This window comes from Lynx canadensis, chromosome A1, assembly GCF_007474595.2.
Source record: "Lynx canadensis isolate LIC74 chromosome A1, mLynCan4.pri.v2, whole genome shotgun sequence".
Lineage (NCBI taxonomy): Eukaryota > Metazoa > Chordata > Mammalia > Carnivora > Felidae > Lynx > Lynx canadensis.
This window is the reverse complement of record NC_044303.2, coordinates 89,932,261-90,076,439: the sequence shown is the minus strand read 5'-3', so window position 1 is coordinate 90,076,439 and position 144,179 is coordinate 89,932,261. Positions and strand designations below refer to the sequence as shown.

Sequence of the window (144,179 nt, the reverse complement as noted above, 5' to 3'; positions counted from 1 at the left end):
CATAAGATGTGGGGCACCTGGGTGGCTCAGTCGATTAAGCGTCCGGCTTTGGCTCAGGTCATGATTTCGTGATTCGTGAGTTCGAGCCCCACATCGGGCTCTGTGCTGACAGCCCAGAGCCTGGAGCCTGCTTTGTATTCTGTGTCTCCCTCTCTCTCCCTGCTCATCCCCCACCCCCTTGCACTCTGTCTCTCTCTCTCTCTCTCTCTCTCTCTCTTAAAAATAAATAAACATCAAGAAAAATTTAAAAATGTCATAAGATGTTATATAAAAGTTCATGACAATAAATTTGAAAAATGAAGACAAAATAGATTCCTGGAAAAACACACATACAACCCAGCAAAATAGAAAAAGGAAGATCTGGAAAATTTGAAGACTTTAAATATTAAAGAAATTTCACTCATAATTTAAGACCTTTCTACAAAACACTCTAGGCCGGATGGTTTTGCTGGTGAATTGTCCCATTTAAGGAAGACATTGCAACCATCTCACTCTTCCAGAGAATACAAAAAGAGGGAACACTTTCATGAGAAAAAATAACAGCAGGTGGCGCTGGAGTGGCTCAATCGGTTAAACCTACTACTCTTGATTTTGGCTCAGGTCATAATCTCAAGAGATTATGGGTCCAGCCATTGGGTTCTGTGCTGACAGTGCAGAGCCTGCTTGGGATTCTCTCTCTCTCCCTCTCTCTCTGCCACTCCCACAAATGCACACATGCTCTCTCTCGAAATAAATAAAGTTAAAAAAAAAAGATGGGGCACCTGGGTGGCTCAGTTGGTTAAGCATCCGACTTCTGCTCAGGTCATGATCTAGCTGTTCGTGAGTTCAAGCCCGGTGTCAGGTTCTGTGCTGACAGCTCAGAGCCTGAAGCCTGCTTCGAATTCTGTCTCCCTGTCTCTCTGCCCCTCCCCCACTCATGCTCCGACTCTCTCCCTCTCTCTCAAAAATAAGTAAATATTAAAAATTTTTTTTAAAAAAGAGAGAAAGAAAGAAAGAAAAGAAAAGGTATCAGCAGGCCTGGACCCTTTCTTCACAGAAGTAAGCCTGACTGGAAAAACGACCTGGAGTTTCCTTCCTTAGAGCAGTGTTTCCTTGGAAGATGTAGAGTCAAGATACAAGTGAAATGCCATTCATGAACAATTGTTGATGAACCCTGTTTACAGTGAACTCCCTCCCCCCCAGTCTGTGTGACTGTGCCTGGACCCAGAGAGCTGTGAATTGGCATGGGGGGGGGGGCAGGACCACAAGTGCCTGGAGGAAAACCAAGGTGGTGGCTTCTCTGTGTTGAAGTGTGGTGGATTTGCATCCCATCAAGTTAGCTGAGCTAGAATTGTTTCCCAGAATTCCCATCCCCATGAAGTTCCAGGTCCGAGTGGGCTACAGAGACATTTCACCAGAGATCATGGAAGTGGAAGTGAAACAGCAGCCATATTCTTTTTTATTTTTTAAGTTTTTAAGGTTTATTCATTTTTCAGAAACAGAGAGAGACAGAGCACGGGAGGGGCAGGGGAGAGCAGAGAGAGGAGATACAGAATCTGAAGCAGATTTCAGGTTCTGAGCTGTCAGCACAGAGCCCGATGAAGGGCTTGAACTCACAGACTATGAGATCATGACCTGAGCTGAAGTCAGATGCTTAACAAACTGAGCCATCCAGGCGTCCCAGCAACCATATTCTTTCATGCAATGCCCTGTTGTGGCCCTCACAGCATGCTTATCTGCTGGCTCACTTGGTTGGTATAGGCAGCTGTTCCGAGCACACAGCTCTTCTAGCTCCTGCCAGAATCTCCTTTGGCTTCTCAGGCTCTGGGCCAGGTACATGTATAGCTCCATGATGAAGGGTGCCAGGAGGTCACTTTCCTCATCTAAGCTGGAGGCTTCAAGACAGAGACAGATCGACATGGGTTCCAGTCCATTCTCATAGGCTCTGATCCATGCTTACAGGTCTTAGCTTGTCCTTATTTCCCCCTCTTCACATTCAAATCTCTTCTGATTGCCTGGTCTGCTGACTTCAGGTTCTAGCACCAGACACAGAAGCAAGAGTTGACCCATTGTTCAACCAGCTCCCATGCTGCGTGAGGTCCAACTCCTAACAAATCCCTATAATCACCTGCACGTTCTGCTTCTCTGATCAGATCCTGACAAATACACAGTCACCTTGATGTAGTCTGTGGCAACCATAAATACTTCCATGTGAGTGTGGGGTGGACAAGAAGCTGCATACACAATGGGCACCTGGGTGGCTCAGTTGGCTAAGCATCCAACTTCAGCTCAGGTCATGTTCTCATGGTTCATGAGTTCAAGCCCTGCGTCAGGCTCTGTGCTGACAGCTCAGAGCCTGGAGCCTGCTTCAGATTCTGTGTATCCCTCTCTCTCTGCCCCTCTCCCGCTCATGCTCCGTCTCTCAAAAACAAATTAAAAAATGTTAAAAAGAAGAAGAAGAAGCTGCATGCATGAATAGTTGCCGAGTCCTTCCCCCCAGTGCATCCTACCAGGAGGTACATGCTGTTGATGTGTCTCATCACTGCTAACATCAGCCTTGGTCACTTGCTTAAGGTGGTGAATGCCATTTTCCTCCACAATAAAGTTACTATTTTCACCTTTGTAATTAATAGGCACCCTGTTGGGGGAGACTTCTAGATTACTAATGTTTAGCTGCCGGCATGGTTCCTTGCTGGCAACAATTTTTACAGCGGTGCTTGCCAAGTAGTGATTTTCTATTTCCATCATTACTTCTACATTGATGAATTAGAATGCTGCTATAAGAAAGGGCTTCCCCTTCTCCCTTATTTAATTATATATTTAAATACTTGTTTATATCAGATTGATGGGTATTGATTTTATCATGTGGGTTATAACCCATTATTTATTTTGTTCCTCAAATGTTCCCACATTTGGCCATTGGGACCCCTTCAAGCTGACTCCTCTGTCAAAAGACCATCTTCTGATTTGTGTATTTCCTCTATTGTTTATATATTTTCTGTTTTATTTGCTTCTAGGCAAGTGATGAGTTCCTTTTCCTTCTAATTTATTGCTTTTTTTCCCTAAATTTGCAGGCAGAAACTGAACAAAGTTGACTTTAAATTTTCACTCTTGTACAATACAAACATCTAAAGTATTGGGGAGCATATGTGGAATTTGAGAAACTTAACAGAAGACCATTGGGAAGGGAAGGGGGAAAATAGTTTCAAACATAGAGGGAGGCACACCATAAGAGACTCTTAAATACAGAGAACAAACTGAGGGTTGATGGGGGGGCGGGAGAGAGGGGGAAATAGGTGATGGGCATTGAGGAGGGCACTTGTTGGGATGAGCACTGGGTGTTGTGTGTAAGTGATGAATCATGGGAATCTACTCCCAAAGCCAAGAGCACACTATACACTGTATAGTGTATACATACACTGTATAGTACACTATACACTGTATAGTGTAACATACACTGTATAGTGTATACATACACTGTATAGTACACTATACACTGTATAGTGTAACATACACTGTATGTTAGCTAACTTGACAATAAATTATATTAAAAAAAAAAAGAATTGGATCTTGAAAAAAAATAAAGCACTAGGGACCAAGCATTCTTGTCCCCTCAAAGGTCCTTCTGGCTGGACTAAGAAACGAATTGTTACGAGATAGACTAACAGGAGAAAAACAAATTTAATAAGCATATGAATGGGGAATCCATATAGACATGGAAATTCCAAAACAGTCAGTCAAAATGAGGTATATATATATCATTCTGAACTAAGAAGAGAGTAGGGGTCTGGGACTTCAGAAGAAAGGAATACACTTCACAGGATGATAAGAAGATCAGGGGTTTGATGATTAGATGTTTGCCCTGCCATACAGATGGGTCATTCAGATAAAACTTCTCTCTGTTAATAACCTTTATTCTGAGAAAGACCTCCAATTTAGATTCTTCTGTGTGATTAAGGAAGGATAAAAGTTTCTCTTAAGCCTGAAGGATCTCACGTGCCTTTAGTTCAAAATAATACACACGCCAAAGTGGCACATTTGGGAGGAAGGGGATCTGTCCTGAATCCCTATGAAAGCTATAAATTTCTCTCTAAGCTCTACATTAGCTGCATTTCACAAATATTGCTATTTAGTTTTTTGTTTTTTCCCTAGCTTTCAGTTTAAATACGTTCTAATTTTCCACAGCATTCTTTCTTTGACCCATTCATTATTTTAAAGTGTTCTGATCAATTTAACATATTTAGGAATTATCCAGATTGTTTTTTGTCTTTGATTTCTAATTTAGTTCCACTGTGGTCAGAGAACATGTGCTGTACGATTTCAATCATTTTGCATTTAGTACGATTTGTTTTCTTGACCAAAAAGTGGTCTAGTTTGATGAATGCTACATGTACACTTGAAAAAAGTTTATATTCCAAGGTTGTTGAGTGTACTGTTTTACATATATCAGATTAAATTGGATGATAGTAATGTTAAAACTATTCATTTCTTACTGATTTTTTTTTTTGTCTACTTTGGCTTACATCAATTACTGAGGGACAGTGTAAAAATTCCTACCTATAATTGATGATTTGTCTAATTCTCCGTTAGATTAGTCAGTTTTTGCTTCCTGAATGTTAAAAGTTCTCCTGTTGAGTGTACACACTTATAAGTATTATATCTTCCTGATGAACTGAACCTTTTATCATCATGAAATGTCTCTATCTATGGTAATAGCCCTTATCCTGAAATTTACTTTGTCTAGACACTCCAGCTTCTTCCTAGTTTATTTTTTTTTATGACAACTGACAGTTTCAAGAAAATAAGGAAAACCATGAAATGTGGGGTTTACAACATATATTAACATAATAAAAATAGTATAAAGTATATAAGAGAGTAAAAGGGACTATACTATTTTAAGTTTCTTAAATTATATATAAAAAGTATAATAATAAATCAAGGTGGCTTGTAAAAAATTGAAGTTGAGGGGAGCCTGGGTGGCGTAGTCGGTTAAGCGTCCGACTTCAGCCAGGTCACGATCTCGCGGTCCGTGGGTTCGAGCCCCGCGTCGGGCTCTGGGCTGATGGCTCAGAGCCTGGAGCCTGTTTCCGATTCTGTGTCTCCCTCTCTCTCTGCCCCTCCCCCGTTCATGCTCTGTCTCTCTCTGTCCCAAAAATAAATAAACGTTGAAAAAAAAATTAAAAAAAAAATTGAAGTTGAATATTGTAATCCTCGGAAAGCAACAAAAAGTTTAAAATAAAGACACACAGGGGCGCCTGGGTGGCGCAGTCGGTTAAGTGTCCGACTTCAGCCTGGTCACAATCTCGCGGTCCGTGAGTTCGAGCCCCGCGTCAGGCTATGGGCTGATGGCTCAGAGCCTGGAGCCTGTTTCCGATTCTGTGTCCCCCTCTCTCTCTGCCCCTCCCCCGTTCATGCTGTCTCTCTGTCCCAAAAATAAACGTTGAAAAAAAAATTTAAAATAAAGACACACAGCTAAAAATCCAATAGAAGAGATAAAACGGAACTTTAAATTGGCCTCTAGGAAGGTAGGAAAGGAAGAAAAAAGAAACAAAGACTACATGGGACAAATGGAAAGCAAACAGAAAGATGCTTGACAATAAACTCATTATATCAATGATTAACAGAATGTAAATGAACTAAACACTTCAATGAAAGGCAGGGCTGGTCAAACTGAATAATGCAAGATCCAACTATGTGTTTTAAATATATGGTCGTTGAATATACAGAAGGAAAAAATGTGAGTTTTTTTAAAAAACTGGTTTTTAAAAAAGATGAAAGATTAAATGTATGATACCATTTACATTTGGAATATTAAAAAGCCCAAACTTACAGACACCAAGAACAGATTGGTAGTTGCCAGAACTGGAGGGTAGAGGGTAGGCAAAATGGGTGAAAATGGTCAAAAGTTATGAACTTCCAGTTATAAGACAAATAAGTCCTGGGGATGTGATGTACAGCCTGGTGACTAACGTTAACAATACTATATTGTGTATTTGAAGTTATTAAGAGAGTAAACCTTAAAAGTTCTCATAATGAGGAAAAATTTGTAACTATGTAGGGTGATGGATATTAACTAAACTTCTGTGGTGACCATCAGATAGTACACCTGAAGCTAATATAATGTTATATGTATATTATAGCTCAATAAAACTGGGAAAAATAAAAAAAAAAATTTGGCCATTATTCCTTCAAATACTTTTTCTGCCCAAATATCACTCTTTGAAAACTCTAATTACATATATCTTAAGAGTGCTTGATATTACCCCCTCCCCCCAGGTCACCAGAGCTCTATTCTTTTTGTTTTTCTCTGTGTACTTTAGTTGGGGTAGTTTTTATTGACCTACCTTCAAATTTACTAATCCTTTTTTCTGTAGTGTTCATTTTACTATTAAGCCCATTCTGTGAATTTTTAACTTCAAGTATTGCATTTTTTTAGTTCTAGAATTTTAATTTTTCCCTTTTTTCATGTTTTCATTTCTGTGCTGGACCCCCATCTTTTCCTTGAATTTCTTGTGATAGCTGATTTGAAACTCAGTCTACTAATTCCAGAATCTTTGTCACCTTTGAGTTGGTTTCTATTGACTTTTCCCCATCTTTTAATGGGCTTCTTATGCTTAGTAAATTTTGATAGTATGTTGGACATTGTTATGCTACATTATTGTGGGACTAGATTATGTAGTTTTCCTTTAAAGAGCATTGTTTTTTATTTACCTTTGTGGTTTTCCATCTGATTGCCTGACATTCAGCAAGTTCTTTTTCTTTTGGCTGTTTGAAATTGCAATTCTTTCCAATACTATATGATCTTAGGAATCTCAATTCAGCTCAGTTTCCTAATCATTGTTCTCAGAGTGGACTCACAAAGACTTACCCTCAGGATGCCAGCTCAGTGTTTGGCTGAGGACTCAAAGGGACCACCATACAGATTTCTATGTGTCTTCTCTTCCCAGGTCCCTCCTCTCTGTTATTCTACCTCACAGATTCCAGCTACTGTAGCAGCTCTAAACTCAAATCCTCATTTCATCCACCTAATAAAACCAATGCCCCTATTTCAGCAACAATCTGTGGTGCTATCAGGAGGAAAGCTGGGATGGGTGTGGGACTTCCCCTGCTTCCCTTTTTTTGAAGGTCACTTCATATTTCTTCCACAGTGTGATAGTTATCTAGGAGAGGAAGATAAATGTAATACTTGTTTGTTGTGGCTGAAACTGAAAATCCTCCATTCTACTTTCCCCCATTTTACTTTTTATTTTATTTTATTTTTTTTTTTATTTTTTTCAACGTTTATTTATTTTTGGGACAGAGAGAGACAGAGCATGAACGGGGGAGGGGCAGAGAGAGAGGGAGACACAGAATCGGAAACAGGCTCCAGGCTCTGAGCCATCAGCCCAGAGCCCGACGCGGGGCTTGAACTCACGGACCGCGAGATCATGACCTGGCTGAAGTCGGACGCTTAACCGACTGCGCCACCCAGGCGCCCCTACTTTCCCCCATTTTAGATGTGAGTGGATAGTCAAGGATTACCATACATGTGAGTAAATTTTCCTATATCAAGTCAGGATACCAACACTAATAAGCAAACAAACAAATAACTTGAAGGAGGCAGAAACCATGCATGGAAAGAAAAACTTAAAAAATATGATCCCACTCGGACTTCAAGCTGTGTTACAAAGCTGTAATCATCAAGAGAGTATGGTACTGGCACAAGAACAGACACTCAGATCAATGGAACAGAATAGAGAACCCAGAAATGGACCCACAAATGTATGGCCAACTAATCTTTGACAAAGTAGGAAAGAATATCCAATGGAATAAAGACAGTCTTTTCGGCAAGTGGTGCTGAGAAAACCAGACAGCGACATGCAGAAGAATGAACCTGGGCCACTTTCTTATGCCATACACAAAAATAAAATGGATGAAAGACCTAAATGTAAAACAGGAAGCCATCAAAATCCTCAAGGAGAAAGCAGGCAAAACCTCTTTGACCTAGGCTGCAGCAACTTCTTACTCAATACATCTCCAGAGGCAAGGGAAACCAAAGCAAAAATTAACTATTGGGACCTCATCAAAATAAAAAGCTTTTGCTCAGCAAAGGAAACAATCAGCAAAACTAAAAGACAACCAACAGAATGGGAGAAGATATTTGCAAACGACATATCAGATAAAGGGTTAGTATCCAAAATCTATAAAGAACTTATCAAACTCAACACCCAAAAAACAAATAATCCAGTGAAGAAATGGGCAAAAGACATGAATAGACACTTCTCCAAGGAAGATATCCAGATGGCCAACTGACACATAAAAAAATGCTCAACATCACTCATCATCAGGGAAATACAAATCAAAACCACAATGAGATACCACCTCACACCTGTCAGAATGGCTCACATAACAACTCAGGCAACAACAGATGTTGGTGAGGATGCAGAGAGACAGGATTTCTTTTGCACTGTTGGTGGGAATGCAAGCTGGTGCAGCCACTCTGGAAAACAGTATGGAGGTGCCTCAAAAAACTAAAAATAGAACTACCCTATGACCCAGCAATTGCACTACTAGGTATTTATCCAAGAGATACAGGTATGCTGTTTCAAATGGGCACATGCACCCCAATGTTTATAGTAGCACTATCCACAATAGCCAATGTATGGAAAGAGCCCAAATGTACATCAATGGATGGATGGATAAAGAAGATGTGGTATATATATACAATGGAGTATTACTCGGCATCAAAAAGAATGAAATCTTGCCATTTGCAACTATGTGGATGGAACTAGCGGGTATTATGCAAGCAAAATTAGTCAGACAGAGAAAGATAAATATCATATGACTTCATGCATATGAGTACTTTAAGATATAAAACAGATGAACATAAGGGAAGGGAAGCAAAAATAATATAAAAACAGGGAAGGGGACAAAACATAAGAGACTCTTAAATATGGAGAACAGAGGATTACTGGAAGGTTGTGGTAGGCAGGATGGGCTAAATGGGTATGGGGCATTAAGGAATCTACTCTGGAAATCATTGTTGCATTATATGCTAACTAACTTGGATATAAATTTTAAAAAATAAATTTAAAAAAACAATATTAAAAAATATGATCCCAGAAATATAAAGTTCAGAAGACAGATGGAAAATATAAGGAAAAAATTTTAGATACATAATCCAGCCCAAGAAGTCTAATGTTTGGATAACAGGAATTTCAGAAAGAAGAAACAGGAAACAGAGAGACCAAAGGAATAATTCAAGAAATTATTGACACAAGTCTCCCAAAAAAGAGCACACCTTCCTCAACAAGTTCTCTGCACAATTTATGAAAATACACCAAACCAAAATACATCACAATAGAATTCTAGCATACTGAATAAAAAGCACATATTTTATAAGATCCTAGACAAGAAGAAAAACAAAAAACCAGATTTCATTTTAAAAAAAGACAATCAATTAGAATGGCTTCAGATGTCTCGATAACTACTCTGGGAAGGCAGCACACACCATCACAATAGTGGGAGAAAATATACCCCTGGTTAGATATCTATATCCAACAAAGCTGTCAGTTATGTATAAGAGTAAATTAAAGACATTTTCAGGCATGCAGGTCCTCAAAAGCATTACCTCCCATGCTTTTGGTTTCTAGAAGCTGTTAGAGAATGTGCTTATAGCACAAGGAAAAAGAACAACACAGGATCTAAGACAGGAGATTCCACCCCCTGTCCAGACTGAAGAGGACCAGGAGGCCCCGGGAAAGAGTTCCTCAAAAGGTTCAAGGTGCAAAGACATCTAATATGATTTTACACAGTCAAAAGGAGATTTGCCTAAGTAGAAAAAAAGTTTAGGGATGAAATTCGTGATGAGTACATAGAGAAATAGATGGCAGTCATTACCTCTAGTGCAAACAAAAGGCTGTTCTAGGAAAGGAGAAGTAATTATGGCACCACATGTTCAGCTGTGAATAGCATTTACATAAACATAATGATACAGTGCCTGAATAGCAATCTAGCTAAAATGACAATAAAACTGCACATATTGGGAGATGAGGGATTTAAAGTCGGGATGGGCGCGAGAAGGAAGGGACGTGAGCAAAATTTTCATCTTACATTGTAGAAATGCAATAAATAAAGCTTAAAATGAAACAATCCAGAAGTAGCAATATAAGCATGCTATTTAGAGGTATGAAAGTTAATGCCTAAAGAACCAACTAGAAAACCTGACCAGGACATGAAGGGGCTGCTGTTCTTGATACAATTTTTGCACAATTTCTTATGTCTTTACTTTGCGTGCATGCATAACTTCAATGACCAATAATAAATTTAAAACAAATAACAGTGTGATAAGCCATTCTAGGCAGAAATTTATTTATTTGTTTGTTTGTTTATAATTAAGTAGGTTCCACACCCAACGTGGGCTTGAACTCACAACTCTGAGATCAAGCATGTCACATGCTCTACTGACTGAGCCAGCCAGGTGCCCCTCTTTATTTTTATTTAAATTTTATTTAGTTGGGGGCACCTGGGTGGCTCAGTTGGTCAAGTGTCGGACTTCAGCTGAGGTCATGGTCTTGAGCCATGACCATGGGTTTGAGCCCCACGTGGGGCTCTGTGTTGACAGCTCAGAGCCTGGAGCCTGCTTCGGATTCTGTCCTTCCCTCTCTCTCTCTGTCCCTCCCCTGCTCATGCTCTGTCTCTCTCACTCTCAAAAATGAACAAATGTTAAAAATTTTTTTTAATTTTATTTAGTTAATATACAGTGCAATATTGGTTTCAGGAGTAGAATTCAGTGACTCATCAGCTACATACAACACCCAGTGCTCATCACAAGTGCCCTCCTTAATACCCATCGCCCATCTTGCCCATCCCCCACTCACCTCCCTGAGTTTGCTATCATTAAGAGTCTCTTGTGATTTGCTTCCTTTTCTTCTCTCCCCCCCTTCCCATATGTTGATTTATTTTTATTTTTAAAGATTATTTGCAAAGAGCAGATTCCCAGAAGTATTAGGGCAATGGTGTACTAGTTTTGAAGTTCTTGCCACATTTTGCCAGATTCTTCTCTTTTAAAAGGCTGGACCAGCTCCATTCCAAGAGACATCTCCGCTGATTTGGACTTGCTTGGCGCTTCCTGAATGTTGCACTGGGCTCTGGGTGACACCAAGTATTGAGCATCTCTGCCCCAAATACCTGCCATTCGACTACTGAGCTGTGGGTGACAGGACTGCTGGGGAAGGAGAGGCTGTTGAGGTGGGTTTCTTAGAGAAGGTGACACTGAAACTGGATCTAAAAGAATAAAGAAGAGTTTCACATGTGAGAAAGTCAGGGAAGGACGGGAAGAAAAAGATGTTTCATGTTTTTTTTGTTTTGTTTTGTTTTGTTTTTACATGATGGTCAGTCAGGGGTGACCCCAGAGGAGTCCCAAAAGAGGCTCAGGAAAATAAAGTTGATTATTCTCACTGGTTCTAGAGACAGGAGGCAGGGTACACTGTGCAGAACCACATGGGAAAGAGACCAGCGTGCTCAGGAGGCAGAAGACAAGAGTGAGGTGGGAAATCTGGGCCAGAGTCTTTCTTGGGGTTTCCTTGGGAAAGACAAGGCAGAGCAAGGTGGACAGTTTAGGATGGGCTGGTTTGGCTTTAAGCTACAGGGATGGTCCCCAGTAGTGGGTCACCAGGCCTGGGATGATTAAGGCAGAGGAACACTGTCTCCTGGGCTTTAGGGACCAGGTAGAGAAGCTCTGGCTCTGGAACAGTTGGTTTGTAGTTTGCATATCAAAGGCATGCTCTCTGGGTTGGGCCCTTTGCCATTTCAGAGAATTGGCCTGCCCCAGGAGGAATAGTCTCCCTGGCCAGAAAGGCTTTTTGTTGTTGTTTTGTTTTTTTTAAAGATGCCAAAGCCTTGTAATAAACAGAAAATAAAAAATACAGGGGCGTCTGGGTGGCTCAGTTGGTTAAGCGTCTGACTTTAACTCAGGTCATGATTTCATGATTCATGGGTTCGAGCCCCGCATCGGGCTCTGTGTGTCACAGCTCATATATATCATATGTCTCATATATATCATATATATATCATATATATCATATGTATATAACAATACATATAACAATCATATGTCTCATATATATCATATATATATCATATATATCATATGTATATAACAACACAGAAGCCAGATCAAATTAGGAAGGGCAGAGGAAAGGGGTCTTTAGGAAAATTGGAATAATGACAGGAATCAGCCATCCCCTTTCCCCCTTTCCTCCATCAGTTTCTGAGCATGTGTTGGCTTTGTTCATGCAGACAGCTTCTCCCCTGGGTGGAGACATGGCAGCCTCTGTTCTAGGACTGGAGGGAAAGCCATGTCTCTCTGCTCCACATGAAAGGAGCTCCCATTGACCTGGCTTAGGTGGAAAGTCCTGTCCCCCTCTCCCACCCCCAGCATGTACACAGGGATGGGTACCATGACTGAACCAGCAGGTGTCAAGGGCCTAATTCTGTGGCTGATGGTGGTGGTACGGGGCTTGCAGGTGACCCAAAGGCATAGTTGAGAACGGACCCACTTCTAGGCCTTGCTCTTGGCCTCCTTCTGCCTGGAAGGCTCTTCCCCAGATAGAATGGCTCCCTCTCTTGCTTTCCCTCCGTCTCTGCTCAAATGTCCCCTTCTCGATGGAAACTTTTCCTGTCTTCTCTCTTGCAACTGCTGCTCATGGTCCTGGCCTTTTGTTTCTCCACCACCTGGCTCCTGTGTCTGTCCCCATGTGCTTGTTTTTGTCCTGTCTCTCCCTTCCCACCCTAAAATATAAGCTCCCTGGAGCAGTGTCTTTGTCTGGGTCTTCCACTGCTATATATCTAGTGCCAAGAACAATGCCTGGTGTGTGGCAGCTGGTCAGCAGATCTGCAGATCATGTGCCAGAATGAAGCAGTGCGTATAGCAGAATTTCCTTAAAAGAAAGAGGAATAGCACAAACACGGTGTTGTGGAAGAAAGGAGGTGTCTCTTGTGGCTGAGGTCCAGAAACACCACATCCCTGAGCTGGTAGAGTCTCCTCCGGCTTCATGGCCTGTGCCCTATTGGGAAGTCTCCTTCCACTTACTGTCTCCCCTGCCCAGGACAGAAGCTAGCATGGGGAATGGGGAAGAGAGTGAGCAATAAAGGGAAGGGTGATGATGGTTCCCATGGAAACAATGGATACCCACTTGGTTGGCCCCTTGCAGGAGTCAGAGGTAAAGCCACATAAACTCCTGGACACCTGTCCCGTCTGAGACATTCCTCTCTCATGTACAGGAAGCTGACTTGTGACCAGTTGTGGATGAGGTCACGGTGAGGAGGGTGATATTGTGTTAGGACTCAAGAGTGCTGCTGACAAACCCCTGAGCACTTAGGAGCAGATTCCAGCCTGGAAAAGGGAGGGCAAGTAGAAATGGAAGTTAATGAGGGATAGCCCTCCAGGTCCTCTGCCCTGCTTGGTCCTGGTCGTGAGGTGGGCTTTCATCCCTGTTGCTCCAATGAAGACGCAGAGGAGCTCAGTCCTAAACACCCACTCCCAAGAGGCTAGCTCCAGGGGGCCACAGATCTGCCCCCTTTGTTTGCAGAGGTGTGTCCCACACATGTGGCATGGGGTGGACCCTTCACTGATATTCATGGGGCTATGGGCAGCATCTGGGCTTTGTAAGCAACCAAACTGAAGAGACAGTTGAGTATCCTTTGGGGTGGCACCCAGGCCAATGTGTTCTCTTTTCAGAAGACCACTTCCCAGCAACAGGGCTGCCCAGGATGGGAGAAGCCACCCTGACAGTGGTCAGACCCTGTCTCTGGAGGTATAGTGGAGATCTTTCCACCTCAATTGGCTTGTCTCTGATGAGGTCTGAGGGCTCTGTGCTTGGGGACACTTCTGTAAAAATGTGGACATTGATGCTCACCTGACACTGGGGAGGGTCTGTTAGACTCACCCTGTCCCCCAAAGCTCACAGGACCCCCCGTGTTCCTGGTTGGCAGAGGTGAGGGAGAAATCTCTCAACACAAGCAGCCCCCAAGACAATGGTCCTCAGGGGAGCCCTATGCTCATCAGTAGAGGTAGTCCTCTGACTTCACTAGCACCTCAGCCCCTGGGAGCTTGTGAAAGATCTGGATTCCTGGGCCTGGGAGTCTGCATCCCTAACAACCACCCCATGGCACTGGGAGAGTGAGGGTCATGTTCTTCAAGGCTCTGCATCAAGTACTTTCAGCCACACACCAGGAAACTACTCAGCCTGGAATTGCTGCTGCCTGGTTTGCCATGCTGCAGGGTCTCTCAGGCAGCCTGTGGGGTGGAGGCCTTGGTCACCCCCAACTGGAGGGTGGGTGTGTCCCTGGGAGCTACCTCCTTCCAGAAGCCCATTCTATTTTTTTTAATTAAAAACAATTTTTTAACATTTATTTATTTTTGAGAGAGAGAGACAGAGGGCAAGCAGGGGAAGGGCAGAGAGAGAGGGAGACACAGAATCCAAAGCAGGCTCCAGGCTCTGAGCTGTCAACACAGAGCCCCATGTGGGGCTCAAACCCACGAACCTCAAGACCATGACCTGAGCTGAAGTTGGACATTTAACAACCTGAGCCACCCAGGTGCCCCTCAGGAACCCATTCTTTAATGCCCATTGTGCTGAGCAACCCTCCAGCTCCAGGACCAGGGGTCTCCACACAGAGGGGAGGGTGGTAGGCTGAGTAATAGCCCCCAAAGATACCCATATCCTCATCCCTAGAACCTATTAATATTTCCTTATGTGGAAAGAGTCTTGGCAGCTGTGATTCAATTAAGGGTCTTAAAATGGAGACATTATCTTGGATCATCTGGGCAGGCCCTAAATGCAACCACAAGTGACCTCATAAAGAGGAAGGGCAGATGGAGATTAGACATAGAAGAGGAAAAGGTGATGTGACCACTGACCAGAGATCAGAGTGATGCAGTCACAAGCTAAGGGATGCCTGTAGCCACCAGAAGCTGGGACAGGCTAGGAACAGATTCTCCCTTGGCACACCCAGAGGGACCCAGGCCTGCTGACCCCTTGACTTCAGCCCAGTGAAACTGATTTCAGACTTCTGGCCACCAAAACCATGAGAGACTAAACTGGCATTGTTTTAAGTCACCAGTTTGTGATAATTTGTCACAGCAGCGATGGGGCATCTCTTCCAGGAAGCTGTGACCTGGTGTCCTGGCTGTTCTGCTGGCTGGTGGAGAGGACCAGGAGGGGCCTAGGGAGGAGTCCTCTGGGGGTTGAACCCAAAGCCAGCAGCCCCTGAAGACCTCTGCTCCCCCTCAGGCTGTTGTTTTCGGTTATCTGACAAGCCAGGGGCCTCCTAGACCCACCCCAGATCAGACGTCAGCATGTTGGCACAGCTGGTTACCAAGGCCATCTGCAGCCCAGTTCCTCATGTCCCTGGGCCAGGTGGGTGAGGCCCCCGGGCAACCTGGTCTGGCCTGAAGGATTGCCAGCTAGAGAGGGCGTGGGAGTCACAGCTTGTGCTCAGCTCCTCCCCAGATCCTGAGTGGGCCACGACCCCCAGCTCTGGAGCCCAGGGTCCCTCTGCTGTTCCCCTGGCTCCGGGCCCATCTGACCATTTCACATATCAGGGCCCACACATCTGCCTTTAGACTGGGCCTCCTTGAGATTAGAGACTGTCCCTTCTGCAGCAGAACGGTAGAAATTGGTGCTCATTGTGGGACTGCTGGCCCCTGCAGGGGCCTGGGCTAAGCAGGCCTTGCTGCCTGGGGACACAGGAGTGCTGGGCACCTGACATGAGGGCCAGACCCACCTCCTCTTCCCATTCTAGACCTGAAATGCAGGGTTAGGTCTGATCCGACTCCTGCATCAACTACCTTCCAGGGATGGGGTGAGTCGGAGTCTTCGCTGAATGAGCAGTCCTGTAGACCCTGAGAAAGCTGATTTATTCAGGAAAGCATTGGGGCCATGTTCCCAGTCTCATTCTGCACCTTGCTGCCTCCCTCCTGCAGACCCCTCTCCTGCCCACTCCTAGTGGCAGATCTGAGCATTGGCAGGAGAGGGAGACCCTGGTACCTAACTCTGTGAAGACTCCCTAGACTTCTCCAGCATCCTGCTTAGGACTTCTGGTTCCATCAGAAAATTCCTTCATTTCTTGGCTCAAGTCCCTGACTCTCCCTCCCCCTCCCCCTTGTGCATGTGCGCACACACACGCACTTCAAGGCCACATTTCTGTCCACTCGGCCTCCACCTAGAACTTCCCTTGTGAATTCCCATAACTATAGGACATCTAAGCTCTGGCTTCAGCCCACTGGGCTCTGAGCCTTGCTGGACTCTTCTGGGCAGGGGCACAGACTTGACCCAAGATAAAAGACATTGCCTGGTTAGTGGTTGATACCCTATCCCCAGGCTTGTGCCTCTGCTCCCCATCCCACCCTCTCCCAGCTCTGCCCTGGCTTCACACTCAAGCAGTCCCCAGTGCTTCATGTGCCCTCCTTAACAAATCCACAGGAAAAAGTCCCTACAAAAGTCCCTGAGTGGTGGGACTTTTCATCTGGGGTTGAATTTCTGCCCACCTCAGAAGCAATAACTTTGGCAGGGAATGGAATTCTCTGAGTCAGCCTTTGGGCCTGGGCCCTGTGCCCGCGGGTGCTGGAAAAGGCGATCTCAATAGAACCACATGTCCCGAGAGTAGGACAGGGGAGATCCCTAAGGGAAACATACCATGAAAGGGAGTGGATGCTGGGTGGGCAGAGAGAGCAAATTCTTCACCAAAAGATGCCCACGTTGGCTACAACCTCCTTTGGCACTGCCCACCCCCCCCACCCCCCACCGCATTCCCACTGCCAACAGATTGCCCAGATCTGTTTACGGGGCTGCACCTGGCCACTGGGTGGGCCATTTGGGTTACAGGGCCTCTCCAGCACCTGCCTCAGCCCCAGCCCAATGTCTTTGTTCCTTTGTAGGGATCAGACTGAGCCAACCAAGTCCTGCCACAGGACCTTCCTCACCTTCCCCAGCTGAAAGAGGCAATGGGGGGCAGGAGGACAGGGAGACATGCCTGTTACTCGAGACTGGAGAATTCGGTCTCAATCTCTCTGATCTCAAAACGAGGGGCCCTAATTCCTGTTTACTTGCCTGCACTAGGGTTAGGACAGCTATGAAAGGATGCTTTGCAGGCTAAATGCACTGTTGAAATGTGAGTTGGCCAACAGGTCTCCCGGGCGGTTCCCCTAAAGTGACATGGAGTTTGGAGAAGGTGCCTGGGCCAGGGTGTGATCCCTAGATCTGCAGCTCCAGGCCCGATTGGTCCCTGCAAACCAAACTCCCACCGGTTCATTTTCAGTGCGATATACGCCGGTCCATGAGAGGCCGCCGGCAGAGGGAGCTTTGGAGCCTCTCTGTCCTGCCTCTTGCCCCTTGGCTTTGTGGCTGATCAACCTCTCTCTCAGGCTTCAAACTTCTATATTTTAGGCTTAATCCACTCCCAGGGGAGCAGGACTGGAGGGTCGAGAGTTCCCAAATGATTCCCTCAGCCCCGCATAGGCCAACGTGGCTGCTCACGAGTGTCCCTGATCCGTTCCTGAGAGCAGGAGACCCTGGAGAGGTGTAGTGGGTGGGGAAGGGGCTCATGGCAGCCGCCAAGCACTGAGTACTTGGTAAGGTGTAAAGGCGAGACCCCACACCCCACAAAGCACCGAATCACTGAAAGAAATTCTGTGTAAGGCCCCATGTTATCCATTGCAGGTGCTGCTTTCAGTGGAGCACCATCCTCAGGAGGAGAGAGCCCTGGGGGTTGGGGTCATCAGGGACGCTTTCCAGAGGACAGAACTGGGCCTGGGGGTGAGACAGTGGGGAGCAGCTGAGGGTGCTTGTGGGCAAGGCTAGGGTGGTGTAGGGAAGGCAGGGCGCACCGCGTGGGCTAGAGCCAACGACGATCTTGGAATTCCCCAGGGCTTTCCAGGGTGGAGTGGGTTGTCCCTCCTATCTTGCTCCTTCAGCACCAGCCACAGCTGGGAAGCTCTGGGCGGTGCCCACAGCCAACTGGCACATTCTGCCTTTCCTGGAGATTGGAGGTGGCCTGAGACGAGTAAGAGAGGTGTCCTGGGGCCCCACACTCAAGATAAGAATGGACACAGCTAAGGGGAAAGGGTGACGAAGGCAGCCACACCCCACCAGCTGTTGTGCAAGAAGAAAGGTGTGTCTCTGGTGAAATTTCAGGGCCAGTGGAAACCATTTTCTGGTCACAGGTCAGCCCCAGCAGGTCTCCTCCCTACTGGCCTAGAAGATCTGAAGTGGGGAAGGTGGAGGAAGCATTTTGCACTGATTGCCGGAGAGGAGACACCCTCACCCCAGTTTACAGACAAGAAAACTGGAGGATCCCTGGCAGGCGGGAGCTAGCTGGGAGTAGCCTAGGGTGGGTGGAGGAAGGGCCAGATGGGCCCCAGATGGGAAAGGGCAAACCTTGGGGGTAAGTGTAATTACTGATCTGGAAAATGGGAGGTCTGACAAAGTCTGACAGCAGTCAGGGCAGAGAAGCCAATGTGGGCTCAGATAGGGGCGCAGCAGGTCAGGAAGGGCAGAGTCTGGCTGTGGACTGGACCAGAGGGGAGGGTTGGTCAGGGGGCAAGGCCTCAGGGCCAGAGCAGGTGGTTTAGGAGTACCGCCTGGATCCTGCTCAGAGGCCTCTGGGGATTTCTGGGCCCGGCCCCATCACCCTTGCTTAGTGTTCACATCCCAGACCCGCCTCCAGGCATTCTCTGTGACTCCCATTTGGACCTGTCAGTCTCTCCCCTCTCCATAAGTACATTCCAGTTTCATCTCACAGTTGACTCTGCCTATGAGTCTCTACTTACAAACTACAGCTTACCCAAACCCAGAGCTTTGCCCCTCTTCCAGCTTTATCTCAGGAAGGCCATCTAGGAAGTGTCTCCTGAATTTCTCTGGATTTCCTGGAACTCAATACCAGCAGTAACACAAGTTCATGGTAGGCACCCACTGCCCTCACTATGTGGAACTGATAGTTGTGGGGAAAGACAGACAATAATCAGGGGGAAGGAGCAGACACACCTTGGTGACTTTGAGATCTGGGATGAAGGAAAGGCTCTATGCATTAAATACAGAGCTAAGAGGCAAGGCATCTCTGAACTGGGGACTCAGGGAAGGAGCCTGTTGTGATCTGCAGTCCTCCCCCAGTAGACCTGGGATGTGAAGGAAGGCGTGAGTCTGTCAGAGGACACAGTGGGGAGTGCCCAGACAGAGTGTGACAGGTTACTGGGCCCTGCATCTCATACACTGAGAGCCTGGTGGCAGGTTTGGCTTTGTTCCTGGAGCCTCAGGATGCCACCAGTAGGTTCCTAGCAGAGGTGTGTGCTAACTGATTTGCTTTTGAGAAACTTGCTCTGGCTGTTATGGGCAGAGTGGATTGGAGAGGTCACCACGGCAGCCCAGGATACCACTTTGGGGTCATGGAAGTCATCTAGTTTACATATGTTCTTGGATCAGGGCAAGGAATGCTGGGAATAAAATGTGGATGGATTTGGGGAGCAGAATTCACAGGTCTTGGGGGGTGAGGATGGGGAATGCCCAGGTACAGCCTGCATCCACTGAGGGGAAGCTGAGACAGCAGCCTCAGGGAGCAGGGGGAAGAAGGCCCCGAGTTCTGTGGAATAGATGGGGCAAAACAGGCGTGAGATGCCAGTCAAGGTATGGGTGGAGATGGCAAGTAGATAAGTTGTTACGAGGGCTTGGCTACTCAGAGGAGGGGCTCTGGACAGATAGCAGGAGCCCGAGAGTCCCTGTGGCACCAAGGACGCTGGTCTGAACCACAGGCAAGTCCTGGCTCTCATCAGAGTCAGAAGGGCTGAGTTCAAATCCACTCCATCACATATTGGCTGGGCCACCCAGACACCCTCACTGCCACCCACCCTCCCTGAGGGATTTCATCTGTACTTGGGACTTGAGTCATCACAGGGGTGCTCCTGGCTCCTACACCTGCACCTCCCACCCCCAGGCTCAGGCACATGCCCAGCTCCTCGCAGATAGTGCACCTGGATGTGCTTAGGAAACCCCAAATCCCAGGGGCCCAAATGAAACACAGTCTCTCCCACCACCTGCCCCGCTCCTGTTCCTCCTGTGTCCTCTATCAGGGGTGTTGTCCAAAACAGCAGAAACCTAGTCAGCACTCTGGACCAGGGCTAGTACCTTCGGACTTTAAGGTACATACAAATCATCTGGAGGTCTTGTTAAAATGCGGTTTTGACTCAGCAGGCTTGGGAAGCCTGAGATTTTGCATTTCTGACAAGCCCCCAGGTGCTGGGGAAGAACGCAGTTGGAAGAGTGCAGCTTTTCTAGGCTTTTCTCTCCTCTCTTACTTCCCCCTCTGTATCCTGCATACTTCCTGAATCTGTCCCCAGTGTTCTCCTCCTACCAGGTCCCATCATCTCTAACCTAGATTGTTACAGCCACCTCCTCAACCAATGTTCCCTTGGTTCCTGTTGTTGATGGGCGTTCCCCGGAGAAACCAAATGTTCCATGATCAGTATGACTTATCCAGTCGTCTTGGCCAAAGTCGACAACAGGGGGAGGGTGGGTCCAGGCCTCCACCCACTGGCCAAGGGCAGGCTGCAGGGTCCAAGGCTCTCCTCACCATGGATCCTGTGCGTGGGGCCGGGGGATGCCCACAGAGCAGATTCTGGATGGACTGCCAAGATCCAAGCTGGGAAATGGACCCTAAAAGGGTCATCCCATCAGTCCCAGAGAGCATGTCCAAAGGTCCTGGGCCAAAGCAAGGGAGAGCCAAGGGTGAGGCCCCACTCCAGGGGGAGGGAGGGAGGGAGGCCTGGTCCCCCTTACCCAGTGCTCTAAATCAGTGGTCTTAGAGTTTCACAGTGTAGACTAAAATCCTAGCTTCCACCTCAGAGATTCAGATTCTGCCGGCCTGGGGAAGCCATTATTTTAAAATTAAAAACAACAAACAAAACCAGCTCAGGAGCTGCAGAGGCCCACCCAAGTTTTAATGCTGCTGCTCTGGGTCACTGATGCCAATTGCCCCACCTGGTGGCCTTTGGGTGAGTTACATGGCGTTCCTAAAGGAAGGCTCCCAATGTGTTCCCTCCTTAGCCCTAGGATCATCGGCTTGCTACACACAATATCTCTTCTGATATCTCCAACAACCCTTTGTGCGAGGGATCCAAATCCCCATGTCACTGATGGTGAAACAGAGACTCAGAGAGTGGAGGTGATGGCTCCCAAATCACACACCTGGAAGGTAGAGGAATCAGGGTTAGATTCCAGGTCTGTCTGAACCCCAGCGCTGTCATCCGTGCCAATGGCTTATAAATCTGCCTGGTAGGCAAAATCACCCAGGGAGCATTTTCTTTTCTTTTCTTTTTTTAAAATTTTTTTAACATTTATTTATTTTTGAGACAGAGAGAGACAGAGCATGAACGGGGGAGGGTCAGAGAGAGAGGGAGACACAGAATCTGAAACAGGCTCCAGGCTCTGAGCAGTCAGCACAGAGCCCGACGCGGGGCTTGAACTCACATACCCGTTTCTAATTAGCGTTTTCCTTTCTGACCCCTTGCCCACTCCCAGAGTGGGCACATACCGCGAGATCGTGACCTGAGCCTAAGTCGGACACTTAACCGACTGAGCCCCCCAGGCGCCCCCCAGGGAGCATTTTCAAACCAGAGGTGAGGAATCAGCCATGTGCACGTGGTTACTCTCCCTTCTGTGACACACACAGAATGTCAAAGGCAAGACGACCATGGCCACCCAGGGTAGAGGCTGGCCCTGGAGCTAGAGTGGGCTCTGGAGACCCCTCCCTGCTAAACCAGGGCTTACCCCATCAGTTTCTGGATCATTAGGGGTGCCTGGGGGGGTCTCAGGGAAGAGGTGAGGCCTGTGGGGAACACTTGGAGGCTCAAGGCACCAACCAGAGTTGGGGGGGTCAAATCAGCATTTTAACAACTGGTACACACACACACACACACGCACACACGCACAGGCATACACATACACACACACACACATACACAAATGTGTATGCATGCAGAGAAGAGCAGTAATACCATTTCAAAAGCTGGAAGGCAGGTACTTGAGTGGTAACTGACCCAGCAGAGTGCATTGGCTGGGTATCTACTGTTTTCCCAAGACACTATTAACATGAGAGTAAAGGAATAAAGGCCCTATGAGCCCCCAATACAAAGAAAAGGGGGGGGTTGTCAACAGTTAAAGATTTCTGCAGAAGAATAGGGAGTAGGTGAATTGAGCTGCAGCAGCATTCTCTGGGGATCCCAAAGCCGCCCAGCCGAGAGGGGGTTCGGGTGCCTAGGCCAGGTGCAGATGCTTTCTGCAACCCTGTGCTCCGGGGACAGAGTCAACCCCGTAGTGATGGCTGTCAGCCAGCAAGCTCTGCCCCCAATATCCTGGTTGTTTCTTCCCCTGTATGTGAATGGAAGAACGAGAGCTACTGGACACGTGAAGAAAGCCAGCTTCCCAAAAGGGAGAGATGGAGAAACAGAGGCCTGCATGGACTCCCAGAGACGCAAGGATGATTCTGGGAGTGGGCAAGGGGTCAGAAAGGAAAACGCTAATTAGAATCCCCAGAGAGGGGACACCTGGGTGGCTCAGTCGGTTAAGTGTCTGATGTTGGCTCAGGTCATGATCTCACAGCTTGTAAGTTTGAGGCCCACCTGGGGGGGGGGGAGGCTGCTTTGTATCCTCTGTCTCCCACTGTGCCCCTCCCCTGCTGGTTCTCTCTCTGTCTCTCTCTGAATACTTAAAGAAAAAAAAATGAGAAGAATCCTCAGAGAGGTTACAGACAATAATGTATATTCTATTTTCCCCCTGAAAGATTTCTGTGACTCGCTTTTTCCTCCTAGTGTTATTTTTGAGATTCATTCATCATATGTAAATAAACCAAGTAGTTAATTTTTTCAAAGTGCCTTTGTATGCCTATTCCACAATTTATTGAATGACATTTAGGTTGATTCTGTTTTGCCTTGTTTTGGTTTTTCAGTTACAAATGATGCTTAATTGCTCTGAAATTTTGGAGAGTTACTTTGAACCTCTCTAGGCTTCTGTTTACAGGCACTTTCTCAGTTTACAGATACTTCTCTGTAAAAAAAATTTTAATATTCATTTATTTTTGAGAGAGAGAGAGAGAGAGAGAGAGAGCATGAGCAGGGTTGGGGCAGAGAAAGAGGGAGACACAGAATCCGAAGCAGGTCCCAGGCTGTCAGCACAGAGCCCAACGCAGGGCTCAAACTCATGAACCGTGAGATCATGACCTGAGCTGAATTTGGACGCTAAACTGACTGAGCCACCCAAGGCACCTGGATACTTCTCTGTAAAGAGAGGAACTGTAGAACTTACTACATAGGTTTGTAATGAGGATTAAATGCATTCATAAATGTAAACCAGCAGTGGGTCTCAATCAAGGGTAATTTTGCAATTTTGTACCCAGGGGACATTTGACAATGTCTGGAGACATTTTTGGTCTTCCTTGGGGAAGGAGACCACAGCTATTACTCGCAACTGGTGGGCAGAGCACAGGGATCTGCTAAACATATCCTACACTGCACAGGATAGCTTTCCACCCAAAGAAATCACCCAGCTCAAAGTGTTAGTAGTGCCAAAGTTGAAAAACCCTGAAATAGTGCATGGCACAAAATAAGCAGTCAGTAAATATTAATTATTTTCTTAAGAGTTGCAATGAAAATTCTTTTTCTAGGGGGCACCTGGGTGGATCAGTCAGTTAAGTGTCCTACTTCGGTTCAGGTCCTGATCTCACAGTTCGTGAGTTCGAGCCCCAAACTGAGCTCTGTGCTGACAGCTCAGAGCCTACTTTGGATCTTGTCTCCCTCCCTCTTTCTGCTCCCTCCCCTGCTCAAGCGTCCACTTTCTCTCTCTCAAAAACAAACATTTTTTTAAAGTAAAAATTAAAAGTAAAATTGTATTTTAGAGTGGTGTCTGGGTGGCTCAGTCTGTTAAGTGTCCGACTTCGGTTCAGGTCATGATCTCACAGGTCGTGAGTTCGAGCCCTGGGTCAGGCTCTGTGCTGACAGGCTGCAGCCTGCTTTGGATTCTGTGTCTCCATCTCTCTCTGCCCCTCCCCCACTTGTGCTCTGTCTCTGTCTCTCTCTCTCTCTCTCAAAAATAAATAAAACATTAAAAAACAGCAGAAAATTCTTTTTATCTTCCATATATAAGCATAGAATCTCTCACAGAAATGTTCACGGCCTTCAAATACTTGTGGAACATTTACCAAACTTGTTTTATTCAGCCATAAAGAACACCTCAGCAAATTTTAAAATGTAGAAATTATACAGAGCATTTTCTTACTGTGAAGAAATAATTGAGAAATTAAATTTTTTTAACATTTATTTATTTTTGAGAGAAAGAGACAGAGTGTGAGCCAGAAAGTGGCAGAGAGAGAATCCGAAGCAAGCACAAAATCCGAAGCAGGCTCCAGGATCTGAGCTGTCAGCACAGAGCCCGATGCGGGGCTCGAACCCACGAGCCATGAGATCATGACCTGAGCTGATGTTGGATGCTCAACCTACTGAACAACCCAGGTGCCCCTAACTGAGAAATTAACTACAAAAGGAGAGTTTCTTCCTGCTTCATCCCATCCTCCCACACCTACCAGAATTCCAGAGCCATCTAGAATTTTTTAAATTTCATAAGTAACTATTTTTAAGGAAGAAACATAGAATAAAATATTAATTTATAAAGTGATATCAATGATAATATCATATATTAAAAGCCATTGCATGTAGCCAAAGGAAAATTTACAGAAAAAAAAGCAGAGTCTTAGGAAACTTTATCAAATAAAAAAAAAAGAAAAGAAAAACATGAAATAAGCAGTCATTTCTAGAAAGAAAATGAATAATAAATACCAACAGAGTAGGAGGAGGAAATTAGTGAATTTAAAGAAATTAATGAAATAAGAAACAAAAGTAGCCCTGATAAATATTTTCTAAATATCAATAAAATAGACAAAACTCTGACAAGTATGCCTTCAAGAGGGGGAAAAAGCTAGAAACAAGGGACCCCTGGGTGGCTCAGTCGAGTAAGCATAGGACCCTTGGTTTTGGCTCAGGTCATGATCTTGCTGTTTGTGGGTTTGAGCCCCACATTGGGCTCTGTGCTAACAGTGTGGAGCCTGCTTGGGATTCTCTCTCTCTCTCTCTCCCTCTCTCTCTCTGCTCCTCCCTCTCTCTATCCTTGCATGCACTCTCTGTCTCTCAAAATAAATAAACAAACTTAAAAAAGAGCTAGAAACAGAAATAGGTAAATTTAGGAATGACGAAAAAGATAAGACCATATGTATGTAGAAGATAAAACATTGTAAGAAAGACAGCTGTGCGGACAGCTCAGAGCCTAGAGCCTGCTTTGGATTCTGTGTCTCCCTCTGTCTCTACCCCTCCCCCACTCATGCTTTGTCTCTCTCTGTCCCAAAGACAAATAAACATCAAAAACAAAAACAAAAACCTCAGAATCTAGCCCTGGCACCACAACCCTGGCCAGTGGATCCATGGGCAGCAGCAGAGCTACAAAGTCCCCAGCCACCCCAGTCTCACTCTACAACCAGGGCACTGGGACGGTGCTCTATACCTGCAGCGGCAATGGCAGTGGTAAAGCCTTGGGGTGTTTTGGACCCCACTCCACAACCAGGGATTTGTGAGTCCCCTGAAATGGGACAGCAAAGCAGCTATGTCTCCCTGCCCTCTACCCAGTGGCATTAGGAGACCCAGGTCCAGTGGCTTCGGTTCACCCCCATCCCCTGCAAACAAGTCACCCAGGAACAGCAGTCAAACCCAGGAAGTGCCTCCTGACCTCAAAAGGGTAGCTGGCACTGAGCAGGGGCCCAGAAGCACCAGAAGAACAAAGCCAACGAGAACATGGGAAGGGTTCAGAAAACTAAAGCTGTCACCAGAACTAAAGACATAAGTAGACACAATTTACATACTAAACTTTGTGACTTCCTGCGACATCGAAGATTCAAGGGGGATTAAGAGTCCTCTCACACACTAACCAAAATATGAAAGGCACTATAGAAAATCATTTGTCATTCCCAGAAGAAGGAAAATCACAGTCCAATTGAGAGAAGACAATAGACCAAGGCCAACACTGAAATAAATCAGTTTCTGGGAATACCTGATAAAGATTTTAAAGTAGCCAGCATAAAAAACGATTCAACAATCAACTACAAGTCCTCCTGAAACAAATAAAAACTTGAAAGTCTCAGCAAAGAAAAAGAGGTTATCAAATAAAAAAGAAGAAGAAGAAGAATCAAATGAAAATTATGGAACTAAAAGATACTATACCCCAAATGAAAACTCACTGGATATACTTAGTAGAAGAGTGGAAATGAAAGAAGCTAAAAGCAGTGAACTTGAGCACTAACAGAGCTTACTCAATCTGAGCAACAAAGAAAAAAATAGACTGAAGAAATAATGAGCATAGCCTCAAGGACCTGTGAGTATGATAAAGGATTCATGTCGTAAAGCTCCCAGAAGATAAGAAGAGTGTGGAACTGAAAAGGTGTTCGTAGAAATAATGGCTGAAATTTTCCCAAATTTGAAGAAAGACATAAACCTACAGATTCAAGAACTGAAGAGAACCCCAAATATGAAAACCCAAAGAACTCCACACCAAGACACATCATAATTAAACTTTTGAAAACCAAAAACAGAGAAGAAAAATCTTAAAAACAGCTGAAGAGAAACAATGCACTACCCCACAAAGGAACAGTGATTTAATTGACAATGGATTTCTCATCTGAAATTATGGGGGGCCAGAAGGAAGTGGCTCATTTTTCAAGTGCTGAAAGAAAATATCAACTCTGAAGGCTAAATCTAGTAAAAATTGTCCCTCAGAAATTTAGGGTGTATAAAGACATTCTCTGATGAGGTAACAACTAAGAGAATTTGCTAGCAGACCTACCCTTAAAGAATGGCTATGGTGCCTGGCTGGCTCAGTATTCAGAGCGTGTGATTCTTGATCTAAGGGTTGTGAGTTCAAGCCCCACGTTGGGTGTAGAGATTACTTAAAAAAAATGAAATCTTTAGGGGTGCCTGGGTGGCTCAGTCGGTTAAGCATCTGACTTTGGCTCAGGTCATGATCTCATGGTTCCTGAGTTTGAGACTGCATAGGGCTCTGCTGTCAGCACAGAGCATGCTTCAGATCCTCTCTCCCTGCTCCCCCCACCCACCCTTTCCCTGCACACGTGTTCGTGCACATGCTCTCTCTCTCAAAAATAATAAATAAATAAAATATGAAAAAAGAAAAAAGAATGGCTAAAGGACACTCCCCAGAAATGAAAAAAAAAAAATGACAGAGGAAACCAGAGCCCTCAGAAAAGAGTGAAAAACAATGGAATTGGTAAACAGAATAGATTATCCTTCACCTCATCAGTTTCCTTAACCATAGTTTATGACTGAAGCAACAGTTATAGCACAATCTGCTGTAGTGCTCAATGTATGTAGAGAAAATACTTAAGAAAATTATATTTTAGGGATGCTTGAGTGACACAGTTGGTTAAGTGTCTGACTCTTGGTTTCAGCTCAGGTCATAATCTCATGGTTCATGAGTTTGAGCCCCATGTTGGGCTCTGTGTTGACAGCATGGAGCCTGCTTGGGATTCTCTCTCTCTCCCTCTCTCTCTCTCTCTCTCTCTCTCCCTCTTCCCCACTTGCTCTGCCTGTCTCTCTCTGTCCCATGAACCATGAGATCGTGACCTGAGCTGAAACCAAGAGTCGGATGCTTAACTGACTGAGCCATCCAGGTGCCCCCAAAATACATAAAATTAAAAAAAAGAAAAGGAAATTATATTTTATAAATTGGAAAGATAAAGGAACCTAAGTGGAGGTAATTGTTCTATACTTTACACAAAATGGTAAAATGTTGATACCATCAGGCTATGATTAGCTTACATATGTGGACATATATGATAACACCTGGAACAAATGACTAAAAAAATTATGCAGTGATACACTTAAAAGCTTTATCAATAAATCAAAGTGAAATTCTAAAAAAAAAAATGTTCAGGGCATTGAAACACAAAGCAAGGGGAAAAAACAGAGGAAGAAGGAGAAAGACAGAGAACAGACAGAAAAATAAAATGGCAGACTTAGCCCTAATGTATCAATAATTGCTTTCAATGTAAATAGTTGAAACACACCAATTAAAAGATTTGGAAGGGTGGCTTAAAAAATGATAACCCTACTATATATTGGGTATAAGAAATTCACCTCAAACATAATGACATAGATAGGTACAAAATAAAAGAATGGAAAATAGTATCTCCAGGCCAAGATAGTTTCACTGGAGTATTTTACCGAACATTTAAACAATTAACACCAATTTTACACAGTCTATTTCAGAAAATAGGAGAGGAGGGACACTCATGAACTCATTTTCTGAGCTGGTATTACTCTGATACAAAAACCAGACAAACATAACACAAAAAAGAAAACTACAGACCAATATCTCACATGAGCGTAGATGCAATGAGCCTCAAGAACATTTTAGTGAATTAAATCCAAGAACACGTGAAAAGGCTAATACGCCACAACCACGTGGGACTTATTTCAGGTATGTGAGGTTGCTTCAATATTTGAAAATCGTGAAGGAAAGATTGTATCAATGTACATTGGAAAAGTATTTTCTTGAACTCAACCACCAAACCATTCATGATAAAAAGTCTTAGTACACCGAATAAAGAAGGATTTCCGTAACTCCATTAAGAGCATCTACAAAGCCTATTATTGCCAACTTTCCCTCCAGGATGGACAATAAGGCAAGGATGTCTGCTCTTACCAGTCTCATTCAGCATAGTACTAGAAGTTCTAACCACTGTGACAAAGCAAGAAAAAACAAAACAAAAAGCACACAGATTGGAAAGGAAGAAATAAAAATGCCTCTACCTGCAGTAACATGATTGTCTACATAGAAAATTCCAAAGAATATACAAAAAATCACCTGGAACTAATTTGTGAGTTCAGTGATGGTAGAATACAAAATTGCCATGCAAAACTCAATCATACTTCTATATACTGACAATAAATAAGTAGAGATCAAAATTAAAAATACCATTTAAGATTGCTTCAAGGCAATGAAATACTTAGGTATAAATTTAACAAAACATGCACAAAATATTATCTGTAGGATGAAATTTACAAAATGATGATGAAAGAAATCAGTGAAGACCTAAATAATTAGAAAGACATACCATGTTCAGAAACATAGTAAAGATGCCAATTTTCCCAAATTTGTCTCAAAATTTCAGCAAGGTTTATTTTATAGATATAGAAATGCTTATTAAAAATATTTATTATTTAGGGGCACTTGGGTGGTTCAGTTGATTAAGTGACTCTTGGTAGCAGCTTAGGTCACAATCTCAGGGGGTGATATTGATCCCCACATCAGCAATGAGCCCCTGCTTGTCATTCTCTGCTTTTCTCTCTGCCCCTTCCCCATACTCACTCTCTCTCTCTCTCATAACAAATAAACATTAAAACAAATACTTACAATTTATATGAAAAGGGCTCTACAATGGCCAAAACAATTTTTATTTTTATTTTTTTATTTAAAAATTTTTTTAAGGTTTATTTATTTTTGAGAGAGAGAGACAGAGTATGAGCAGGAGAGGGGCAGAGAGAGAGGGAGACACAGAATCTGAAGCAGGCCCCAGGCTCTGAGCTGTCAGCACAGAGCCTGATGCTGGGGCTCAAACTCATGAACCACAAGACCATGACCTGAGCCAAAGTAAGAGGCTTAACCAACTGAGCCACCGAGGTGCCCCATAGCCAAAACAATTTTTAAAAAAAGAAAAATAAAGTGAGAGTAATCATTCTTCCAGATGTTAAGGCTTTCCTATCAGCTACAGTAATCAAAGCACTGTATGCAACAGATAGAGAATAAAAAAAAAGTAGACCCACACAAATGGTCTCAATTAATTTTTGACAAAGGAACAAAAGCAATTCAACAAGAGAGGGCAGCCTCTTTGTAAATAGTGGTGGAGCAGTTGGGCATCCATAACTAAAACAAACAAAACCCTTGAACGAAGCCATCTGTTTTACGCAAATTTTAACTCAAAATGGATCATGGACTTAAATGTAAGATGTAAAGCTATAAATCTTCCAGAAAAAAAAATGAGAGAAGATATTCTGGATTCTGTATTTTGGCAAAATATAGTGGCAAAGAGTTCTTAAATTTGACACCAAGAGTGTGATCCGTAAAAGGAATAATTGATTAATTGGACCTCATCAAATATTAAAGCTTTTGCTCAGCAGTAGACCCTGTTGAGAGTATGAAAACACACTGGGGCACCTGGGTGGCTCAGTAGTTTGAGTGTCTGACTTCGGGTCAGGTCATGATCTCACGGTTCCTGAGTCTGAGCCCTACGTCAGGCTTGCTGCTGTCAGTGCAGAGCCCGCTTTGGATCCTCTGTCTCCCTCTCTCTCTGCTCCTCTCACGTTCATGCTCTTTCTCTCAAAAATAAATAGAACATTTTTTTTAAATTTTTTTTAAATATTTTTTTTTAACGTTTTATTTGTTTTTGAGACAGAGACAGAGCATGAACGGGGGAGGGGCAGAGACAGAGGGAGACACAGAATCGGAAGCAGGCTCCAGGCTCTGAGCCATCAGCCCAGAGCCCGACGCGGGGCTCAAACTCACGGACCGCGAGATCGTGACCTGAGCTGAAGTCGGACGCTTAACCGACTGCGCCACCCAGGCGCCCCGAACATTTTTTTAAAAAGAGTATGAAAACACAAATTATAGACTAGAAGAAAATATTTGCAAATCACATATCTGACAAGGTACTTGTACTTAGAATATATAATGAACTCTCAAAACCTGACATTAAAAAGACAAACAGTCCAATTAGAAAGTGGGCAAAAGACACACAGAGGCGTTTTATCAAAGAAGACATGTAGATGGCAAATAAGCAGATAGCAAATGGAAAGATGTTCAACATCATTAACTATTAGTAAAAGGCCAAATAAAATCACGACACATACCTATCAGAATGATCAAAATAAAAAATAGTGATAACACAAATGCTAGTGAAGATGGGGAGAAACTGGATCACTCATATGTTACTGGTGAGAATGTAAAATAATACAGTATAATATAATTTTTAAAAATTCTATCTTGGGGCACCTGGGTAGCTCAGTTGGCTAAGTGTCTGGCTCTTGATTTTGGCTTGGGTCATGATTTCAAGGTTGGTGAGATTGGGCCCTGAGTAGGACCTTGAGTTGGACTCCAGTTTCGGAGCTTAGGGTTCCATCTCACAAATCATGAGGTTATGACCTGAGCCAAAATCAAGAGTCATTCGTTTACCTGACTGAGCCACCCAGGTGCTGCCCCCCCCACCAGTTCCTTTTAAAACAAAAAAATGTAGTTATCATATGAACCAGCAATTACACTCTTGAGCCTTTATCACAGGCTTTATCACAGAATAGTGAAAACTAATTTTCACACAGAAACTTGTACGTGAATTTTCTAGTAACAATATGCATAATAGCCCCAAACTAGATATGATCTTAATGTCTTTCAACTGATGAATGGTTAAAGAGTGGTATGTCCATACCATGGAATACTACTCAGTGATAAAAATGACACAACTATTGACACATGCAACAACTCAAATGAATGGCAAGGAAGCTATGCTAAGCCATCTCAAAGGGATACAAACTGCATAATTCCATCTATACAACATTTGTGAAAAAACATAATTAGAGAGGGGCGCCTGGGTGGCGCAGTCGGTTGGGCATCCGACTTCAGCCAGGTCATGATCTCGCGGTCCGTGAGTTCGAGCCCCGTGTCAGGCTCTGGGCTGATGGCTCAGAGCCTGGAGCCTGTTTCCGATTCTGTGTCTCCCTCTCTCTCTGCCCCTCCCCCGTTCATGCTCTGTCTCTCTGTGTCCCCCAAAAATAAATAAACGTTGAAAAAAAAATTAAAAAAAAAAAACATAATTAGAGAGATGAGGTTAGTGGGTGACTCGGGCTAGGGATGGGTTGGGGAGGGGAGGATGTGGCTGAAAAAGGGCAGCACAAGAGAGTCTTGAGGTGATGGTACAGTTAAGCATCTTGATTGTGGTGGTTCCATGAAGCTACACGTGTGACAAAATTGCACAGCTACACACACATGCATGCACATGTAAGTGCATGTAAACTGATGAAATCTGAATAAACTCAACGGTTTGTCCTGATGTCAACCTTCTGGGTTTCATATTGCACTGTTAATATCAGGGGAGGTTGGGTGAAAGTTGCATGGACCTCTCTGTGCATTTCCTTGCAATTTCATGTACATCTATAATTATCTCAAAATGAAAAAAAATTTTTAAGGAGGAAAGGAACTCCTATGAAGGAAAATAAACAATGAAAAACTTCAAAAATCCTCAAGTCTCAGAAATTGGCATCAGCTATATCTTCAACTGAAAATTATGGTTTTTTGGTTTTGCTTTGTTTTTGTTTTTTAATTGTAAAGGAGGCTAAAACCAAGAACAGGAGAAAGCACTCAGAAGAAATTAGACCCAGGTCCCCTCCCCTACTCTGCTCAGCCAGATGTCTGCCCCTCCCCCACCCTGTTTTTTTGTTTTTTGGTTTTTGTTCTCTCAAGAGAGTAAAGCAGAGGGTTTCTCTGTATTTATTCATATTACTCAGCTGTAAGGATGCTGGCAAGTGAAAGGAGGTTGGAAAATTTAATCTTTATTCTGGAGGAAGAGTTACCCTATTGTCCCAGTACAACATACCTCTTAGGCCTCTTTAAAAAGCTTTAAAAAAAGGAAAGCGAGATGATGGTGGATATACAGCAGTCACTGGTTCTTGTCCATCTGGTTTTCTAGGAACACTGCAGTCTCCCTTCTCCAGAGTAGAGTAAGTTATTGGCCAGCCCAACTGGTAGTCCTTTGTCGGCTGCCCTCTAAAGCTTTGTCCCCACCTACTGGAAGGTATATTTTCTTTCGTGATCACATTAGATTTGGAAAGTAGAGCACCTACTCCCAGCTGGTGCAGGCTTGAGAAATTGGGTGCTGCTTTCAGGGTTAAATAATTACGGAGTTATGGGCCATATTGGTGGTTCCTTTGGCAATACATTTCCCTCCAAAACCTACTAGGTTTCCAGTCTCTTCTCATTTTATTCATTCCATATAAAAGTACTCATAACCAAAGATCTTGCCAGGACATGGTTTTAAAATCTTGAGACTTGAGTCATTTCCTTATTTGCTTCTGTGGTCTGCTCATTACCAAATTCCACAACCTAATGAAATTGAGGCCATTTTTTAAATAATCAACTTAGTTTGGAAGGGCAACACTCTGCCAGCAAGCTGTTGGTTTCTGCACGACAGGGCATCAATCTTATCTCCTGCCAAATACATACCTTGATTCTGGAAGAATTCAGCCTACAGCTGGGATGGTGTTGCTCCTCCACAAAACGCTCAGAAACTAGGCTTCTTCCAGCTTCTATTCTTACTCTGACACTGTGGGCCTCTTTCTCATGGTCAAAGACAGCAGCTTCCAAGTTCCAGGAAGCAGGACAGAAGAAGGGCTAAGGGAAGGAGGCAGTGATAGATGGGGCCTTCCTTGGGGACAGGAAGAGGAGGTACCCTTTGTTGGAAGAAGTGTGCATGTGGATATCTCATATACAGAGGGGTGACCGTGCCTGAGATGGTCGTCTGCTTAACCAAATTCATGCTGTTCCTTCCATTGTATAGACTGGTTGCTGTGAAGCACAACAAGAATGAAGTAAGTTCTTTCTAAGCTTGTGAAATCTTTCCCGTCTTTTTTGCATTTGGTGGTGATATGAGACTAGCTCTCAGCAGTGGAGTGTGGGAAGTTCTGTGGGTGACTTCAAGCTGAGCTAGTGAAGAAACACACAAGCACAAGCTTTCTCTCCACCTCTTCCCTGTTGACCAGGTGGACCAAAGCCTAGGGCTGGGGTTCTTGGCATTTTTTTTCTTTTTTAATTTAAATTTTAGTTAGTAAACATACAGTGCAATATTGGTTTCAGGAATAGAATTCAGTGATTCATCACTTACATACAACACCCAGTGCTCATCACAAGTGCCATCTTAGTACCCATCACCCATGTAGCCCATCGCCCACCCACATCCTTCACTCAACCCTCAGTTTGTTCTCTATCGTTAAGAGTCTCTTGTGGTTTGTTTCCTGCTTTCCTCTCCCCCCCCCCGTCATATGTTCATCTGTTTTGTTTCCTAAATTCCACATATGAGTGAAAAATCATATGTTATTTGTCTTTCTCTGACTTATTTCATTTCTTGGCATTTTTTACATCACGAACCTTCTTGGTAATCTGATAAACTCTACAGACCCCTGGTGCACCTGGGTGGCTCAATTGGTTAAGTGTCCAACTTTGGCTCAGGCCATGACCTCATGGTTCATGGGTTCAGTCTATGAGCTCAAGGTCTTCTGCATCAGGCTCTGTGCTGACAGCTTGGAGCCTGGAACCTGCTTTAGATTCTGTGTTTTCCTCTCTCTCTGCCCCTCCCCCACCCAAAAAGTAAATAAACATTAAAAAAAAAAAGTCTATAGACCCCTGTGCAGAATAATGTTTTTTAAAAAGCATAAAATAGAGGTGCCTGGGTGGCTTAGTCAGTTAAGCATCTGACTCTTGATTTCAGCTCAGGTCATGATCTCATGGTTGTCAGTTGGAGCCCCACATCAGACTCCATGCTGAGTGTGAAGCCTGCTTAAGATTCTCTCTCTCCCTTTCCCTCTGCCCACCCCCAAGTAAATAAAAAGCATAAAATACAATACATAGCATTACAAAGGAAATCAGTTATATTGAAATACAGTTATCAAAATATTCTAAGTGTTTTGACATATTTATGCATTTAAATAGAGTATCAAATAGCAAGATCTACTTGTGGGTCTCATAGCTACCACATTCTCAAAGTATGAATGAGTGAAAATGATATTTCAGGATATCCCCAACATTTTCTGTTAGGATGATGAAAATGTTTTTGATTGAGGGAGAGGGGATTGCTCAACATTGTGAATATACTAAATACCATTGAATTGTACACTTTATTTATTTAAAAATTTTTTTTAACATTTATTTACTTATGAGAGACAGAGAGAGACAGAGCATGAGCAGAGGAGGGGCATAGAGAGGGAGACACAGAATCCAAAGCAGGCTCCAGGCTCTGAGCTGTCAGCACAGAGCCCAATGAGGGGCCCGAACTCATGAACCATGAGATCATGACCTGAGCCGAAGTCGGACACTTAACCGACTGAGCCATCCAGGCACCCTTTGAATTGTACACTTTAAAATGGTTAATTTTAAGTTATGTGAATTTCACCCTAATAAAAAAGGAAAAAAAAGATTAATTGGGAGTGGGGGAGATCTCCCCAATGACTATGACAGAATAATGAACTGTCAGGCTGGGGTTTCCACTGGGGATAGTCACAGGTTCTACTCATAGTACCGGGATTGTTACCTAGATTCAAAATGGCAGCAAATGTGAAAATCTTCCCATCTGGGTTCATAGCATCCCACCTTGAGTTCTATGCACAGATCCGTTGGGAGTACTTGCCCCACATCTTTACCTCCCCTCCCTACACCCCCCTCCCCCATAAGAACTCTTGTCCTAGGGGATGACAGAGCCATAAGAGGAAGGGGCCCACGTCCCTGAATCACTGCATGGAAGAAAGTCATCTGCTGTAAGGGTTGTTACATGAGCAAGATATTTTGTATCTGTTTGTTAAAGCAGCCAGCATTACCCGGAGGCAGTAAGTTACTATTTCTGCCTAAATTATGAGTCAGGTCTCTATCCTAGAAACTGAATAAATCCTAATAAATTCAGAAAGTGACCCACAGATCAAATTATACATAAAGACCCTTGAGACTCTGTCACCTCAGCCCCTCTGGATGAATCCCCATGGCCGCAACTATCTCTGGAGGGACCTGCATTCAGACTCTTGCTAATCACTCCATGTATCCCATAATAAGTAGCAAAGTAACAAAATATTTTTCAGCCGAGGTAGTATCAGTGATTAATCTCCCCTTAGGCTTTAAATCAAACACCCCTAATGGCTGCCCTACATTTGGATTTTCAGTCTTGGGAGTAAGTACTTCATCCAGTAAGCATATTTGAAGGTGTTTGTGTATGCTTGCTTGTTTACTTTGTTATTTAAGGCCAAAGCATCATAATCAATTCAAATTTTTAGGGAGTGTGGCTGGGATTAGACAGAGAGGAGATATCCACTTTCTTCTTCATGCCTTTCTGCTGTTTGATTTCAACCATTTTTTAAACTATGACCACAAATTACTTTTACAAGGAAAAGGGTGGGTTGATCTTAGAAAAAAAAAAAAAAAATCACATGCACTTAAAACCAGAAATGGATTTGCAGCTTTTCCCTGTTCCTATTATATCTCTAAGGTGAGCCTTCAGGGAGAGCATCTGAGTTCTGAAATGGGAGAACCCCCTCTGCCTCCCACGTTCTGAGGCATCAAGGAACCTTCTAACTCTGTGCACTGGGAGTGAAATCAGAACTAGATAGATGGATTCCTGGAGAAGCAGCTGACGGGGTGTATGAGTGTGCGCAGCTCAGGGCTTGATAGAGAGACCTTGGACCTCTGCTTCTTTCTGCCTTTCTACATCTAGTCCTCTTTCCTCCAGCAAAAAAATCCTCAGTTTTGAGTGAGGTTGAAGACAATCCAGGTCCAAGAGTGGGTGTGTGGCTTCTTCTTGACCAGGGTAGGACATTGCCCTGAATGTGGCATTTGGTTCAGGGATGGAAATGAGAGTCAGGCCCAGGATGTCTGTTCATCTGTTGAGGAAAGCTCTCCCCACTGGCTTTGAACTTGGTAGGAGCTGGCACCCATGGCCTCTGATGATGAAATCAACATGGAGGTGAGCAGAGCTGAGAATGGAATTAGCCCCCAGATCAAGCCACACCTGAAGCTGGTGTATTATTTCCTCACCCTTTAAAGCTATTTGGGCCAGCTAATTCCTTTCTTACCTTAAAGCTGTTTAAGTTAGATTTTTCAATCTCAGGCTAAAACAATGGACAAAGGACACTATAGGGAGATATGACTGGGATCTGAAACTTCATCTATTGTATTATGTCCTATGTGAAGAAAACTGTGGTCTGGAGGCTTCGAGCCCAGAGAAGATGAGAAGGGTGTATCCATGTTTTTGGCACTGAGTGGGGATGAGGGATCTTGGTCATCAGTTCTGGTCCCTAGCTAGCAAGTCTCCACCCTGAGAGAAAGCATCAGACTCTCGAAGCTGAGTGGCCAGGGTCCATATTTCAGGCTCATGCAGCAACCTCTCGTGTGACTTTGTGTTTACAGGCTGAAGGTGCATGGATTTTCCACTGCAAGCACTCTGGTCACACAGTGGTTGGGGCTTATCTTGCAAATAAACCTGGGAACCTGCTTCATTTGGAAGTCTCCTGTGGATTTTAGTTATTGGAGTCAGTCTGATCAACACTGCTCATTTCTGGGGACCCTGACAACTCCAGCTGCTGGACCCATCAAGTTATGGTCCACATCCAAAATTGACCCTGAGTTTGAATTCCAATGCTCCAGGCATGTGTGAGAAATAGACACCACACCAACATTGGTGATCATGGCCAGCACTCAGTTGTTTGTCTTCCTTATTCATCCACCCACCCATTATCCAATACATTTAGTGAGCATCACATTATAAGTATTTTGTTCACAAGTGACAGAAGCCCAACTCTTTGAGCAGAAAATGCATTGACTGGACATGTACCTGAGATAGGTCACAGGCTAAAAGGAGAAACTACTGAAACTGGGACCTTGGTGCCCAGCACCAAGATTCTATGTCACCAAGACAATCTCTGTTCATCACTGTGTCATCTTTCCATGTGGTGGGGAAGATGCACTGACTGACGCCAATTCATACTGTCCTAGCTTAGCATCCCAATGGAGCCAGAATTCTGTTCCTGTGTCCACAAATCAATCCCAGATTGGTCCTGTGTCGGTCACATGCCTGGACCTGAGGGGCAAGGTTCTCCTAATAGAGGAAGAAAGTGGGAAAGCCTGCAGGTTGGAAAGACTCAAAAGCAACCCCAGTTGGTGGCATGGAGGCAACATGAGTTAGACTCACCTGAGCAGCTCAGAGCCTGGCAGGGGAGATAACAGCATCATCTGTTAAGTGCCCTTATAGAGGCAAAGATGGAGGGGGTCTGAGGAGAATGACTAGCTCTACCAAGAAGGCCTTCCCAGAGGGATGAGATAGAATCTGCTCCCATTCTCTGGCTGTCCCCAACTCTCCCTGAGGAATCCCTTCCTCACTCTCAATACATCTAGTTCACATGGGGCTGACCAGGGGTCTTAGGCTAGGTCAGTGAGAGCCTGTCCTGGGCTTTTTGCTGGAATGATTAGGAAAGAGGTACTCTATCCAAGTGGAGAAACTGGTAGAATCTGGTAGAAGCAGATGCTAGTGGCCATCTTCCCTACCTGGTCACAAAGCCTGTGTGAGGACCCTGGTGTGGAGGTGCAGAGTGGAGGGTGGGGGAGTGAGATCAATTCTTGGTGACATCTTATGATGCCCGAACTTTTCAGTTACATGACACCTGAATCCATAAATGACCTCTTTCTGCATAAAGAAAGTCTTTATGCAGAAGTCTTTCTACTTGGGTTGGGGTTTTACAACTTGCAGCAGGAGGTCCTGCCTAATACATGGGTCTCTTTGATCTGGAACTGGAAAGGTGAGGCATTTGGTGGGTTTCTCTTCAGAAAGAATAGGACGTGGGCACCTAGGTGGCTCAGTGGGTTAAGCATCCAACTCTTGGTTTTGGCTCAGGTCATGATCTCATGGTTGGTGGGTTCAAGCCCCACATTGGGCTCTGCTCTGACAGTGTGGTGCCTGCTTGGGATTCTTTCTCTCCCTCTCTCTGCCCCTCCCCTCTCAAAATAAATAAATAAACTTAAAAAAAAAACCCAGGAGGTTCTCAGGCAGGAGACCACCATTGGTACTCTCTCTGTGGTAGTCTCCCGAGATGGCATCAAATAAGCCCATCTTCCCTGTATGTACATGCAGCTCCTGCCTTGCTTATGTCTTCCCTTCTTGAATCTGGACTGGGCATGTGACTGCTTTAACCAATAGAATAGAGAGAGTGATATTCCTTAGAAGGCCTGCCAGCTTCCCCTTCCTCCCTCGTGGAGCCCTGAGTTGCCAAGTAGGACATCCAGGATAACCTGCTGGAGGGAGAGGCCACAGAAAAGCAGGAGGATGAGACATTACACAGAGATAAGAGGTCTCACTGGGGGTGGGGGGGGAGTGCTCCAAGGGGGCAGACAGCCAATCCCTAGCCACCATCCCAGGTGCAGGCATGAGAGACCCCCAGTGAGACCAGTAGAGCTGTCTAGCCAGGCACCGGAATCATGAGATTTCATAAATTAGTTGTTTCATGCACTAAGGTTTTTGTTATGAACTCCCCTCCTCCATCCCCACTGTGCCAATTGTAGAAAGTAGCTCCCTCTGGAAAGATCAATTACAAAAATGGCACCTCACTGTCCAGGCTAGAGCACAGGTTTCCAGGGCACAGCACTCAAGGTGGGGGCAGAGACCCAGATAGATGTCAGCTCCTCAGCCAGGCTGCACAATTCCAGTACTCTGTGGTCTGGGGCTGGGAGATGTGGAGGGATGGGCAAGTGTAGGTCTGCACTTGTTTTATCAATCCCTTACCCCTGCTGGGCTTTGCTGTTGCCCTGCCTTGCCTGTCCAGTGTCCTCTGGCACTTGAAGATGGGGCTGTCACTTGAATTCTTGGAAGAAGACAGGTAAGGACAATCCCACGGCGGTGCTGGAGAGGCAAGTATGGAACTCAAACAGCTTTTGCCCTTCCATCTTTTCCTGGCTCTTCCAGTTCTCCTCTGCCCCAGCAGCAAGCTGCCACCCATTTCCCATGTCCTGTAGCCCAAGACAGCCTTCAGTGTGGGGATGTCTCACTTTGTTGCTATTGTTAATTCCTGGAATCAATTTCACACATTTCTTGGGGGTTGATCTTTCAAGAAGGAGCCAGTGGCCCATCTTAGTTTGCCATGTAGGTCTCTCACATCATGCCCCTGAGCATGCCTCTCTAATGGATTTGTTTGTTGGGTGTCTCTCTTTTCCCTAGACTTTGAGCTTACTCAGGGCAGGGTGGGGTGTTTCATCTCTACATCCTGGCTCCAACACAGGGGCTCCAACCGCCAGTTAACCGACGTGCACTGATGCAAGCATCATCAATTAGCCCAGTCCTTTTCCTGCTCATCTTCAATCATCACCTGAACAGAATATTTTGATTTTTGAAGGCAGCCTAGGACAGTTACTCCGGCTGGGATCCCACCACCAGAACCGTCCCTTAACTTGCTGGACTGAACGACCATTAATGGGCCGAAACGGGCCATTAATTTTTTTTCTGCTTATGTGAGGCAAGAGGAATCGTGAGACTGTTCACGATTTAAAGTCTCGTCTTTAATCAGATCAAGGCACTGGCTAAAGTCAAAAGTCTGAGAGCTGGTCCATGTCTTCACGTGATTGACAGGAGAACGAAGGGGAAAGAGATCGAGGAAAACGAGGGAAGAGAGGAGACAAAAGTGAACAGCCTGAGACACACACACAAAAAAGGGGGCGTGGGGAGGGGAGATGGAAAAACGGAGGACCGTTAAGGAGAGGAGAGAGTAGGGACCGAGCAGGAAAGGAGCGGAACAGAGCGGGAAGAGGAGCGGGAGGGCTGGCCTAGGAGCGCGCCGGACAGGCGCACCGCTGTCCAGCGCGGGGGGTGAGAAGGCGGGGCTTGGGAAACTACGAGAGGGGAACGACCCACCCCGTCGGACACCGAATGGTCGCGCCCGGCGGCGGCGGCCAATGGGCGGCCGGGATGTTGGAGCGGCGGCGGCGGTCGGGGTGCTCGCTGGCTGGGGGACGGCGGCCGCCGCCATGATGCTTGTTTGCTTTCAATGAAAACGAGGGGGGCGCGAAGGAGGAGGCGGCGGCGTCGGTGGCGGCGGCGTCGGCGGCGCGGAGGCGAAGGCGGCAGTGGGCGCAGCGAGGCGGGCGAGGCCGGGGGCCGAGAGGGCGGGAGGGCATAGTGGCGGCCCGTCGGGGCGCCTGAGGCGGGCGGCTGACGCGGTGGCGCTCGGAGGGGGAACAAAGAGCGGCGGCTGAGGCGGCGGAGGAGCGGCGGCGGCGGCGGCGCTGCAGCAGCGGGCGGGACTGGTATGGTGGTTCCACAGGTCAGACCGCGCTGCACTCACAGGGAGGAGGCGGCGGCAGCGGCGGAGGAAGGCGGCGCACCCCGAGAGGTGAGGGAGACGGACCCGAGGCCCGGCCGGGCTCTGCTGCCCGCACTGGCCGCGCACGGCCCCCGCTCGGTCGTGCCCCCGAGACCGAAGCGCGCGGGGTCTTAGCGCGGGCAACTTGAGTTTTGTGGGTAGCGAGCCCGTAGCTTGGCTGAGCTGGCGGCTGTTTAGGGGGGAAAGCCTTTCTCCGATCGGGCTGGGTCCCAGGCCGCGCCCCCGCGCCCAGCCGGGGGGCGGGGGGCGTTGATTGACGGTGGGGACTGGGGGGATCAGGGCGCGGGGGAGCGGCGCCCGGGCCCTGGGACCCCGACTCTGGTCATCCCGAGGAGGCGGGTGGGTGTTGTGGACTCTTGGCCAGGATGGGTGGCAACTTTGGCGGAGTGGCTGTGTGGGATTGTGCGCCGTGGAGTGTGGAACTTCGCAGTTACCGCAACGCGGGAAACCAACTGTTGACCCTCTACCCCAAAAGTATTTAAAATTCAGTTTAACGCAGATTTGGGGGGAGGGGGTAGGTGTGACAATGACCTGGTTGAAGAGGCACTTAGCACCAGATTTGAAGATTTATAGTATTGCTCAGAGCTCGGAGATAGCCCTAGTTAATTACTTGAAGCCGTTTTCTCCAGTAACCCCGAACCTCATCCTCCTTTTTATATTTAAACACCAGTCGTTATTGTCTTTGTAAACTTTTTGACTCTTTTTCCTTTCTCATCTTCTCCAGAGAGTCTGCTAACACCTGTAACCTTTTCTTTAACTGTTACTGCAGATGACAACATTGTGAATAGTCATCTTGCTTGCTCTTCTTGGAATTACTGTGTTAAGCTGACGTTGTTTAAATAATCTGCTTGAATTTGAGTTCCTGCACTTACCATTTTCTAGGTGGATTGTATTGTTAGTGCGGAATTTCTTGCATTCTTGTGTCTGGAAATTTAATTTTGGAGAGGAAAAGAGGGAATATGAACAAGTGGCAAATAAAATGGCATCTAATAGCACTTTGTGTTTTTCACAATCACTAGGGTTTACCATTTCAAAACAGTGTTATTGGCTCTAAGAGTTGATATGGTCATTGATCAAGAGATTTTGAAGACTTTTGTAATTGCTGTCAGAGCGGTTATGACAGTCTTCAGAATGGGATGACTTTTAGAGTTAAAATTGCTTAATATTTTTAGACCAGTGATCTGGCCCAGTCACCTTGCTTTAAACAAAATATTTGTAAAGCTACATGTGGAAACTGAGACCTAAAGAGGTTAAAGTGATTTGCCCAAGGTACTTTTAAAGGGAAAGGACCAGGTTTTGTGTGAGTGTGAAAGCACATCAAAGAGTGATGTAATTGGTGGGGAGGGCAGAAGGTTTTTTAATGGGTAGAAGTTATTTGGGATAGATGTGTCTGTTCAGTTCTCAGGTGAACAAGATACTTAATGAAGTAGTGAAAACAAGGATGGGCTAGAAGACAGACATTTTCAGGAAGATTCACTCTCTGAAAGTTGATTTTTGCATAGTTTCAGAAGTGTCTTGATCAGTGGGATGTAGATGAAGAAGCCCTTTTGAATGCCTGTTTTGGTTGTAGGTGTATTCAGGTTTCTTAAATCTTGGTAAATCAAAACTACAATTATTGGAAAATTTCAGACTATTTTCTCTTGACTAGAAATGAAGTTGGTTATAGAACTTGGTCCTGACTGCAAATAAAGGTATTGTAGGAGTTTGCCTACTGTACTGGTTTATAAATATGAATTTTGGTCCATGCTTAGGCATGCCACTGTACTTGTGTTAACCTTCTTATATTCTTTGAAGCATAAACCTTTTTTTTTTTAAGTTTATTTATTTATTTTGAGAAAGAATCCCAAGCACCGCTCTGCACTGCCAGTGCAGGACCTGATATGGGGCTCGAACTCACTAACCGTGAGATCATGACCTGAGCTGAAACCAAGAGTTGGATGCTTAACCAACTGAACCACGCATAAACCTGAAGCATAAACCTTTTTCATATCGTAGTGCACTGGAAAGGGATAATATATGTAAGGCATACTGGAATAAATGGTCAACATTACAGCCGTAGCCTTTGGTCCATGAGGGGTGAGGGACCACTAACTTTCCTATATGCTTGCTCATTGGGAAGCTATGCTTTTAAAATGCTTATCATTTTGGAAAAGTCCAAATAGGTTCAGTAAGGATATATATTTTAATGCAGAAAAGACTTAGATTTGTGGGCCTGCAGCACTTATTTGCGTTTTTTTGTGGGCCTGCAGCACTTATTTGTTTTTTGTGGATGGAATTCAGTGCTATGTAGAAAAAGGTTCCGATTTCAGTTTTCAAATCCTCAGCTTCCACTTTTGGCTTATTTTTTTTTTTGCTTTCACCTTGCCTGCTACTCACTTTCCAAAGGTAGCCAGTTTACAACAAGTGTGATTAAGGAAACACCATGTGAAATTAAGATATACTTGATAAATTAAACTGTAAACTTCCTGTACACAGAGCCTGGCGTGTTAAAGTACAATGGAATGCACCATATTTTGGTTTTTGAACAAGTAATGAAAAGGAGTAGGTTGTTTGTATCCAGAATGAGGACCCATGTGTAGGCTGCCTTAACCTTACCCTTCTCTGGCCTTACCTCTCCGTCATCAGTTTATATTTTCTGGATAACTTCAGTTGGATGTCAAGGAATAAAACATGCTGGACACGGTATTGGACCCTGAGAGTTCAAAAATGAATACTACCTAGTTTTTGTCATGCAGTCTCTAGTTATCATAGGCGCATGAAGTGCTATGAGAGAATAGAAGAAAGAATAAATTCGCAGAAGGCGTGGGGCCAGTTTACAGAAAATAACAGCAGAATAGGTGTTTGTCAAACTGGGGAGAGGGGTCATTTCAAACAGAAGGGAACGGTGGGTGCACTCAGGTGCCAAAAGTTGGGCTAAGACCCAATGGTGAGGTGTTAATGGAACAGGAAGAGTGGCCTGCAAAGGTGTGTCCAGCCTAGATTTTGAAGGACCATGCTTGCTCAACTAAAAATGAGGTTTATATCTTTATCCTGTAGCAAAAGAAGGACCCAAAATATTTTTAGTATGGGAGCAAGGTGATTTATAGACCACTTTGGCATCAGTGTGGAGGATTGAGTGGAGGCCCTATATATAAAAAAAGTCACATTTTAGGTACTGTGGAGTTAATGACTCTGAATCTTTTTAACTTGGATATAGTGTCTGTTGTGTTCTGTAGTTCCTTTTACAGTGGACTTGAGGGTTTGCCCAATTGCTTTACAATGCTGGGTAATTTAAAATCAAAATGTCAGGATGTTTTGGAAGAAGTTAAAAGCAGTCAAAACAATGAAACCCATAAAATGGTACACTTGAAAATTCAGGCACTGAGAACTTGTTTTTTGAGTTCTGCTTAGGCAGACTGTAGAGCTTAAGCTGGAAAAAACAACTCTCTGCTCACCAGAAGTGGGAGGCACCAGCTTTTAAAGATTGCAACTCTCCTAATAGTCTATTGGGACATAGGCCATATGTATGTGAAACTTGTAGGAGGGCAGAGTTTTCTCTCCAGTAATTTACTGCAATTGGAGCATTGAAATTAAAGTCTCTGAGCTCATGATACAGCTAGCTGTTAATTTATGTAGTCTATTCTGCTGTGTAGCAACATACAGGTTCCCAAAAGCTACCATGGTATGCAAGATTGTGCAGTAAAAACTACAGGCCTTGTGGGGGAAAATGAGATTGGAGTCCAACACTCAAAAACGTAGTGACTTATTTTGAAAAAGGAACCTGATGAAAATGGTAGCAAAGTTTTACACATGTGAAATGGCTAAGGAGTATCTAAATATTCCAGTAAATGTGGCACTTTACATTGAGAAAGACCTCATTTGCTTGTGGAAATGGGCATCAAAATGTTTGCTGTTTGTTACTTTGAAGTGGTAGCAGGCAGGTTATCTGAAATCAAATGGAATGTTTAGTAACACCAGATGTGGGTGGGTGGGTGTGTCTTGTATCACACACATGGAGAACTGTCTGGAGGGTGGGTGTTTAAGATGTGTGTGTTTTGTGTATTTCTGCTCAGCTCAGTTTGGCTGGGTGCAGTTTTCTACCTTCGTTTAGTGCGGTAGATGCAGATGAGAAATGGCATGCAAATGAGAATTTTGCGTTACGCTTAAATTCCCTAATATATCAATCACACTGGAACAAACTCACATTTCAGAACAAGCAATAAAGCAGAACTAATTATACTTGAATACAGCATTTTAAAATAGTACTGAAACGCGGTTCAAAAAATACCCAAACACCCATATGTTAGGCACCATGTATAGACTTGCTATCCTTATGGGACTTATGGTCTTTTGTCCCAAGTGGGGTTTATAGTGGGGTGTAAAGACAAATGGACCAATAAAACTCTCACAGGTTATACAGTAATAAGGAGTATACAAAGCAAGTGCTAAGAAAGGAACAACTAATTCTGCTTGGGAAACTTGATAGAGTCATCTCCGAGGTCTTTGAGCTGAGTTTTGAAGGGTGAATAGGCACTTGCCAGGCTGAGTAGGACTTTTCATGGAGAAGGAATGATATTTGCAAAGTCAAGTTACATACGACTTTGGCTGTGAAACATAGGACGCAAGGATGGGAGGGATAGGAGGAGTGGCCAGAAACAGTTTGTGAATAGTCTAAGGCTTTTTCTTAAAGTGTTGGGACTTCTGTCTGTATATCCTGGGGATCCACTGAGAGGTTGAGTGGATAGTAGTGGGGCAGTTGTGTGTGACACACTTTTTTCAGGAGACAGTAAAAATACGGACAGTGGATGAAAGGGGTCAGAGTTCATTTAAGTCCTTGTGAGAGGCTAAGGATATCAGCATAGGAGCTGGACAAGAATAGGATAAATTTGAAAGATACCAGAATTAGGGACAGACAAGCAATGAGTTATAAAAATAGGGAATTGAGTACCACTCAGAAGGTTTTTAGCTTGGGTAACTTGGTATGATTTAACTTGGGGGAAGTAGAGGAAGAAGAGCAGATTTGGGCAAAGGAAGTGGAATAGGTTGCTTTTGCATCTGACTTTCATATGCCCATTGGGTATTTAGGTGCACTATGTCTTAATAGGTATCTGGACCAGAGAATGGTTGGGAATTTTAAAGACTGGGTTAGTATATAGTTAGTATTGGAAGTTAGGAGATCACTCAGGAAGAGTGTATGAACAAATGCTTTTTACCTTTTTTTAGGGAGGTAGAGTCCCCATTTGAGAATCGGTTGAGAGGGGCGCCTGGGTGGCGCAGTCGGTTAAGTGTCCGACTTCAGCCAGGTCACGATCTCGCGGTCCGTGAGTTCGAGCCCCACGTCAGGCTCTGGGCTGATGGCTCAGAGCCTGGAGCCTGTTTCCGATTCTGTGTCTCCCTCTCTCTCTGCCCCTCCCCCGTTCATGCTCTGTCTCTCTCTGTCCCAAAAATAAATAAACGTTGAGAATCGGTTGAGAATTATGGCTCCTGCTGAAGAGAATAAAAATATGCATACACTTAAGTGTGAAACTTACTTAATGAAACACAGGATAATATAGGACAGGAAGAAGAGGTGACCAAGGGAACCCTTAGGAACAGCCAAAATTACATTTTGGACACAATGGCAATAAAATGGTTAAAGAGGTAGGAGAATAAGAGAGTACAATTACAGATGCCAAGAAAGGTAGGAGTGCCGAGCAAGAGGGAGTTTTCAGTGACGAGTGATGGCCAGGTTTAGGGTAGGATGAGCTCTGAGAATAGTTTAATAGGATTTGGCGGTTAGGTGAATATAAGCAGAGCAAACTTTTCTGGAACCAGGGAGGTGGAAGTCAGACTAGGTTAGGCTGGGGACAAATGGGAGGTTAAGGTGGAAAAATGTTATAGACTGCTGTTTGGAAAAGTTTAGAGTGGGAAAGAAGGAAAGGGGGTAATATAAAGAAGAGGACAGGGTTGACTGAAGGTAAACACCTATATTTGTTGCCTACCTTATGTTTTCCTTAAGCCCAAAACTTAGGAAATTTCTATATATATTTATATTTCAGACTTTTCCCTGATATATTAGCTGAAATGATGAACTTTTTATTGGATCACATAAAGCTTTTTCTTTGTGGAATTTTATGTGATTTAAAAAGCAAAGGAAAAATTTCCTCATTGGAGGTGGACCTAATGTGAAATCATAATATTAGAACTTTCAGTCTTCAGTTACTGAAAGCCTAAAATTTACTCTTCATATTCCCTTGCTAGATTTGTATTTGTCCTGTGCTCAGCAGTCTGCAGTTGAGTTAAATGTTTGATGTACTTTTAAATGTAGAATAGTAGCAAAGAAGGCATAGTCATTTTCTTTCAAAGTTATTTGCTACACATATATACCTTACAGAGTAAGCATATGGAGATCTAACAAAACAAAAATTAGACAGTGATCTTTGTATCTAAAAGGAGTATTACAGGTGATTCTCTGGATACATCTAGCTGTCCCATATAGATTTTTTTTAACTAGGCAGATTTTGAGTGGGGTGGTGTGGCAAGATAGATGAAAAAGGATATTAGAGGAGTCCTTGCTAATTAAGACCAAACAGAAACGAAGATTTATTCAAGTTAAGTCAAAAATATTTCTTGCATTCAGCTTTTTGGGGGGCAATTTTTTTTTCTTCCGTAAGATTGTGTATGGTTGTATGCAAACACCACAGCATCATAAAGCAGTATCTGATGAAGCTAACTGCCATGTTTTGTGGACTGAAAGCTTCTTTTGTATATTTTCATCTAAAATTGTTGAAAATGAAAACTGTACTTTATTTGGGACATCTAAAGAATTATCATTTGGTTTCTAATTTTAGAGAGACTAGAGATATTCAGACTTAGGGATTTGCAGTCAAAGAAAGAAGGAGCTTTGTTGAATGCTAATGATGTGGTACGCATTGTGCTTTACATGTGTTATTTTATTTAATCCTCATACCAAAATTGTGAGGTAGATATCATTTTATAAATGAGGAAGCTTTAGCCTTAAAGATGAATGTAAACATATCTTTCTTGATATCGGTCTGTTTGACTCTAGTTTGTGTGTTTTTGTTTTTGTTTTTGTTTTTGTTTTTTTTTGAGAGTGCAAGTGAACAGGGGAGGGGCAGAGGGAGAGAAAGAGAATATCTTTTTTTTTTTTTTAATTTTCTTTTTAACGTTTATTTTTGAGACAGAGAGAGACAGAGCATGAACGGGGGAGGGTCAGAGAGAGATGGAGACACAGAATCTGAGGCAGGCTCCAGGCTCTGAGCTGTCAGCACACAGCCTGATGCGGGGCTCGAACTCACGGACCGCGAGATCATGACCTGAGTCAAAGTTGGACGCCTAACTGACTGAACCACCCAGGCGCCCCAAGAGAGAGAATATCTTAAGCAGGCCTGATGTGGGGCTGTGTCTCAGGACCATGACATTGGTCTCAACCTGAGTTGAGATCAAGAGTCAGATGCTCAACTGGCTGAGCCACCCAGGCGCCCCTCTAGTTTGTATTAATTTCACTGTACATCCCCCACTTCCGTCCTAACACAGTCTCATGGTGCTGTGGCTTAGAATGGACCTTTGATATACATTTGATGATACAGGGAGACCCAATTGCTGCCCCAAATTTATAACCATTTACATTGGTGGCTGATCGTATTGATAGAATGAAACTACCTGGCAGATTCTTAATATTTGTGATCCGGGGCGCCTGGGTGGCGCAGTCGGTTAAGCGTCCGACTTCAGCCAGGTCACGATCTCGCGGTCTGTGAGTTCGAGCCCCGCGTCAGGCTCTGGGCTGATGGCTCAGAGCCTGGAGCCTGTTTCCGATTCTGTGTCTCCTTCTCTCTCTGCCCCTCCCCCGTTCACGCTCTGTCTCTCTCTGTCCCAAAAATAAATAAACGTTGAAAAAAAAAATTAAAAAAAAAAATATTTGTGATCCTCTTAGGTTATGGATCAAAAACTTCATGAGAGTCCACATAAGAATACTATTCATGCTGGCCAAAAATCCAGTTTTAAAGCATTTCATTGTTTTAGGAAAAGGCAGTCACTTATGTGGTCAGAAAGCAGTGCATAATGGAACTCCATTTCAACAGAGTTGCTTAAGATTTCTTTCCAAATTTTCTGAAACATCACTAGGTAGCTTCAGAGCAATATTGTAGTGTTATTATTGATGATTTGTAAGGTCAGCATTTCATGAATAATTTTCTTGTAGGGGAAAAAAGGACTAGTGCGTTAAAACATGGCCAGGATATTAAAACCTCCTAAGTGATTGGATATATGAATTAGAATAAATGTTGAATGCCTCAAAGGCCAAAATCACCACTAGTTGGTGGTAGCTAGACTATCATGAGTTATTGTAAGAGAGAGAGCAGCAAATAGATTATGGAAAATCTGACAAAAGATAAGAAGGAAATGAAGAGATTTCTGTTGGCATCCATCATTTGGTGCTGAAGCTGTAAATGAGATGGTTGTTTACAGCTTATCTCATGCTAAGGAGCAGATTTAGGATTGGTGGCCCCCCTTACCTTGCTGTTTTGATCTTGGTGAGGTTTTGACTTATTTACCCTGCTTATTAGTGGGTACTTACTTAGCTTTTGCTGATTAGATGGCAAATCTTACTTGTCTTAGTATGTTGTACTTTAACTTCAAATATAGAAAATAAAAATCTAACCTAACCTGTATTTGCTGTATTTTCATAGTCGTGTTTTGAGTTAATTTATTGGATTGACTGAAATTGCTAGTATTTCAACCATTTTTAAAAATATATTTACTTATTTTTTTAAGTAAGAGAGCGCAAGTGGGATAGGGACAGAGAGGGGGGGACAGAGGATCTGATGTGGGCTCTGCGCCAACAGCAACAAGCCTGATCTGGGGCTCAAACTCATAAACAACTCACAAACCACAAGATCATGACCTGAGTTGAATTCGGATGCCCAACCAACTGAGCTGTGCCCCCTGAACCATTTTTGACCTTTCAAATTGGTAGTTTCCTATGGTTGTTGCACAGGAAACTTCTCTCTCTGCTTCTCTGACTATATTTTATACTCACTCGTGTGTGATTGGGCCCATGCACACAGTTAGAATTGCGTTGTGACAGGAGTCTGGTAACAGGCTGTTGCAGGCTGTCTGTTACGGGCTGGGCACTGCAGATGCAGATGGGTATGCCGATCTTTTCCTGTTAGAGCGTGGTTTTGACTGCTACATCTGCTGTTCAGCTCTATGTTTTGGAGGAATATTTTACCATAATTTAAAAATCACTCCATTTTCACCAAGGTCTTTTACTGATTGGAAATTTTAAACCAATTTGGACTGGAACTTATTTTTGTACTACTTGAAAAAGGATTTAAGGAAATTGTGTGTGAGATTTTAGGAGGAGGGGGAGGTGGCTACAGAAACCTTAAGTTCTTAAAAATATTACTAAGATGTTATTTGTCTTTTTCGTTCTTAATCTCTTAATGAGTGTACAGTGGAGTTTTCCAGAAGCTAAAAAAAATGATGTGTGGGATCTGATCAGATTGACTTCGGAGCAGATATGCGAATCCAGCTGTCTTCTAGTATGTCAGACATTAAAGAGACTTGCAAAAATGCAAGACAGTGTCATTCTTCTCACAAAATTTTACTTTGTTTTCAAAAATAGTTCCTTTTCATAAAAATGTTTTAACATGGGATGGTTGTATATTTAACAAGTTAATACATATTAAAATTTTCTTAGTTCTAATTTCTAGGATGACAAATGTTGATAGGTATAACCTACATAAATGAAAGCTCTTTGGGGGTATTTGTGAGTTTTTAAAAGTATGTAAGCATTCTGAGGCGATAGTATTTGAGATCTGCTGTCTTAGAGTATTAGGCAGAGGTTGGGAGTAGAGAAGGCAGGTGGGGAGTAGCTTGGAAAGATGATACATCTGTGAAGGAAACTGGAGGGCTGATGGTTTCAACCACACAATATTTGAGGAATGAACATGAGATCTTGGCTTTATCAGTGCCAGAATTCTAGAGTTGTGTGAAGAGCTAGATTGTCCTAGGTTCAACCCCTCCCCCTGCCCCCCCAGCTCTACTACTTAACAAGCATGTATGACCTTGGCAAATGATTTAAACCCTTGTGTCTTCGTCTAAAATACAATGCGATATTATCTAACTCATGGGCTGCTTTGAGAATTGAGTTGAGAGTAATAAAAGTAAATGACTGCATAGTGGTTAGATAGAGCACAGACTTGTGGATCAGACTTGGGTTAAAATCATAGTTGTGCCACTGGCATCTCTGTGACCTCGGGCAAGTTACTCATTCTCTGGACCTTCCCTTCTGTTTGTAAGGAGAATAGTAGTATTTACTTACAGGAGTCCTGAAGGGTTAAATGAGACCATGTATGTGAAGGGCCTGATAGGCCTGTCACGAGGTGAGTGCTCAGATAACATTGGCTGTTACTGCCAAGTGCAGAGTGTGGCAGATGGGCAGTGCAACACAGTTTTGCCGTTACCCCCATCTGTTTGAGGTTTGCTCTTAATCTGCTAGGGCATGTCACTAAGATTATGTTTATACAATTTAATCTTTAAGTTTGTCCCCTTGATTCTTGTCCTAGAACCAGTACTCTCGGTTTTTGGTCCTTTCTGTCTGGTTTTTCTAGATTTTGCTTTCAAGGTTAGAAGTATAGATGTTAGTTTTTCTTATTGCTGGTAAAATGGGCCCTGCTTCTGTTAGCACACTTGTCTCTTACAAATGTTTGCTCTCTTTTTTTTTTTTTTTTTTTTAACACAGCTTCTCTCCTTGAATTCTTATAATTATTCACCAGGCACTTACTATTTGCCAGGCTCTGAAGAGAAAAAATATTAAAAATAGAAGTGCAAGGAGCTATATTAGAGTAGGTGAGTGAGACATAAAAGAAAAAGTCAGGTGTGGTTAAAGATACTCTTATAGAAAAAATCTTCAAGGTTCGGAAAAGCTCAAAGCAGGGAATGATAAGCTCTGTGTTTGGGAGGGATAGGGAAGGAAGGACCTGTTTGAAGTCGGATATCTGATTTGGCATTTGAAGATGACCAGAGTTCCTTAAGGTATCTGGAGGAGAGGGAGAGATGGCATTTCAGGCAGGAGCGATAGCATATGGTAAAGCACAGAGGTTTGTGAGAGGTAAGTGGGAATTGGATATGACTGGAGAGGCACACAGGGGCCTGTTTTGTAGATGAGCCTGGGTTTCCTCTGTTTAATTCAACTCATATTTGAGCCTCCTTTGTGTCAGGTGCACTGTCAGTCCGTGGGTACAAAGATGAAGGAGATGTGGTTTTAGGACCATGAGTTAAGTACTTGTGTTTTTAGGAAGTCACTTTGGATAGTGTCTAAGGCTGCATTCAAGTTGGGGTGCAGCAGAAGAACGTGGGTCTGAGACTGTTGCATTAGCTCGTATCTCAGGGAAGAGCCTGGGAGGTTGAGACAGATTGGGTGAGACGAAGATTTAGGAGGTCAAGTGGACTAGAACTAGGGAACTGGATATGAAGGCTGGGATTGGATAGGAAGGAGTTAAGGATAATACTCCTGTTTCTGGCTTGGAAAGCTAGTGTGGGGATCATAGAGGAAGGGCAGGTTGGAAGACCAAGATGACAATTTCACTTTTTAGTAAGATCTTTTTGGTGCCTTGTTTTTTTCTATTATCTCCCCTATGCAATTCAGAAACCTGTTTTGAGAGATAATCATGAAATGTAAGATACCTGCTGTATCTTTGGCTGTTTATAACAGTAGCCTTGAACTCAACAGATCTCACAGTTTGGATTTAAGTTTTGCATTTTAGATAAGAGTAGTCTTCTTGCAAAGGTTTTTTTATGCTTGGCTTGCCACAGGGCACTAGTGATAGACAGGGTGATAGTTTTGCCACTAAGGACAGCTCCTGAATGAGGCTTATCATCTGTGTAAACTTTTAATTGGCCCATCAATCGTGCTGGAAATCTGGATAGAAAAAGAAGACAAATGTGATGACATTGAGAGTCAGGATGATTGGGGTTTAAAGTGAGATGGAGCTGTGCCTTAACTGACTTGAAGTTCTAAAAAAAGACTTAAGAATGTAGTCCGCGGGAAGTAGCTGATTTCAGTTACAGAGAGTCACATGTTTCTCATGTGTAGAATTCAACTAATACACCTGGAAGAAACAGAAGGTAAGGTACAGGGTGTGCTAGGCCTGCCATAATTACTATCGATTTAAAATTCCAGAGTGTTTTCATATTTTAAAAAAGCATCGAATTATTGTGTTTATGTGACATTTTACATGTCTTATTACATGTCTTGGAACAGAAAACAGGTTAAATTAGTATTTATTGTTATGCAGATTTTAATGTACCTGTGAATAAATTGGATTGTATTCAAAGAGGGAGTAATTTTTTTCTTTTCTTTTCCTTTTTCTTTCCTTTCTTTTCTTTCTTTCTTTTTCTTTTTTCTTTTTTTTTTTTTTTTTTTGGTGGCATTCTTACAGTGGCTTGGTGTTTTTGTAATGGTAATAGAAGATAGTGGAGCATATTTGAAGGATGGCAGTTACATCCAAAAAAAAAAGTATTGGATAAAATCTGGAAAGGGAATATTTTGAATTCTAAACTAAGAGGTTTGAATTTGTTTTCTAAGGAGTAGAAAGTTTAGGTGGGGGGCAGTGATGGGAGAGAGGATGCCATAGAATCCCAGTTTTAAAGCTGATATAGGACCAGAAATCATTCCAGAAGACTTCCCAGTTTTTTACAAAGAATGGTTCTTTTTCCTGAATTCTGCAGTGTAATTAGGACTCAGCTTTAGAAGTTGAGAGTGTTATGTAGGTTAATAATAATTAATAATTTGAGAGTGTTATGTAGGTTAGTTGTAATCTATAAGGCATAAATACCAATTATGAGAGTTTATTATAATAGTTGAAAAAAGGCAAAGTCCTAAATTAGAGTGATGACTGTAAAAATAAGAAAGGGTTGTAGTGTGATTATATGATTGTGAAATTGTTGCTCCCCAAGCAGATAAAGTGCCATGACCATGTATTTATTTATTGTTTATTCCTGGCACCTGACAGAGTACTTGACACAGAGAAGGTGATTAGTAAGCATTTGGTGAATGAGTGATTCTGTAAAGAAAGCTCCCTAAGGAAGCATGGTTCAGATGTACTGAGTTGCTTTGGGATTTTTCTTCTGTGAAAACCTGATTCTGGGTCATGAATGAAAGAATGTTTAGACCAGTTCATTAGTGGAATGTTCTAGTAGTGCTTCCACCAGACTCCGGGAGATGCAAACTGTTTGGGTGTTCGGTGTGACAGATGGTGGAGAAAGTGTTTGGTGCGCAGAGGAGGGAGTAGTGAACATGTGCTTTTATTGGGAAGGGTTTACAGAGGCTCCAACATGTGACTTGGGTTTGCTTGGAGGGCGAGTAGAAGTCTAGCGTGAAGGTTGTCTTTGGTGAAGGGGTTAGCACATACTAAAATACTACCCCTTAGAAGTAGGTTTGCTGTAATCAATTTAGGACTTTATAGGGTGGCATGAGTGTAAGTGGATGAAGAGGAATGAGAAAATAGTTGGCTAAGTCTAGATAATAAAGGAATTTGAAATTTGAAATTTGAAATTTAGGTAGGTAGATCGGTGGAAAGGGCCATCTTTGGTTTTTAAGCAGGGGAGCAACATGAGCAGGCATCTATCTGGAAGGTAGATGTGGATAGAGGAGATGGTTAGTACTTGAAGGTGAGAAATGAGGAGGGTGTAAATTAGCTTCAGTAGCAGTGAAAATGGAGAAGACAGGTTTAGAAATTATAAAGAGTTAAAAATCAGTCTGATTTAGTGAAAGATTGGATTAGAAGAAATAAATTGGCACCAAAGTTAGTGTCACTAGTTTTTCAAATACAGTTGTCTCTTAACACGGGTTTGAACTGCACAGGTCCATTTATGTGTTGATTTTTTATAGTACAGTTCTGTAACTACTTTCTCTGCCATATGATTTTCTTTTCTCTAGCTTTATTGTAAGAATACAGTGTATAATATATAACATACAAAATATGTATTAATCAGACGTTCATGTTATCAGTAAGGCTTGAGGTCGGCAGTGAGCTATTAGTAAAGATTTTGGGGAGTCGGAAGTTACACATGGGTTTTCAGCTGTGTTGTTCAGGTGTCAACTGTACACCCTAACTTGTAGCTCTGACAGGGGCCTGATAAGTCAATCAAAAGGGTCTTCCTGCGCATGAGTTTCTTTCTGCTTCCCTGCCTCCCTTTCCTCTGCCCCAGTCCTTTTCTCCTTCATGTTTGAGAAAGAATACACAAAGAATGGATATGAAAATGTAAAAAGGAAAAAAGAGATGTTAAATTTAGCATTTTTTGTCAGTTGAGGATGGCTGTAATTCAACTTCATTTTCCTTGGAAAAGATCTGGCCAATATAATTAAAATAAATTCTTCAACTTCAGAGTGCCTCTTAACATTTTTGTACATGGCCAAAATAACATGATTTCATAATTATTCATTAATATTAAAATTTTTTCATGTTTATTTATTTAGCGAGAGAGAGCATGAGCAGAGGAGGGGCAGAGAGAGAGAGGGAGGGAGGGAGGGAGGGAGAGAGAATCAATCCCAAGAATCTGTCAGCACAGAGCCAGACACGGGGCTCCATCTCACAAACTGCAAGATCATGACCTGAGCTGAAATCAAGAGCTCAACCAACTGAGCCACCCAGGCGTCCCTTATTCATTCATATTTTAAATATGAACTAGGTATTAAATGTTTCCCCAGCTGCCCACAAAATGTCCTTTATTGCTGATTTGTGGGTCTTATATAGGGACCATTTATTACCTCTGATTATGTATCCCTTAATTCTCTTCAAATCTAAAGTAGTTCTGGCACCAGCTTGTTGAAGCAGACCAGTTATCCTGCAGAAGCTCCTGCATTCTCACTTTGTCTGATTGCTTCTTTGGTGTTATCTGGCCAGTTCCTCTAGTTCTTCATCAAGGTGAACATTGTTGATGTGCACTTGGGGTTCTGTCATATCAAGAGACTCAGTCAGTGTCTGGTTCTCCCCCCCATTAGTGTCGTGAAGATTGAAGAAGGTAACCTTTTATTCCTCCCTTGAACGTTTTCTACCTTGTGATCCAAAAACAATTTGGATGATGGTGTTACCTTAGCATTACACCAGTGCCAGTGATTCATCTAATGGTTTTAACACAATTTAGAATCCTTGCCTAAAAAAGGAGTTATTTATAAAATGATATTGCCTTTTTTTTTTTTTTTATTCGTTCATTTGTTAGCTGTCATTCTTTTGTAAAGTGGGGCTGTTCTTCAACTGGAACTGTTTGGTTAACTCAAATGCGGTACTTGCTGAAAAGTTAAACACCTAAATCTTTCTCTTTGGTGACCAATTTTCTTAGTTTGAAAGCTGCCTCCAATGGTGTCTGTCTAACTTGCACCTTTGGCACTCCCTTTCCTCCTCCTCCCCCTTGCTTTCTTCTTGCCTTGATTACTGCAGTAGTTTCCTCTGCTGCTAATCCACCTTTTACAGCACTGCCAGCTGTTTTCTGTAGCACAGGTACTTATATTATCTACACATCTTTGTTGATTCAGTGTATTTCATTCCTTTATACTTATGATTCTTTTTGCTCAAGTTGTCCACAGTTTTGGCCAGTGAGGACCCCTTCTAACTGGCTCCTGTGTCCTGTTGACTTAGGTTTTTGGCACTAAAGGATGTCTCAGGCTTTATACATTTTATACATTTCCTGCCCCAGACTTGTAATCATCCATTTTACAAAGAACTTTGCTTTCTTGGTATTAGAGATCAAAACTGAGGATTAGAGGTGCTGTTATTCCAGACATAGCATAGCTTCTGAAGCACTCCAGTGCATTGTTAGAAACAAATTTAAAATCATTAGTTTATATTGGTATTCTCAAGTCAGTTTTGGTGTTGGTATTTTCACTTGATTTATAAATGCTTTCTTACCCTGAAAATCTTGGTTCTTAACATCATTGACATAAGTCATTCTTTGCTTAATCCTAAAATACAAAGTAAATAATTCAATGTAATGCCAATACTTCCCATCATTCTTCCCACAGCTGCATGATTTCCCCTAGTGTGGCTGTAGAGTGACTCATTTAATTGAACATTCTTGTTAATGGCCACTTAAGTTGTGTGCACTTTTTGTCATAATGCTATAATGAGTAATTTAGAAAAGTACATGGGTTGTATGTTTTGTTAGTAATTGCTTGAAAATGTCCTTTTGTTTGTCTTCACACCTGACCAAGTCTTTGAGTACAGAAGGTTTTTTAGTTAAGGTAAAATTTATATAAAGTAAAATGTATAGGCCTTAAATGTACAGTTTGAATTTTGATACATAATATATACCAATATAAACCACACCTCATTTAAGATATTGGGTATTTTCATCATTTCCCATTAGGGCAGCCATTGTTACCACTGCAAATTCATGTAAATGGAATCTCTTTTGGGTCTTTTTCATTCAGTGTAATGTTTGAGATTCATCTGTATATGTGTGTTATGTATCAATAGTTTATTCCTTTTTTATTGCTGAGTAGTATTTATCCTTTGATTATCCTTTCATTGTTGAGGACATTTCAGTTTTCAGGTTTTGGCACTTATGAATAAAACTATTATGCAAGTTTATATAAATGTATTTTTTTGGAAATGCAGTTTTTTTTCTCTTTGGTAAATACCAAAGCGTAGGTTTATTGAGTTATGGCATTACTCAATTACTCTCTTAGATATTATGTTAATCATCTCTTTTCTTTTGTTTTTCCATAAAAACGTGTATTTAATTTTCACCTGTCTTTGCCTCTTGTTTTAGTAGGAATTATGTTTATGTAGTCTGTGACTTTACTTTTTTGCCTTGATTTTGTTCTAGAGATTCTAATATTCAAATATTTTTTCCTCTACACTCTTAGATCTACACTCTTTTTATCTCACTTTTTGTTGTTGCACAGTTGACTTCTTTATTTGTAGTTTTTGTTTATGTAGTTTTTTAAGCACAAGAAACAATTTTTTTGTGGAATATTTTTCGATTTCTGTAGTATTTCTATTTTCTTTTGTATGATTTTGTATAATCATTGTGCTACGTGTATTATGCTTAATTTGTGTTTGACACTGACCACTCTGTTGACTTGCATTTTATACAGATATGGTGTGGGTGGGTACTTAAGCATTTCTGTTGGCTTCCACTCGGACTGATTGTGAAGGTTAAGTACAGATGAGGGAGAGGCAGGCTGTGGCACACCTATTGGCTGTGGGTAGTTATGATTAGTGGATTTCAGCCCCCAGTTGGTGGTTTTTTATAATTACATTTTCCTTCCATGGGAACATTCAGATACCTGATTGTCCCTGGTTTTGATTGGTAGAAGTTTGGTTCCTAACAGGAAAAAGACCAGAGGTTCCTACCCCTTTCTTTATGTTCCTGTTTCTAGCAGCTGTTTCTTTCCACTCCTAGCCAGAGGATGGTTAAAATAGATTTAATATAAGGTCTTTGATTAGGGAACTATGAATCTTTTTAGCGCTATGGGGGTGGGGTATAACTTTTTGCAAGTTATCTTTGTATCTTCATTCTAGTCTGTTTCCTATTTAGGTGTTCTTCTTTTATTTTAGATTCTGATAAATCCCTCGTAACCCTTCCCTGTGATTCCTGCCCCAGGCCCCTCACTGCACCATATTCATACACACACAGACCATTTCTGGAAATGTTAGGTAAAGAATCTGTAGGTTCCTAATTTTTTTTCCTCATTTAGATAGCTGTTTTTCTAAGTTTATGGTATGCAGTTAGGCCACTCTTAGTTTAAACACTCCAGGATAACCTTATTAGTTGTGTTATGGTTTGTAACTCTGCTTTGCAACGCTGACTTTCCCACTGTGATTATAGTTCTGTATTTTGAGGCCATTTCTTAAAATGTTTAATTATGAAAGCCTGTCTTTCTATGTTGGTAAATTATGTCCTGTGTTTCTTTAAGGCAAATAATTATTCTAAGGTAATGAAAAACTGTTTCTCAGATCCAGAGTGGGGGTGGGTTTTATGCTGCCAGGGTCAGTAGTGATGTCTGGTATTGGGTTGGAGGGATAGGGGATTGACTAGTCAGGTGCTGCATAGCTGCTTACCCTGGCCTAGCTGTTTCTAATTCTTTTGTAATCCTTGACAGTTTTTAAGTCTGTTTTGGAAACCTTTTAGTCTTTTTAGATAAAAATAAGGTATGCCACTGCAGATTATTTAGAGGAGAGATCTGCTTGTTGATTTCAAAGTCTTGGGAAAGATCCTAAATTGTGTGCATTCTTATATCCTTTTCCCTACCAATGCTATGCTTTGCCAGAGTCAAAAAAAAAAAAAATGGGGAGGTGTTCAGTGGGCAGATGTGCTTGTCTTGCTGCTTCTGGAGTTTGTCCAATTTGCTACTTTTTTTTTTTTTTTTAAATTTGACTATAGTTGACACAGTGTTAAATTAGTTTCAGGTGTACAGTATAGTGGTTGGCCAACTTCTCTGCTGTCATACACCTCCCCCCACCCCCACTTCCGAATCCTCAGTCTCAGGGATTTGGAAATAAAGATGATCTCCTCACTGCTTTCACATTTAATGAGCTGTCTCTTAAATTTTAAGACAACCCATCCCACATTATGAAAAATCAAGAAAGGGAGTGGTTGGCTACCTATGCAGAAATTATGACCCTCTAATGGAATGACCCCAAGTGCAGGGCCTAGTTTTCAGATTTCTTATTAGTTCAGTGGCACTTCTGTCCATTCTCCGAAGTGGAATCAAACTCTGGACCTTGATTCAAACTAAGCTCACATGTAGTTGGCAAATCAGACTTCTGAACTGTCACTAAGGAGTCAAATGATTAATAATAGGACCAAGATACTAAACTCAGCTGGAGAGAGCCAATTTCTTACCATTGTTAAATTCTATTTGGAAAAGCCAATGAAGATCAGATGGTTGGTTTCCAAATTTTTTTAAATGTCTTATTTATTTTTGAGAGAGAGAGAGAGAGAGAGCATGAGCATGGGAGGGGCGGAGAGAGACACACACACAGACACAGAGAGAGGGAGACACAGAATCTGAAGCAGGCTCCATCCAGGCTCTGAGCTGTCACACAGAGCCCAGTGTGGGGCTTGAACTCATGATCCTCGAGATCATGACCTGAGCTGAAGTTGGATGCTCAATCAACTGAGCCACCCAGGTGCCCCCAGATGGTTGTTTTCTAAGTAGAGTCTGATCAAAATCATGGCATTTGGGTGATCTTAAGCACTGTTAACCATCAAGCTTTGGTAGCCTTACACAACGTTTTATATTTTCTAGGTTATTACTAGGATATTCATATCATTCAGAAAAGGCACTTGCTTTGCCAGATTGTCTTCTAGAATAGGAACAGTTTTTTGACTGTATAGCTCTCTGTTAGGTATTTTGTAACAGTCTAAAAACTTCAGACCTTGTATTTCTCTTTTCCAGAAGTTAACATGTAAGACAACAGTTTCATCAATAATATTTAAGAAAACAAAAAATAGATGTGCTGTTTCTTGTGCAGATGATTAGTCTCATCATTTATATTTTTTAAAGCAGCTTTTTAAGGATTATTTACTTATATGTTTTGACTGCCCAAAGCTCATTTCTGTTTCAAAAATAGCTCTACTTCCCATCAGTTAGGAAGGCAGCATAGTATAATGAAAGTTGCTTTGACTTTTTTCCAGTCTTTTTTTATTGTGGCAAATGTACATAAAATTTATCATCTTAAAACCATTGTTAAATGTAGCATTCAGTAGTATTAAATACATTCATAATGTTGTACAACAGTTACCCCCCATCCATCTCCGTAATTCTCGTAAACTGAAACTCTGCACCCATTCAGTAACTTCCCTTCCCCAGCCCCTGGCAGCTGCCATTCTACTTTCTGTCTCTGTGAGTTTGACTACTTTAGTACCTCATGTAAATGAAATAATGTTTGTCTTTTTGTGATTGTCTTATTTCACTTAGAAAGTAGCTTTAACTTTTTAATCAGATGCAATCAAAGCCTGACTCTGCTACTTCCCAGCCTTATAATGCTGGTTAAATTTCTTAAACGTTTTTGGGCTTCAGGTTTCTGCTGGTAAAATGGAGTTAATTCTGACTGTAGGAAGAACTAGCAAAAGACTAAATTTAGTAAGATGAGAGGAAAACCAAGAGAAAAGATATCCTGGAAGCCAACTGAGTGAGTCTGTCTAAGAGGGAGTGATCATCTACATCAAATACTGATCGTAGGACAAGCAAAAGTAGGTCTAAGAAACGAGCATTGATTATAACAATGTTGGGCCACTGGTTTTCTTCCTGGCAGTTTTTGGTGGAATGTTAAAAGCACATACTGATTTGAATGATTTTAACTGGGAAAAAGGGAGGAGGAGACAGCATATGTAACTTCCAAGGATAATTTGTGTGTGTGTGTGTGTGTGTGTGTGTGTGTGTGAAGAGAATGAGAAAAAAAAGTGTAACTGGAGGGGGAAATGGGGTCAGGACTTTTAAATAAAGGAGCTAATACCATATATATGTATACTGAAGATAAAGATCTAGTATAGAGGGGGAAAGTGATGTAGGAGAGAATTGCCAAGTAATGTCCTTGAACAGGCAAGATGATGGGGATGATGAGATTGAGTGTTCAGAGGGGCAATTTGTCCTACTAAATGAGAGTGTAGATGGGTGGGGGTGGGAGTTCATAGAAAGGCCTCTTTTGGTTGTTTTCTGTTTCAATGAGAAAATGGAAGTAAGAAAGGGAGGATGGAGGGTAAATGTTAGAAGTTTGAAGAGAAAGTCATGTAGAAGGGACTAGGAGAATTTAAAGTATAATTTCTTGGCGGCATAAATAGTCCATTTGAGGTAAGTGGTTGCTGAGTGATTCCCTTTAAGTTCACATGGTGTAGTAGGTTTTTCTCTGGCTATATTTAGCTGGGTATGTATCCATAGTAGGTGGAGAGTTGGCTTAAGTGACTTTGGGCTCATCCAAACAAATAAGGTGAAGTAAGACTCAGGCAAGGAGTTTGGGGGATATGCAAGGGTGTGAGACTTCGTTTCACGTATATATGTCAGAATGTATGGATAACAGATAAGGATTAAGGAAATAACCACAAATGAAATGAAGAGTAATCTTTCAGTATCAACTTACATTTAGTTTTTCAAATTCTCAAAAATTTTTATGCTTGGTTTGTTCAAATTGGACCCAAACAAGGTGTGGGTATTGCATTTCATTGCTGTGCATTTCATTGCTGTGCCCAAATTCCATGTCAATTTGGTCTCCTCTTTTTCATGTCCTTTATTTTTGAAGAAATTGGATCTTTCTCATGTAGAACTTTCCATATTCTGTATCTGGTTGGCTGTATTTTTGTGGAGTTGTTTACAATTTTTTAAAAAGTTTTAATTGTGGTTAAATATAACAATTTGCTGCCTTCACCATTTTTAAGTATACAGTTCAGAAGTGTTCAGTATGTTCACGTTGTTATGTTTTGTGTTATTTTTTTTAATGTTTAGTTATTTTTGAGAGAGTGCATGCGCACAAGTGGGGAAGGGGAAGAGAGAGAGGGAGACCCAGAATCTGAAGCAGGCTCCAGGCTCTGAGCTGTCAGTGCAGAGCCCAACGTGGGGCTCGAACTCATGAACCACCAGATCATGACCTGAGCCACCCAGGCACCCCGAATGTATTATTTTTAACATATTCCTCTATCCTCTTCATTTTGTGTCAACTGGTTACCAGGAGTAGGAGGGCTTGATTTGATTCACGTTCAGTTTTTTTATTTTTACTATGTTTAGATGAGGGGGCAAAATATGTTGTGTTGGCACATGAGTTTAGTCATCCTAATGATGAGATGGACCATTGTGTTGACATCTCATAGCCTGAATATCCATTTGTAATTTTTCCATTGTATTCTTTTTTCACCTAATGCTTTCATTAATCATTGGTGGTCATTGCCTCAGTCCTTTTTTTTTTTTTTTTTCATTTTGGGTTGTGAAATAGTGATTTTTCTAACTATTTAACTTTCTGCATTTATTAGATGGAATTCTATTAAGATTATTCCCTTATTTAGTTTTGGCCAGAAATGCAGGATAAATGCTTAATTCTTTCCCTTCTGCCACTTTTTAGGTGACTGAATTTTTTTTTTAATTTTTTTTTTTAATAGTTATTCTTTTGATATTCATGTTGTCTTACTTGTGGCCAATGGAAGCTTCTCCAAGCTGTCTGCTGTCACAGCATCTTTGTTAGCACCCAGCCTTGTTTTATATTTTTCTGATCCTGGACCTGCAATTCTCCATTTCTCCAAGAAGCTTCTTTTTAGTGGGAAGTGGTATTTAGAGATGATAATATGGGTATTTACTTTTAAAAGGATGTTGGTTATTTCCAGTTATTTGGTTCTTCAGAATACTGATTGCTTTTTTCAATTCAACAGGCATGCCCAAAGAAAAATACGAGCCTCCTGACCCTAGGAGGATGTACACAATTATGTCCTCTGAAGAAGCAGCAAATGGAAAGAAATCACATTGGGCAGAGCTTGAAATAAGTGGTAAGACATGCACGCATAAATTTAATGGTGTGGAAATCAAGATGGTAGAAATTAAGCTTTCTAATGCCAGTGCACTAAAGAGGCAGTGTTGTATTTTACCAGTGCTAATTATCTTAGAAGTGGGAAGGTTCAGTGGAAAGAATATGGTTTTGGTCAAAGTTCAAAACCCATTCATTGCTTATTTCAGTGTCAGTGTCCTTTTATAAAAATGGGAATGACAAGGATGAAATAAAAATGACACATGTGAACTGCCTAGTGCATAAAGGTTTGTTCTGATACTTAATTCTCTGATAAAGTAGGATTGAGCTTTTGTATTATCGAATTACAGATTTCCAGTGGGATGGGAAATGCCTGTTCTAGAATAGGTTATGTGATAGATTTGTTTCTCCTTATTTTTTTCATTTGCTTTTCAGTCTGAGTCTCTAAGGATAGCCTTATTCAGAAACACAAAATCTTTAAAGAATTCAAAGCAGATCTCAAAGTTCCCTTCTACCTTAATGCAGTTTAGACCTAGTCAAAGAAATAGGAGAGCCCCTAGAACCAGAGCCGCAGAGATATCCCCATCATCCCTGCTGGGGGGCCTGCAGCCTCTTTTTTAATACTTCAAAGGTGGTGAAGGGATACACCCGGTTAATACCAGGTGCCTTATTCTTAAGGCAACCAGTGCTAAAGAGGTTTTGTGTTAATATTGGCCTAATATGCCTCCTCATACTTTTCTTCTATTCTGTCTTGAGTTTTGCAAGTTTTCTCCTCTTTTTCCTGACTGTCCTTAATTTTTTTTTTTTTAATTTAATGCAGCAAACATACTGAACACATGCTATGTGTATAACATCTTGCCAGGTGCTGTACTAGGTATATGGAAGATACATAGGATGGAAAAAAACACAGTCCCTGCATTCTGAAGCTTATGGCATATTAGGGAGTGAGAAGAACGGAGTGCACCAATATAAGTAACTAATAGACAAAATATAATTGCCAAGACTAGGCAGGAAAATATTTACAGGAAGCAAAAAGAAAGTAATGATAGTAGTATTCTTTCCTTGTCAGCTCAAAATCTCTATGAACCTATTCAGTAAACCTAAACACTCTCCCTGGGTACCCACGCGAGTCTCTCTTGGTTTCCCTCTCTCTTTAGAGTGCTGGTGGTAAGTAAGGGGTGTTCAGTTTCATAGAGTAGGTGTGGTACAGAGTAAAATTTCTCCCTCTTCTGTCAGATATGGCTTTCTGGATCAGGTAAGCCCAAAGGGAAACATGCTGTCTGATTTACCAGTTACCTTTAAAGCTCAGGCAGTCACCCTTTCTTGCTTTTCCCTTTTAATTTCCTCATGATTGGTATTTAACTGTATTTTTCTCTTTTTTTCAGCCTGTGTTAGTGGCTTTTGAATTATAGGTCCTTTGCATGTAGGGAAGTTTCCATTTTCTTACAATACCAGGATAAACTAAAAAGTACTCACTTTGGTCAGTGAGATTATATCTCTGAGGTTAAGAGGATTCTCTTCCACTCTTTCCTCCTACTGCCTCACTCTTCCCCCCCTTTACCTTATGGTGAGAACTATTTGACAATTTTGAATCATTGTTTTCTGCTTACTCTGAGCTTTGGTAAGAAATCTGTATACAGGATAGGAAGGAAGAAAGGATTCCTGTGAAGTAACTTTCTTAACAAATAGTCGTATCTTTACCAAGTAACACGGAGGATAAACTGTTGGTTGAAATTGGTCTATGGAACAGGACCTTGTAATAAAGCCGCTATCAGAAAGGTCACTTTTTATCTTAGCAGTCTTGAGTACATAAGCTCCTACATGTAGAAATTGTCAAGGCCTGAATTCAGTTCATGCAAAGACAGTTCATGTATATGCTTTAGCACCAGTTCCTTAAGGTTCTGTGATGCAGAGTTCTAGGGACCTGAGGTCATTGAATCCTGGACCCACAGTTATCTCATATGCTCCTCTGGTTCCAGTGGGATGGGTGGTGAGTTCCTTTTGTCATTTGGTATTAACCAGATAAGCCAAACAGCTATTCATCATTTACTTCTTAAAGTAAATTTTTTATTGTAAAATGAAACACAGATAAAGAAAACCACACAGACAAATCTATTAATGAATTATTATAAGGTCAGTAGCCTTGTAACCGCTATCCAGGTCAAGAATTAGAACTTTTTCACCTACCCCAGAGCCCCTTCCTTTGCCACAGCCAATTATAACCACCTCTGTGCTCTCAAAAGTAACCATTACTTTCTTTTAATCACTTCCTTTGTTTCCTTATAGTTTTAATAGTAAATTATGTATATCTAAGCAAAATAGTGATACTCTAATTCTGTCATCTTTTTTCATTAAGTGAGCTACATCTACAAACACATGCTTTCCCACACTTAATGATTAATTAGAAAAGAAAGCTTGTTTCCTTTTATTTACCAGTTTTCAGTATAAACTGTCATTCTTTGATGGTGACTAATTAGGTTTTTTTAAAGTGTCATTATTAACTATGATATCTAAACATTTTAGTTTCAAACATATGTTGTGGATTGTGATTATTACTTTTATTTTGATGCTTAAATTGCCCTGTTGTCGGCCAGTGGGAGAGCTTCTTAAAGGATTTATGAGTTTTTGATACAACCCTGTCTTTGGTAGTTTCCTTGCTATCTGATATAATAAGATTTTCTTGACTCATCTTGTGTATTTACTGCCTCAAACCTGGAATTTATAATTTTTTCCAAGAAATCTTTTTTTTTTTTTAAGTTGGAAATGATATTTCAAGACCAAAATATCTGTTGCTACAGATGCTTGTTACTATTGGGTTGGTCACTGTTTCTAGGTCTTTTCACTGGACAGAGCTGTGAAATAAGACTATATGCATCATAGCTTTTCATCATATATGTATAGTCGTACACGTTTATGATTGAAAGATGTGTACTTATATGATATATACATACTTATAAAAATTTTTAAAAATATATGTGTATATTTACAGTTAAAATATAAAAATATATTGAGACTTTTGATTCAGAATCAGAATAACAGGGATTTTAGTTAACCTTTTCTGTAATTACATGTGTATCTCCTTTAATACTGGGTGTCCTAGTTCTCAGGGACATGGGATGATGGAATTTGAATATCCCATAATTACTTATTTGGTTTATCCCATATTACATTGCAGTCTCAGAATAACAGTACTAAAAATACTACTACTAATATGAGTACTGAAAGCGGGTAAAACTTCTCGGAATATTATCCCCGTTTCCCTCCTCACTCCCATTAAGTACTTGTTTTCTGTCTATACTGTTAGATAGAGTATGTAGTCATTATATACTATCAGCCTTCCCATTTAACCTGCATAATTCCCCATTTAGACTTTGTTTTGTAGGTAAGTATATATTCAGTGCCTCCCACCAGTTCGCTTATTCCTAATCATTTCGGTTTTCTGGAGGCTTGTTCTCTAGATGTTTCCTTTTAGAAAAGGCTCATGAGAGTAGTATTTTCTGTATTTCTTGCATGTTGGTAACAGTTTGTGTCCTTTATATTTGAAAGTCAGTTTGGCTGAATGTAAAATTGGTGGCTCACATTTTTTCTTTAAATATTTTATGTATGTTACTTCAGTTTTGCTATGGCCTTGATGCCAGTATAATTTTCTTTCTTTTATTAGTTAGTTGCTCTTTTTGCCTAGATACCCAAAGGATTTTTTTTTTTTTTTTTTTTACCTGTAATTTTACTGGAATATATCTTGGTGTTGGTTGTTCTATCTTGATATTCTCAAGTACAGTATATAAAGAAAAAAAATTTCAAACTATACATTATTTTTAAAGAAAACCATTTCAGTATAGTTTGGATAATATTTTTTTATTATTCCAATTCCTTTGTGTTTTTTCAGAGATTTATTCTCTGAATTTGCATATTGGTCTCTTGAATCATTTTTAAAACTTAAAAAAAAATAAGGTATAATTTACAGTAAAATAAAAATACCGTAAAATTCACTTTACTGTTGTACAGCTTTTAAAATAAATACACAGTTGTATAACCACGACCACAGTTACAATATGAGTTTTATCACCCCCAAAAAACTTCCCCATGAACCTTTTTTAAGCAGACCTCCTGACTTCCAGCCCCTGGCAGCCACTGATCTAGATTTTTGTTTTTTTAATGACTTTAATTTTTTAGAGCAGTTTTAGGTTCACAGCAAATTTGACAAAGTATAGTGCACGACTCCCTCCACCTCCTATCAACATCCTCTACCAGAATGATGCATTTATTACAGTTGATGAACTTGCAGTGACATGTGATCACCCAAAAGTCCATACTTTACATTAGGGTTCACTCTTGGTGTTGTACATTTTACGGGTCTAGACAAATATATAATGGAGTGTATCCACCATTATGAGTCATAGAGAATATTTTTACTGCTCTAAAAGACTTTGGTGCACTGCCAATTCATCCTCCTTTCCCTCTCCTTGAACCCTGGCAACCTGTGATCTTTTTACTGCCTCCATAGTTTTGCCTTTTCCAGAATGTCACATAGTTGGAATCATATAGTATGTATGTAGCCTTAAAGATTGGCTTCTTTCACTTAATAATATGCATTTAAGTTCCTCCATGTCTTTTCATGGCTTGATAGTTCATTTCTTTTTAGTGCTAAATAATATTCCATTGTCTGGGTTTACTACAGTTTATTTATCCGTTCATCTATGGAAGGACATCTTTGTTGTTCCAAGTTTTGGCAGTTATGAATAAAGCTGCTATAAACATCCATGTGCAGGTTTTTGTGTGGATGTAAGTTTTCAACTCCTTTGGGTAAATGCCAGGGAGTACAATTGCTGGATCATATGGTAAGAATATGTTTAGTTTTGTAAGAAACTGCTAAACTCTTCCAAAATGTCTATATCATTTCTCATTCCCACTAGCAATGAATGAGACTTCCTATTGCTCCACATCCTTTCCAGCATTTGATGTTGTCAGTGTTCTGGATGTTGACCATTCTAAATGGTATGTGTAGTGGTATCTCATTGTTACTATTTTTAATTTTTATTTCCCTGATGACATATGATTAAGAGCATAACTTTTCTTATGCTTATATGCTAAAAAAATCTTTTAATGTTTATTTTTGAGAGAGAGAGAGAGCACTAGTCGGAGAGAGGCCAAGAGAGAGGGAGACAGAGGATCTGAAGTGGGGTCTCCAGTCTCAGAACAGAGCCCAATGTGGGGCTTGAATTAATGAACCATGAGATCATGACCTGAGGCAAAGTTGGATGTTTAACTTAACTGAGCCACCTAGGTGCCCTCTTTTGCTCAGTTTTAAATTGGGTTGTTTCCTTATTGTTGAGTTTTAAGAGTTCTTTGTGTATTTGATTGACAGTCCTTTACCAAATAGGTCTTTGCAAATGCCTTCTCCCGGTCTATGACCTGTTTTTTCATTCTCTTGACAGTGGCTTTCACAGAACAGAAGTTATTAATTCTAATGAAGTCCAGCTTATTATTTCTTTCATGGATTGTGCTTTTGGTGTTATAGCTAAAAAGTCATTGCAAACCCAAATCACAATAGATTTTCTTCTGTACTATCTTCCAGGATTTTTATGGTTTTGTGTTTTACATTTAAGTCTGTGATCCATTTTGAATTCATTTTTATAGAGTGTGAGGTATCTACTTTTTTTTTTTTTTTTTTTTGCTTGTGGATATCGTTACTCCTGCGCATCTGTTGGAAAAACTTTTCTCCATTGTATTGTCTTTGTTCTTTTGTCAAAGATCAGTTGACTGTATGAATGTATTGGGGTTCTGTTGATCTGTCTATTCTTTTGCCGGTACCACACTGTCTTGATGATTGTAGCTTTAGAGTAAGTCTTTTTTTTTTTTTTCAACGTTTATTTATTTTTGGGACAGAGAGAGACAGAGCATGAATGGGGGAGGGGCAGAGAGAGAGGGAGACACAGAATCGGAAACAGGCTCCAGGCTCTGAGCCATCAGCCCAGAGCCCGACGCGGGGCTCGAACTCCCGGACCGCGAGATCGTGACCTGGCTGAAGTCGGACGCCTAACCGACTGCGCCACCCAGGCGCCCCTAGAGTAAGTCTTGAAGGCAGCTAGCATCAGTCCTCCAGCTTCTTCTCCTTCAATTTTGTGTTGATTATTTTGTGATCTTTTGCCTCTGCATATAAGGCTTTAAAATTAGTTTGTCAACATCTACAAAATAACTTGCTGTACTTTCAGTTGAGATTGCATTGAATCTATAGGTCAAGTTGAGAAGAGCTGACATCTTGATAATATTTAGTCTTCCTATTGCTGAACATGGAATATCTACCATTTATTTAATTCTTTGATTTCTTTCATCAAAGTTTTAGTTTTCCTTATACAGGTCATGTGTATATTTTGTTAGATCTGTACATAAGTACAGTAAAACCTTTGTGAGTAACTTGTTCTGTGAGTGTTCTGCAAGATGAACAAACATTTCTAATAAATTTTAACTTGATAAATGAGCAGTGGCTTGGAATATGAGTCCTTCGTGATGCCGAATCTCACATGATCACAACTGAGACAGGGTTCTTGAAATTCACTGATATACGAATGCTTTGGATTATAAGCATGTTTCTGGAACAAATTATGCTCGCAAATCAAGATTTTACTGTATTTCATTTTTGGGGTGCTAATGGTATTGCTGTTTTTAATGTCAAATTCCAATTGTTCATTGCTGGTGTATAACAAAACAATTGATTCTGAACCCTTAGTTCTTCATTTATTTGTGATTTTTAAAAATTTCCTCTTTTTGTAAAAGCATACTCTTTTTGTGGTTATTCATCATTAAGTTCTTGGTAGTTTAGTTTTCCTTTACTGAGTTTTTCTAATTCTTATTTATGTTTTTTTTTATCATTTCTTAATGTCAAATTTTTAGCTCCGTTTGAAATTATAAGTAGTTTTTTGAGCATGTTTGTGGTATGCTTTCCTTGTCCATAGGGAGTTTAGTTATTCTGGTAACTTTTAAAAAAAACTTAATAGCTTCTATGAGATTTGACCATATAACTTTTCTGTTCATTTTTATTTAAACTTCATTTTTCTGAACTTTTAGAAGGTGTAATTCAGGATTGTTTTTCTAACTTTAGAGCTTCCTCTTCTGGTTTTTGCAGAGTGAAACTTCCTGATTCTGTTCCCTGCTCTCATTTTTAGAGAGTGTCCGTGTCCCCCCTGCCCCCCCCCCCCAGTGGGGGGCCTTGGCTGGCCAGTTTTTGGAATTCCTGGGGTCCAGACTGCTTTTTTGACTTATTGTGGACACTTTGCTCTCATAATTGAGTTGCACTAAACTCCTCCCAGCTGTGATGATGTTCTCAGATAGGTGCTTCCAGTGGATACTAGCTGGTTTCTCTCTTTTCAGTTCTTTTAGTTGGGCTTAAATCTGTTGTCATGTGATTTATTTTCCATTTTCATAATCTTTTTTTGTTGCCTTTTTCATTTTGAATTAACTCAGTATTTTTTGTAAAATTGCATTTTATCTCCTTGTTGACTAGTAAGCTATAATTCTTTGTTTAATAATGTCTAATTCTTTAGGGTTAATAATATAAAGTATATCAAGTTATATTCTATTACTTCATATTTAGTATGAGAGTTTTAACAGTCTACTTGTTTCTTTTCTCCTGGTGTTTGTGCTGTTGCTGTCATATATTTTCCTTATATGTGTTATAAATCTCACAATATATTGTTATTTTTGCTTTAAACACTGAAGTATTAGGAAAACTTGTTTTTATTTACCCATGTACTTACTATTTCCAGTGTTCTTGATTCTTTGTGTATAGGCAAGTTTTTTTCTGTTCTCATTTTCTGTCTGATTGAAGGACTTCCCCTTAGCATTTCCTGTGGTGGAGGTATGCTTGCTGGTTTGTTCAGGTTTCATGTTTGAAAAGTCTTTTTATTTTGCCTTCTTTTTTGTAAGATAATTTTTCTGGGTATAGAATCCTGGGTTAACAGTTTTCATCTTGAAGTACTTTAAAGATCCTGTTCCATCTTTGTGCTTGCATTGTTTTTGATGAGCAGTCTGCTGTTGTTCTTACCCTTGCCTCTTTTATGTATGTCCTTTTTCTGTGGCTGCTTTAAGATTTTTTCTTTATTACTGGTTTTAAGCAATATGATTATGATGTATTTTGGTGTCTTTTTTTTTTCTTGTGCTTAGGTTTTGTTGAACCTCTTGGATCTGTAGGTTAATAGTTTTCAGAAAATTTGAAAGAGTTTAGGCTACTCTTTTAAGTAATTTTTTATATTCTTCCCTCCACTCCCCACCTTTTTTGGAATACAGTTACAGTAAAACCTTGGTTTGTGAGTATAATTCGTTCCAGAAACATTCATGTAATCCAAAGAAAGCACTTGTCTATCAAAGCAAATTTCCACACAAGAAATAATGGAAACTCAGATGATTTGTTCCACAACTAAAAATATGCATATAAAAATGATTACAATACTGTAATATAATACAAAATAATAAAGAAAATACAAAATTATAAAGAAAAATAAACAAATTAACCTGCACTTACCTTTGAAAACCTTCATGACTGATGTGAGGTAGATGAGAGAGGAGGGTTATTGTGTAGGACGACTTCCAGTATCCCTAACGGAATCACTGTTACTCATTGGGTCAATGGAATCTTTTTCTTTTGGTGCAGCTTTAACAAGGAATCTATCCAATGACACTTGGCTTTTGTCATTGAGGATTTCTCAGAAATGGAATATTGTATTATTGTGAAACAGATTCATCACTTGCACTGCCACAGCCTTATTCAGGTGGTGCTTTTTTACAAAATTTTGGACTGTTTCCCACATTTTACACATCTCCCTAATCTCATTTGAAGTGAGGGATTCCTCTGCCTTTTCTCCTCCTTCTCTACAGATGAGATGCACATGTAGACTTCTTACAAAATCTTTCAATTTCGGCCACCCTCATACCTCATTCATGCTTCTGGATGATTTGCTTTTTTTTGTTTTAAATGTTTATTTCTGAGACAGAGACAGAGCATGAGTGGGGGAGGGGCAGAGAGAGAGGGAGACACAGAATCAGAAGCAGGCTCCAGGCTCTGAGCTGTCAGCACAGAACCTGATGTGGGGCTCGAACTCACAAACCGTGAGATCATGACCTGAGCTGAAGTTGGTTGCTCAACCGGCTGAGCCACCCAAGGCGTCCCTCCATGATGTTCTTCTTAACTTCCACTGTAATCATCTCCTTCTTACAGCCTTTCTTTTCAACCTTTTTCTGCGTGGGAGCCATTGTATGTGCTCTCATGGATGTTTACTACAGTGCAGTATTAATAAACTCTTGTTATATACTGTAGTTAATGTAACTGGCAGTAAGACAGAGGAAAGGGTCCCTGCAGGCAGCCTGACCTAGAATGAAGCAAAGAATTCCTAAGCTTACTCTTTTGTGGAAAAGGACTGCCCATAGGTGCTTTGAAGTGACAAAAAATACACTAGTGCCCTTCCAACATTCTAAAAGAAATCACTGATTTCTGCAAGCACCACAGCCATGGGAGAGGATCACCCACAATCCTGCAATGAGAGAGAGAAAGAAGAACCATTGGCTCAGTTGTGATCATGTGACGTTCAGCGTCATATACTACTCTTATTGCAAGACATGGCTCGTTTTTCAAGTTAAAATGTGCTAGAAATGTTTGCTCATCGGTGCACCTGGGTGGCTCAGTCAGTTAAGCATCTGACTTCGGCTAGGTCATGAACTTGTGGTTCATGAGTGAGTTTGGGCCCTATGTCAGGCTCTGTGCTGATAGCTCAGATCCTGGAGCCCGCTTTGGATTCTGTGTCTCCCTCTTTCTCTCTCCCCTCTCCCACTCATGCTCTGTCTCTCTTCTCTCTCAAAAAATGAATAAACATTAAAAAAATTTTTTTTAAAAAGAAATGTTTACTTGTGGAACACTAAGAGAAGAAGTTACTCAGAATCCAAGGTTTTACTGTACTTGTATCTTGAAGTTGCCTTATAGCTCACTAATCCTGTTTATTAATTTGTTCCTTTTTTTTCTTTTAGACAGTTTTTATTGCTGTCTTTAATTTCATTAATTTTTACAATATCTAATTTGCTGTTAATCTCATCCAGTAATAGTGTATTTTTCATAACTAGAAGTTAAAAGTGTGTTTTTTTTTTTTTTAATCTTCCATGCCTTTACTTAACATTTTGCCTTTTTGAGGGTATGTAATACAGTTAAAATAACTTTTAATGTCCTTGTTTGCTAATTCTGTGTTTTTAGATAGATTGGATTGGTTATGATTCCTTTTCACTTTCCCTCTACCCATTGCTCTTTTTCTTTCTCTCCTTTTGCATGTCTGGTAATTTTGTATTAGTCACATTGCATTGTGAATTTTACTTTTTTGGGTGCTTGATGGTTTTGTACTCCTATAAATACTCCTGAGCTTTGTTCTGGGATGCAGTTGAATTATTTGGAAACAGTTTGATTTTTCTCAAGATCTGCTTTAAGTACTACCTTTCTAAATTCTCTGAATTATGAAATTTTCCATCTGATGGGAACACAAACTATTCCTGGTCCTGTGTGATCTATCTAAGGTTTGTTTCCTCTGCCCTTTTCTGTTTGTCCTCCCCCATCTCTGGTCTCAGATTCCGTTCATATGCATTTGCCGATCATTACTCAGCTGAAGACTCAGGAGGATCTTCAGATCTTTAGAGCTTTCTATCTGTGTAGCTCTCTCTGGCACTTTGCCCTGTGAACTGTCAGCTGGTTCCCTGGACTGACAGCTTGATGTCCCTGGACTGACAGCTTCATCTCAATTCACATAGACCACCAGACTCCACTTGGGTTCCATCTCCCCACACCACTCTAAGGAAGCCGTCCAGGCACAACTGTCACAAAGGCTCACCTTGTCTATGTCCCATCTGTCAATGATTATTGTCCCGTGCTACTTGATGTCTAATGTCTGAAACTCAATTTTTCATATATTTGTTTGGTTTTTAGTTGTTTTATGTAGGAGGGTAAATCTAGTATGTGTCACTCTTTCTTGCCTAAAATGCAAGTCCATCATAGGTTTGTTTTTTTTTTTTTTCAATGTTTGTTTATTTTTGAGACAGTGCAAGTGGGAGAGGGGCAGAGGAGGACAGAGGCTCCAAAGTGGGCTCTGTGCTGACAGCAGGGAGTCTGATGTAGGGCTCAGACCCATGAACTGCAAGGTTATGACCTGAACTGAAGTTGATTGCTCAACCAGCCAAGCCCCCCGGTGCCCCCATCATAGTTTTTTTTTAAGATTGTGTCTGATAACTCCAATATCCAAATCTCCTGGGAGTTCTGTTTTGTTGTTTTTCTATTTCTTTTGGTTTTCAATACTTTGGTAATTTTCTTTCTCCTTTTCTTTTCTTTTCTTTTCTTTTCTTTTCTTTTCTTTTCTTTTCTTTTCTCTTTTCTTTTCCTTCCTTCCTTCCTTCCTTCCTTCCTTCCTTCCTTCCTTCCTTCCTTCCTTCCTTCCTTCCTTCCTTCCTTCCTTCCTTCCTTCCTTCTCTCTCTCTCTCTCTTTCTTTCAGAAAGAGAGGGAGAGAGTGTGCCTATGCACATGAGCGGGGGAGGGGCAGAGAGCGAATCTTAAGGAGGCTCCACGTGAATCCTGCTGCAGAGCTTGATCTCATAGCTGTGAGATCATGACCTGAGCCAAAATGAAGAGTCAGACACTTACTTGAGCCACCCAGTCACCCCACTTTGGTGATTTTCATTGAGTTCTGGAAATTGTATGAAATGGTAGAATAATTTGATAGTCTGGATGGTGTTCTTTTTCCTTACAGGTGGATTTACTTTTGTCCTTGGGCAGGTAGTCACGGTAGGAGCAGCTGACCATAATCTAATCAAGGATTTATCTCCTTTTGTGTGGTGTTCATTGGGTTGGCTTATTGCAGGTCATACTTACTACATTTATAGATCTTCTTTTTTTTTTTTAAGTTTATTTACTTATTTTTGAGAGGAAGTATGAGCATGAGCAGGGGAGGGGCAGAAAGAGATAGCAGGAGAGAGAGAGTCCCAAGCAGGCTCTGCGCTGTCAGCATGGGAGCCCTATGCGGGGCTTGAACTCACAAATTGTGAGATCATGACCTGAGCTTAACCAACTGAGCCATCCAGGCACCCCCCCCCCCCACCACCATTTATAGATCCTAACTAGAATCTTGATGATTTAGCAAGGTCTTCTGTGATGGTTCCCGAATTCCTGTGTTGTTTCCCCAGCGGTGGAAGAGGGATTAAAGCTTTGCTTAGCACCTCAGCCTCTCTGCTTTCGCCTCATCTACTTGCCTTAGCTGCTTGTGATTCTGCATATTTTGCCAAAGGTAATGTGGGACCTGTCCTACCTGGTACTTCTCTTCTGAGCTCTTTGTCTCTCATCTCTTTGCTGCCTTGGTAGTTCTCTGGTGCTTTCAAATTCATTTTTGTGTTTTGTACCCAGTTTTCATCTAGTTTTTCTTTCCTTCAGTAGGGTGGTTGGTCAACAGCAAATTATTTTGTTGTTACAGGAAGCTGAAATTCAGATATATACAAATTTTTAAATTCTACGTAAAGAATCTGCAGATAACAAACAACTTTCATGTTCCTCTTGTTCTTCCATTGTGTTGTGGCAGCACTGTGACTGTCTGCTTTTGAGGTACATCTGTAGCCCAGAACAGGTACTTGTTCCAGGCCCTTGAGGCAGCAGTGCAGGTAGGGAGAGATATACTGACCAGAGTCACACTAAGGAACCTTCCAGGATATAGGAACTTAGGTCTGGACTCCTTGGGAGTCTTTTTTTTTTTTTTTTTTTTAAACTTTCAAGACTGCATGTGTCTCTAGGAGGTAGGCCTGGTCTGGCCTTTTCACTTTGCATACTTGGGGAAGCCTGTGACTCAGGACATCCACTTCTAAGAATCTGTCCAGACTCCCGGTTGGGGAGATCTCTCCAGTCCTAGACATCATGCTCTGGCGACTAAGTGTATGCTGACTCACCACTGCTACCATCTGCCCCGGGCCTTTCCTCCTCATTCTTCAAGCCCACAATACAGCTGGCATATTGGGTGTTGTTTCTCTATAGATTTCTAGCCAAGGATATATGTGGTTCAGAAGTATTGTTGCTATAGTTCTGGTGATCTGGATTTTCTTCTGAGTCTTTGGCTCTTTTGAAAATATCACTGGGAACTTACATGTATTCAGTTGCACCTTTAAGGATATCAGCTTTGCTGTGCTTCCTGCTCTGGGGAAGAAATAGCACAAGTGCCTTCAGTTTGGCAAAACCAAAGTTCAGATTTTTTTATCCACTCATACTCTTTGGTGTTGGCCACGTGCTCCTGCTCCAGCACCAGTTGGAGGTAACCACTTGAACTGGCAGATGGTGGCCAGCTAGGGCAGCGGCTCAGACTGCTCCCACAGCATGTCCTCCAGCACCTTTGCCTGCTGGGCACCCAGGAGAGTGGGTGCAGGGGCCAGAGTGGGTGCAAGGAGGGCGGGGGGTCCTCCTTGGTAGTTTTTAAATGATCTATAAATCAGGTGCCTTTAGCTGTAGGGTCACACATTAGCCTTTTCTAGTTTGTGACATTTTCTGACATTTTGAAGGCTTCAGTTGAGTTTGAGTCTAGTTTGAGTAAGCTTTCTTCATGTTTTTCCATGAAGAGTGGTAGACCATGTTGCTCAAATTCTGGATCAGGTTCTTCTGATTTTCTTTTTTTTTAATTTTTTAAAATTAACATCCAAGTTAGCGTATAGTGCAACAATGATTTCCGGAGTAGATTCCTTAATGCCCCATACCCATTTAGCCCACATCCCCCCTCCCACAACCCCTGTAGTAACCGTCTGTTCTCCATATTTAAGAGTCTTTTATGTTTTCTCCCCCTCCCTGTTTTTATATTACTTTTGCTTCCCTTCCCTTGTGTTCATCTGTTTTGTATCTTAAATTCCTCATGAGTGAAGTCCTATGATATTTGTCTTTCTCTGACTAATTTCATTTAGCATAGTACCCTCTAGTTCCATCCACGTAGTTGCAAATGGCAAGATTTCATTCTTTTTGATTGCCGAGTAATACTCCATTTGTGTGTGTGTGTGTGTGTGTGTGTGTGTGTGTGTGTGTACATACATACACACACACACATACATCTTCTTTATCCATTCATCCATCGATGAACATTTGGGCTCTTTCCATACTTTGGCTATTGTTGATAGTGCTGCTAGAGACATTGGGGTGCATATGTCCCTTTGAAACAACACACCTGTATCCCTTGGATAAATACCTAGTAGTGCAATTGCTGGATTGTAGGGTAGTTCTATTTTTAATTTTTTGAGGAACCTTCATACTGTTTTCCAGAGTGGCTGCACCAGTTTGCATTCCCACCAGCAGTACAAAAGAGATCCTCTTTCTCAATGTTTTTTATTTATTTTGGGGACAGAGAGAGACAGAGCATGAACGGGGGAGGGGCAGAGAGAGAGGGAGACACAGAATCGGAAACAGGCTCCAGGCTCCGAGCCATCAGCCCAGAGCCTGACGCGGGGCTCGAACTCACGGACCGCGAGATCGTGACCTGGCTAAAGTCGGACGCTTAACCGACTGCGCCACCCAGGCGCCCCGAGATCCTCTTTCTCCACATCCTCGCCAACATCTGTTGTTGCCTGAGTTGTTAATGTGAGCCATTCTGACAGGTGTGAGGTGGGATCTCACTGTGGTTTTGATTTGTATTTCCCTGATGAGTGATGTTGAACATTTTTTCATGTGTCAGTTGGCCATCTGGATGTCTTCTTTGGAGAAGTGTCTGTTCATGTCTTTTGCCAATTTCTTCACTGGATTATTTGTTTTTTGGGTGTTGAGTGTGATAAGTTCTTTATAGATTTTGGATACTAACCCTTTATCTGATATGTCATTTGCAGATATCTTCTCCCATTCTGTCGGTTGCCTTTCCATTTTGCTGATTGTTTCCTTTGCTGTGCAGAAGCCTTTTATTTTGATGTGGTCCCAATAGTTCATTTTTGCTTCTGTTTCCCTTGCCTCCGGAGGTGTGTTGAGTAAGAAATTGCTGCAGCAAAGATCAAAGAGATTTTTGCCTGTTTTCTCCTCGAGGATTTTGATGGCTTCCTGTCTTACATTGAGGTCTTTCATCCATTTTGAGTTTATTTTTGTGTATGGGGAAGAAAGTGGTCCAGGTTCATTTTTCTCCATGTCACTGGCCAGCTTTCCCACCACCACTTACTGAAGAGACTGCCTATCCATTGGGTATTCTTTCCTGCTTTGTCAAAGATTAGTTGGCCATATGTTTGTGAGTCTATTTTTGGGTTCTGTATTCTGTTCCATTGGTCTGAGTGCCTGTTTTTGTGCCAGTATGATTTTTTTTTTAATGTTTATTTTTGAGAGAGAGAGAGAGAGAGAGAGAGAGAAAGCATGCATGAGTGAGGGTGGGGGGCAGAGAGAGAGGGAACAGAGGATCCAAAGCAGGCTCTGCACTGACAGCAGAGAGAGCCCGGCATGGGGCTCGAACTCATGAACTGTTAGATCTTGACCTGAGCTGAAGTTGGACGCTTTATTGACAAAGCCACCTAGGTGTCCCAAGTTCTTCTGAATTTTTTAAAGATAGTACTACATTTAGCTCTTTTCGGTAATTGTGGTAAGTGTAACTCCAGAGTCAAGTAGCTTTCAGAATGTTAACAGCTTGTGCAGCTGTCCACCCTCTCGGTGACCCTGATGTCTACTCTAGGGAAGTCTAGAGTGGGGACAGGTAAACAAGAGAGGAGGGAAACTCAAGTGGAGGCAGGACATGCACAATACTAGTTTTGAGGCCATCACTAACTTACTGAAAATCACTTACATGTTATTCATTTACTCTGAGACTTCTGATGTGGAAGGTGATGAGACATAAGGTTTCAGGAATCTTACAGGCTATAGAAGACTCCCACAAGAAGATAATTATAAAACCATGATAAATACAGGACAGAAAGCTTGACCTATTATATTATCTTTTCTTTAAGACGGTCTTAGCCAGCTTGGCAGGATCAGGGAAAACATCCTAGAATAGCTGACTACTGAGTTAATGATATTAGCCAGGAGAAAGTGGAGTTAAGGACATCACAGGAAAAGGGGACATGGAGAATATAAAGTTTACGGTGGAAGTCTCCCTTTCATCCCCCTTTTTCCGTTATACCTCCCAGCATGCACACACGTATGCATTCATACACAGGGTTATTAGTTTCTTTTATACACCTCTGGAGTCCTTCCATACATATGTAAATACAAATATAGTTTCTTATTCCACACCGTATTTAAAAAAAAATTTTTTTAATGTGTATTCATTAAATATCTCTCAGAGAGAGATAGAACATGAGCAGGGGAGGGGCATAGAGAGAGGGAGACACAGAATCTGAAGCAGGCTCCAGGCTCTGAGCTGTCAGCACAGAGCCCAACGCAGAGTTCGAACCTACAAACTGTAAGATCATGACCTGAACCGAAGTCAAGGACACTTAACCAACCGAGCCACCCAGGTGCCCCTACCCCTTATTTTTAATTCAAAAGATAGTATATTATGTACAAATTTCTGCACTTTGCTTTTTTTCCCATGTAACATTGTACTGTGGAGAGATTCTAAATAATAGATAGTTCTCTTATCACTGTAATTTTTCCTCCTCCTTCCTCTCCTCCGGAAAGAGAAAGAGAAGAAAAAAGGAGAGAAGCTCTACCTCCCTTCCCCTCCCTCACGCCTCCTTCCCCCTTCCTCTCCCTCCTCCTCCCCCCTCCCTCTCCTCTCCATCTTCCCCTCCCCTCCCTCTCCCTTCCCTCTCCCTCCTTCCCTCTCCCTGTCCCTCCTTCCCTCTCCCTCCTTCCCTCTCCCTCTCCCTCTCCTTCCTTCCCTCTCCCTCTCCTCCCTTCCCTCTCCCTCTCCCTCTCCCTCTCCCTCTCCCTCTCCCTCCTTCCCTCTCCCTCCTTCCCTCTCCCTCCTTCCCATTTTCGAGAGAGAGAAAGAAAGAATCTCAAGTAGGTTCCATGTGTGTAGCCCGATGAAGGGCTCAAGGCACCCCTGTAACTTATTTAAGTAGTACTATATTGATGTTCAGTCTATGACAAACCACTGCTACAGTGAATAACCTTGTAGATTGTTTTGCATCCTTTCTAATGTATATGTAGGTCAAAAGGGTGTATGTGTTTATAATTTTGACAGATGATAGTTGGCAACTTTTTTCAATAATGAAATTCAGAATCACTTATCTGGTCCTTGCATTTTTATCATGATCATGTTGTTTTATAAATTAGGGTGATTTGTAGGATACTTTTTTTTTTTTTTTAATGTTTGCTTATTTATTTTTGAGAGAGAAAGAGAGCACAAGCAGGGAGGGGCAGAAAGAGAGGGAGACACAGAATCCGAAGCAGGCTCCAGGCTCTGAGCTATCAGTGCAGTGCCCAATGTGGGTCTCAAACTCACAAACTGTAATATGACCTGAAGTCAGATGCTTAATCAACTTAGCCACCCAGGCTTCCCTATAGGATGTCTTTCCATTTGTTTTTTTGTAGAAGTCCTATATACTTCTTGGTAGATTTATTCATAGGTATTTTACCTTCTGGTTCTTCTTATGAATAGAATCTTCTGTTACTTTTTCATCTAATTATTGTATACATGCAAATTGTTTTGCATATGTTGTTTTGTGCTTTGTTCTCTGTTATGCTATAAACTTTTTTATGTAACTGTTTTATTGAGATATAATTCACATATCCTATAATTCATTAAAGTGCACAGTCAGTGGGTTTTCGTTTATTCACAGGTGTGCAACCATTATCACATTCACTTTTAAAACATTTTTAGCACCCCAAAAGAAACCCTATACTCATTAGCAGTCACTTCCCATTTCCTTCCGGTCCCCTAGGCCTAGGTAGCCAGTAGTTTATTTTCTACATCTATAGATTTGCCTGTTCCAAACATTTTCTTGTGGTCTTTGTGACTGCCTTCTTAATACTTAGGATAATGTTTTCAAGATTCATCCGTGTTGTAGCATGTATTAGTACTTCATTCCTTTTAGTGGCTGAATAATGTTCCATGTGTGGATATCATTGTATTTATTTATCTGTGTAAAAACACACTCCTGTGTGTCTTGTCTACTCAGTACTCTACTACAATACTACTTTACTTCAACACTGGATGTGCCGGTTTTCTACACTTAAAGCAATTCTGTGACACCACCTCAGCTGAGTGTCCTATAATTGAACTCAATTCTGACACTAGTGTCGGGTACCACAAGTTAAGGGTTCAATCCCATGGAACTGCTCCCCTCAACTTCAGACACTAGTCACAAGTCCAGGTTATCTTGTGCTTTCAGTTGAGGAGCTACAAATCCAGAGGTTCCCAGGATCATCCTCTCCTTGGGTTTAATTAATTTGCTATTATCAGCTCACAGAACCAGGAGAAGAGTTTACTTACTAGATTACTGGCTTATTATAAAAACTCAGGAACAGCCAATGGAAGAGATCCCATAGAGCAAGGTGTAGGGAACAGGTAAGAAACTTCCATGCTCTTTCCAGACCCCTCGCCTTCCCCATACCTCCCTGTGTTCCCTACTCTTGAAAGCTCAGAACTCCATAGTTAACAGATTCCCTCAGAGGCTTCATTAGGCACGGTTGATTAAATCTGGTGATTGATACAACTTCTCCCCCCTCTCTTCTCCCTGGTGGTTGGGGATGGGGGCTGGTGGGGACTGAAAATTTCAATTCTCTAATCCTGCTTGGTGTCCCTGGCAACAAGTCCCCATTTATGGGGGCATTAAAAAAGTCACCTCATTTAAGGTTAAACTCTGGTGTCCTTGAAAGGAGCACCTGTAATAAAAGACACCTTTACTGTTTTAATCACTTCAGAAATTCCAAGGATTTTAGGAGCTCCATTCTGGAAACAGAGATGAAGATCAAATGTATATTTTTTGTTATAAATCAAAGCATCACAGATTGTTTCTACTTTTTGGCTCTAAGAATAATACTGCTGTGAACATTTGTGTACAAGTTTCTTTGTGGGCATTTTCATTTCTGTCAGGTAGGTACTTAGGAGTGGAATTACTAGATCATATGGTAAATGTTTAACTTTTTGAGTAACTGCCAGACTGTTCTGAAAGTTTGCATCATTCTACATTCTAAACCACCTTGTACAAGGGTTACAATTTCTCCACTCCTTGGCAACAATTGTTACATATGTCTTTTTGATTTAGCCATCTTAGTGGGCATGAAAGAAGCATTGTGGCTTTGATTAGGGTTTCCTTGATGGTTCATGAAATCGAGCATCTTTGCGTGTATTTATTGACCATTTACTTATCTTCCTTGGAGATGATACAGCTTTTGATAGAAAAAGTATGTAATGAGTGGATGGGGGAAATGTACAATGATGGTCTATTTCACTTTCATTGTAGGCAATCAAGTTTAAAAGCAAAACATGCAGTTAAAACTAAGATTTGTAACCTTTAATGTTTTTAGAATCTCTGTTAATCTTAGATCCGTTTTAGAAAATCTTTTATAGCAAACAAAAGTTCTATGGTTCCATCATTTTTTAATTTTTTTCTTTTTTTTTTTTTTAAATCACATTAAGGAATCATGTATAGTTTAATTTTGTTTCCTGTTTGTTTGTTTTTTTTTTATATTAACACGAATGTGATATAATGGTAGTTATACCAGGTGATGGGATTTGGTATTTTTAAACAGTGTTGAATTATATAGTAAGCATGTTCATTTAAAAATAAATTTATTAGGGGCGCCTGGGTGGCTCAGTTGAGCGACCAACTTCGGCTCAGGTCATGATCTCACGGTTTGTGAGTTTGAGCCCTGCATCGGGCTCTGTGCTGACAGCTCAGAACCTGGAGCTTGCTTCTGATTCTGTATCTCCCTCTCTCTCTGCCCCTCCCCCACTCATGCTCTGTCTCTTTCTGTCTCAAATAAATAAACGTTAAAAAAATTTTTTTAAATAATAATTAAAATAAATTTATTAACAGGACACCTAGCTGGCTCAGTCATTTGACTCTTGATCTTGAAGTTGTGAGTTCAAGCCCCATGTTGGGTGTGGAGATTACTTAAAAATAAAATCTTTAAAAAATGAAGTTAGAAAAGTACAAAAGGTGTAACCGGTTCGGATGTTACTGACTGAGCTTCGCAACAAACATTTCCTTTTATTAAGGTCAGTTACCAGATGGTGGAGCTCCTTAGTGGTAGAGCACAGACTATTGTGAGTCCCCTTACCTGAGTTCAGCCCTTTCTTCATCTGCATCACACCACCTCCACTGTCAGTTTTGAGCCTGATATTCTCACCTTTCTTTGTTCTTTTGCCTTTTTTCTAATACTCGCCTCAGTCTTTGCATTCTCAGGTTCTAGGCTTTTTACCTCCAGGCCTAATCTTCTTTTACTTAAACTAGATCTCTTTAATTTGAACAAGCGACATTCTTTCCTTGCATTTAAGACCTGAATTCTTTCCCACCAAAGTTTGATGAGGGTACCTTTGCAGATGTGTTTTCCTTCATGGATTGAAACTTCCATTTGTTAACTCACATGCCCTGTTAAGGCCATTTCCTTCCCCATCAACTTTGCTATTTTTAAATTAAGCACTATCAATGGATTTAATCTGCCAAATGTTCTCCTTAGTGCCCTTCATGTAATTTAATCGGGTCTCTCTTCTTCTTCTTCTTAATCCAATTTGCCATTCTCACAGCACAGTCCTCTTCCTTTTGTGAAGTTTACCTTACCGTGACCCCGAAATCCTGGTCTTTAACTTCATCAGGAGTTGTGAGTGGGGAAAATTTCAAATGGCCACCGTTTCCAGTTACAGTGGATTCTTGTTATTCACAGTAGTTATGCTCTATATGGTCACCTTGAGCATGGAATTAGCAAGTACTGAAGCATTGCTCCGAGAGGAGATACATGGTTAGGTTCCTGTGAACCTCTAGTCACAACACTTTTCATCAACTAGTCAATACATAAGCTTGTTTTAATGTGTGTTTATGTTTAAAGACACCTTATTTAATGTCTATTGTCAACTCATTAACCTTGAATTCTTGGACACTAACGAATGCCTGAGGGAAACTTAGCTCAAACACTAGACACCTCACAGCCTTGCAGCTGGCATTTCAGCCCCATGCTTTGGGGCCATTTAAAACCTCAAATTCACCCACAAAAAGCACAAATATGCAAAAAACAAATATGCAAAAACAAATATAGCACTAAATTATGAAGAAGACACTTGTTCACATTGTGAAAAGTGGAGCAAGAAGCCAGAGTGTTACCTTGTTGGACCTCATCTGGGAACTGTTCTGGGTGACTACAGTTTTTTGCTTCTCTGTGCATGTTTGTGAATGAATGTAACAGAAATACAAGAATTGCATTTGGAGTTACAAGTAAACTGGAGGGGATAGGGGAATTCACAGATACAGAATCTGGGAATAATGGAGATAAGTATAATTCCCTTTTCTTCTAAAATGTCAGTTTTAAAGATTCAAGTCAAGATGTTTTCTTCCTTGCTTTCTCTAAATCTGCAAATGTAGAGGTAGCAATTTTGATTTCTTCATAGGGATGTTAATTATACCTGGTCCCTAGAGTTTGCTGATCGCCCCTCTGATTTGAGGGAACACTAGTTAGATTCCCCTTGTCTCTCAGTATTTAACAAATAAAGCATTCTGGATATGTTAGAATGAAATTACTTCTCAAAACACAGCTCTTAATTTAGGTCAGGATAATCTCAGCATTTCTCAAGTCACAAAGCTGCTTAAAATTGAATGCACATTTTTGGATGCAGAGGAATATGTACAATTTTATGGAGAAGTAAATAGATATCCTCAGAATTTCAAAAGGTGACTCTTTTATTCTCAAAAATTAGGAACCTTAATTTCTTAGGTTACATAGTTCTACCAGTAGAGTTTTAATCTAATTGAGGAATTGTGATGGGGCAAAGGATATTCACATTTAAAATTTTTAGTAGCTATTTCAGGATTGGTTTCAAAATATAGTTGTGTTTTTCCCCATAATTAATGAAGGTGTCTCAACCCTCTTAGCCTTGTGAATATTGGATACTAATCTTATTTTGTTATTTGCATAAGTAGAAGTGAATACTTTGTTTAAATTTGCATATGTTTTATTATTGAAATAAACATTTTTTTATAACTAACCCTTTTTTCTTGAGGACTTTATATTTACTGTTCTGTCCCCACACCAGCTTACTAGTCACTGAAAGTTGACCAAATAAATGAATGTTATCTCTCTCTCTCTTTGTTTTTGTTTCTTTTTTTTTTTTTTTTTTTTTTTTTTTTAAGAGAGAGAGCGGGCACTCATGCAGGGAGTGGCCGAGGGAGAGGGATAGAATCTGAAGCAGGCTCCATGTCCAGCGTGGAGCCCTATGCAGATCTGTGCACGGAGCCTTATGTGGGGCTCAGTCTCACAACCACGAGATCATGACCTGAGCCGAAATCAAGAGTTGGATGCTTACCTGACTGAGCCACCTGGGTGTCCCTGAATAAGCCACCTGGGTGTCCCTGAATATTATCTCTTTGGCTGCTGTACTTGTTGGCATCTCCACATTAGAGAGGTTTTAAATTTTAATGTACTCAAACCTGACAGTTTTTGGAATCTTGGGTTTGAGTTATTTTTAGAAATAATCTCTTCCATTACTTTCTGGTTTTTTGGCATTTAGAAATTTATTTGTGTTACTTATCTGTGTATGGTAGAGATCTGATTCCTCCTTTCCCTCTCCCTTAAATCTTGTATGATTGATTTATTTAATACATGACTCCTTACACTTGATTAAAATTTTTTTTTAATGTTTATTTTTGAGAGAGAGACAGGAGTGGGGGCGGAGAGACAGGAATAGAGAGAGAATCCCAAGCAGGCCCTGCACTGTCAGTGCCGAGTCCAGTGCAGAGTCTGAACCCACAAACCATGAGATCAGGACCTGAGCCACCCAGCCCCTCATCCTTTCTTCTTGGTTTTCTTTCTGCCTACTTTCTTGAGAATTAATTTTGTATCCTTCCTATTAAGTTGAGGTATAAAAATGTATTTCTCAAACCCTTCTACCTTTTTTTGTTAAGTGTTATCTTGAGGCTGAAACATATGTTAAGACATGTACCCAATAAGTAGTTTGTGATATTTTAAGTGCTTTATTTATTTATATTGACTATTAGCTGTGTGCTTTAGTTTTATGAACTGAAAAGTAAATAAATTTGTTTTACAAATAGGAAATGATGTGGTTTCTACTGTAATTATTACACAGTAAGGAAAAATACTTTCTTAGACCAAGATAGATTTTATTGCATAGCTGTATTGATTTAAGTTGACATGTAATAATCAGCATGTATGCAAAGTGAATAATGTGATATATTTGGACATCTATACATCCTTGAAACCATTACCACATTCAAGGGACATATCTATCATTCCCCTAAATTTGTAATTCCTTTCTCTACCTCCTTCATTTCTCTGTCCCTTCCCCCAATCCCAGGTAATCGCTGTTCTGTTTTCTTTAACCATAAGATTGGTTTACATTTTGTAGAATTTTTATTTAAAAGAAGTAATACAGTATGTACTTTTTGTTGTTGTTTAGTTTTGCTACTCATTTTGATATTCATCCATGCAGTTGGTTTTTAATAGTTCATACTTTTTATTACGGAGTAGTATCCTATTATTTGTATGTGCCAGCATTTATTTATCCATTTCTTTGTTGATGAAAATATTTGATAATTTCTACAAATAAAGCTTTATGTACACTTCTTTATAGAGGATATAACTTTCATTTTTCTTGGGCAAATACCTAAGAATGAAATTGATCATAAGGTAGGTAAGGTTTAACTTTTTAAAAACCTCAAACTATTTTGCAAAGAGGTTGTCTCATTTTACATTCTTACTAGATACCTTTGATCCATATCCTCACCAACACTTGTCAAGTCTTTTTAATTTTAGCCACTCTTCTGGGTTTGTAGTGGTATCTCATTGCGGTTTTAATTTTCATTTCCCTAATGATGCTGATGTTGAGCATTTTTTCATATGATTATTTACCAGGTGTATGTCTTCTTTGGTGAAGTGTCTATTTAGATGTTTTTCCTGTTTTGAAAATTGGATTGTTATTACTGAGTTTTGAGAGTTCTTTATATAATTTCTAAAATCAGGTAGTTTTAGTCTTCCAGCTTCTTTTTCAAAGTTGTTTTGAATTTTATAAGGCCTTTGAATTTCCATGCAAATTTTAGAATCCATTTGCCATTTTCAGACATGCTGGCATTTTGATTGTGATTGTGTTGACTCTAAACCAATTTGGGGGAGATCTTATATCTTAACAACATTAAATCTTCTGATCTGTGAACACTGTATATCTCTCTGCTTCTTTAGGACTTCTTTACTTGCTTTGAGGGTGTTTTGTAGTTTTTAATATATTGGTCCTACACATATTTTTGTCATATTTTCCTCTACTTTGTAATTTGGTACTAATGTAAATGTTATTGTAAATATGTTTCTGATTATGCATTGCTGTATATAAAAATACAGTAGATATTTTGTATATTGATACTTTATCCTACAACCTTGCTAAACTCATTTATTGGTGGTATTTTTGTAGATTCTTAGGATTTTACATGATGATTGTGCCATTTGCAGATAACCATGACTTTACTTATTTCGACTTTTTTTCTTATTGCACAGGCTAAAACTTCCAGCATAATTTTGATTGGGAGTGGTGATAGTGGACTTATCTTGCTTTATTTCTGATCTCGGGAGGAAAGTGTTCATTCCCTTACCACTAACCTTCTTATACATACCCTTCTTCAAGATTTAGGAAGTTCTGTTCTTAGCTTACAAGCAAGCTTTTTTTTTTAAAATCAGGATTTGATTTGATTAAATGCTGATTTTTAAATGTTGATTTTTGTCATATGCTTTTTTACATCTGTGTATATGATTTTCTTTTCTAAAAAAGTTTTTTGAAAAATTATTTTGAATGTTTAACAAACCTTGAATTTCCTAGCGCAAGTCTTACTTGGTCATTATCTTTTTAATCTATTGTTGAATTTGATTTGTTAAAATTTTGTTAAAATTTGCATTTTTGTTCATGAAGGATTTGATTTGTAGTTTTTTTGGTACTAGTTTTATCTGGTTTTGGTATCAGAGTGATGTTGGCCACATAGAATGAGTTCGAAAGGATCTTCTTGCTTTCACGTTTCTGGATCAGTTTGTGTAGAATTGTTATAGTTATTCCTTAAATATTTGGTTGTATTCACCAATGAGCCTTTCTGGTTCAAGAATTTTCTTTGTGGGAAGGTTTTTATCAAATATGTTCAGGAGTACCTGGGTGACTCAGTTAAGCGTCCTCCTTGGTTTCAGCTCAGGTCATGATCTCAAGGCTCATGAGTGCAAGCCCTGCATCAGGTTCTACGCTGACAGTGTGGAGCCTTTTTGGGATATTCTCTCTTTCTCTCTCTCTCTCTCTCTCCCCCTCTCTCCCTCTCCCCCCCCCCCTCCCCCTCCCCCCCCCCCTCTCTTTCTGCCCCTACCCTGCTTGTGCTCATTCTCTCTTAAAATACACTTAATTTAAAAAAAAAACACTCATAATGTTGTGCAGCCGTCTCTACCATCCATCTCTGTAGCTCTTTTCATCTTCTAACTTGTCTTCTTTTTTGAAAGGTATTTTTACTGGGTTGCTAGGTTCATAGTATTTTTTTTCTTTCAGTATATTAAAGATTTTGCTCTGCTTGTCATCTCTCTCGTACTGTTCACAAGTAAAAGTCTGCAGACATTTTATCTTTGTTTCTCTGTGTAATTATTTTTCCTTTTGCAGCTTTTAAGATTTTCTGTTTATCATTTGTTTTAAGCCATTTGATTAAGATGTGCCTTCCTGTAGTTTTCTTTTTTATTCTTCGTGGAGTTTTCATATACTTGGGGGTTCATTGAGCTTTTTGTGTCTAGGTTTATAGTTTTCATGAAAAGTAGAAAATGTTTTGCATCTCTTCATTGTCTTCTTTTTTTTTCTTTTTGGTGATAGCCCAAGATATAATTCACATAATTCATCCACTTAAATGCACATTCAGTGGTTTTGTATATTCACAGAGTTTTGCACCCATTACCACAATCAGTTTTGACAACATTTTCATTGCCTCCAAAAGAAACCCGATACATATTAGCTTTCATTTCACCTCAGCTAGCCAGACCTTGAAAGCGTTAATCTTTTTTCTGTCTGAATGGATTTGTTACTCTCCTGGACATTTCAAATAAATGGAATTATGTAATGTGTGGTCACTAGCTTTTTCCATTCAGCGAATTATTTTTAAGGTTCAATCGTGCTTTTAACACGTATTAATATTTCATATGTTTGAATATACCACATTTTATTTATCTGTTGACAGACATTTGGATTGTTTCTGTTTCTTGACTCTTAAGAATAATTCTGCAGTGAGCATTTAAGTTTTTGTGTGGACACGTGTTTTTCTTTCTTTTGGGCATATTCATCGGAATGAATTGCTGGCTCATGTGGTAACTTGTATAACCTTTTTGAGGAACTACCATACTATTTTCCAAAGTGGCTTCGTTAGTTTACATTTCCACCAGCAGTATGTGAAGGTTCTAGTTTCTCTACTCCTTGCCAATACTCTGTCTTTTTTATTATAGTCATCTTAGTGGGTATGAAGTAGCGTATCGTTGTTTTTGATTTGCCTTTCTCTGATGGCTGGTGATAATGAGCATCTTTTCAAGTGCTTGTTGGCCACTTGTGTATCTTCTTTGGAGAAGTGCCTGTTCTTTGCCCACTTATAAAGTGAATTATTTGTCTTTTCTTACTGAGTTGTATCAGTTCTTTATATATTCTAGATACAAATATCTTATTAAATTTATGACTTTCAGATAGTTTCTCCTGTGTGAACACACTTTTCACTTTGTTGATGGTGATCTTTGAGGCACAAAAGGTTTTAATTTTGGTGAAGTACAGTTTAACATATTTTTTGTTGCTTATGCTGTTAGTGTCCTATCTAACAAACCATTGCATAATCTCAGGTCTTGAAGGTAAATGCCTGTTTTCTTCCAAAAGTTTTTGAGTCAGTTTTTGTATATGGTGTAAGGTAAAGGTTTAACTCTTAAAAGTTAAAACATGTGGATATCTGGTTATCTTTTGGGTTTATTTTCTAAGATATTTTTTTCTGTCCCCAACTCCCCTATTTTGGGGACTCCAACTACATATATATTAGGTTGTTTAAAGTTGTCCAAGAGTTCATGGACGTTGTTTTTTTTTAAATGTTTATTCATTTTGAGAGAGAGAGAGAGTGCACGAGTGGGGGCGGGACAGAGAGAGAATCCAAAGTAGGCTAGCGCAGAGCCTGAGGTGAGGCTTGGTCTCACAGACTGTGAGATCATGACCTGAGCCAAAATTGGGAGTTGGATGCTTAACCAACTGCGCCACACAGGTGCCCATGCATGTGTTTTTTTCTAGTATTTTTCTCTCTTTTCATTTTGAGTAGTTTTGTTGCTGTATTGTGAATTTTGCCCTGTTGGGCAATGCATATTTTTGTATTCCTATAACCAGTATTGAACTTTATTTTGGGATACAGTTAGGTTACTCAGAAACAGTTTAGTTCTTTTGAGGCTTGCTCTTAAACTTTCTTAGGTGAGACCAGAGCAATCTTTAGGGCTGATTTTTTTTTTTTAATGTTTTTATTTATTTTTGAGAGAGAGAGAGAGAGAGAGACAGAGCATGAGCGGGTGAGGGGCAGAGAGAGAGGGAGACACAGAATCCGAAGCAGGCTCCGGGCCCTGAGCTGTCAGCACAGAGCCTGATGCGGGGCTCGAACTCATGGACCGTGAGATCATGACCTGAGCCAAAGTTGGACATCTAACCAACTGAGCCACCCAGGTGCCCCTGATTTTATACCACTAATAAGTCCAGCACCTTGTGAGTTATGATACATTTCCTTCTGGTAGTTGGCAGCAGTAGCTAGCTTTAGTTCTGTGTAAATGTAGGGATTGTTTTTACTTCTTTTGGGTGTTTTTCCTTCTGGCTCAGGCAATTTCTCACATGTTTATACTGATCAATACTTAGCTGAAAACTTGAGGGGGAACTTTTTCCCATCTCCAGACTTCTTTGTTTATCTCTTCCTCTCTGGTACTGTCTCTGCCTTTGTAAATTCTGGTCATCTTGGCTTCCCTGCTCCAAAACTTAGGGGAGATCACTGTGCTGCCCTTGGGATCTCCTACCTGTGCAGCCCAGGAAGCTGAGACAGTTGTAAGGCCTGCCTTGTTTGTGATCATTTGGGGATCACTCTTCTGCACTGGTTGAAGTCTAATCGCTGAAATTTGTTGATTCATATATATTGTCTGGTGTGGTAGTTATTCAGGTAGGATAGTAAATTTGGTCTCTGTTACTCCACCTTGATTAGAAATCTTAAGATTGCTTTTTCAGCCAATAGAAAATCAGTTCTCAAAGACTAGTGTATTTCCATTACATCTGTTTGTTTCATTCTGTCTCAGACTAGATCTTAGACCATTAAAGAGATTGGAGGAAAGTTCTTAGATGGATTGTAGAAATGACTGTCATCTTACCAAGAAGTACCAAAGTACTGATTAAATGTTACATTGAAAGAGATTACTTTCTTAGTTACTGAACCCGGGGTCTACTACTGTTTGATTATGACTTCATATCTTTGATGTTTCTGGGCAAGTATTTTTGCTTGTAAATTATTCAGTACAGCTTTTGTTTAGTTATATGATTCTTGATGCAGTTATCACTTGAGTACACTGGTCTTAAAACTTTGTTAAGCTGAGAATATATGGTTTACCTTTTTTTTGCAGGCAGAATTCTTGTTTTCTAGAGTATATATAGGAACAGCCTCCGAGAGAGGATTTGATTTTTTTTTACGTATCCAAATTGATCGTGGTGACATACTAGATTTATCATTACTATAAATCATTCATATCTTTCTTTCGTGTCATAGCTGAGGCAACCTTAAAGGATAAAGTCTTAGCTGTTGTGCTCTTAAAAAACAATGATGCATTTTAAACACTGAGATTTTTTTAGTTTGCTAAGTAGAGCTTATAACCTAATCATAGCAGTACGTTGTCCTAGAATAGGTAAGCTTTCTCCTGTTAAACCCTTCCTCACAATGTTTTGAAAGATAGATGATTATTCATTGAAACATCTAAATGTTATTTGATCCAGGGACCAAATTGTAGACAACACCATATAATCCTTTCCCCATTTTTTCCTTCTCTTACAGGAAAAGTAAGAAGCTTAAGCTCATCTTTGTGGTCACTAACTCACTTGACAGCTTTGCATCTGAGTGACAATTCCCTGTCCCGCATTCCTTCAGACATTGCCAAGCTTCACAATCTGGTGTATCTGGACCTGTCCTCTAATAAAATCCGGAGTTTACCGGCAGAACTCGGAAACATGGTATCACTCAGGTGTGCAGATTCGACTTCTTTTCTGACTTTAACCCCCTACAAACAAAATAGAACACTTATTTTGCTAGGAAACTGCACTACCAATTAAATGGTATTTGAACAAGAGCAAACATAATTGTATCCCTTGTAAAGTTTTCTGGGAAAATTGAATGTCAATAAATAATAAATTAGGTAGATACATTGCCTAAAATTTGTTTTATTGCTATGTTATGTGTAATATACTTTATTCCTAAACAAAATTTTTGGATAAAGTGGGGGTAAATAAATAAAAGGCAGTTATGTTAATCCTACATACGGACTCTCCTGTTACAAACGATTGTGGTGCTTTCCCCTCTAAATTCTGGGGTACCATATTATGCTTAACACAGGGTCCAGGATACCACTGCCAAGGAATGACACCTTTTTGGCCATCCCAGGGCTTGTACGCATGATAGTAATAAAGCCTGGACTCAAAAAAAAAAGCTAGAATTAGTCACTGCATTTGGAGGACTACAGTGCGGAGTAGAGGAGTAGATAGGATATGGAGTCACACAGTTCAGTTTGGAATCCTGTGACTTTGCCATTTACAAGTTGTGTGATTTGGGGCAATCTCCTTAACTTTGCTGAGTGTTTTGTCCTCTGTAAAGTTACTGTAAAGCCTACCTAGCCAGGGCTGAGATTAGAGATACCTGAGATAATGAGTAAGAAACTACTAGCACCCTGCTGGACACATATTGTATTTAATAAATGGTAATTGCTATTTCTTTTATTATCCCTGTTTTTTTGTATGGTAGATGGGATCCACCTAAGTTGAAAGTAAAGCTAATTTCTAGTTATTATGTTAATCCCAGTGGAAAAATCTTGCTCCATATCGTATTACTTGCCTTTTCTTTTATTCCCCTGGCTGTTTTGCTGCTTCCTACCATTTGCTGCATAGTAAAAAGGAATAAGGACCTCGTGAGAGTTTCTTTACCTTTGTTATTCCCACTCCAGCTTTTTGACATTGTTTTGGGCTTAATTACTGAGTATATACCATGACCATTTTTAATCTCCTTAAAAGACCTCCTTTCCCATGTGATATATGTGGAAATAAATGGGAACAAATTATTTAGACTTGTTTAGTTTATGGCCTCACCAGCCTCTGGTTCACTAAGTAGTAACCGAGGTTCATTTAAATTCTAAGAACCAGGGATTATATTGGTTCTTTTTTTTTTAGAAGTAGTTCTCCTCACCTTTAAAAATTGATAAATAAAACTTACCGCAGAAAATTGTAAGTATCTCAGTGTTGGGTCTTTGTTTCTTTTCACTACTGAAGATTCTTTTGATAGTTCATAAAAAAATATTAATTGTTAATAAAGCTTCCATTATGTCTAATGTAAAACTTTAAAATTTGGAGAAATATTAATGGTAAACTTAATTTTGCAGCTGTCATAAGCTGTTTTCAGTTGGTGCTACATGATCATTTTAAATCTCATTTAACAATTCACTTGTTAGGCTGTTTTATCATTTCCACTTTCTTAAAGTTGTGTAGTAGACTACATGTGGCTGGATCAGTGCTGCTCTTGGGCAGTCTGTGGACTGTGCCCATTTGTAAACTGTGTCATCAGCCTGCAGTGAAATAGACAACGTGTGAGAGCAGTTTTGTATCTATTGAATCTAATGCACTTTAAAAATATGACTTGTGCTTTGTTGGTCTTTTTTTTTTCTCCTCTCTTTTCTTGAATTAGAAATTTAAAAAAAATTTTTAAAAATTACTTAAAAATATTTAAAAATATTTTAAAATTTTTTCAATATTTATTTTTAAGAGAGACAGTGTGAGCGGGGGAGGGGCAGAGAGAGAGACACAGAATCCAAAGCAGGCTCCAGGCTCTAAGCTGTCAGCAGAGAGCCTGACACAGGGCTCAAACTCATGAACTGTGAGATCATGACCTGAGCTGAAGTTGGATACTAACCCAGGTGCCCCGGTTTTCTGTTACTTTTAAAATGTTTGGTCTGTGGCAATCTGGGTTTTTTTTTGTCGTGTTTTGTTTCTTTGCTACATCATTGTTTGAGAAGCACTATATTAGACATTGGAATATAATATAAAATTTTTCATTCTGAGAAGAATATTAGAAATTATAGTGCTGATTTTAGCCATGGGTTAAAAGGTAATATATGTTCTGATGTGGAATTTTTACATCCACAGGGAACTCCATTTAAATAACAACCTGTTACGAGTTCTACCTTTTGAGCTGGGAAAACTGTTTCAGTTGCAGACTTTAGGCCTGAAAGGTATGATTTCTCATATTTGTGCTTCTTGTGGTTTGTATGTTGTGTCTTTGAGTCTAAAGAAGCTGTAAGAGGGGGATCTTGTCGCCAGGGATTTGCAGGCTCACTCTTCCCCAAACTTCATCAGTTTTTTAGGTGCATCCCAGTGGTTTTCTCTCTTGTCCACCTGGAGACTGTCTGCTAGTCTTTGTATTCCTTTTTACTCCTAGCCCGGCTTTTCTTTCTTCTGTCCTTTGTTTCAGTCAGTTCAGTGTTCTGATGATACATTCCTCAGATCATACTTTGTCATCATACTATAAATGGCTTTCTTTTAAAATTTTTTTTTTTATGTTTATTTATGTTTGACAGAGTGCAAGTGGGGGAGGGGAAGAGAGAGAGGGAGACACAGAATCTGAAGCAGGCTCCAGGCTCTGAGCTGTCAGCACAGAGCCAAACATGGGGCTCGAACTCATGAACTGTGAGATCATGACCTGAGCCGAAGTCAGATGCTCAACCAACTAAGCCACCCAGCCACCCTTTGGCTGAGGCTCCTTAAAAGTCCTTTAAAGTTTTGTTTTAACTTTGAAAAACAAAAATATAAAATGTAGCAACATCAGAATGAACAATTAATATTGTGTCACTTTTGTGTCTGTTTTCTAATACAAAGAAATAGAACATTACAGAATGTAAAAACCCTCTTTGTTCTTCTTTAGGTCCCTTTCTCATCCCAGAAGCAGCTACTGTTTTATGTCCTCTTAGTTTCAGGTTTTGTAATCTTAACAGTATTTATTTTACAAAAATGTGTTCATTTCTCTAAGGATTCACAAACTTTATTTGACATTAGGGTCATTGGTCACACATGTCCACATTGTGTTAATGTGTATGAAAGCCTTGGAAGCGTTGGGGAGTGATAGGGCAGTCTTTGTGGCACCTTAGTTTTTGAGGATCCCTTGCTCTTTCATTTCAGAAAGATCCTCTAAAATGTTTGACATCTAGGTTTTAGGTTTCTTTCTTCGAAATAGAGTTTCACCGATTTTTTGGACAAATCCATTACTTTTCTGAGCTTGCCCCACTCACTTGTTAACTTCTGACAACCGCTGATTTGTTCTCCATTTCTAAAACTTTGTTATTTCAGGAATATTGTGTTAGTAGAATCATGCTGTATGTAACCTGAGAATAGTTTTTTCCACTCAGGTTTGATGATTCTTTGATGATTCTCGCAGGCTGTTGCATGTTTGCTTCTTTATATTGATGAGCAGTGTTCCATGGTATGGATGAATCATGGTCTGTTTAACCAGTCACCTGTTGAAAGACATCTGGCTGGTTTCCAGTATTTGGCTATTGTGGATGAAGCAGCTATGAACAATTCTGTGTACAGATTATTATGGCACATAAGTCCTCATGTCTCTAGGATAGATACCCAGGAATGCAATTGCTTGGTCATATTTTAGTGTTGTTTAGTTTTTTAGGAATCTGCCAGACTTTTCCAGACTGGCTGTACTATTTAACATTTTCACCAGTAATGAATAAGTGATCCAGTTACTCTGAATCTTCCCCAGCTTTGGTGTTGTCACTATTGTTATTTTAGTTTTTCTGATAGATGTGCAGTGACATCTCATTGTGGTTTTAATTTGCATTTTCCTGTTAGGTAAAGATATTGCACATTTTTGCATGTCCCTACTTGTCATCTGTGTGTCATCATCTGTGGAATATTCTTCATGCCTTTGCCCATGTCCTAATTGAATTGTTTTTTTACTGTTGAATTTTCAGAGTCTGTTATATTTTCTGGATACTAGGCCTTTGTCAAATATGTGATTTGCAGACATTTTTTCCCCAGTGTGTAGTCTTTTCACCCACTTAACACACCCAGTTCCAGCGCTGTGGGGCTTTCCCCCACACCAACAAGCAATTCTAGGATACCAGCTAGATGTCCTGTAATTCAACTAAATTCTGACACAACCTACCCAAAGATAGCCTCAGATTCCATGGATAAAAGGTTCAGTCCCACAGGACTGCTACTTGCCCATGCCTCCCTAACTTCAGATTCCAGTCACAAGGCCAGGTTGTCACCTGTGCTCCTGATCAAGGTTCCCGCAGTCCCCTCCTTGGGTTTGATCAGTTTGTGAGAGTGGCTCACAGTAATAAGGAAACCCGTTTACTCACAGATTCCCAATTTATTATAAAAAGATATAACTCTGGAGCAGCCAGATGGAAAAGATGAGTAGGGCAAGGTATGGGGAAAGGGCACAGAGCTTCCATGCCCTCTCCCTCTCTCCGAGAGCACCACTCTTCCCGAGTCTCTATTTGTTCACCAACCCAGAGGCTCCTTGAACCCCATGCTTTTGGGTTTCTGTGGAGGCTTCATAACATAGGCATGACTGATTAAATCATTGGCCTTGATGATTGAGCTGACTTCCAGCCCCTCCTCCTGGGGGACTGGGACTGGAAGTTCTAACCTTCCAGTCACATGGTTGGTTCCTGTCAGCCAGTCCCCATCCTCCTGTGGAGGCTGAAAGTTACTTCATTGACACCACAAGAGGCACCTCTACAACTTCACTTTGGAAGAAATCCTTGAATCACTTTCAGGATTTTAGGAGCTTTAGGAACAGTGGATGAAGATCAGATATGTATTTCTTATTATAAATCATGATGTTACACAGGGTCTTTTCTGTAACAAAAGGTTTTGGTTTTGATGAAGTTGTTTATCATATTTTCCTTTTATGCATCCTGTGTTTTGTACTGAACGTTTCATGGCTTTATGTTTTACATTTAAGTCTGTGATCTGAGTTAAAATAGAGCTAAAAGAAGTAAAGGAGTAGTTCAAGTTTCATTCCTTTGTCTGTGAATGTCCAGTTGCCCTAGCACCATCTGTTGAAAAGTCTACCCACCATTGAATTTCATTTACACCTTTCTCTCGAATCAGTTGGACATATCTGTGTGGATCTATTTCTGGATTCTCTCGTCTTTTCCATTGATGTATGTGTCTGCCCCTTTGCCAATAGTTACTTGAAAGTTGAAATAAGGTAATTAAGTCTTGAAATAGGATAGACTGATTCCCCTACAATAGTCTTTTTCAAAATGTTTTTAGCTATTTTAGTTCCTTTGCCTTTCTATATATATTTAGAATAGTCCTGTCTATAGTTAAAAGAAATATTGCTGGGATTTTGATCAGAATAGTGTTAAACCTGTATATCAAATTAGGGGAGAATTAACATCTTTAATATGTTGAGTGTTCTGATCCGTGAATACGCCATGTCTCCTTATATTTAGAATTTTGTTTTTTTTTCATCAGTATTGTGTAGTTTTTGGTATATAAACCACATAAATGTTTTGTTAGATTTATTTCTAAGTCTTTTTGTTTGGGTTTCTTTTTTTTCAAGTGGTTGTAAATTATAATGTATTAAATTTTGCTTTCCATGTGTATGTTCCTGGACATAATACAATGGATTTTTTTTTTTTTTTTTAATTTCACCCATCCTCCCAACCCCCACCCCCTTCCCTCTGGCAACCACTAGTTTGTTTTCTGTACTTAAGAGTCTGGTTTTGTTTGTTTGTTCATTTGTTTTGCTTTTTAGATTCCACATATAAGTGGGATCATGTATTTGTCTTCCTCTGTCTAACTTATTTCACTTAGTATAATAACATTCCATTGTACGTACATACCACATCTTCTTTATCCATTCATCTATGGATGGATAATTGGGTTGCTTCCATATCTTCTTGGCCATAGTGAATAATGCTGCGTGGAATATTACTTAGCCATAAAAAGAGAGAAAGCGCAAGATCTTGCCATTTGTGACAACGTGGATGGATGTACAGGATATTTTATACTTAGTAAAATAAGTCAGACATGGTTCATATATCTTTTTGAATTGGATGGATTTTTATATTTTTATATTAGAGTCTTAGGAGTTGCTTTTTTTTGGTATACTTAATGGTAAAATTTTTGGGAATTTTCTATGTAGAAAATTATGTCATCTGGAAATAGGGATAATTTTATTTCTTCCTTCCCAATATGTCTGCTTTTTCTTTCCTTTTCTTGACTTATTGTACTGACTAGAACTTCCAGCATCATGTTGAATAAGAGTTGTGAGAACAGACATCCCTCTTTTTCCTGATATATGGAAGTATTCTGTGTGCACTATTATGTATAACGTTAGCAGTAGGTATTTTGTAGATTGTCTTTATCAATTTGAGGAAGTTTCCCTCTGCCCTTTTGCTGAGAGTTATTAATCATGAATAGGTGTTTAATTTTGTCAAATGCTTGTTTTGTATCAGTTGATATGATTTCTTTGTTAGCCTTGTAATTGATTTTTAAATATTGAACCAGCCTTGCATTCCTGGAACAAATCCCACTTGGTCATGGTTATAAATCTTTTTGTATATTGCTTACTTCTGTATGCTAATATTTTCTTAAGGATTTTTGACTCGATATTCATAAAGGTATTTGTCTTTAATTTTCATTTATTTTATGCTCAACTTGTCTGGTTTTGGTATCTAGGTAATGCTAGCTTTATGAAATGAATTTGAAAGTGTTCCCTCATCTTTTGTTTTCTGGAAGAGAGTCTATAGAATTAGAGTTAATTCTTAAAGTGTTTAGTAGAATTTTCCAGTGAAACATTTCGGGCCTGGAGATTTCTGGTAGTTTTTAAATTTTGAATTCATTTCCTTTAATAGGTATAGGGCTATTTAAGTTTTGTACTGGGTGAGTGAGTACAGTTTGTGTATTTCAAGGAAATGGCCGCATTCATATATGTTGTTAAATTTATGTATCTAGAATTGTTCATGGTATTCCCTTATCCTTTTGATTTCTGTAGGGTTTATATTTTTTATATTGGTAATTTTTGTCTTCATTTTCTTTGTGAGTCTTGGTAGAAGTTTGCCAATTTTATTGATCTTTTCAAAGAAACCGCTTTTTAAAAAAGTCCTCTTTTTCTGTTTTCAATTCATTGATTCCTATTTTTTAGTGTTTTTAATCCTTTTTGCTTTCAGTTTATTTTGCTCTTTCTAGGTTCTTCAGATGGGACTTAAGTGTTTATTTTGAGAGAGGGAGCACTCAAGTGGGGTAGGGGCAGAGAGAAGAAGAGAGAGAATCCAAGCAGACTTAAGGCAGTCAGCGCAGAGTCTGATGTGGGGCTCAATCTCATGAACCATGAGATCATGACCTGCGCTGAAATAAAGAGTTGGATGCACAACTGACTAAGCCGCCCAGGCTCCCCTGAGACTTTTCCTTTTCTAATGTATACATTAGGTGCTATGAAAGTCCCTCTTGGCTCTGCTTTAGCTGTGTCCAGCCACAAATTTTGTGTCCCTTGGACACTGGACAAGAATATGAATTGGGTAGAATCTTCTATAAATCTCAACTGGATCTTCTATATTAACACTAGGGTCTGTTAGATTGATGGTATTTAGAGGATTTTTTTGTCTAGTTCTTTTTGTTTGTTTTTGTCTAGTTCTGTCAATTGTGAGATGAGTGCTGAAGTATCAGCATAATTGTAGATTTTTCTATTGTCCTTTCAGTTCTATCAGTTTTTGCTTAAAATATTTTTTAGTTCTTTCATTTTGTGGATGCATGTTTAGAATTGCTGTGTCTTCTCCTTTATCATTACATAATGTCACTTTCTCTAGTAAATTTATTTTCTCTGAAATCAACTTTATCTGATATTAGTCACCCTTGCTTTCCTTTTGTTAAGGTTTACATGACGTATATTTTCCCATCCTTTTCTTTTCAGCCTGCTTGTATTGTTATATTTGAAGCAAGTTTCATGTGATAACATACATAACTTATCAAGTCTTGTAGGGCTATCATTTTACATTTTGAGTGAAATAATAGAATCTCTAACTCTATGACCTTTCATATGCCCCCTGTTTATAGTATCATTGTCTTAATATTTTCTCTACCTATATTTAGAACCAAGTCAGTGTTACAAAGACATTTTAACGGCTGAACATGAGTTAGAAACCTTAAGTGAAGGAAAGCCTATGTTTGCCCCTTTTTAAAGACCATGGTCTTTTTTCTTATGTTCCAGGGTTCCTTCTTTTATCATTTCCTTTCTATTTAGAGAACTTCTGTTCTGATTCTTTTATAGTAGGCCTGCTGGCAACAGATTCTCTTAGTTTTCAGTCCTCTGAGAATGTCTTTATTTCTCCTTCATTCCTAAAGGCTGTTTTCACTGGGGATTGGTTCTGGGTTGTCGGTTCTTTTCTTTCAGCACCTAAAGCTATTGTGCCACTTCCCTTTAACCACCATGGCTTGTGATGAGAAATCTGCTCATTCAAGTTGTGTTTCCCCTAGTTCTTACTCTTACCTAGAGGGAAGGTGTTTTACTCTGGCTGCCTTCAACATTGTCTTTGTCTTTAGTTTTTAGAAGTTTAGTTGCTGTGTGGTTTGTTGTGGGTTCTTTTGAATGTGTCCTATTTGGATTTTATCAGACTGTTGAATCTGCACGTTTGTGTTTCTCCAAATCTGGGGAGTTTTTCAGCTGTTATTTGAGTACTGTTTCAGCTCTGTGCTTCTTGTTGTCTGTTTCCATAACTCTGAGGACATGAACCTTAGAATTTTCTTGTGGTCCTACAGGTTCCTGAGGCTCTTTTCATTTTTTTTTTTCAGTTTCCTTTCTGTTGTTCTGTTGTTCAGTTTCCTTTCTGTTGTTCCTTACTGTCTTCCAGTTCACTGATTATTTCCTTTAATGCTTTATTTTGCTGTTGAACCCATCCACCGAGCTTTTTATTTCATGTATTCAGTTTTTCAGTTTCAATATTTCCATTTTTAAAAATATGTTTTGTTAATTTGCCAAAACTTTTTCTTGGTTGAGTCTTCCTATTTTTTCATTTATTTCAAGCATGTTTGTAATTTCTCATTGAAGTGCTCATTGAAACATGCCTGCTCTATTTAGGTCAGATTATTCTAATGTTTTTGTCATCTTGGTGTTGAGTCTTGTTTATCTTTATTCATTTAGTTTGAATTCTTCCTAGTTCTTGGTAGGATGAGTGATTTTCACCTGAAACTGGACGTACTCATATTATATTATAAAACTTTGGATCTTACTTAAACTTATTTTGCTCTTTCTAACTGCTCTGGCAGAGAAAGTGAGGGGGGCAGTATCTTTTGAACTTCTTTCATTTGGCATGGTTAACATCTTATAATCACTTTATAATGATTTATAAATCATTTGTCCTTTTCAATTTATAAAATTTCTTATTAGTCTTTCTTAAAGTGGAGCTATGGTATCCAGGACCTTCACTGTTCAAAACAGTTCATTATACTGTTAATTTTCATAAGCATATAAGAAATCCTTCTGAGAGGATTTGAGACTCTTGTAGATACATGTAAATCATTGCATTTGCTTTCATTTTTAGCACTTATGAAACCGTCATTGAATTTACAGATGGCTCACAATCCTGAGGTTTTCCCTTTTCCTTAGTGACTACATCTTTTTTAAAATTAAAAAAAAAAGTTTTTATTATTTTAGAGAGAGAGCATGAGCAGGGGAAAGGGGCAGAGGGGGAGAGAGAAAGAGAATGAGAGAATCTCAGGCAGGCTCCATGCTCAGCACAGACTCTGACAGAGGGCTCAATCCCACAACCCTGGGATCATGGGATCATGACCTGAGCCAAAATCAAGAGTCAGATGCTCAACCGATGGAGCTACCCTGGCGCTCCAGTAACTTGATCTTAAATCAGATCTGTCCCATCTTGTTATTGCTTTATTTAGTAGAGTTTTTAAAAATCTAAATGAAGACTACATCTGTCATGAGGATATCTTCGTGTTAGCTTTGTTGCATCTTAACTTTTGATTCTCTGATCCATTATAGTGGCTGTCCTCTTTCCCTTGTCCTCTTTCCCATTCTTCCCCGTCCAGTTTCACTTGCTTTTGGTTGTCATAAAAGTGTTGATGACACAGGGCCAGATACAGAGCACTATTAGATATCTTCTAGATTGACATTAGTCCACAATAATTGTTTTCTGGATACTTCTGCAGAACGTGGTTTCAATCATTTTTATTCTTCATGTCAGAAACTGAAAAAATATTTCCTCTAGTTTGGTATCTTACTAATAACTACATATATTGTGATAGGTCTGATAATTTTGGTATGTTTTTTCACTTTTGCAATATTTTATTACCTTTCTTGGTTTCATTTTACCTTTTTAAAAAATATTTCCAGGAAATCCACTTACCCAGGATATATTGAACCTCTATCTGGAACCAGATGGAACAAGAAGGCTACTGAACTATTTGCTTGATAATTTGGCAGGTACTGCAAAAAGAAGTAAGTGGTCATTTGCTTAAATGATTTTTTCAAGAAGATGTGTAAGAATATTACTTAATTTTGTGTTTATATTCAACTAGTTTCAACAGAACAGCCACCTCCAAGATCTTGGATTATGTTACAAGAACCGGACAGAACAAGGCCAACTGGTTGGTAGCCTTATATTTTTTAACTATTTTTACTTGATATTACATATCTAACAGTGTTGTTGGCATTCTTTAGATTATGGACTGTGTTACATTTGTATGCTTGAGATTGATTTGGCTTGGGAGATCATAATAAAGACTTAATTATTGCTTACCTGACCTCTGTAATATGCTGTAGGTCTGCTGTAGAGCAATGCTTCTCAACCTCAGGCATTTTTATCCCCTGGGGGACATTTAGCAATGTCTGGAGACATTTTTTGATTGTCACAAATAGGGGAAGTGCTACTGACGTCTCATGGTTAGAGATCAGAGATGCTGCTGAGCATGCTACAGTGCACAGCACAGCCCCCCACAGCAAAGAATTTACCCACCCGTAATGTTAGTGATGCCATTGTTAAGAAATTATGTTGAAAAGATGCCTTTGCACACTATTTTTTTTTTAATTTTTTTAAATGTTTATTCATTTTTTGAGAGAGAGAGGAATGGGGGGAGGGGCAGAGAGAGAGGGAGACACAGAATCCAAAGCAGGCTCCAGGCTCTAAGCTGTCAGCACAGAGCCAAACATGGGGCTCGAACTCACGAACCGTGAAATCATGACCTGAGCTGAAGTCAGACAGCCACCCAGGCGCCCCAGCTTGCACACTATTTTTTAATTGGGCTGTAAAGAATTGATCAGACTCATTTGTTATAATAAATATACCAAAATCTTTATATTGGAAGTTTTCAAACCCTATTATGTTCCAAATGTATTTGATACTACAGAATTGTAAGTCAGCTAAAGCACTTACTTGAGAGAGAAATTGAACTAATGACCCCTAATTTCCTTTTAACTTAAATTGTATGAAAATAGTTTGGGAATTACATGATGTGTATAATAGGATTTAGTCTATGATACCTTTTCCTTTTGTGTGAATTAATAATAGTTGCTCTTTAAAAGAAAATAAGCCATGCCTATTAAGAGGATACAAAGTGGTAGGGGGAGTATAGAAATGAGGAGCCCTGGTCTTACAGACCAAGGGACTCAAGATCTTAGTCTTTTAGCTTTGAGCCTTCTGTGGTATCTCTGTAGCATTAGCTAACACATTATGTTATAATTTGTTCACCTATCTGACCTTCCTTCCTTATCCAACTTATATCCGCTATGTCTGGCAGATAGTAGCTTTTCAATGAATATATATTGAATGAATAAAGTCAACCTTAGCATTTAAGTGAAAACTATTGATATTAATTATGTTTTTTTTTTCTGCCACGTGTGTGAATAAGTAAAGTTATCTTTCCTACAGCCTTGTTTTCTGTCATGTGCTATAATGTTCTTTGTGATAAATATGCGACCCGGCAGTTATACGGCTACTGTCCATCTTGGGCACTAAATTGGGACTACAGGAAAAAGGCCATTATTCAAGAAATTTTGAACTGCAATGCTGATATCATAAGTCTTCAGGTAAGTCATTGGAACAGTGTTTAAATTGTACAAATGCCCCAGTGTTGATAAGCAAGGAGCAAAATGGGAATGCATTACCCTGACACATTTAAAGTTCCAGCTTTAGCACTTCCTAAAGTATTGGCTTTTTCTGTTTTTAGTGAATCCTGGAATATTCACTACCTGCTTCATTTAGCTGCGCTGTGCTGCCACATTAAGCAAATAGGTTATTTTGGGTTTTAGGCATTTGCTTTGACAGTTAAAATATTCATCTTTCCCTCTCAAATGCCCTTGCACACTATTTTTTAATTGGGTGGCAAATATTATTGAAACTGTGGCATTGTCAAGGTATGGTTTTGCTTTACCATCAGCAGTAATAGAGGAATTAGGACACGGTGGAAAGAGCGTTGAACCTGATGCACAGTAACTTTGGGGTCTCAGTCCTCTTCTGATAATTCATATGACCTTGGGCAAGTCACTTTCTCCCTGTGGTCTGAAAGTATGATCTGTGATGTTCCTTCTACCTCTGTTGATTCTTGTTCCCCATCTATTATAAAACATAAGAAAATATACACACATGGAGGTGTATGTCTTTCCATTATTTACTCCTAAGCAATAGGATACCAGCAGGTATCTATAAAATGACAAGTAGGGTTTCAGATAAATATGTTGGAAAGATGTTATGTCCTCATTGTGCATAGCAGTCCTTTGAAATTATTTGAGCCCCTCAAACTGTACACATAAAGTTAATGCGTAGGACTGATTTTTTTGTCTTATGAAATAACTTTGCCATTTACAATTTTTCAGGAGGTTGAAACAGAAACAGTATTACAGTTTTTTTTCTGGTAGAACTGAAAGAACGTGGCTATAATGGATTCTTTAGTCCTAAATCTAGAGCTAGGGACAATGTCAGAACAAGAAGAAAACATGTCGATGGCTGTGCAATATTCTTCAAGACGGAAAGTAAGTCCTCTTACATTTAAAAAGAAAATTTTCTCAGTATTTGCAGGGAGTCAAGGGTGTGGGAAATTAGTCGACAAATAAGAGAATGAAGCATTGTTGTTACTGCTCAGTAAAACAGTACTCTTCCATAGTTTTGTTTTAAATCATCAGAAATAATCTTGTTTTGGAGACTTGTTGAAGTGCTGCTGTTTCTTCAGGTGTTTACTAGGGTTTAACTCCAATTGTTAATTGAAACTTCTTGTAATTAACATTCCCTCTAGGATGGTAGAGGGATTCTTAAACCCAGATTTTGGAAAAGATTTATTTAAAAATTACAAGATGGACTATTCCAACATGAAACTTACACAGAAGATGACTACCTTATCTTACATTGTAAAAGTATTTCAAGATGTTATTTGTATCAGTAACAGACGAAGAATAACTTGAAACAGATGTGGGAAGCTTGGTGTTAAGTGTGGACGATTTTCCATAATGTGATTTACTTGCCATTGTATTTGTTCAGGAAGTTCGGGAAAACTGCATTTCCCACAAAGCTAATACTTTGGTATTCCCAATTCTATGTTTGTGTGTGTGTTTTGTTTGTGTTTTAGATTTACTTTGGTTCAGAAACACACTGTTGAATTTAATCAGCTAGCAATGGCAAATTCAGAAGGGTCTGAAGCCATGCTGAACAGAGTCATGACAAAAGATAACATTGGAGTTGCAGTACTGCTAGAACTTCGAAAGGAATTGATTGAAATGTCATGTGAGTGACCTTTTCACTTCCTGTAAAATTGACCTCCAAAATCTGATAGAAAGCAGAAAATTTGTTACATATTAATAGTCTTGTCTAACACCTGAAGAAACTCAGTGAGAATTTAAGTCCTTTCTAAAATATCCTATCCCTTTCTCTCTACCACAAAGCTTAAGATTGAGAAAGCAGTGCCCAGAAAAGTATTCCAAATTTTGAAAGGCATAAAACAGAGGAGACAAATGGGTGTTTTTGCTCCCCACTATTTTTCACACAAAAACAATGTTGAAGTAAATATTAGTTAAAATAACTGCTCAGAGAGAAGAACTCCATACAGTCCCGTAATTTCTTAACAGCAAGGATACTCTGTAAGCTAACTTCTCTTCCTGACCTACTTGTAATCATTACTTTAAATGTCTTGCGTTTTGGATAAATGGACCACTTATTTCAAATTAAAAGTATATTTAGAGTGACCATCGTGCTGAGAACTGGAAGTTCTGTCACTTGAGGAACAGTTGGAACTAGAGATACTTAACCTGAAGAGTCAAAAATGAAGATGGAGCTTGGTGACTGTATTAAACATATCTAGGAAAAAAGGCTGTGGATTTGATTTTGTGAGACTCACTTTAGGACATCTTGATGAAGCTAGAAGTTTCAAGGAGATAGCTGTTTTGGCGGAGATAGAATGGGCTTTGTTCAAGTAGTGAATGCCCTCTACTCAAGAGTATTTACCCAGAGGCTATTCACCCAGAGGCATAGATGACTGCTTCTCAGGTTTGTGGTCCTGTTGATTGATTTAGTTGTCCGGAGATTGTTAGGTAAATTTTAGGGTCCTTTTTTGTTTGGAAACTGTAGAATCCTTTAAGAATCCTGTAAGAATATATGGGCTGATGGGCGGGTTTTGTCTGTCTGTTTCTTTTCTTTTTATCTAATATAGCTGGAAAGCCCCATCTTGGAACAGAAAAACAACTTATTCTTGTGGCTAATGCTCATATGCATTGGGACCCTGAATACTCTGATGTGAAGTTGGTTCAAACTATGATGTTCCTCTCAGAAGTGAAGAACATTATTGATAAAGCCTCACGAAACCTCCAGTCCAGTGTATTGGGAGAATTTGGAACTATTCCACTGGTGTTATGTGCAGATCTTAATTCTTTGCCAGATTCTGGTAAGAAAAGTTCTTTTATATAGAATGCTTTTTTGACTTAAAATGTTTTTGTAAGGTATCATTTCTGATAATCCCAAATTTAGTCAAAATGAATATTCAGTTTGTAACGTCAACTATGAATCAGGTTTAACATATTTTGTGTGCAAATAGGGAGACTATTTTAAAAATGAGATGAAAACCTAAGAAGGAAGGACATTAATCATCTTCGATAAACACGTGGTTGATAACTTGAAAGAATGTGTGATTAGATTTCCATATCCCCAGGTGACATATAATCCAGACTCTGAGAAGGTTATTAAGACCACTTCTTTGGGATTCCAGCATGTAGTAATACAAACCAGTTTAAATTGGATATTTACAGGATTTCCGTTTTGGTGGGCTTGATTAGAAAAAATAATCCTTATGGGTGCTGGGTGGCTCAGTTGGTTAAGTGTCTGACTTTGGCTCAGGTCCATGATCTCGCGGTTTGTGGGTTCAAGCCCCGTGTTGTTCTCTGTGCTGACAGCTCAGAGCTTGGAGCTTGCTTCGGATTCTGTGTCTCTTTCTCTCTCTGCCCCTCCCCCACTTGTGCTTTGTCTCTCTCTGTCTCTTAATAATAAATAAATGTTAAAAAAATTTTTTTTAATATAAAAAAAATAAACCTTAGGTGGAAATTGAGATCCTTTATTTACACAGATCGGGCAAGTGATTTGAACAACAACAACAAAAAAAAAACAAAACACCAAAAAACAGGGACTTGATTTTTATTACAAAGCAGAAGAATACAGAAAGGCTTATTTCTGAATACTTTTCCATTAGATAGTACAGTGAACAAGCCGTAGTTCTTATAATATCAAACTAAGTACTTACTCCTTTTTATATTTCAGCTCCTCCTTGATTATAGTCTCTCATTCACACAAAATACTTTCCCTGGCACTTGTGTATGTGTGTAAGCATGCATGCACACACATACGTCCACTTGGGTTGGTTCAGTTCACTAGTACATCACTGCCGTCACGATACATGGGAGCTGTAACTATGTTAAAATTCATTTTCAGGGCAAGTAAAGGTAGCTGAGGTCCATAATTCTTTAGTCATCTCATCAAGCTATCTGGGCATTACAGCTGCTAAAGCAGTTGACAACTATTCTCTAGTAGTTGCTGTATGTGTGTTCTGCATTCTGTTTAGCTACAAAGTATCTGAGGGGCAAAGGGAGACTCTAGTCAAATAATACATAGTAAGTCTCATTTCAGTGTTAAAAATAGTGGCAGACGCATGGGGAAGTGTCCAACCTTGTTAACTAATGAAATGCAAAGTAAAAGAACTATTTGTAGAGCCCATCTAACCGGTGGCGTTCTCTTATGTAGTGGGCAGTATGTATAATGGCACATTAATCCTAATCTTGGTATTTTATACCAAGTAAATAATTCAGCATAAGCAGAAACCTACATACTAAGATGTTGATTATGGTATTAATTCTTTTTAAAAAGTAGAAGAAACAACCTGAAGTTTTTAAGAACTACGGAACTGTGTTTAACAAATATGAAACAACCAGGGCAGTTGTATTAAGCAGCCATTAAAAAAATGGTGATCGAAAAGACACGAGTTCATGTGCCACAGCAAAGTATAAAATATGCAGTATACTACAATCAAAACCATGTAAAAATGGATTTAGATAGGTTCTAGGAGATGTAAACAACCAACCAAACATTTTAGAAAGGAGGAACGTGCTGTTTAAAGTATTTACTATTACATTATAGTTTTGTACACTGCATATTCTACTTGACAGTGAGCAAAGGACCTGTATCTTCATTATAGGTGTTGTGGAATACTTGAGTACCGGTGGAGTAGAAACAAATCATAAAGATTTTAAGGAACTGAGATATAATGAGAGTCTTACAAACTTCAGCTGTAATGGGAAAAACGGGACAACCAATGGAAGGATCACTCATGGTTTCAAGTTGAAGAGTGCCTACGAGAGCGGTCTGATGCCTTACACAAATTACACGTTCGATTTCAAGGTGACTTTTGAGATTGAGAAACTTTTCAAACCTCCAGTTTTTTTGGAGAGTCTTGTAACTTTATTATGTCTTTAAAATGTGGATGTGTAGAGGTGCCTGGGTGGCTCAGTCGGTTGAGTGTCCGACTCTTGATTTTGACTCAGGTCATGATCCCAAGGTCGTGGGATCTAGCCCCACGTTGGTCTCCTTGCTGAGTGTGGAGCCTGCTTGGGATTCTGTCTCCCTTTCCTCTGTGCTACCTCCCTCCCCGCAACCACTCATGTGCACACATGCATGCGCTTTCTCTTTGAACACAAGTGTGGGTGTGTGTTCAGACTGGAAGCAAGCCATCTTGAATCACTTCACAGCAGTGTTCTCTTATCACTCTTCTGTGGAATTTGATGTGATCCATGTCCCATTCCTACTTGAGAGGTACTTGATAGAATCATTTCCAGGGTGAGAAGTCATATGAAATAATGATAGTAAATCCTGAGTTAACTGTTTTGGGGCAGATACATTTCTTATATGCTCAGCTGTTCGGAAAGTACTGTGTAGTATCTAATTTGGTGTCAGCTGGAGTGGCATATTTCATCTCTCATATTATAATTTAAGTGAAACTGTACTCCTCAAGTGCCAAAATGTGTTTTATATTAGCCATTTTAAAATACATCTTCTATTTATTTCATACACAGTTAACGGCTTACAATATGGAGCCTTGCCTTAGAGCTTCTCCTCATTTTTAATATCAGTGATTGTTGGGGCGCCTGGGTGGCTCAGTCGGTTAAGTGTCTGACTTCGGCTCAGGTCATGATCTTGCGGTCTGTGAGTTCGAGCCCCGCGTTGGGCTCTGTGCTGACCGCTCAGAGCCTGGAGCCTGTTTCAGATTCTGTGTCTTCCTCTCTCTCTGACCCTCCCCCGTTCATGCTCTGTCTCTCTCTGTCTCAAAAATAAATAAATGTTAAAAAAATAAATAAATAAAATGATAATATCGGTGATTGTTTAGGACTTGCATTCATCTGCCCTTTTTAACCATCTTTTGAATTTCTGCTCTGCTAAATCTTAGTTTTCCATTTCTAACCTCCTGGAAAAAATAATCATTCAGATTAGATTATGTGTTAGAGTGAAAATACTAGCGTTAGCTGGTTCTTAATTTTAGAGGGGGAGCGCTGTTTAGACTTAGAGCTTGAAATCTTTTTAATTTGACTTTGGAGGAGCCACAGTACTGTAGATTTAACCCTGGGAACAAATGAGTGTGTCCGGTTGAAGAGAGGCTAGAGGAGACTCTGGGGAAAATGAACATGTGAACAACAGAAGAGTAAACAGAGAGAGGAAGAAAACCAGGGCAGTGTAGGAGCCTACCTGACAAGGAAAGAAGGCCTTTCTAGGGAAAGAGGAGTGTGCTTTGTGCTTCAGAAAGATGCTGGTGAAAGATGCTTCACTGGAGAGCTAGGCACAGAGACTGGAATGTGGTGAGTTGAAGAATGAGGTGATTGATAGTGAAAACCAATTTTTTAGATTTTTGTTTTAAAGAGGAGGTGAGGAGGGCACCTTCGTGGCTCAGTCAGTTAAGCATCAATTTAGACTCAGGTCATGATCTCACGGTTCATGAGTTCAAGCCCCACGTTGGGCTCTATGCTGACAGCTCAGAGCCTGGAGCCTGCTTTGGATTCTGTGTCTCCCCCCCCCCCCCGGCCCCTCACCCACTCATGCTCTGTCCTCTCAAAAATGAATAAACATTTTTAAAAAATGTAAAGAGGAGGCGAGGCTGATAACCAAAAGGTGGGAGAGATAGGGATTTTTTCTCTCTTGTTCCTGTTGCTGATACAGAGATAGGAAGACACCTGAGTGTGCTTAAATAGTTTTGGCTGAAACCATGTTGAGGAGAGGCTCAAGTTACAGGGAGGAGAGGGGCAAATAGACGCCAGGTGCTGTGCTGGGTGCTGCTGAGGATGTGAAAGGCAGAGATGGCCCTGCCCTCATGGAGTTGACAGTCTGATGGGAGAGGCAGGTCTCAACCAAGCAGATGAGTGTGTAGTTACACCTGGGGTACGCCTTAGCAAGAGAATAAACTTGGAGGTGGTAGCAGGTATTAAGTGGGTGAGGGCAGGATTCAAGAAGGTCTTTGGAAGGTGAACTCAACACGCGAAGGCTGAGAAGAAATGAACCAACTGACATGTAGAAAGAAGAAAGTGTTCCAGGCAGAAGGAACAGTATATGTGGAGGCCCTGGGGCAAGAAAGAGCTTGGCATCTTCAAGGAATGTCTTCCCCACCCCCACCTGGAAAAAAGAAGGCTAGTGTGGTGATAGGGTAGTGAGCATAGGAAAATGTTACAAATCAAGTTTGGGCAGAGAAGCAGAGGCCATACCACGAAGGATCCTGTAGGTCTCATTAAAGATTCTAAAAAGTCCAGAAAGGAGGAAGAATGCATGATTATTTTTCCTACCTAAACTGTCTTCATTCTGCTAGATTGGACATTTGGGGGACAATTTGGTTTATGTCTTCCTACCTCTCACACGCCAGCCACTTTCTTTGTTTACCAAACATGACTGTAAGGGTATGTCTTGAAAGCTTTCAGTGTTTCAGTATTCTCTTATGTGAGGCTGTATCTTTTTTTCCTTCTATTTTTCAGGGTATAATTGACTACATCTTCTATTCTAAACCTCAGCTGAACACTTTAGGCATCCTGGGACCTCTGGACCACCACTGGCTAGTTGAGAATAACATCAGCGGCTGCCCACATCCACTCATCCCCTCCGACCACTTCTCACTTTTTGCACAACTGGAGCTCTTACTGCCTTTCCTGCCCCAAGTCAACGGCATTCACCTCCCTGGCAGGAGGTAGTCAAGTACCTTCAGAGGACAACCTCAATTTCACTTGTAAACTCATAAAATCTGAATGTGGGGGAGTGAGGTATGGCCACCAGGGTTTTGTTTTGTTTTCTTTTCCTTGAGGATTTGAATTTTCGATCTTGATTATTTGATAAGGATATCGTATGAAAGCCAGGTGCTAGCAACAGACAAATTCTGAGCCCAATATGCTTTATATACTGTTAGACAGGGATCGGTGTGTTTACACCTATCTTTAATTTGTTACAAGTAATTTTCCTGTTTCTTCTATCCAATGTAATATTTTCATGCCTTGAAATAGGAAAATGTTTGAACAGCATATTCTCTTTGCACAGAAATCTGTAGCACTACTTTTTTGAGGCCAGTAATAACATCCAGAGACCATTCTTCCATACTCTACTCCCTCCCTTTTCAGACTTGTTTGTAAAATAGAGACTTTGAATTTAGCCTTTATGATTGTATATGATCCACAGAAGACCTGATTTATGAAATTTTGTACTAAAAATTCAGATTTGGAAATGATTGTATTGTAAACTAAGGCTAAGTTTTTTTACTGTTTCATGTGTTATAAAGGCCAGCTTGTAAAAGAAGTTGCAACAGACTTTCTCTGCTGATGATTTGCACTGTTAGGGTTTTGTTAGCCCTTTTGTACTACTTTATTTTTAAACTGAGAACATTGCTCTTTAAATCTAAATCTGCTTAAAGCTTTGGACATTTTCTCAGACCAGAGGCAACTTATTCATGAATTCCTGGGTTTTTACAAAAACTGTCTACCAGGACAGATAAGCTGAGCAGTGAATGATCTGTAGGCATTTATGGACTGAATGTAATGGTTGATATATGTACATTCTGATATTTTTTAATCTTTAACTTTTTTAAGTTAAAAAATTCCAGCTGCTTGGATACAGCTTCTTAACTCCTTTTTGAGACACTTCCTGTCCTATCTCCACTGTGCCTGCCTAAATTTGTTCTCACCAAGCACTGCCTGTGCATGCAGAGAAAATCTGTGCATCCTCTTTTATATTTTTTAAATACTGTTTTAACATTTGTGGGAATTTTATGAAAATGCTTTTGTATGAGCTGTGGCTTTTTTTCCATTGTGAAGCATTGAATATCCCATTTTGGAACATGTTCATAGGGTGGGTCCCTGGGTCTTTGCTCACCAGACCCAAGCACTGCTTCTTGGTGTCTGTCATTGCACAGTGCTGTTCGTCACCCAGAATACTACTATCATGTGAATTCTTTTTGTTTTCCATGTGTTTTTTTTTAATCATTCCTTTTTAAAAAAAAAAAAAGAAAATAATTTTCCATTTATGAAACAGTATAAATGAGATGTATTTTCAAAACAGGTCCCTACGACAATTCTTCAGATCATTTATAAAGTGACTGAGTCATTTTAGTAGGTCAACCGAGAAAGGTTCTGTTGTACCCTGTATTTTGCCCATAGTGCCAGTAGTAGATTAGAGATTAAAGCCAGCTTTTAACTTGCAAAGGTAACTTGTATGTATTCTGTTCTCATTCATTCATTCTCTCAAAAGTCAAATGAATTCAGAGGGAACGTGGTCTAACTGCTTTTGTTTCAACTGCAGGCAGGGGAGCAAAAGGACACCATGTGAGCATTAAGAAAAAACGTTGAGATGTTCTTAATTTTTATACAGAGAATGAGTCATTTTGGATAATGACTTAAAATTTTATGAAAAATATTCAGCACTTAAATGTGCTTATTCTGTTTTTAAGAGAAAATAAAATTACATGCTGTTTAAATAAATGATTTTTTTTCTTTTTTAAAGAATTTTCCAAAAGGTGTTGATCTTGAATCTTTGTCTGGGACCTGGTTTTTCCTTTGAGGGTTTTAAAGATTTTGTTGTGATGACTTTTTATTTTTTGCTTTTTGTTTTAAGTTGTGCTGACACCAAACACATCCGGTTTATAATCAGTACATTGGAAAGCTGGTATTACTGATGTAGAACCAATGCATAACTTTTTATGGGGTTTTTGTTTTGTTTTGTTTTATTTTTTTGTAAAGTGTGAATAAAAGGTGTGTTTACTCATTTTTCCTAAACACTGTGTTGGTAACGTGCATCATGACAATTTCCAGCGAGGGCGAGCTGGAGCTGGTTGGACTGATGAGGCAAGGGAACTGCTTTTCCTATGATCTGCATTACGTGAGAACAGGTCCAGAGAGCTTTATGGACAGGGGAGGGGAGAAGCACTTACTCATTTGTATTTGTTAACAGAGGATGTATTCTTTTTGTAGATGCTGGAACTAGAGTGCACTTGTTAGATGCTAAAGGTTTGAGCTTTACACAAAATGTTTTCATCTGTGTTTGTTATTGTCTACAATATATTCGAATTTGGGGGCAGCATAGTAAGATATGAGGGCCTATTGTGTCTCAACTATTTGTTCTTGCCTCTTCTGGGCACACTGCATTCTGTGGGCCAGTTTGAACAGCTTCTCCATCTAGTGATAAATTGAACCAAGGGTGTAGATTTACAAGTGTCACCTTCAAAAGAGAAAGAAATATTTTGGGTCCGTAGGGACTGAACAGTCACACCAAAATAGACTGATAACTTTTGTTAAGCAAAGTTTTGTGTTTTAAATCTTTTCTGTGTCCTGAGTAATTTCCAATAATCCATACTCCTTAAAATGCAATAAAAATTAGTATGTTTTCACAGTATAGACTTTTTTCAAAATTCTGTAACACATATATTTAACGTGGTGTTGCCATAATGTAATTTCAGTGTTCTTGCTGGATAAATCCATTTTATGAATGTTTTACAGAGAATTTTGGGGTATGTTTTCTGTTTTTACTGATCAGAAATTTGGAGGCACTCAATTGTTGTAAATCTCTTGAAGTACATTTTACCATATTACTGGTAATTATTTATGCTTTGAGAATTTAAATAATGTTCATCAAAATTAACTTATGGCATAATTTAAACTAAAGTTGTAGAAATTGTTGATTGAAACTTCAGTAGTTCTAGAAGACAGGCAAGGAACATCTCCAAGAAATGTGTTTTCATTCTTGATTTGGTGACAGCCAGGAAAACTTATTTTGAGTTAGCACTTTGAAACCTAAGGACATTATTAAATTGGGTGGAATGCACTTCTAAATGTTGAAATTAAAATTTCAAAGCTTTTCTAAGATTCAAGCTTTCAGTGACAAATTCCAGTTGTAGTATTCCATTTTTTACTATTTCAATTCATGGAATTCGTTTCCATAGTGACTTCTAAGGTCTTGGGGTCATGTCATCTGTAAGACAAAAGCCAACCTAGGCAAAGCAATTACAGCAGTTTGTTCTTTTAATGAACCTATCAGAGTATTCCATACAAATGCTGCAGATAATTCAAACAACACCTTTAGCAAGTGTCTCTCCCCTACTCAGAAACAGTATTTTAAGATGTTCACTTGGCTCTTCTTTTTAGTTACATAAAGTTTAATAACCGGTATGTTGAAGTAGCGTCTAAAATAGAAGATCTAGTCTTTATTCACAGTACATTATCTTGTGTAATATGCACTGGGCTAATTTGTGTTTACCGTTCATGTAACAGAACCCAGCACATTATCTGCACTAAGCTTGAAGAATGTCGCATTTGCCTAGGCAGCTCTTTGATAAGGGTCATGGGAAACTGAATATGTACCTATGGACTGGTGGTAACAAGGGCTTTTACTGTTCTTTTCAGTGGAACCTTCTTGGTCAAATTGTAACTAGCTAGTATTATATTTATATACAGGGTCTCTTTTCTTTACTGATGTATTTTCCTACTCATAGCCAACCAATAAATTCAATATCTGTTTCAAATATCTTAAAAGTGTAATTTGTATAGCTGTAGTACTGAGGTTTGAGAAGAATAAGTGTTAGCAGACCATATGATTAAAATTCTGAGTCGTCTGGGACAGGGTTGTAAGTCATCCTCTGAAAGGGTGAGTGAATGAATGGGCCGTGATATGGGAGACCATGTACTGACTGTGTTTTCTGTATAACACTCCTATCTTTGCCAAAGTTCAGTTTGATATTTGGGCAACTGATGGTCCATTTGCATTTAGGAATTTTGTTGTTGTTGTTGTTACCAATATACCTCGTTCAATATAAGAATTAGGCTCATGTGTCTTCCGTCTTTTTTGGAAGGAGTTTGACGTATTTTAAATAAATGCTTTTAAACACGGTAACAAACATTGTGTTGGTGGGGTTATACTAATTCATTAGATGTTTTGCTTTTCATGTGTGTTATTTTATTGTATATATAAGCTTTAAAGATGGGATTTCCCAACTCTTCAGAAAAAGCCCATTTGCTTTTTGGAAACTACTTCGAACACTTGTGAGTTTTTATGTATGCTAGAAAAAGTCCTTTAAAATCAGATGACAATGAGCATTTGCCAAGACTGTCCGGTTTTTAAAGTAGACATTTTCTACTTAATCCTTAATATGTAATTTTGTCTCTATAACAGAAAAGTCTTGTTCCTCGTAACTGTCAAGAAGTGTGTAAAAAAGTAAATGAAGTATTATGCCCGTGTTACTTTATAAATTCTAGTTTATGTTCTTTAGAGGAACCAACTACCTAAGGGAACATGAAGTGAAATATATTTAGAATAAAGCTTTTTGGGTTCTAGGTAACATGTATATATGGAGAATTCCCAATTTGGGGTGTTATTTAGGTATTCACATTTTAATTGATTTTAGAATAAGCTTTCACGGGCACCTGGGTGGCTCAGTTGGTTATGTGTCCCTCTCTAGGTTTCGGTGAGTTCCAGCTGCACGTGGGGCTATAGACTGACGTGCAGAACTACTTGGGAATTCTCTCTCCCTCTCCTCTGCCCCCCCCCCCGTAATCTCTCAAATATATAATAAACATAAAAAAATAAGCTTTCACAAGTACTGTAAGACAACTTTAGTAACATTAGGTGTTAGAAGAATCATACAGAAGAAAGATGTTTTTACTAGAATTTTACGAGAGGTTGAGAAACATTTCTCTAAGTTAATTTCTTCCAATAAAAAACATAAAATGTTCAAAGTGGATTGCTCTCCAAATGACTCTACTGCCAGTCTGTAGGAACTGGGAAAACTAGTGGATTACAAGGTGATTGTGAACGAGTTTCTGGGTTTCTTTAGCAACATTAACATTTTTAATCAAGTAAGGAGATGTCAGTTTTTAAAAATTTTCTTGAACTGCAACCCTCAGATCACTCTAATATTCAAAAGCTGTTCAATTATTTTGGGCCTGTCATAAGAAATTTTGCTCACTACACTAGTGTGACTCTGCAGAGGCGGGCAGGCTCAAAAGTTCTCAGGCCATTCTAACACTCACTTTGAGTAAGCCGCAGGCCCCAAGGAGCCCATCAGCACAGCCGTGTCTTAGTTAATGTCGTATCCACCAGTCCTTCAGCCCTGTGAGTTCCGTGTCTACCCTGCATGGCAAACCCACTTGTAGTATCTATTTTGCAATTTTACGTACTTGAAAACCTGGTCTGTTAAAGACTGAAAAGGAATGATGGCATGACCAAAGCTTTCCTTTTAATACTCCTGCTGATGCAGGTGGCTGGTTCTCAGGGCAGTGACATAGGTGTGAGGGGTATATGCTCAACAGTGTGAGCTTTGTGAGTTAGTAGAACCTTCTCTCCTCGTTGATACGATGCTTGTTAGTGGTAACTTTGAACAGGCCTGATAGTGGGAGCCTTATGTCCATTTTGGTGAATCAGAGTTGTTCTTAATGTACTTTTCTTGGTTACCATACTCATCAATACTCATTTGAAATTTCTTCTTGTCAGACATTATGCTAAGATCGGAAATACAGATTTATCATCCCTGGTCTCTGACTTCAAGTTGCTCTTTGGTCATTATAATCTAACGTAACATGTGCTAAAGGTACACCAGGCATGGAGGGAGCAAATCTCTGTGTACATGAGCCTATAAAGTTTTCTAGAGGGGACCTTAGAGCTAGTTTTGAAGGACTAAGAACTTATTTCCCAGGTGAATAATAGCTACAATAAAACCCTTTGTGAAAGGTGCATAGTTATGAATAGAATGGATTTAGAACATGTGGGTCTTTCAGTGGGAAGTGCACTAGTGAGTGGCTGGGACACAGTAGATGCCTTTGGAACCTTGAGCCATAGGTGGTGAACTTAACTCTGTAGGTGGTGATAAAGAGCCACAGAAGGATTTTTAAGACCTTTGTTAATGTTTATTTTTGAGAGAGAGAGAGTGAGCAGAGGAGGGGCCGAGAGAGAGACACAGAACCTGAAGCAGGCTTAGGGCTCAAACTCACAAACCTTGGGATCATGACCCGAGCCGAAGTTGGACACTTAACTGACTGAGTCATCCAGGTGCCTCTAGAAGGGTTTTAAATAGGAGCAGCATTACCAGGCTTATGTTTTAGAAAGGCTGCTGTAGTAGTGCTATGGAGGGTGGATTAAAACAGTAAAACTAGGGGCGCCTGGGTGGCTCAGTCGGTTAAGCGTCCGACTTCGGCTCAGGTCATGATCTCACAGTTCGTGAGTTCGAGCGCCGCATTGGGCTCTGTGCTGACAGCCTGGAGCCTGCTTCAAATTCTATGTCTCCCTCCCTCTCTGCTCCTCCCCCGTTCATCCTCTGTCTCTCCTTCAAAAATAAATAAAAACATTTAAAAAATTAAAAAAAAAACAGTAAAACTAGTTAACTGGCTTCTGCTGTGGTCTGTAAGCTGAGGATGGCTTGCGGGGCAGTAAGAGAAGAGAAGAAAGGAGAATTTGAAATGTTCAGGAAATAGAATTAGGAAGAACCGTGATTTATCCCTCCTCATTTGTGGGTGAAAAGCAAGTTTTGTTCAGTCACTCCTTACTTTCATTAGACAAACCCTGACTCCATGTAAGAGACGTGTTTGCCTCAAAAGCAACCTGTTTTTTTTCCTCTACTGACCTCACCGAAACATTTACGCAAAGAATTTTGTTTCTCAAGCTACGCTTTACTACATTTCGCATTATTTTTCATGCAGATTTTAGTCTGCAAAATAGATCCAGTGTGTCTCTCTGCTGAACAATTAAGTAATTAGTAGGCATTAAAAGATACTTTAAGGACCACCTGGGTGGCTCAGTCCATTGAGTGTCCTACTTCAGCTCGGGCCATGATCTCACGGTTCATGGGTTCATGGGTTCACAGGTTCTGCGTCGGTTGGGCTGACTGCTGACAGCTCAGAGCCTGGATCCTGCTTCAGATTCTGTGTCTCCTTCTCTCTCTGCCCTCCCCTGCTCGTGCTGTCTCTCTCTCTCTATGTCTCTCTCTCTCTCAAAAATAAACATTAAAAAAAAATTTTTTTAAGATACTTTAATACAGCAACACATAACAAATGGAAGGAATCCAAAAATTCCAAACCCAAGTAAGTATCCCCTCACACCGAGGATTAGATGTTCAGTCTGGTAGCCTCTGGCCACACGTGCCTTTTGAGTACTTGAAACATGGCTCATGTGACTGGAACTAAAATGTTTTTCTGTTAAATGAAACCCCCTAGTGTGATAGGACCAAATTTCCCTGTATCTGATACATTGTGTAAGATATGAAACCACTGTATTGTGTTAGACATAAACACTTCACCAGTTGATGTCAAAGAACTGTTTCTGCCCTATTTTACTAACCAAAGTAACACTAAGATGTGTTTGAGTTCTTTATGCTGGCAACAGGAGTTACTGTGCCTGTGTAAATCATTAGTAATTGAGATCCCTTTGTTCATTTTAATATAAATTATTTTTCTGGTTTAAAAACTATGGTCAAATTACTAAATTTAGGGGCACCTGGGTGGCGCAGTCGGTTAAGCGTCCGACTTCAGCCAGGTCACGATCTCGCGGTCCGGGAGTTCGAGCCCCGCGTCGGGCTCTGGGCTGATGGCTCGGAGCCTGGAGCCTGTTTCCGATTCTGTGTCTCCCTCTCTCTCTGCCCCTCCCCCGTTCATGCTCTGTCTCTCTCTGTCCCAAAAATAAATAAATGTTGAAAAAAAAATTAAAAAAAAAATTACTAAATTTAAAGTCAGTAGTGATATAGATAGAAGTGAGCGAGTCCCAATAAAGACTAGAAAGTGTGTCATTGAATTTCATGATGAATGACAATTGCAATTTACTGCACCAGAGGAAAAGGAAAAACCTCTGTTAAAGAGAGAGGTAATAAAGTGAACATTAAGATACATTTTCTTCAAATACTTACTGAATTCAGTGTTCTGTTAACAGTCAAAAAAGAATAATAGATGAAATTAATCACCTGAAATGAAAGTCCCACAGAAAGGTGTTTTTCGTTTTTTTCTAACTATAATAGGATATGCGCTTGTAGATTTGGCCAGCTATAAAAGGGCTTGTATTCTTCCACAGGAAAAGAATTTTTTAATGGAGATATGGTATAAAAATATATTTGGAAATTTTGTTAGAAAATGAAGACAATATTTTACAAAAATGAAATACGTTCAGTTACGCCAACAGTTACCTATAGAATACAAGATCTTCCTAATACTATTTAAGATAATTGGTTCAATATTTGAAAAGTTGAAAGTACTTACTAGCTTTAGAGGAGTTTTGTGATATAAAAGGCACTAACCAGTTAATACTTACTGTATGCTATTTCTTAACAGACTTCCAAATTTACCAAGAAATGGGAATTCTCGGCCTAAAATCAAACTTACAGCCTAGGTATTTTTGCATCTTTTACATCTGCCAAAAATTTTCTTCTAGATACGAAGAAAAATTGTTTCTGTCACTACAGATGGTACTCTAGCTATGTTAAGGTTAAAAATCTGGGTTTATCGGACTTTTTTTTATGAGCCTTGATTTCCTTTATTGTGTTTCACCTTATGCTTATTGAAATTTCCGAAACAGACTGAAAAGTGTCATAGCTGATAAGTGTATATAATTTCAAATCAAAGAACCATCACCAGTTAAGACTATTCAGAGAGATAGAAGACAATTTAATGATCTTCTTTTACTAATAGTAGCTCATTGGTTGAATTATGAAGAAATTTTAACAATGGCTTACAGTTCTTTTAATACCAATTTAAGGTTATCTTGCAATGAAAGGAATGCTTGCCAAATATTCAGTAATCAAAAGCAAACCATATCAGTATGATACACATTTTTCTCACCAGTATCAAGCTGCATATGAGTGAACAAAAATTGAAACTCCAAGGAAAGAGTATTTGTGACCTTCACAGACGGATACAAAAAATTTATGTTGTATCATGATACAAGCCAAGAATGCTGATTTTTGTACATTTTCTAACAAATTTTAATCGTAATCACATTTTGTAAGTTGGCCACTAAAACTACAAGAAAAATTTGGAACAATTTGTTGGTATCTTGTTAAGTTTAGGGTTGCTTTTCAAGAACAACTAGGCAGAAGATCAACAAGGAAATAGCATACATGAACAACACTATAAAACAAGTAGACCTAACAGACATGTATAGAACACTCTACCTAACTATATCAGAATGTGCATTCTCCTCAAGTCCACACATGGAACATTCTCCAGTAGACCATAGGTGATGCCATAAGACAAGTCAATAAGCTTAATTGAAATTGTACAAAGTATGTCCCCTGATCATAATGAAGTGAAACTAGAAAGAAAGTTGGGAAAGTTGAAAATATGTGGAAGTTTAAAGTACACTCCTAAATACCAGTGGGCCAAAGGAAAAAATCGGAAGAAAGGTCATAATAAGGACTGGAACAGAAAATAATGAAATAGAGAATAGAAAATAGATCAACAAACACAAAAGTTGATTGGAAAGATCAGCAAAATTGATGACCAAATGGGATTCATCTAAAAAATGCAAGGTTGGCTTAATATCCACACTTAATGTAACATACTTCATCAAGTAGTATAAAGGGCAATACGACAGGATCATTTCATTAGGCACAGAAAAATTCTATAACCTTTAATTTAAAAACAACAACAGAATATCAAAGAGGAATGGAAGAGAACTTCCTCAGCTGGATAAAGCGCTTTTACAAAGAACTCAAAATGGACAACCTACTTAATGGTGAGAGTGAAAGCTCTCCCCCTAAGATCAGAAAAAAGACAAGATGTTTACTCTTGCCACTTCTATTCAACATTATGCCAGATGCTCTAGCCAGGGAAATTAGGCAAAAAAAAGAAAGTAATAAAATCTGAGAGGAAGAAGTAAAACTATATCTGTAGATGATATGTTCTTGTATATAGAAAACTCCAGATAATCCACATACCAAAAACCTATTAGAACTAATAAATGAATTCAGCAAGGTTAATGGAAACAAGATCAATATACAAAAATCATTGTATTTCAATTCACTAGCAATGAACAAACCAAAAATAAAATTAAGAAAGCAATTGCATTACAATAACAATAAACAATTAAATGCTTGAGAAGAAATTTAGTGAAAGAAGTGGAAGACTGGTACATAGGAAATTATAAAACATTGAAAGAAGACCTAATTAAGTGTTAAGACTTTTCATGTTCATGGACTGAAACACTTACTACTATTGAAATGGTGATGCTCCCCAAACTGATCTACAGATTCAGTGTAGTCCCTATCAAAATTACAGCTGGCTTTTTGTTTGTTGCAGAAATTGTCAAGCTGATCTTAAAATTCATGGAAATCCAAGGAACTCCAAATAGCCAAACAATATTGAAAAAGAACAAAGTTGGAAGACTCAAACTTCCTGAGTTCAAATGTATTACAAAGCTACAATAATCAAGAAGTGTGGTATTGGCCTAAGGATAGCATATAGATCAATGGAATTGAATTGAGAGGCCAGAAATAAACTCTTACATCTATGGTCAATTGATCTGTGACAAAAGTGCCAAGACACCTAAGTAGGGAAAGGATTAGTGTCCATAAGCAGAAGAATGAAGCTGGACCTCATTCTCACACCACATACAAAAAGTAAAAGGAATAAAAAAAAAATCTAAATGTAAGAGCTAAAACTATAAAATCCCCTAGGAAAAAACATGGTATAAATCTTCATGACCTTGGGTTGAGCAATAGTTTCTTAGGTAAGACATCTTAAAGTGCAAGCAACCAAAGGGAGGAAAACAGATAATTAGACTTCATCAGAATGAAAAACTTCTGTGCATCAAAGGAAAAGAACGTGAAACAACAGCCCACAGAATGGGAGAAAATATTTATAAACCATGTATCTGATGAGTCTGGTCTCCAGAATATATAAAGAACTCTTACAACTCAACGATGGAAAAACAACCCAATTTAAAAATGGGTAAAGGAGGGGTGCCTGGGTGGCTCAGTCGGTTAAGCGTCTGGCTTCAGCTCAGGTCATGATCTCGCAGTTTGTGGGTTCAAGCCCCATGTCGGGCTCTGTAATGACAGCTCGGAGCCTGGAGCCTGCTTTGGATTCTGTGTCTCCCTCTCTCTCTGCACCTCCCCAAATCACACATGCTCTCTGTCTCTCTCATAAATAAAATAAAAACATTAAAAAAGTTTTTTTTTTTTTTTAAATGAGTAAAGGATTTGAATAGACATTCTCCAAGAAGACTGAGTTTCTTTTTGGAGTGATAAAAATATTCTGAAATTAGTAGTGATGGTTTCACAATACTGTGAATAGTCTAAAAAGCCTTTGAATTATATATTTCAAAAGGGTGAGTTTTATGGGATTTCAATTATTTGAGATTCACTCATGTTAATGCGTGTAGTTGTAATAGCTGCAGTGTGATATTGCCATTGTATGAATATTCCAAATTCTACCCTTCTCTGCAGGTATCTTTGCGTTGTTTCTAGTTTTCTTTCTCCTTCCCCCAACCCTTAAAAACATTCTGGTCTGAACATTCTGGTAGGTGCCACTGTGTGCTAGCTTCTCTAGAAGGTTGGAATTGCTACGTGTTGGGGGCATGCATGTGATTTTTACTAGATACGCTCATTCCTGTGCAAAGTGTTTCTGCTTACTCTCCAATCAGAAGTTTATGAGATTTTTCCCATTGTTCCACAACTTTACCAATGCTTGTTTTTCTCCGACTTCGTTTTTGGCAATCTGGTGGGTATAATGGTATTTCATTGTGTTTCTGTTTATCTTTCCTTTATTAATAACAGACATATTTTTGCTATTTCAGGTTCCTCTTATGATTTTATGCCTATTGAGGACTTTGTCCTTTTCTGGTTAATTCACAGTTCTTTATGTACACAGGATGCTTACCCTTCATCGGTTAATGTGTCTTGCATAATTTCTCAGTTGTCTTTTAAATTTTTCTTAACTTTCTTAACTTTGTATTTTGAAATATTTTTCGGTTTTCAGAATGATGAACTGATTTTCTTGTGTCCTCAAAATGTTACCAAACAGGCTATTTTTTTTTCTCTCTGTTTCAAAAACACACAGTTTAAACATATTTGATTAATGCCATCCATTGCACTTATTACCATTACTGACGTTCAGATTACCCCATTTTTGGCCAGTGAGAGATTTATTCAGACTGTTCCCTGTGTCTTTTTGGCACCATCCTGGTCGTCTTCAGTAGCTTACTTCTATTCTGGTATGAAAAGATGTTCTAGGTTCTGGAACAAGCCATTTCTCCAAAGACTCCTGGCTCCTTCAGTGAGAAATGGTGTCTAGAGGCCACAATCCAGGTGTGAGGATTCTCATTGCTACTGGATTTGTGAGTTTCTAGAAATTTTCAGGGGACAGAGATAAGAGATTTTTTTTCCTCTGAAGATAAACACACCAGGTAATTAAAATTGTACTTTCGGTTCAAATGTTGAGCCCTAAAGTTTTTACTGAACCTTAATAATCTTATATCAGCACCTTCTTTCCACTTTGCCAGAAATCTCAAGTTTCTTCAATAACACTCAGGTAATTAATCATTCATCATATCACAGAATATGCAGATAATAGCCTCAATATAGCAACACCACCACCAAGAAAAACTTGATTGTTTTTACTGTTCTCATTCTTGGGGTGTTACTCCCCCCCCCACCCTGAATGTAGAGTTAAATTACTGTATTTTCATGTTACTTGGAATAGTTTATTTATTTATTTTTTTACTAATCTATATGCCCAACGTGAGGCTCAAACTCATGAACCTGAGATCAAGAGTCATATGCTCTACAGACTGAGACACCCAGGTGCCCTGGAATACTCTTTGGGGACTATACCACCATGAGAAATAAAGTTAGGTTTGTTCCTCTTTTTTTATAATTTCAATTTTTAGAGTGCTTTAAAATTTTTTATTTGGTCTTTTAGAATCATGTAAAATATTTATATAGTTACCAAGTCAAATGGGCAAAAGATTTTTTAAAAGTTTTTTAGTGTTAATTTATTTTTGAGAGAGAGAGAGAGAGAGACACAGAATGCCAGCGGGAAAAGGGCAGAGAGAGAGGGAGACACAGAATCCAAAGCAGGCTCTAGGCTCTGAGCTATCAGCACCAAGCCTGATGCGGGGCTCAAACTCATGAACATTGAGATCATGACCTGAGCCAAAGTCAGACACTTAACCGACTGAGTCACCCAGGTGCCCCACAAAATAGGATATTTAAGGAAATCTAGCCTTCTGCCATATTCCTTCTTTCCCTGGGATTATGGTTGGTATCTTCCCAGGAATCTGCAGGGTGGAGGAAGCTAGCTATTGCTGTTAGGCTTGGGGTTTCAAGTGTAATTCATGAACTCCCTCTTCCAGGGAGTTTTGTGATTTCCCCTCCAGTGTTTGCCTGGGAAGGCTCCAGAGATGGAAGGTAGCAGGGTCATCTCAGGACGGGGTCCTTTCCTGAACCCCCAAGCCCCCTGTCAGTTCCAAAAAGCTCCTGTAGTAGAATGGTGTTTTCCAGTAATCCCCTTGAATAATTTAATCTAGCACATTAATTGAGGAACATATGTAATGTCCCCAGAAATTGGCTTGTGGTCATTTCAGGTCAGGTCATGTCCCCACTGCTTTCTTCACCAGAGATTCATAATGATTCATCTAATTATCGGTTCATTTTTGTCCAGACCAGAGCCTTACACAAAAACTCAGAACCCTTGAGAATCTTGGGGGCAATGGTGTTGATTAGAGATTTAAATTTAATCTGGATCCCAGTGGCTGCCTCCCCTCTTCTAGGTTGATGTGTAAACTTGTCAAAATACAGCCGCTCCCCGCCCCCCCCCCCCATTTAAAGCCCTGAATGTCCTTGTCAAAATAGGAACAGAAAAAAAGCCAGATCCATGTTTTCATATAAAATACGTACAAGTGGATTCGATTGTCCACGGTGGGTTGATAGTCAAACCAGGGAGAACCCTTCCCAGAAAGCATGAAGCAGAATTATATTTTTCCTGGAGTTATAATTTATCAATCAAAAAGGAGTTTTCTGGGAAGTTTCCCTCAAGACAGACATCAATATTCAGGCTCTGGGCACCTTCCCACAACACTGGGGATCAGTCCAGGAATGGTGGGTCTTCTGGTAGAATGGAAGGACCCAAAGTCACTAAATTATTTCAGTAATAAATTACCAGAAACCTAGAGAAAAACCAAACATGACATAGTCTTCCCTTAGTCCTGCTCCATTCCAGGAAAGAAAGCTGTCAGAGGGAAGATAACAAAACTTTCAAATATTAGCAACAAATGGCTAGATTTGGAGGGTTGTCACTGATTTCCAAGGATTAGATAATTCCCATGCTTCATTAACAATTGTGGAGTGTAACAGGTGGGGGAAAAATCCATTTTAACTAACTCTAATACTTGCCCAATCCCCATCACCTTTAATTGGTGGCTCTGAGTCACCTGCCAAATGTCAGTAGTGTCTTTCACACACATGCACGCACCCTCACATAATCTGGGGCATGGTGTACCTCCTGAGGCATAGGGACCATCCCACCTGCAGGCCCCTTTAGCACCATCACTTACAGCAGGGGGAGGAACAGGCTTTGGTATCAAGGCAAGAAGAAATCAGCCTCAAAGCTGCTCTTATCCATGTTTATTGAGAGAGTAGGGGAAGGAAGGCTGGATGTTCAGGGCTGGGCAGCAGGTCCCCAGCCTACAGATGGCAGCATCGTTGTCCCCAGGCAGAGATACTCCAGCCTCTGCTCAGCCAAGGTACATCAGGGACCCCTGGAAAGGAGAAGTCAAGTTTGAGTGTGCTCTCCTCCATCCCACTGCCACTGGGCACTTGAGGGCACAGATGTGACTCTGGACAGAGTCTCCAACAGGGTTATACCTTACCCCCAAGGGCCCTCAGCAGCCCCCTTGCCATTCGTATGTGGTCAACTTGGTTCCCACCCAAGGACATCCTGTTTCTGGGGGCCAGCAACGAGGATTCCCTGACATGGGGCTGGGATGCCTTTGTGGAATTTTGAGGAGCAGATCGTTCCACTCTGGGAGGATGGCTGGGGAGGATTGCATTCACAGGGAGGGTGCACAGGGTGCCCACATTACCAGCAGAGACTTCACAGCTCCCACGGCCTCAGGGCCCAGCTCGGCCACACACTTCCTGGAACCCTCAATGAGATGTTCCACTGGGATCCCCAGGATGGTCAGGACGAACTTCAGGGGGCTGAAGCCTTTGAGAAGGGGGTTGGCCATGGCCCCTGCCCCAGCCAGAGCTGCTGTCTCAGTTATGTCTTCTGCCCCAGCCAGGGCCTCTGCCCCAGCCTCCACAGCAGGGTTGAGGTCGGTCAGAGCTGAGGCCACAGGCTTGACCATTGTGTCCATGAAGAAAGTGGCAGCTGCAAACACAAGTAGAGAAGAGCCCTCTGTCTGGACTGGGCCTCTATGGAGACCTACCAAGGGCCTGTCTCCTCCAGGTTGTGCATGCTCCCCCTAACCACCCACTGACAGCTACCCTGTCTGAGTTGGGGGAGGCCCAGCCCTGAGGAGTCCTCTGCTGGTTGGGAGAGGCAGTCATGTAAGCAGATCGCTGTGGCCCAGCAAGCAAGCAGCTGGACAGAGGGACATACAAGGTGGCTTGAGGGTGGAGGGAGGTGAAGAAAGCTCTGAGTAGGATCCAAGACAGGCTTCCCAGATGAGGGGACACCTGGGCTGTGCCTTGAAGGAAGAAGCAGAGAGCAGATGGGTAGTCCTCAACCAGGGCCAGCACTGGCATTGGCCAAGGCTTGGACAGCCTGGTGTTGGGTGAAGAGAAGAAAACAGGAATGGTGGGAATGGGAAAGGAAGTCTGAGGGCTGGGGCAGGGCAGACCCCAGAGGACCTTGAAGTCCCAGGAAGGAGCAGGACATCCTGCCCAGAGGGATGAAGAGCCCAGGAGGTGGTAAGCAGAGGAGTGGCCTGGTGCCCAAGGCAGGGGCAACAGGGGACCCGACCAGAGCCTCTGCCAAGGCCGCATAGAGAAGAGCTGGGAACTAAGTCCTGCAGGCACTCACCAGGATGACTGAACAGAGCCACACAGAGCATCAGGAAGGTGGCCGTGAGCTCCATGGTGGACTGGGCTCAGTGGCTGCTCCTGGGAACAGAGACAGGCCTCGCTGTGATTCATATACCCTGTCCTCACCCCTCTCCCAGGCTGGGGCCTCACCCACCTCATCCTCCTGAGAAATGTGGTGTTTGCTCAGCTAGTAGAGCCCCAGCCAACTTCCTCCTCAGCCTGGTGGGCCCTGGGAGACCCATGCCCTGCTACACACCCAGGTCCCAAGGACTTCCTGTTGGCAGGGCCCCTGGACCAGAGGGCTGGGCTCTTCATTGAGAACAGGAATGTAGGCTATGCTTTGTGTGCACAAGGCCCACCCAGGATGTTGCCTTTGCAGAGAGCTCTCTGTTCTGACCCCACCTGGTCCTCCAGCACTGCTGTGGGCCCTGTTGAGAAAGGGGCAAGTCCTTCCTCCTGCTGCCAGACCATGGAAATAGCATGCAGTGGGGGTCCTCCTAGCTCTTCTGGTCCTGGAGAGGCAGAGAGGAAACTCCAAGCCCACCCAGGTCAGACCTCATTCCTGGCCACCTCCGTGGTGAGGCCACAGCCAGCTACCAGTGAGAACACAAGGACCTGGGACAGTTTTCCAACTCTGCCATCAGTCTCCATACTAAGAGTTTCTTTAAAAGTCCTTACACATCTGTCACTACAGAATATGACAATGGAGGATTAGCAGAACATATTTAGCCCCATGACACAGGCTCATTGGTGGGGAGATCTGAGTTTTCACGGAGTGTCATAGAATACCGCCCCCCCACCCCCCACTTTGGTTACAAGAGGGTTTTGACCTTTGCAGACTGACGGGTCTCCAGCCACTCCTGAGCTCCCACGGCAGGCACTTTGCACCCTCCGCCTGCAGACAGCACAGGATTTATTAAGTAGCTGTGACCAGTGCATGAACATTCGTGTGGTCTTCACACAATTCTTACACTTTGTCTTGATTGTCTGGGGGTGCTTTGCATTATCATTCTCAGTGTGGAACTAATTACAATAGAATATACATTTCCAACTTGTAAAAATTCACCTTCGGGGAATTTTTCCAAAGGGTTCCTGCTCTTGAGGCAAGGACAAGACCCAACAAGAGAATGGGAACCAGCAGGGTAGGGGCTCCTGTGTGGCTCAGTCGGTTAAGCGTCCGACTTCGGCTCAGGTCATGATCTCACAGGTTGTGGTTCAAGCCCCATGTCGGGTTCTGGGCTGACAGCTCAGAGCCTGGAGCCTGCTTCGGATTCTGTGTCTTCCTCTCTCTGTGCCCCTCCCCGACTCACACTCTTTCTCTCAAAAATAAACATTAAAAAAATCGAAGAAAGAAATAAACAGGAGATGCGGTTCATCCCTGCTTGGGACTGGAAGGAAGCCTTAGCAGTCACAGGGCCACCTAACTTGTCAGATTCAGACAGCGAAAGGACCCCAGACCCACTAGGGTCTTGGGGGTGGGTGGGGGCAATGTGGAGAGAGGGAGAAGGGCAAGGTCAGGCTCTGTTCCTTGTGAACTTGAGCCATGACTTCCAAGTGGCATCTGGTTGTGGGGAATGCAGATGGGGCTGCCCTCTTGTTGGTCAAGCCCTGCATGTGGTGCATGGCTGGCTTCACCCAGACTCCATGGCTTGTGGTCACAGTGCACCCCTTGTCCACAGAGCTTGGACAGCACAACCAAACACAATTCCAAATAAGAACCAGAACAGGGCAGGATTCTGAGTTAGTGGGTCCTCAGGGCTGACTTAATTACTGACCCATTTCATGGTTCTGGGACCGCACCCCGACAGCAGTCCTGACCTCATGAAGCAAAGGACGCAAAGTGACCCTGTCATTGATGGCAGGGGTCGGGAGGTGGCGATGCTCTCCACTCCTGGTCACCTACACCTTTAGCTGTCAGGGTGGATTTACAGAAGAAAGAAAAGGATGGACCAGGTTTCCTGCAGGGGTGGGATCCCGAGCCAAGCACCACAGCCCCAGTGACCACAGCTCCTGCCAGCTGGTCCACGGCCCCTCACAGCTGATGGTCCTGCTCATTTGGTGGGTCCACTGTTCTTCCTCTTTTGTCCAGGTGGCTGTGCTTCAGCCAGTGCTGGTCCTCTCTGCCCGTGGCTCTTCTCTTTCTTAGGTACGGGCCATGGAAGCGGCCCCTCAGCCCTGCAGTCTAGGCTCTGGGCTCTGACCCAGCTTCAGGCCTCTGTGGTTTGGGGCCAAAAGGACTCCGGGGTTTTATTCTTCTCCACCATTGCTCCCTTGGGGGTTCCAAAGGGATGGCCAGAGCAAGGCAAAATTCCCTGAGTTCTTGGCCAAAACCCATCTAATGGAACTGCAATCCCAACATTGGCCTCACCAGGGACAGATGGCTCTTCATTGAGCTTTATCTGACTTTTTTAAATGCACTAAATGACCAGGGCCCAACAAGAGAAGACCGACTGTAAGAGTTGACCCAGAATTACAGAACCAGGGATCTGAACTTTTGTGACCTTAATCCCCAGAGCCAAGCCACAGTCACTCTGTTCCCAGCTGGGCTTCCATCTTTGCATCTGGTGACCAGGGCAAGTGCCCCCACAAATATTCATTGCATCTGAGATAAGAGGTAGCAATGAAAGTATTGCATGAAGTCACATTTAACATTTTTGTATATATTTTTTCTGATATCAAACACAAGTGCCTTTTATTTTTGTGTAATGTTCATTTTTTTTTTTGAGAGAGAGAGAGCACGCACACTAGTGGGGGAGGGGCAGAGAGAGATGGGGACAGAGCATCTAACGTAGTCTCTATGCTGACAGCATTCAAACTCATGAACTGTGAGATCATGACCTGAACCAAAGTTGGATGCTTAACTGTGCCACCCAGGCGCCCTGAGTGCCTTGTATTTTTACTTGCTAAGTTTTGTCTACTAGTCTTGCTGATTCTTCCCATGGATGTCTTCACTGGGGTCATCTACAGGATGGGGACATTTATAGAGACACACCCATGTCAAGAACTGTGTCTTCCTGCTCCATTCGGGTGAGGGGGTCCCAGTGGCTGCCCCATGCTGGGAATTCCATCCAGGGAATCACCTCCTCCTGGGTTGTGTGTGTCCCTTTGTTTCCTTCAATTTCCCCAGAGGATCAAGGACAACTTCAGGCTCCAGCCAGGATGGGGCTTGGGTAGTCACCAGCTGTGTGTGTGTGTGTGTGGAGGGGTGTGTGCGGGGGTAGGGGACTTGGGGCTTCAGCTGCTCTGCTCATAGGATTATCCCTGTTTCCATCCATTGCCCAGACTCCCTATTCTGAGCCCTTTGTGGGGTGGTGTCTGCACAGACGGTGGGGTTTCCCTTCCTTGGCACTGCCAATCCCTCTACCTACCACCCCCTCACCCTGGAAATGATTGTTCTATTGTTTGTCTAATAAGGTTTAAATAATTATTATTGAGGGGCACCTGGGTGGCTTAGTCGGTTAAGCGTACACTTTGGCTCAGGTTATGATCTTACGGTCTGTGGGTTCGAGCCCATGTTGGGCTTTATGCTGACGGCTCAGGGCCTAGAGCCTGCTTTGGATTCTGTGTCTCCCTCTCTCTCTCTGCCCCTCCCCTGCTCACGCTCTCTCTCTCAAAAATGAATAAATATATTTAAAAATTAAAAAAAATTATTATTGAGATGAGACTTATATAACATAAAATTAACCATTTCAAAGTGAACAATGTTGTGCCACCGTAACCTCTATCTAGTTCCAAGACATTTTTATCCCCTTGAAAGGAAACCCCATACCCACTAAGTAGCCCTTTCCCATTCCTGCTCCCTCTCTGGCTCTGGCCAAACCCTCAGTCCATGGCCTGTCTCTATGAATTTGCTTATTCTGGGTATCTCATATCTATGTAATCATACAACGTATGACATAGCATAATATTTTTAGGTTCATCCATGTTGTAGCCTGTGTGGTGCTTCGTTCCTTTTTATGGCCAGTTATTCTATTGTATGGACATACCACAATTTGCTTGCCCACTTATCCACTGATGAGAGCTGTTTCCAATTTTTGGTTATTGTGAATAGTGCTGCTGTGAGCATGTGTATGCAAGTATTTATTTGAGTACCTGTTTTCACTTCTTCTGGTAGATACCCAGGAATGGAAACCTGGTTCTTATGGTTATTCTATGTTTAACCTATTGAGAAACCTCCAAAACTGTTTTCTATAGGAGCTGTACTGTTTTATGTGAGGTTTCCAATGTTTCCATTCTCACCAACGCTTGTTTTCTGGTCTTTGTTTTGCTATTATAACCATCCTAGTGTGTGTGAAATTGTACCTTAATTATGTTTTTATTTGCATTTCCCTAATGACTGATGGACATTTGCATATCTTCCTTGGAGAAGTTTCTACTCAAGTCCTTTGCCCGTTTTTAAACTGGGCTCTTTGTCTTTTTGTTGTGAGCTGTAAGAGTTCTTTATATATTCTGCATACTGGACCCTTATCAGATAAACAGTTTGCAAACATTTTCTCTAATTCTGTAAGTTGTTTTTTCACTTTCTTTTTTTGTTTGTGGTGTTTTTTTTTTTTTTACTTTCTTGATAGTGTTCTTTGGTGCACAGAAGTTTTCAATTTGATATCAAATTTACCTATTTTTTTCTTTTCTTGCTTGTGCTTTTGTTGTCATATCTAAAAATTCATTGCCAAAGCCAAGATTTGGTCATGAAGATTTATCCTTATACTTTCTTCTAAGAGTTTTGTGTTTTTTGCTATTACATTTAGGTTATTGGTCAATTCAATTTTGAGTTACATTAAAAAATTTTTAATGTTTATTTATTTTTGAGAGTGAGAGAAACAGAATGTGGGCAGGGGAGGGGCAGAAAGAGAGACACAGAATCTGAAGCAGGCTCCAGGCTCTGAGCTGTCAGCACAGAGCCCGATGTGGGGCTTGAACCCATGAACTGTGAGATCATGACTTGAGTTGAAGTCAGACGCTTAATTGATGAGACCCCCCAGGTGCCCCTGAGTTACATTTTGTATATGGTGTGAGGTAGGGATTCATCTGCATTCTTTTGCATGTGGGTATCCTGTTCATCCATTTTTTATCATTCAGAAATTTCTTGGCTTGTTTGTCATTTTATGACCATTTTTTTTGTCTTTGTGGGTTTACAACTTGAAACAATTATTATTAGTCTATTTTTAGTAGAAATTTGGGAGAGAGTAAAGTAAATGCCTGTGCTTAATGGAAATCATAAGATTTAAATTTGCAAATGTCTCTGATGTCTTCCTACCTGCATCATTCTCCTGGTGTCTCACTAATGGGAGCAAAACCTCATTTTTTCTGACCACTGTCAAGTCAAGCACAGAGAAAGCAAGCCCCAAGTTTTCTCAAACAAATAATGACTAAAATTGTTTTGAAATTTTCAACGATTTATTGATAAAAGACAATTCACCCTTTGGGGGAAAAATTACCAGTGTTTACAAAGTTCTATAGATGACAGAAATCCTTTGTGGGGTTTGAGAGGCCTCAGGGGTCAAGCCCCTTTCTTGTTAATCTCCCTCTGTGCAAATCTAATTCTAGAAATTAATCCTACAGACATAAACAGATATGCCAACAAAAATGCCTTGTGACAATGTCCGTGACAATTACTTATAAAAGGAAGCAGGCCTGCAGTGTGCCTTTTGTGCGTTCCCCAGGACTTTTGCCTTGGTGTGTGGGTGTCTTCTTCCACAAATTAAAAAAATACATGTATATATTTCATGACTACATTGATGAATCCAGGCTGGATCCATTATACATATAATTATTATTATATTATTTTTTTATTCAAAGAGAAACTGAAAATGAAAACCTCTTGTGGTCTTAAGTACATCACTGGCACTTGGCTTTGGGCCTCCTGTATGTACATGGTGGAGAAACCATCTGCCATTAGTGGAAGTAACTGGAGACAACGCATTGTCACAGAAACTGTGGGCTGTCTTCATAATGTCACTGCCAAAAATAATGAAGGAAAATATTCTTATCTGGACTGAGGTGGAGTGCTTGGGGGGGGTCACCTGCCCCTCTGCACCGCCCTTGGCAGTGATGCTGCTCGTGTGCCCTGGTGTTGATTGAGCACATGTGGCCTGGTCCATGGTCACTGTGCTGTAAGGGCAGGCACCAGGGCCCAGCTCAGGGTCCAGCTCTGCTCCTGACAATCAAGGTTTCAGGGTTCTTATCAAGTCCAATTCACGGTTACTGCCAGGTTGGGGTGCAGAGGGGTAGATGATCCTCCACACACCAGGCCCAGTCCAGATGAGGGACATTTTCCTGTGTCATTTTTTTAAAAGATTTTTTAAAATGTTTACTTATTTTTGAGGGAGAGAGACAGAGAATGAGTGGAGGAGGGGCAGAGAGGGAGACACAGAATCTGAAGCAGGCTCTAGGCTCTGAGCTGTCAGCACAGAGCCCAATGTGGGGCTCAAACTCATGAACCACGAGATCATGACCTGAGCCAAAGTCAGACACTTAACCGACTGAACCATGCAAGCGCCCCTCCTGTGTCATTTTGTTTAAAGTTTATTTATTTATTTTGAGAGAGACAGAGACAGTGTGAGCAGGGGAGGGGCAAAGAGACAGGGAGAGACAGAATCCCAAGCAGGCTCTATGCTGTCAGCAGGGAGCCTGACACAGGGCAAGATCCCACAAACCATGAGATCCTGACCTGAGTGGAAAGCAAGAGTCTGACGCTTAACCAACTGAGCCACCTGGACACTCCTCCTGAGTCATTTTTGAGAGGAGCACTTTTTGTGGCATTATGGAGAGGGCCACCCTGGTCCTATTCTTTATGCTAGGAGAGCTTAGAATGGACACCTAGTTGTGTTTGCTTTGTTGGCCTCATCTGCCTCTAAGTACGCCTCATTACAGAGGCAGCTACCTGTTTCTCCCAAGTGGCTGACCAAGCACAGCCCCATGTGACTGGAGGGAATTGGCACTGGCCCAGGGCTGAGACCCCCGCAAGCCAAGACCCCATCCAGAATTCTGCACTGGAGACCCCAGAAGTGCTGGGGGTGATCAGTGTGGGACCTTGGGACTTGACCTGTGGACACCTTCCCCTGTGCTGACAGGACTAGAAAAAGTTGACTACAGGGAAAGAACAGAGAGAAACCAGAGGCTGGAGGAGGTGGGGGCATGCAATCTGTGGGCTTCCAGCAGACTGGCTTTTCGGCGGCATTCCAGTGGTCTCTCTGCATCCCCTTCCTGGAGTTCTTTATCTTTAAAGTACCCACCCCTCCTTCCTGCATAGTGGTCAGAGTACACCTGTTCCTGGTTTCCCATGAGCCTGAACAGTGATGGTAGGTCTCCTTCCAAGGAGATTTCCAACTCCAAAGATTTCCAACTCCAAAAATACATCCCCATAGCTACCCATCAATGTGTGTGTCATTGTGTCCCCATTTCACCACTGAGGCCAAGAGACTGGTCTCAGGCCCCTAAATCATAGTGGTCAAGGCCAGGACTTTATTGAAGCCAGACTGACCCTTCACCTCACATAGGCTTTCAGAGCCCCCTGACTACCCCCAATCCCTAGGGAACCTTTGGCAGAAGGCAGTGGTGGGGGCAGCTGAGGGTGTGTCCAGAGCCTAGGTGGCCTGCATCGCGGGGGGTGCCTTTGCATTTGGCTCCTGATCCTGCTGCAACAATTCACCACATACTTAGTGGCTGAAACAACACACATTTATTTGCTCCCAGTCTGGAGGCTGGACTGAGCCAAAGTGAGGGCGCTGTCAGGGCCAGGCTCCCTCCAGAGGCTCTGTGGGCCTCTCCCAGCTTCTGGTGGCTGCCCAGATTCCTTGGTTTATAGTCGCACCACTCCAGTCTCTGTCTCTGTGGTCATGGAGCCTCTTCCTCGTGTGTGTGTGTGTGTGTGTGTGTGTGTGAAACCTCTCTGCTTCCCTCTTTCTTTCTTTCTTTCTTTCTTTCAAGTTTATTTATTTATTTTGAGAGAGACAGAGACAGTGTGAGCAGGGGAGGGGTAGAGAAATTGGAAGAGAGAGAATCCCAAGCAGGCTCAGCATTGTCAGCGCAGAGTCTGATGTGGGGCTCGAACTCACGAAACTGCGAGATCATGACCTAAGCTGAAACCAAGAATCCAACACTTAACCACCTGAGCCACCCAGGTGCCCCTCTCTGCCTCCCTCTTTAAGATTACATACCATTGCTTGCATTCAGGGCTCACCAGATAATCCAGTCTCCTCATCTTCATTTCAAGCTAACTTTGTAACATCTGCCAATACTCTTTTTCCCCATAACATTCAAAGGCTCAGGAGATAGGACCTGGGTAGTGCTAGGGTGCATGTCCACCTCCTGCCCCTGCCAGGAGCCTTCTGCCCCTGCCAGGCCAGTGGAGGGTGTCCAGAGGGTGTCACAGCCCAGCTGGCATGAGGAGAGTGTGCAGGGTGGGCGGCGGCCATCAGCATCCACCTGGGCCTCCCTGAGCCCGCTCTGGCACACACAACTGCCTCCTGCTGGCAGAAGGCTGAGTAGACACTGAGGTGTGCCTCCTGCGGATGACATGGTCAGGCTGTCCTGGGCAATGTTTGCAGGACATCCTTTGAGCCAAAACAAACATCAGCTGGTTTGCTCCTCCTGGAATGAAGTGCTGAAGGTAGACAAGAGCTTGGGCAGCCCCGGGGATGTGGGTCAGTTACTGAGTTCAGGGCTACAGAAGGACCAAGAAATCCACCAGACCCCAGAGCCAGGGATTGGGCAGTGAGCTGGCTGCTTCTGCCTGGGCCATGGCTCTGACTTCAGCAAACAACAGGCTGGGGCCACTGAGTGCTGTGCCCTCCATCCCTGAGCGTCCCCATATTCTCTTCCCATCCCCTTTTTGCCAGATCAGCATCTGGTCATGTTTGCTTTGCTGGCCTTGTCTGCCTCCAAGTCCAGAAACAGGTTTCCGAGTCCTGCCTGATAGCCTGGCTAAGTAAATTAAGCAACTTGGAGTGGATCATGATACCAATTCCACCTGTTGGGAGGTTGGCCACTCTGAGCAGGGGGCCCAGCCCTGCCCCCCCACACTTGTGGGTGGCTGGAGCCCCCCGTTCTGGCTGGTGTCTTGATTACCATGCATCACCAGAGCTCACCAGGTTTCCAAGCCCACCTTTTGCTTTCTCTATGACAACTCACTGTGACGTGGTCCCCTTGTCGGCCACTCACATTTGGGGGCTGCTGAGGCCAGCAGTGTGCAGTGTGACAGTTTGGGCTTCGGGGTGTGACTGTGAGGCTGCTCAAGCCTGAACTGCCTCTGTTTCCATCTCTGTGGCCTGTGCACACACTGCCTGGAAGCAGTGCCCTTGGTGTCCTTCCTCATTCCTCATGAGCTCCTTTCCCATGGAAGAATGGGCAAGTTCCCGAGAGGTTCCTGGATCCTGGGACCGCCCCCCGTCCCAGCTGTAGCCTGCTCTCAGAGACCCCCCAGAGGGCATGGCCTCCCTATTTCCTTGCAGGGAGTCCTCCTGGGCCGGGGCCACCACACCAGACAACAGATGATCCCCCACTCTCCTGTCCTGAGTCATCACCATGAGGGGACAGGCAGGGATGGCCAGGGCTTTTCAGGGGACCGAGAGGCAGCCAACCCAGTGGGGCCTCAGAGTGGCTTTACCAGAAGCAGGCTGGGGGCAGGGCCAGAACAGGAGGGCTTCTGGCCTCACCTGCAGGGGAGAAGGGCTGCAGTGTCCCACCCAGGAATCACACCACGAATCTATGCCATCACCCCACCTCGGGCTCCTTCCTCTTCTTCACAGTTTGGTCATCTGGGGCCCTGGGGCCCTGAGGCTCTGGGCAGTGTTCCTGCTTCCATGGGGCCTTTGCTTGGGTCAATATTGATCTGGCTTCTTCAAGTACTTCCTTCTGCCTCTTCCCAGAGCCCTGCTGCAGGGAGGGTGGGCAGGTTCGGCAGCCGGCCACAGGGTTTTTGCTGTGTGGGCTTGAGGCATGAGCAAAAGTGACAGAGAAGCTGGCCTGCATGGCTTAAGCAAAGACTGAAATTCCAGTTTCTAAGTAGCTGTCTTCCCCAGGCCTGCAGCCACCAGCCCCGTGAGGTTCCCTGGGATCTGCTGCTCTGAGCGGCTATGCTGACCACAGCAGCTGTGGCTGAGCCATGCCCTGGATACCTAGGCCCCATTTTCCTGTTTCAGCCCGGGCCAGAGTGAGCCTCAGCAATCAGGGAAGCATCCACCGGAGGGGCTGCTGGTGGTGGCTCCCTAAATGGAACGGTATGGGGTGAGGGCGCAGATAGTACCACACTCATGAGTCAGAAGAAATGTAGCCCTGAGAACATCAGCCATCTGTCTGAGGTCCTGGGCCAGTTGGTGGGTCTGCACGGTCTCCTGGACCCCTTCCCACAGCAGGTGCCCCTCGGAGCAGCCACCCACCAGGTGAGGGGTGAGAGTTGGATCAGACCCCAAGGGGTGTCCCAGCCCAAACTCTGGACCAGGACCCCACCAACATGGAGAGGTACTCACTGCCATCCCAAAGTAAGGCTGGCTCGAAGCTGATTCAACAAGCTTGAGACCCAAGGGTTTAATAGCAATCCCCTCTGCTACTCCCACTCCTCAGAGGCCGTGGAGGGACCAGGATACCTGGCTGTGCCCATGGGAAGGGCAGCTGGGAAAAGGAGCTGCCTCCTTCCAGGGGGCCATGCCCAGCCGCCCCACTGCACTATCTCTGATGGACTTGTGGCAGGGTCCAGAGCAGTGCAGAGATGTCACCCCTGGAGCCATAGCCACTTGGCTAACTGGAGCCCGTGTCCCACAGAGGGCAGTTGAGGCCTTCAGAGATCCTGCCCCACTTTCCAAATCCTTCCGTTCTCTCTCTGCAGCCATCTGTCTTCAGGATTACCCCCACCCCAACATCTGGTTTATGGCAAACTTTGCTACCTCCAGTCCAGGGTCTAATCGTGGGGTTTCCATCTCTCCCTGCAAATGTTGGCTCCATAAGGGCCACTGTGCACTCCCCTGTGGCTTAGCCCAGCACAGGACAGACTTGATTGCTGGGTCAGTTTCTCCTGAGCTTGGGAAAAGCATATACACAGGGGGTGTCTGCTGACTTCCAGATCTCCCCAATTCCGCTTCGTGCAAGAGACGCATCTTCCCCTATTACCGTCACTTTGACCCCAATTCTTCTCAGAACAGACTTCCCACCTCCCCTGCCTGTTCTTTTCACAGAAGGCCCACCCCACCTGCAAGTCTGCTTGCTTCTAGTGCTGGCTCTCCTCGCCCTGTTGAACTTTTCCTTCTCCCTCTGGGCCTTGGCACTTTGCGAGGCCTGAGGAAGCCAGGAAGACCCCCGGGGTGTGGGTCAGGGTCTGTGTCCCATCCTGCCCGTGTCCTCCAGGCCTGCCCCGGACCTTTGGATCCAGGACTGAGAATGCCTTGGGTCTCAGGTGATGGGGGTACAGCAGATCTGGGAACCCACTTTTGTAGAAGATCATGTAGGAAAAGGGTTTTTTTTCCCCCTGCGTATCCAATGTGGATAAAAACCCAGCTCACAGCTGAGCTCCTCTTCTGCTTCTGTGTCTCCCAGAGCTATTCTCTCTTCCTTCTCAGAGCCTAGCCTCTGGTGAAGCCTGGTGCCAGCCTCCCCCACCAAGCCCTTGCCCTGCTCCCAGAAGGCACCACTCTGCTCCTTTAGGAGCATAGGGGCACCTGGGTGGCTCAGCCAGTTAAACATGTGACTCTTGATTTTGGCTCAGGTCATGACCTCATGGTTCGTGTGTTCGAGTCCTGTGTCCAGCATGGAGTCTGCTTGGGATTCTCTCTCTCTTCCTCTCCCTCTGCCCTGCCTCTGCTCACACTCTGTCCCCCTCAAAATAAATAAATACACTTAAAAAAAAAGAGGCTAAGGGTAAGTCAGAGCACATCACCCCTTTATCAAAACTTTCCTCTGGCCTTAAAATAAGAAACCACATCCTAATTTTGGGCTCCCAGGCCCACTGGGATGGGCCCTGCTGGCCTCTCCTCCTCCCATCCCCTCGACCCTTCTTTCTTCTGACCTGAACCTTCACTGCCAATCTTCCTCCCGTGAAGAGCTCTGCCCACATGTCACTCCTTACAGCAGGGAGTATGGCCTGTGAATTCTGTGGGGACTGGGACTCTGCCATGTCCTGTTGCCCATGATGATGTGTGGCACCCTGGGTGTGGGTCCCTTGGCCTGCAGTGGCCATGTCAGAATGGAATCATTAGCATCAAGGGACACTCCAGTGTGCCCTTGGCCTGATGCCCCCTAAAGAAGAGGAGTCGAGGCTGATAGCAGTGTGAGGCGGGGACGGAGGGGGAGGTGGGGTGAGGGACCCAAAGGCGGAACACACTGACGGGACACCCCCAACAGTTCCCTTGTGGCTGAGTTCTCATTCACACCTGGAGACCTGTTGTGGGGAGTGGGGCTGGGCTGGGACCTTGGGACACTGAGTGCAGCCTGAGCATCCAACCCAGGTAGGAGCAGAGGATCCCAGGAGAATGAGCGCAATCCTGTGGGGAACTGGGAGTGTGGTGGTTTCTAGCACATGTAGGTGTGCTTGGGGCTGGGCAACCAGGTAGGCGTCCTGATGGCTGACAGCTGGGTTGAGGCATCTCTCCAGGGAACAGTGGCTAAATCCACCTGCTGGGAAAATGAATAAAGTTTTATGCCATAAGATGGCAATGGGACTAAAACAAGCTTTGGTCTCTAGCTTAGAGACCCCTCCTCCAGTTCTTCTTCCTTTGCTGTGCGTGTGAAAACCCCTACAGATATGGAAGCTGAAAACTATAAATTACCTTCCCGCTCACATTTGGGGCTCAGATCTTTGGAGAAACGTCTCCTCTGAGCCCGCTGGTGTTAAATAAATCTCTGATCCACCAAGATCTCCAAGTGTCTCTTGGTTTTTCCTCCAGCATTCCAGCTTGGTTCCATAACATATTTGGTTCCCTGACCGGGAAACCCAACTGCGCTGGCCTGTTGTTGCCACCAGTTTGGGAGAATGGCTAGGTGGTGATGGAACAGGGGATCGCCAGGGAGAAGGTGTGCCCTGCCTGAATTTCGGCAGTCTCCCGCTCAGTCGCCTTAGGCCGGCCCCGCTCTGCTGTTCCTGCCGGACTGGAGGAGAATTGGCAGGTGAGGACCTGGACCCAACATCAGAACCGGTAAGGCTGGGCCCCAATCTAGTCAGGCCCACTCGCAAGAGTGGAAGAGGGACCTGATCACTCCCTGGAGACCTCAGAGGTCTCACAGGTAGGAATTCTATGGGAGGGAATGTAATAACCTCTGGTGTGTATGTGAATGTGGATGTGCGACTTGGTCTAGCTTGCCTATCTAGTTCGATTCTGTGGCTCCATGGGCAGGCACCCTTAAGGTCCCCAAAAGCCCATGGAGTCTGAGTGGGCCCATCTGAGATTTCATGGTGAATGGCACACAGTCTATGGCGGCATCAGAACAGTTTCCGATCGTAAGTCACAAAGCTGAGACTGCTATGGCTGTCACCTAAATTCCTTTGGGACATGGCCAGATGGGCATCTGACTGGTCTCCTCATTAGAGGGGGCACCCCCCTATCCCTCTGTCTGTCTTTGCGACTCCACCTCATGGGAACATTATGGGGTTGGGACAGAGCAAAAAAGGGGTTTCTTGGAGACTATGGAATTAAGATAACCCCCAGCACGTTAAGAACCCTATGTGAGTTAGAATGGCCCACTTTTGGTGTAGGAGGGCCCTCTGAGGGAACCTTGGATATCTCAATGGTCCGCTGCATCTGGCATGTTGTCTCCGGAGACCCAGGTCACCCTGATCAATTTCCATACATCCTCCTGGCTTGAAATTGCTTGAAATCCTCTGCCTTGGGTGTGATTCATCCATAACAAGCAGAGTCAGACAAAGGTTTTAGTGGCCTTATCCGGAAACTCAAAGAAGCAACCCACTGCTCCCCTAGTGTTTGCAGGAGACCCAGGAGGAAGATCCTGTCTTTCTGCCACCTTATGACTCACCAGGTTCCCTACCCCCTGCCCCTAAGCTTGAAACTCCTCCCCTGTCTGTCTCTCCTCCTCCTCCACCGCTGCCACCACCACCGTGGCCCATCTCTCCTCCCCTCCTGACCCAGAAAACCCTCCCCCTCAAGGACCAGTGGCCAGATTATGCCCTCGGCCAGGTTCAGACACTCTCCAGATGCTGGTCCACATCCACCGGTACCAAGAGGCTCTCCTCTGCGGGGATCAGAGCAGGGGCTGAGAAGCCCATGAATATGCCCAGCAGCAAGGGGATTCCCCCAGGGATTATTATGAAAGGTTATGTGAAGCTTATACCATTTGCTCCAGAGGCACAAGAGAGCCACGGCAAAAGGACGGGGAAGGTCTAGCTGCCAAAAGTGGGGAGGGCCAGAACCTCCTTAGCAGTGGGTCAGTGAGCCTACTGCAAGGAGAAAGGACATTAAAAGAATAAATGTCACAACCAGGGAAAGTCCCAGAAACCCAACCAATATCAGGAGGAACCTCAAGAAGGGGACCTTACTGGTCTGGCTGAAATAGAATCAGACTGAAGGGGACACTCTTCCTCTGCCTAATAGATGTGAGGGATTCTCCCTCATTTCCCAGGTTAACAGCTATAATTGGAGCTAACTGTGGTTAGTCTACCTCGGGATGGGGACTTTAAGGAATGTTCCCAAGCAGTTGCTTAAACGCCATTTGTTTTGGGGAAATTTCCGGTCTCCTCTGGCCTGATATGGACTCCATATTTCCACTTTGGTGGAAAAAACATGGCGTCTGCTCCTCTGAGATAAGGTTTTGAATTAGGTTTTCCTTCTCTGCCTTCTACTGGCACCTTGCCTCTTCTGTCTTCCCCTCCCCCTGCTGTTTCTGCACCAACTTGGTTGTGGTGTCCATAACTGATTCCTATACCCTCCTCAGTGCCTCACCACCATTGGCTCTTCCTCCCATCCTCAAGGTCAAGGAGTAAATTTGCACCCCCTTGGACATCTAGGTCTTTTTCAAATAGAATGAATTGCTAAAGCTTTGATTACTGAACATAGCTTTGTGTTTTTAACTTCTTATTGCAGAGAAATTAAGGCTATTTGGACCTATTGGAAAACATCCTTTGTACTTAATTGGTTTGTGAATTTAACATCTAAAAAAATTCTGGTGTAAACACCTCTCAGTTGGTTACTAAGTCCTCAACTGAA

At 41.5% G+C, this 144,179-nt stretch overlaps 2 protein-coding genes and 1 pseudogene across 2 annotated transcripts; 1 reads left to right on the top strand and 2 right to left on the bottom strand.

Moving 5' to 3' along the window:
• Positions 1 to 40,839: 40,839 nt before the first annotated feature.
• Positions 40,840 to 116,561, top strand: CNOT6 (CCR4-NOT transcription complex subunit 6). Its single transcript, XM_030315953.1, is given in 13 exon segments — positions 40,840 to 41,233; positions 63,569 to 63,682; positions 92,819 to 93,005; positions 95,170 to 95,255; positions 103,397 to 103,486; positions 103,582 to 103,650; positions 104,931 to 105,088; positions 105,875 to 105,901; positions 105,904 to 106,034; positions 106,621 to 106,775; positions 107,698 to 107,928; positions 109,726 to 109,928; positions 112,538 to 116,561. Coding segments are annotated over 12 exon segments (1,662 nt in total). The 5' UTR covers positions 40,840 to 41,233; positions 63,569 to 63,570; the 3' UTR covers positions 112,751 to 116,561.
• On the bottom strand, positions 76,430 to 83,956 carry LOC115512020 (annotated as a pseudogene).
• Positions 116,562 to 127,617: 11,056 nt separating the features above from the next.
• Positions 127,618 to 129,155, bottom strand: SCGB3A1 (secretoglobin family 3A member 1). Its single transcript, XM_030297108.2, has 3 exons — positions 129,035 to 129,155; positions 128,091 to 128,380; positions 127,618 to 127,766 (listed from the first exon to the last, which is right to left on the bottom strand). The coding sequence occupies exons 1-3, from the start codon at positions 129,087 to 129,089 to the stop codon at positions 127,743 to 127,745; spliced, it is 369 nt and encodes a 122-aa protein (XP_030152968.1). The 5' UTR covers positions 129,090 to 129,155; the 3' UTR covers positions 127,618 to 127,742.
• Positions 129,156 to 144,179: the final 15,024 nt, after the last annotated feature.

Coding starts and splice junctions, on each gene's coding strand:
- SCGB3A1 (XM_030297108.2), bottom strand. CDS start 129,089: ATGGAGCTCACGGCCACCTTCCTGATGCTCTGTGTGGCTCTGTTCAGT. Junction 128,381..129,034: donor GGCTCTGTTCAGTCATCCTG/GTGAGTGCCTGC, acceptor TTGTGTTTGCAG/CTGCCACTTTCTTCATGGAC. Junction 127,767..128,090: donor GAGCTGTGAAGTCTCTGCTG/GTAATGTGGGCA, acceptor TCTCCTTTCCAG/GGGTCCCTGATGTACCTTGG.